Source organism: Girardinichthys multiradiatus, chromosome 11 (genome assembly GCF_021462225.1).
Source record: "Girardinichthys multiradiatus isolate DD_20200921_A chromosome 11, DD_fGirMul_XY1, whole genome shotgun sequence".
NCBI lineage: Eukaryota > Metazoa > Chordata > Actinopteri > Cyprinodontiformes > Goodeidae > Girardinichthys > Girardinichthys multiradiatus.
In genome coordinates this window covers 35,526,748-35,646,332 of record NC_061804.1, presented here as the reverse complement: position 1 = coordinate 35,646,332, position 119,585 = coordinate 35,526,748, and the positions used below count along the sequence as shown (strand labels likewise).

Genomic DNA, 119,585 nt, shown 5'->3' with positions numbered 1-119,585 from the left:
GGAGGAGGTAGTCCGAGCTGTAGTTTTCCTTTTTGGTGCCGGATGGAGAGCGAGGAGGCAGGGAGACATAGGAGGATAACAGTTGTTGCGGAGAATACTGGAAGCTTTCAGCCAGCAAGGAGATTGTGGAGTCAGACCCAAAGCGGAGAGATTTCTTCAGCCTGTCAACACAGGGAACAAGGAGGTAAATTGGGTGATGGAACACTCAAGACATGCAATGTTTCTGCATAAACTCAGAACTCAAGTAATAGAGCAATTTTCAGGGCTTGATTATTAACTAGGTTGACCATTAGCCGGTGAGTGATGGTCTTGCAGCTCCTTATAAACACAGCCTGAAAGCGAATTGCTCACAGGTGTGTTGCCTGCCGCTGGCCAGCCACATCCTCTAGCAGAGATCCTCAAGGGCAGGAGGAACTAACACACCACGCTTAAACTGGCTTAAACCTCAGGATCATGGCAGTTTGCATCCCTATCAAATGCTGTGTTGAATCTGCATAAATTGGTTGTTGCCTGATTAGGTATCAAGTTTGAATCACCAGTAATATAATTTCATTCCTCTACCCAGCATTGATACTCATGCTGTTAAACTAAATCATCTTGATAATACATTAAATGACATCTTGGCCGGCTGCTGTTCCTTTCCTTTTTCCTTTTATTAATTTTGTTGTTTCTTTCAGCTGGCAGGTAGTTCATAGACTATAATTTATGACGTCACTACATCCCAGTTCTTTTATCTATTCTTTGGTACCCACTTATCAAGTTCTGGCAGCCATTAATAAAGTAAGCAGTTTAAGAAGGATTGGTTTAAAGAAAATATTTTACCACAGCTGTTGTGGGGTAAGATCGCTTTCCTGTTAAATGCATTAATTTGAATCGATTAAAATGACTTCTGCCTAAGGCAAAACTTAACATGACAGGTATCATTTTTATTAAACAGACTTACCATGCCTGACTGCTCTTTTCCAAATCTCTTCCATACGCTGTAATAGTCTAAGGCCCCGTTCACACTGCAGGCAGTCGAGAGGAGAGGAACTGACATATAAAACTAAAAGTTGCCTTCAACATGATAAAGTTCTAAATAAACTCGGTCTCTGTAAAGTTGTTAACATCCCTCCCCCACCATTCCTGGCTGTGTCTCTGCGTCCAAACAGTTTGTTGTGCTGAATTGGCAGTCAGATAAAACAGAATAATATGAGTTTCACTCTCCTTTTATTCATGTGTTTCCCACACAGCACCTACTAACAATATGACTGACAATATGACCTGTTGCTCATATTGTTCTTATGCACATGCGGGTCAGTTTGGAGCCGCAACATTTTCAAAGTAATGTGAATGACCACACAAAAGAAATCAGATTTCCGAAAAAATCGGATTTGGGCATTAAGACCTGCAGTGTGAACATAGCCTAAGATCCTCCTTTGAAACGTTTGGTTGAGGTGCTGACACTGGATTAAATACCTATACCTAGGGCTAACAGCTGGATTTTGTGTCTTTGTTCGTTTTTTAATAGTTTATAAAACATGTATTGTTCTAACACAAAAAATGAACTGATAATATTACATTTGATTTGTGCCCTTTTAAAAAAAATAGCATTTTAAATATAGTTCATTTTCACTTATTCAGAATCATCCAGAACCCAGAGTAAAACATGGTGGTGGCAGCATCATGCTCTGGCGATACCTTTCTTCAGTAGGAACAGGGAAACTGGTCAGAGTTGATGGGAAGATGGATGAAGCTTAGCACAGGGTGATACTGGAAGAAAGCTGTAAGAGAACTGTGTAGCCATGATGTGTAAACAGGAAGAGTTAAATAAGGGAAATATTTAATAACCAATTTGCTTCCTTCTTCCTCTTTTCAAACTACAAATCATCTCCTTTTTATGTTTTCAATTTTATAGTTTCAGTTGTGAAGCAACTGGCATGAATATTTGTCTCATGTAATATGACCACAGTCCTCGCTTAACATTTATTGCTGATATGTTCAAAATGAAGATTTCAATAATTCATGATTAAAAACCTGCAGCTGCAAATGACCTACAGCGAGAGGTACAATGGAATTTTGCCAAGAATGAGGCATATGTTATTCATAATAACAATAAAATTAATACATTTTGAAATTTTAGTAGTATGAGTGACTTCAAATTCAGTCCAAGTTAAACTCTTTCTGTAAAAACATAAATAAAGCAGTACAAGCACAAACTCATGTTTTGGAATAAGTACCAAATAAGTAATAATGGGAGAGTGTCAGTGCTTGTGGTTCTGGGTCTGTGATTAAAAGTCTGACTAATATGTCGTAGTGATTGCCTCTCTTTTGTTGTGTTGTTTCTTTTAATAGGTGAAGTGACATCATGGAAAAAAGCAGATCAAGATTCACATTAAGCCTTGAGGTCTGGGAGGTTTTACTTGGCAATATGAAAAGGTAAAAACTGCACACACTTTAAGAACTGTAGTTCAAAAACAGGACAGACTTGTCAAACATCTCAGTGGTGTTGCTGATCTGGTATAAGGTCAAACCAGCATGTGAAGTCTTTATGGGCTAAAATGGATGAAATTTGGATACACTCCTAACAAAATGACATGTCATGGCTAAACAATTGGCGAAGAACCAAAAACAAAACAACCCGACCAGCGTGGGCGGAGGGGGCCTCGGAAGGAGGGCAAGAGTTCAGGCGGCCAGCCCGGAGTCCATCCCCGGCAGACCTAGAGTTCAGGCGAACAAAGCGTGAGGGCGGCTCGGCTTGGGACCCCTCAGGAACAGGATCGGGGTGTGGAGGCAGTTCATCCCAGAACCCCTCCGGAACAGGACCAGAAACAGGATCGGGGTGTGGAGGCGGTTCATCCATGAACCCCTCCAGAACAGGACCAGGAACAGGATCGGGGTGTGGAGGCGGTTCATCCAAGAACCCCTCCGGAACAGGACCAGAAACAGGATTAGGAGTCGGAAGCAACGGCGATGGCTGATCAGGAGCTAAACCATGAGCTGGAAAGCCGCCTCCAGCTTCAGTGGAGAGGCGAGCGGAGGAGAGTGCAGGAGGCCTCCTCATTGAAGCGGCGATTTCTCCCATGGCCCTTTGTCGCTCGGCCTCAATGATGTGGTGAATCCGAGGATCTGGAAAAAAATCATTTTCTCACTTCGAGCCAATCCTGGAGGCTGCCAGCTATCTCCAGCCTCCTCCATGGGGAACTGGGAGAGGTAGCAAGGTGGGAAAACAATTTGCCCAGAATCTCGTCCCTTTTGAATTCCCTCACCATTCCTCCCGCTTGGTCTCGTTGGCTGGTTCCTTCTGTCATAAAGTGGGTTTTTGATGGACCAAAATGCAGGGAAGAACTCCTGAAGCTCGAGGTTTTCAGGTAAGACGAGTCTTTATTATCCATGGCAGGACACAGACAGGCTAGCCAACACACGAGATCGCACATACACATAACATAAAGAACCAGCAGGAAACAATGGAAACAAATGGGCTTAAATACAAAACTGAACAGCAGAGGGAACCAATGACAAACGTGACAAGACAATCAGGGGAAAACACAAAACAGGTGTGGGCTTGGGGTGCAGGGAGACAGAAAAAAAAAAAAAAAAAGACTAGACCAGGTAATTTAACAAATTACAATAGAATATAATGTGAGATCAGATCAAGTATGCATGGTGTTGTTCTGGAAGTTTTCATCAGAGAAACAGCCTGGGGGAAGAAACTGTCTCTGTGGCGGCTGGTTTCAACAGACAGCTCTCTGTAGCGCCACCTGAAGGTACAAGTCTAAACAGTTTGTGTGCAGGTTGTGTCGGGACTGCAGAGATTTTAGCTGCCCATTTCATGACACCTAGACCTGTATAAGTCTTGGATAGAGGGAAGCTCAGCCCTGATGATCCTCTCCACAGCACTAATTGTTCATTGCAGTCTGGACCTGTCCTGTTTTGTGGATGAGCCAAACCACACTGAGATGGACAAAGAAAGGAAAGACTGATTTATGACAGTGTTGAAGATGACCAGTAGCTCCTGTGGAAGGTTGTTCTTCTTGAGTTGCCTCAGGAAGTACAGTCTCTACTGGGTCTTCTTCCAAACATTGTCTCTGTGTGCGGACCATCTCAGGTTTCAAGAAATGGTGGTGCCTAGAAACTGGAAGTGGTCCGAGGTAGGTACAGTGTTGTTGAGGTGGGTGAGGGGGGGTATGTGGGGGTGGTGTTCTCTAAACGTCCACCATCATCTCCACAGTCTTGAGTGGATTAAATTCCAGGTCGTTCTGACCACACTGGTGTACCAGCCGATCCACCTCCTGTCTGTATGCAGACTCATCACTATCCTGGATCAGTCCAATAACAGTAGTGTAGTGATTTCATCTGCAAATTTCAGGAGTTTCACAGACGGGTCCGCTGAGGTGCAGTCATTTGTGTAGAGGGAGAAGAAGAGTGGGGAGAGAACACAGCCCTGGGGTGCACCGGTGCTGATGGTTCTTGTGCGGGAGAAGATGCTCTCCAGCCTCACCTGCTGCTGGTGATCCACTGATGGGGGGAGACTGGGACTTTGACCTGGGTGAGCTTCTGGTGGAGGAATTCAGGGTTGATGGTGTTGAAGACTGAGCTGAAGTCCATAAACAGGATCCTGGCGTACATCCCTGGGTGGTGTTGCAGGATGAAGTGTTGTCCCAGGTTGACTGCATCATCTGCCGACCTGTTTACCCAGTAGGCAAACTGCAGGGGATCCAGCAGGGGGCCTGTGATGTCCTTCAGCACCAGTTGCTCAAAAAGGATTTCATGACCACAGACTTCAAGGCGACAGGCCTGTTGTCATTTAATCCTGTAAAGGTGAGTTTCTTGGGTACTGGGATGATGGTGGAGCATTTGAAGCAGGAGGGAACCTCACACAGCTCCAGTGACTTGTTGAAGATTTCAGTGAAGATGGGTGCCAGTTTGTCGGCACAAGCTCTCAGGCATGATGGGGAGACATTATCAGGTCCTGAGGCCTTCCTTGTCATCAGGCGTTGAAAGAGCCTATTTACATCTTCCTCTGAGATCTTATGTGCATGCATGGGGTTGGAAGGTAGGGGGATGGTTTGTATATGGCAAGAATTTGTGTCTGAATGGGATGAGGAGGAGTTGGGTTGAGGTGTGAACTGCTGCTTCTCATACCTTCAGTAGAAGTCATTCAACTGATTTGTCAGGCAAGGATTCTGTCAAAATAACAGGTAATAGGGGTAAAATTCCTTTAAAATCTGCAGATGTCTCCACAGGATTCTAGAGCTTTCTGGCACTCACCTTCCTCCTAGAAAATACTGGTCCTTCTCAAAATATTAGCATATTGTGATAAAGTTCATTATTTTCCATAATGTCATGATGAAAATTTAACATTCATATATTTTAGATTCATTGCACACTAACTGAAATATTTCAGGTCTTTTATTGTCTTAATATGGATGATATTGTCATACAGCTCATGAAAACCCAAAATTCCTATCTCACAAAATTAGCATATCATTAAAAGGGTCTCTAAACGAGCTATGAACCTAATCATCTGAATCAACGAGTTAACTCTAAACACCTGCAAAAGATTCCTGAGGCCTTTAAAACTCCCAGCCTGGTTCATCACTCAAAACCCCAATCATGGGTGAGACTGCCGACCTGACTGCTGTCCAGAAGGCCACTATTGACACCCTCAAGCAAGAGGGTAAGACACAGAAAGAAATTTCTGAACGAATAGGCTGTTCCCAGAGTGCTGTATCAAGGCACCTCAGTGGGAAGCCTGTGGGAAGGAAAAAGTGTGGCAGAAAACGCTGCACAACGAGAAGAGGTGACCGGACCCTGAGGAAGATTGTGGAGAAGGGCCGATTCCAGACCTTGGGGGACCGACGGAAGCAGGGGACTGAGTCTGGAGTAGAAACATCCAGAGCCACCGTGCACAGGCGTGTGCAGGAAATGGGCTACAGATGCCGCATTCCCCAGACCTGGGCTACAGAGAAGCAGCACTAGACTGTTGCTCAGTGGTCCAAAGTACTTTTTTCGGATAAAAGCAAATTCTGCATGTCATTCAGAAATCAAGGTGCCAGAGTCTGGAGGAAGACTGGGGAGAAGGAAATGCCAAAATGCCAGAAGTCCAGTGTCAAGTACCCACAGTCAGTGATGGTCTGGGGTGCCGTGTCAGCTGCTGGTGTTGGTCCACTGTGTTTTATCAAGGGCAGGGTCAATGCAGCTAGCTATCAGGCGATTTTGGAGCACTTCATTCTTCCATCTGCTGAAAAGCTTTATGGAGAGGAAGATTTCATTTTTCAGCACGACCTGGCACCTGCTCACAGTGCCAAAACCACTGGTAAATGGTTTACTGACCATGGTATCACTGTGCTCAATTGGCCTGCCAACTCTCCTAACCTGAACCCCATAGAGAATCTGTAGGATATTGTGAAGAGAACGTTGAGAGACTCAAGACCCAACACTCTGGATGAGCTAAAGGCCGCTATCGAAGCATCCTGGGCCTCCATAAGACCTCAGCAGTGCCACAGGCTGATTGCCTCCATGCCACGCCGCATTGAAGCAGTCATTTCTGCAAAAGGATTCCCGACCAAGTATTGAGTGCATAACTGTACATGATTATTTGAAGGTTGACGTTTATTGTATTAAAAACACTTTTCTTTTATTGGTCGGATGAAATATGCTAATTTTGTGAGATAGGAATTTTGGGTTTTCATGAGCTGTATGCCAAAATCATCCGCATTAAGACAATAAAAGACCTGAAATATTTCAGTTAGTGTGCAATGAATCTAAAATATATGAATGTTAAATTTTCATCATGACATTATGGAAAATAATGAACTTTATCACAATATGCTAATATTTTGAGAAGGACCTGTATATCTTCTCAGGAGATCCTCAATCAACCACGAGGGGAGGTGTCTTTGCCAGTGAACTGCTGTTCACCGCACACAGTGGCGTCAATCCCACTCAGTTCTAAGGTGGAAAATTCCAAATGACTATGTTCCCAGTATATAATTATAAGCTTTTATTCTGACTAGTAGGATCTTTTAAACTTTTGTATTAGAAGAATTAAAATCCACTCCAAACAAGTGTTTTTTAACCTTGATTTCAAAGGATTCAGAATTCTTTCTTTTTTCTGGATGTATGCTGCTTCTCCATGCTTGGTTCTGATTCTGGGGATGCAGCGCAGACTTGAACCAGAAGACTTCAGTGGTCTGGAAGGTTAATACAACTGTTGGAATAATTGTATATAGATTTATTTTATATTTCCTTGTCTTTATTAACTTTACTATTTGACCTTTAGTTACACATTCAACATGAAAGGTTATAAACATGTGATGAGTTGTTTGCAGGCAAGGAGGAAAGGTGGAATCGGGATGATGCAGTCACAGATGAGGACATCATAAAGATTAAGGCTGATTGTACTGAACAAAGAGTGCACATCTCTTAAGATTATGGAGACTTTGCAAGTGTGTTTGTACAAGATAATGGGGTACATGATCTATGTCACATTGCTACTGTTGTTCGCCCCCCCTTTAAGAGCAGCAACGTTTATGTAACTAGGGACCACCCTAAAGATAATAAAAAGAGGATGTCGGAGAGATGGTTTTCAGAGCTGTAGGAGATTAGTAACTGAAAGCACATCTCTGTCCGTTCGCCTCGCAGCGAGTAAAAACTAATTATCTTGTCTTTCTCTTCTTTTTGTGATGTTATATCTATTTTAGGTTGTTTGAACCTGACATTTCAAATTCAAATTCAATTCAAAGATACTTTATTGATCCCCGAGGGGAAATTCGAGCCAGAGTCCTAATACGCCCGAGAATTCCAGGGTTGGTAGAATCCAGTAAAGACCGTGCGCACGGCAGACTCCATCAGGGAGACTCTCAGACCCTTTAAAGGACGGCGGAGTCCTGATTAAGTATTTAAACAAAAATACTAAGAAAATTCCGCATTTTAAAAAAAATAAAAAATGTGTGAATGTGAGAAATGAATGGAGGGTTTAAACCACTAGGTTTGCCTCATACCAAAGCAGTAGGATTGTAAGTGACTAACTTTTGTGGATGCAAAAGGCAAGGATTCTCCACTCGAAAGAGTTGAAGTGAGAATTACCACAAAAAGAGATTTTTTCTGTCACCCTACTGAGCAGAATAATCCAGCATTTAGAATACCCTAAGTATTGAGATATTGGACCAATTTTGTTTCAAAAATGGGAAAAGGGGCAAGTAAAAATAAACAAAAAAAATGAATTACAATGCAAAGATTGGAAATTAATAGACGCACAGGATCCAAACAAATTAAAATATTTAGATAAATGGATAACCACATATAATTATGATGGTCAATTAAACTCTCAAAAATTTGTTAATCTACAGGATGCAATTATTAAAAGTACAAAACGTGATTTAAGAAAAACGGAAAAAGAAGGTTATGAGGATGTAGATTATTGGTTAAAAGTAACTAAAAAGAGAGAGATGTGATGCAGGAGATAAGAATGGACGTTTTTGTGGAAAGCAGAAAAGGTCAGAGTGCTAACAAGTAATTTTGAATGGACTTGCAAAGTAGAACAGCAGGACAAAAGAAAGTGAGTAAAAAGAGTAGGTGGAAAGTGTTTGTTTTGTACCAAAGATCTGATGAGGTTTTGACAGGATTGGATGGGCTAAAATGAGTCTTTTTGGCTTGAGATTTCCCCTTTTGGTGAATAAATCCATCCCCACCATGGCTGTACCTCGTGTATGTTTTATTTGTGTTTATTTTTTTTATTGTTTGAGACGCTGGAGGCTCTTGATACAGCTTGTCACGCAGGTACATGGCATGACACGTTTCTTCTGTGTAACCTTAGAAAATATTTTACTCTTTTAACAGCAGCACAAATACTGGATATTTCAGAGTATAAAATGATGCACATGAAGAAATAAAACCAGTAATAGAGGATTTAATAACTGCAGGGGTGATAATAAAATGCGAACCCTAACACTCCAGTTAAAAAACAAGCTCCATCAGCAGGATGCCGCATGGTGCAAGACCTACAGGCAGTTAACAATGCAATTGTTCAGAGAGCACCGTGTGTTCCTGATCCTTATACATTATTAAATTCCCAAAGACCAGATTCTAGAATATTTACTGTAGTTGATATTAGCAATGCATTTTTCTCTGTACCTATAGATAAAAATAGTCAGTTCTGGTTTGCGTTCACTTTTGAGGGACAAAGATATACTTATACCAGACTACCTCAAGGCTACTGTGAAAGTTCAACTATATACTCTCAGGTAATGAGTGCAAGCATAGCCAAGATTGACCCTCCAGGAGGTAGTCAGGTTTTACTATATGTTGATGATGTGCTATTAGCCTCTCCTCATGAGGAGACCTGTAAAAATGACACAATAGCATTATTAAAACATTAACAGAAGAGGGACACCAAGTCAGTAAAAAGAAACTTCATTTGTGTAAAAATGAGGTTAAATACCTAGGCCACAATCTTAGCGCAGGGGGACGCACAATTGTAGAAGAAAGAAAGACTGCAATATTACAAGTTCCAAAACCAGTAACAAAAAAAGCAAATGATGTCCTTCCTTGGACTAACTAATTATTGTAGAAATTGGGTCCCAAATTATGCAGAAATAGTAACTCCATTAAACAAATTAATGTATGAGGAAGAGCTGAAAATAACGTCTGAACTGAAATGGAGTGTAGAAGCTGAAGAAGCGTTTACCAACATAAAATAAGTTCTAGTTTCCAGTACTACTTTAGCATTACCAGATTATAGTAAACCGTTTGTTCAGATGGTAGATTGCAAGGGACATTTTATGACTTCAGTTCTGGTTCAACAACATGGAGATAAAATGAAACCAATAGCCTATTTCTCTTCAAAACTAGATAGTGTTGCGTGTGCGCAACCACATTGTGTGAAAGCTGTAATTGCAGCCTCAATGGCAGTTGGAGTCAGTGCCACAATAGTGTTATTTCACCCTTTAACTTTAAGAGTTCTCCATGCAGTTTCAGCATTATTACTGCAAACAAATATGACCTTTCTATCACCTGCCAGACATTTGTCCTGCATGTCAACTTTACTGTCACAACCACACTTAACTATAGAAAGGTGCACCACCTTAAACTCAGCAACATTGTTACCCACACCTGAAGATGGAATTCAACATGATTGTCAAGAATTAGCAGAAAAACAAGCAAAAAGTAGAAGTGATTTGCAGGATCAACCCCTGGTACAGGACAAGATAGTCTATGTAGATGGTTCCTCCAGAAAAGATGAGAGAGGGAAGACATAAACACACAGTAAAATCCTCAGTGTCAAATAAGCAGTGTCAGAGCATGTTAACTACATAAGAGTCAATTCAACAACAGTGAGTGTAAAATGTCTCCTTATGTTCTGCAGTGTTGGTGTAAATATTCAGAGTTAAAATAGGTTTTGTAAAAATAACTCTTTACATTGTAATTTATCAAGTGTCAAAGAAAATACACTCTGTCGGAGTTAATACAACACCATAATTCAGTGTTAATGGAAATTCTTCAAACTGAGTGTTAAAAAGTACTCTGAAAAGCTCCGCCTCCTTCCACTTCGTGCCAGACTGACCAGAATTTTCTCAGCGCCATTTTCAACTTCTCCACCTTGCTGAAAAGTGTTGGTAAGTTTTTCTCAATTTTCAATTATTTTCCAAATTTTCACTGTCCTTATAGTTAAAGCAACATAATAAAATAACATGGTGTTCAGAAGGAACTTGTTTCTGTGAGAAAAAAAAATTGCTTTTCATGAATGTATGTAAGGAGTTGTTAGCTAGCTTAAACCTGCAAAGTGTTATCCTATTTAGCATTAAATAAAAATGGCATTTTAGACATAATGTTGCATTAACTGGTCACTACGCTTCTTAACATTGATAGGAACCTATAAAATACTTGGGGACTGATTTGGGGGATTGACTACATGCACCTGGCTGGAGCTCCAAACCAAGTTGTAATGAGCAAACCTCGGGTTACGTTTTTAATTTGCGTTGAGGGAAACTCCTTCGGTGGGAGCTGAGCGCAACGAGGTTCCTCTGAAACAGCAGTATCGTTGGTGTTACTTAATTAAATCTTAGCTATTTCACCTTTTAAGTGTATTTGATAAAAGTTAAGCTTATTTCTACGGACATTTTTCAACGAACGTTAAATAATCCTCAAGCAATAAGCAACTACATGATTGGCGGTTCCTTTAAAGTAATTTAGGAAAAATAATATCTGGTTAGGGTACCGTAATTACACAACATTTTCTGCCCTGTCACTGCTAAACGCATCATTTTCTGAAGCGCATAGTAAAAATAACTCAAGATTGGTATTTATATCATGCAATACATTATGATTTCTTTCATGAAAAGCTATAAAGCACAGTGCTAAGAGACAAGGCGTATTATGTGAAGTGTCCAAATAACCAGTCATATCATAATTCATACATATGGAGACCAAAATTAAGGTAGCCTATAATTGTAGTTGTAAAACTGATTTAAGAAACTTTTTACTTTAAACATCCAGTGTTTGGTCATGATACATTTATCTTTCTCATTGTATAATTATTTTTATAATACACATTACACCGTTAGGTTCTGATAGATTCCTTCTGCTACATTTTTATTAATTGTCTACCTAAACAGAGATTCTAGTCGTGAGGGTTGTGCAAGACGATGTGGTCTTCATATATCCAATCATCAGTCATATTTCTGCGTACACCTGTCATAAACAGGAAAGAGTGTTGCAATCCGCTGGTAATTTGGTATGGGTAATTAGAGAATTTAAGTGCACCCTTCCATCAAACATTTTGACAGGTGGGCGGGACTTCCGGTGAGGGCGGGACTTCCGGTGGGGGGCATATGGGCGCCATGTGGTTGCCATGTGGGCAGGGGGGGTGTGTCCAAGGGGCGTAACAGTGGATGTTGATTGGTTGTCGTCATTAGGGGCGATACCTTAAATGAGTCAATTAAAACACAGGGGTGTGTTTAAGGGTGTTACGGGGAAGGCCTTAAATGAGCCAATTAAAACACACAGGGGTGTGTTTAAGGGTGTTATTAATAATCTGTATGTTTTGTTCAGGCGTTAATACATCTAAAAAACAAAACAACAAAAAAAAAGACATGCATCCTTTTATATTTTTAAAGGTATAATCAACTTAATGTTGACCTATCACATGAAATCCTAATAAAGGAACTGTGTAACCTGACAGAATTGTAAGTTAATTTTTGCTTTACAGCAGGACCTATTTGTTGAATATATGAGCCAGTCTAAATCCGTTCAAAATAGAAAAGACCTAAAAAAGTAAATAAAAAAAAATTGTGCTTCACTACATCGATGGAACGAGAAAAACCTTCAGCTTCAGCGTCAACATACTGGAAAAGCAGCTGAAAATAGGTAAGACGAATATCAGATTAACAGAAAAAAAAAGAACATCAGTATACTGTTTCCAAGTTACAAATTGACTAGCAATGATGTGTTTGTTTTTGAATCATGAGAGACTCCATTTTAGGAAAAAGGAATGATAATTTAAGTTACCTGTAGCTTTTCTAAAAAACATTTTTACTTTTTCATCTTAGAGTTACAGGGGGTTACAACTGTTAGGGGCAATGTCAGGAAAGGGGCAGTTACGTCTGTTTCTTAGATAACATATCACCTTTGAACTCAAGAAGGGTTTTGGTCTTAAAAACATAGTCTTTGCAGTTGAGAGATAGAGGGGAGTACAAATGTTTCTGTACCTCTTAAAAAATCCAGATTGTCGTCATCCTCAAGCATTGACAGTGGATCAAAAAGGTGGTTTCAGGTTTCCAAGACTTGAGCTATCACCAAAAAAGTAATAGTAAGATCATTTAAACCCTCTAATATGCACTCAAACACAATCTCCTAAAGCAGTATACATTTCAAACTATGGCTCTATTAAATTTAATAGAATATGCATGGTAATCTCTGTTTAACTATAAATGACTTTTTTAAAGAAAATGAAATTGGAGTGCATCAGATTGTTAAAAAATTCTTCAAACTGTAAATAAGATAAATGTATACTATTAATAATGAATATTGTTTTGTACATAGTCCAGATTTATTAATCTATTGCATCACACAAAAGCAGAGGTCATTACAAGTTACTTTATTCTTTTAAATGTTTTTGTTTTATTATTATTGAATGGTTGTTGCATAGTCGTAACCAGGGTCTATTGAAAAGAAAAAACATTATAGTTGTTTTGTAGACAAATTCTTTTTATACACTCAAGCACAATTTTAATCAGTTATCAGTTTTGTATCAGTACAAGGATGTTTTTTTCTATGCTTCAATAGTACTCAGTGCAGAATTCTGTTTTTGCAGTATAATTTTGACAACATTCTGAAGATTCGCATTCTTGTACATAGTATAATTGCAACGACAATCGTTTTGGAAATTCTTTGAAATGCTGTGTGTACTGATTGCTGTCGCTTCATTTAAGAAAAATTGTATCTGCTAAATTTCTATGTCACTGACAATAAACATTTATTTACTTTGTGTATTTTAAACTGGTTTCTTATTCCTGTCATTTTTACATCTTTACAGTAAGTAATCCTCTATATTTAATTTAATTTTGAAACTTTGTTTTGTATAGACACCAACTTTGGTCATGTTGCAGTCACTTTGTAGTGTCATCTATTGTCAAAACAACTTCTGTGCATTTAGAAAGTTGTATACAATTGATTATATTTCATAGAGTGCATAATATTTTGGATCCATGCTTTTGTGTGCATTCTGCTAAGTAAATGCAATAAACAGATTTCTAGAGTTTATTCTTGTTTTTAAACTTGATTTACAATAACTCAATTGACTGTGAGAGTCAGTTGAGGTATTAGTATTTTTTAATGCTATTACAATTTCTTTACACAACTATTTAGCATACACTAAATTGCTAAGCAGATATATTAGAATGCACATGCAGTACTTTTACATAACACACTGGGATTTTAAAAACAAAACAGCAACCCACACATGGCTTAATTCTTCCCTCTCAAACTTTTAAGTTCTAAGGTTTTTCATATTTTGTACATATCTAGTAATTATGGTGTATGTTATTTTTCAAACTTTTTCACTTTGAATTAATATTTGTTTAGTAAAATCAGTGGTCTAACTTTTTTACGATTAAGGTTAGATTTCAATTCAATTCAATTTTATTAATTTTAGGAATATAGCACCAGTTCAGAGCAAATGTCATCTCAAGGCAGATGATAAAACAGAGAGTTCTAAGCATGTAGCTACAGTGGTAAGTAAGGACTCCATATTAACAAGAAAAACCTCTAGTAGAACCATGCTCAGTATAAGTGGCCATCTGCTGTGATTGGCTAGCTTTAGAGGGCAGAAAGTAAACAGAAAAAAAAAACACAGAAGCACCAGTCCAGGAGTAGTTTATTTGGGAAAGAATACAGCACACACCGTTAGTGACATCACTAATACCATTAGTAGTTCCATCTAAGAAACACAATAAAACAAGAAAGCACTGAGCCAGTAGTAGTATCAATGGGATAAGAAAATTAAGAGTAAATACCTGCAGCAATAGCTCACTGGCATTATCCTTGAAAGAGACAGTTAAAGACAAAATCCCTAGGCAGAGTGTATCTTCTATGAAAACAACAAGAATGAGAACATACACTTTATTAGATTATGACACACAACACAAATACACCACACAAAGGTTTCTATTTACTGCTGCAATTTCTAGTTATGATTAAAGTTCCTTGTCAGGTTAAACACAATTTTGTGGCCTCACACATTTAAGATAATAAAAGGAATAGAAGTGTTGCACATATATTTATTCTGAACTTTTGTTATTTTATTTAGAGAGCACTCACATGTTGCATTTCTAATTTAACAAATAAATATTAAAATCGTTTAGAATTTCTTCCTTTAGGAATTTCTTTCTTTAGGAAGTGGCATAGAGAAACACTTTTAGAATTTTGACATTTTCTTATGAAGAGATGGTAAAAAATATGAGGACAAGTAGAAGGAAAACTGCAGAAACAGAATATCCACATGCTCTTTCTAGTATTTTTTTAAGGAAACATTGAACTAAAGCAGAACCATCTGCTGGAAGAGGTATGGACAGTAGAGGCAGACAAGCCATTTGGGTGCTTTCTACCAAACTGGTTTGTGTGGCTTTAAAAATGTTTTTTATTGTTGGCATTTGCCCTTTGCTTAGCTAGATGAAAGAACAATGAGCAGGTTAATGGAGACCATTAACATATAAAAATATAGTGACAAGCATGTTCATGTTATTTTTACTTGTAACTGTTTTTTTTTTTAAGATGAACCTAATAAGCTATTAAAAACAAAAGCAATTCAACATAAATATAATGTCAAATAAACATTGGTATAAGACAAAATTATTGTCTCTTGTCCAACTGCTGTTTATTTCAATGCCACTTACCTCATAGTATATATATGTCAATAAACTGATCTACACTTCAGAGTTGTGCTGATTTCAGTTTAACCTTCTTGCTCATCACCAACATTGGATATTTTGAAACCTTATGAAGTTAATAAATACTACTTGAAAAGGTGTGTGTTACTCTTCTGCAGTGTAGTTTGACATTTTTAATCAAATGTTATAAAAGCCGATAAGTGGTGTTCTCAAACGGCACTTGTGAGTTGCTCAGTAACAAAACCAATTACTATTTCTTAATTCTATTTAGAGTTACCTTCACTGGTATGACAAAAACGTGTTTTTATTATTGAAATGTCATTAGTTCTTGACTAATTCTACAAACACATTCTGAAGTTTCAAATAATTTCTATAAATGAAATATACAACATTTGCTTACAGTTAACTGACTACACACCAGAATCAGGACATCTCTTCATAGCTTATAATGTTAGGCATATGTTGTACGCAGACCATGTCAATTACTATTTTCACTTAATATTAAAAGTTCTAAAAATTACATTAGCTTAGGAATTACCCTAGCTAATCAGCAACATTCACATTTGCCAAGTTATTTCTTCGTAAATAAGAATCATGAAAATGTGTTTTTTCAAAGATATCACACCTTATAATCCCATCACACTATTGAGTATGAGCCTTTTGTTTTTATTGCGTTAGAAGACATGATTCCACAATAAAATAACACTAACCAATCCTCTTCCTTACAGTTGGGCCAAAAATTATTCATATCCTGGAAAGTATAGATGTATATTTTTTTTCATTTAACTGAGAAGTTTGTTTCTCACATAAAAGGAAAAAGGCATCTCTCCAATGACAACAAAATAATTAAAATCTTTATAAAAAAATTGGCATGTTAAAATTTTTTTATGTTCTCAGTGTACATCCACAATGCTGAAAAGGAGTGTTTAAAACGTGGCAGAAGTAGTGGCAGAAGACATTTTGATGTATCCTAAAATCTCTTTAATGGCCTCATGTTTAGATTTACCTATCACGTGAATAGGATCCCACTACGGAGGCGAGAGCTGGTGTAAAGCAGCTGGTCTCCAAGCACTCTTTCTTCTCTGCCCCTCAATGTGTTGCAGTAGCAGGGCTTGTAAAACAAACCAAAAGTGTCTGAACCAATATAATCAGCACCTCTCTGACAGCATTCGTTTTTACTTCACTGTATGGCCATAAAAGTTGCATCTGAATTTGAACACAGCAATAGTGAATGACATCCGTGAATCAGTAATTCTGTGTTTAATTAATCTGTGGTTTCAAGGACTTTGATGTGTGACACAAAAAACGGAATTTTGGAACTGGAATTGAATTTTGGAATAGAAAATGAAAGTTATCAAATGGAATTTTCAATACATAGCAAAGCAATTTTCAAAGCAAACAAATTCAGTTTAAAAGCCAAGGAATTCAGTTTCAAACCATTAAATTCATTTTAATGGTTTGAAACTAGGTAAAAAACTTTTATTTGGTGGAGACTGGACTTTAGCTGTGTGTCAGAGTCAGGGCATGAATCACTTGGTCTATTTTGTTTACTTCTATCTTCGCCAAATGTACCAAGAGTAGGAGAGTTAGCTCGCAGGAGATGAAGTGCTGCCATCAAAACTAAATTTGCCGCTTTTTAAAACCACAGATATCCTTGCGTGCTTTCTAGGTTTTAGCGGCATGGCTTTCTGTCCGCTGTCAGGAGCATGTGTTCACCTCCGTTCGAGTGCACCTAACTCAGTGTGTCAGTGTCACCGTTGGTGACACAGAGTATGATGAGTGTGTTTTCGTCCAGCTTTTGCCATGTTTGGCCATAGAAAGAAGAGTAGTGACAACACAGGGACAGAAATCCTTCACGACGTGATCCAATAAAACGAATGACATTAACTGTTAAACTATTACTACATGCTGTGATCCTCTTGGGGGCACGGCGGTCTGGTTGGTAGGGCGGGGTGCCCCCCTTGAATAGTGGTAGGTGAAACACTGCAGGTGCTTCCACAGATTAGAAGTATTCCGCCGCAGCCGTGCATATTGCATCATAAATATTTCTGCACAGCATTTTGAAATGGAGTTTCGACGAAAATTCAAACTGAAAGACTGGGGTGGTGTTCCAACTACAGGGGGATCACACTCCTCAGCCTCCCTGGTAAGGCCTACGCCAGGGTATTGGAGAGGAGAGTCTGACCGATAGTCGAACCTCGGCTTCAGGAGGAGCAGTGTGGTTCTTGTCCCGGCCGTGGAACACTGGACCAGCTCTATACCCTCTACAGGGTGCTCGAGGGTTCATGGGAGTTTGCCCAACCGGTTCACATGTGTTTTGTGGACCTGGAGAAGGCATTCGACTGTGTCCCTCGTGATGCCCTGTGGGGGGTATAGAGCTGGTCCAGTGTTCCACGGCCGGGACGAAAACCACACTGCTCCTCCTGAAGCCGAGGTTCGACTATCGGCCGGACTCTCCTCTCCAATACCCTGGCGTAGGCCTTACCAGGGAGGCTGAGGAGTGTGATCCCCCTGTAGTTGGAACACCACCCCAGTCTTTCAGTTTGAATTTTCGTCGAAACTCCATTTCAAAATGCTGTGCAGAAATATTTATGATGCAATATGCACGGCTGCGGCGGAATACTTCTAATCTGTGGAAGCACCTGCAGTGTTTCACCTACCACTATTCAAGGGGGGCACCCCGCCCTACCAACCAGACCGCCGTGCCCCCAAGAGGATCACAGCATGTAGTAATAGTTTAACAGTTAATGTCATTCGTTTTATTGGATCACGTCGTGAAGGATTTCTGTCCCTGTGTTGTCACTACTCTTCTTTCTATGGCCAAACATGGCAAAAGCTGGACGAAAACACACTCATCATACTCTGTGTCACCAACGGTGACACTGACACACTGAGTTAGGTGCACTCGAACGGAGGTGAACACATGCTCCTGACAGCGGACAGAAAGCCATGCCGCTAAAACCTAGAAAGCACGCAAGGATATCTGTGGTTTTAAAAAGCGGCAAATTTAGTTTTGATGGCAGCACTTCATCTCCTGCGAGCTAACTCTCCTACTCTTGGTACATTTGGCGAAGATAGAAGTAAACAAAATAGACCAAGTGATTCATGCCCTGACTCTGACACACAGCTAAAGTCCAGTCTCCACCAAATAAAAGTTTTTTACCTAGTTTCAAACCATTAAAATGAATTTAATGGTTTGAAACTGAATTCCTTGGCTTTTAAACTGAATTTGTTTGCTTTGAAAATTGCTTTGCTATGTATTGAAAATTCCCTTTGATAACTTTCATTTTCTATTCCAAAATTCAATTCCAGTTCCAAAATTCCGTTTTTTGTGTCACACATCAAAGTCCTTGAAACCACAGATTAATTAAACACAGAATTACTGATTCACGGATGTCATTCACTATTGCTGTGTTCAAATTCAGATGCAACTTTTATGGCCATACAGTGAAGTAAAAACGAATGCTGTCAGAGAGGTGCTGATTATATTGGTTCAGACACTTTTGGTTTGTTTTACAAGCCCTGCTACTGCAACACATTGAGGGGCAGAGAAGAAAGAGTGCTTGGAGACCAGCTGCTTTACACCAGCTCTCGCCTCCGTAGTGGGATCCTATTCACGTGATAGGTAAATCTAAACATGAGGCCATTAAAGAGATTTTAGGATACATCAAAATGTCTTCTGCCACTACTTCTGCCACGTTTTAAACACTCCTTTTCAGCATTGTGGATGTACACTGAGAACATAAAAAAATTTTAACATGCCAATTTTTTTATAAAGATTTTAATTATTTTGTTGTCATTGGAGAGATGCCTTTTTCCTTTTATGTGAGAAACAAACTTCTCAGTTAAATGAAAAAAAATATACATCTATACTTTCCAGGATATGAATAATTTTTGGCCCAACTGTAAGGAAGAGGATTGGTTAGTGTTATTTTATTGTGGAATCATGTCTTCTAACGCAATAAAAACAAAAGGCTCATACTCAATAGTGTGATGGGATTATAAGGTGTGATATCTTTGAAAAAACACATTTTCATGATTCTTATTTACGAAGAAATAACTTGGCAAATGTGAATGTTGCTGATTAGCTAGGGTAATTCCTAAGCTAATGTAATTTTTAGAACTTTTAATATTAAGTGAAAATAGTAATTGACATGGTCTGCGTACAACATATGCCTAACATTATAAGCTATGAAGAGATGTCCTGATTCTGGTGTGTAGTCAGTTAACTGTAAGCAAATGTTGTATATTTCATTTATAGAAATTATTTGAAACTTCAGAATGTGTTTGTAGAATTAGTCAAGAACTAATGACATTTCAATAATAAAAACACGTTTTTGTCATACCAGTGAAGGTAACTCTAAATAGAATTAAGAAATAGTAATTGGTTTTGTTACTGAGCAACTCACAAGTGCCGTTTGAGAACACCACTTATCGGCTTTTATAACATTTGATTAAAAATGTCAAACTACACTGCAGAAGAGTAACACACACCTTTTCAAGTAGTATTTATTAACTTCATAAGGTTTCAAAATATCCAATGTTGGTGATGAGCAAGAAGGTTAAACTGAAATCAGCACAACTCTGAAGTGTAGATCAGTTTATTGACATATATATACTATGAGGTAAGTGGCATTGAAATAAACAGCAGTTGGACAAGAGACAATAATTTTGTCTTATACCAATGTTTATTTGACATTATATTTATGTTGAATTGCTTTTGTTTTTAATAGCTTATTAGGTTCATCTTAAAAAAAAAAACAGTTACAAGTAAAAATAACATGAACATGCTTGTCACTATATTTTTATATGTTAATGGTCTCCATTAACCTGCTCATTGTTCTTTCATCTAGCTAAGCAAAGGGCAAATGCCAACAATAAAAAACATTTTTAAAGCCACACAAACCAGTTTGGTAGAAAGCACCCAAATGGCTTGTCTGCCTCTACTGTCCATACCTCTTCCAGCAGATGGTTCTGCTTTAGTTCAATGTTTCCTTAAAAAAATACTAGAAAGAGCATGTGGATATTCTGTTTCTGCAGTTTTCCTTCTACTTGTCCTCATATTTTTTACCATCTCTTCATAAGAAAATGTCAAAATTCTAAAAGTGTTTCTCTATGCCACTTCCTAAAGAAAGAAATTCCTAAAGGAAGAAATTCTAAACGATTTTAATATTTATTTGTTAAATTAGAAATGCAACATGTGAGTGCTCTCTAAATAAAATAACAAAAGTTCAGAATAAATATATGTGCAACACTTCTATTCCTTTTATTATCTTAAATGTGTGAGGCCACAAAATTGTGTTTAACCTGACAAGGAACTTTAATCATAACTAGAAATTGCAGCAGTAAATAGAAACCTTTGTGTGGTGTATTTGTGTTGTGTGTCATAATCTAATAAAGTGTATGTTCTCATTCTTGTTGTTTTCATAGAAGATACACTCTGCCTAGGGATTTTGTCTTTAACTGTCTCTTTCAAGGATAATGCCAGTGAGCTATTGCTGCAGGTATTTACTCTTAATTTTCTTATCCCATTGATACTACTACTGGCTCAGTGCTTTCTTGTTTTATTGTGTTTCTTAGATGGAACTACTAATGGTATTAGTGATGTCACTAACGGTGTGTGCTGTATTCTTTCCCAAATAAACTACTCCTGGACTGGTGCTTCTGTGTTTTTTTTTTCTGTTTACTTTCTGCCCTCTAAAGCTAGCCAATCACAGCAGATGGCCACTTATACTGAGCATGGTTCTACTAGAGGTTTTTCTTGTTAATATGGAGTCCTTACTTACCACTGTAGCTACATGCTTAGAACTCTCTGTTTTATCATCTGCCTTGAGATGACATTTGCTCTGAACTGGTGCTATATTCCTAAAATTAATAAAATTGAATTGAATTGAAATCTAACCTTAATCGTAAAAAAGTTAGACCACTGATTTTACTAAACAAATATTAATTCAAAGTGAAAAAGTTTGAAAAATAACATACACCATAATTACTAGATATGTACAAAATATGAAAAACCTTAGAACTTAAAAGTTTGAGAGGGAAGAATTAAGCCATGTGTGGGTTGCTGTTTTGTTTTTAAAATCCCAGTGTGTTATGTAAAAGTACTGCATGTGCATTCTAATATATCTGCTTAGCAATTTAGTGTATGCTAAATAGTTGTGTAAAGAAATTGTAATAGCATTAAAAAATACTAATACCTCAACTGACTCTCACAGTCAATTGAGTTATTGTAAATCAAGTTTAAAAACAAGAATAAACTCTAGAAATCTGTTTATTGCATTTACTTAGCAGAATGCACACAAAAGCATGGATCCAAAATATTATGCACTCTATGAAATATAATCAATTGTATACAACTTTCTAAATGCACAGAAGTTGTTTTGACAATAGATGACACTACAAAGTGACTGCAACATGACCAAAGTTGGTGTCTATACAAAACAAAGTTTCAAAATTAAATTAAATATAGAGGATTACTTACTGTAAAGATGTAAAAATGACAGGAATAAGAAACCAGTTTAAAATACACAAAGTAAATAAATGTTTATTGTCAGTGACATAGAAATTTAGCAGATACAATTTTTCTTAAATGAAGCGACAGCAATCAGTACACACAGCATTTCAAAGAATTTCCAAAACGATTGTCGTTGCAATTATACTATGTACAAGAATGCGAATCTTCAGAATGTTGTCAAAATTATACTGCAAAAACAGAATTCTGCACTGAGTACTATTGAAGCATAGAAAAAAACATCCTTGTACTGATACAAAACTGATAACTGATTAAAATTGTGCTTGAGTGTATAAAAAGAATTTGTCTACAAAACAACTATAATGTTTTTTCTTTTCAATAGACCCTGGTTACGACTATGCAACAACCATTCAATAATAATAAAACAAAAACATTTAAAAGAATAAAGTAACTTGTAATGACCTCTGCTTTTGTGTGATGCAATAGATTAATAAATCTGGACTATGTACAAAACAATATTCATTATTAATAGTATACATTTATCTTATTTACAGTTTGAAGAATTTTTTAACAATCTGATGCACTCCAATTTCATTTTCTTTAAAAAAGTCATTTATAGTTAAACAGAGATTACCATGCATATTCTATTAAATTTAATAGAGCCATAGTTTGAAATGTATACTGCTTTAGGAGATTGTGTTTGAGTGCATATTAGAGGGTTTAAATGATCTTACTATTACTTTTTTGGTGATAGCTCAAGTCTTGGAAACCTGAAACCACCTTTTTGATCCACTGTCAATGCTTGAGGATGACGACAATCTGGATTTTTTAAGAGGTACAGAAACATTTGTACTCCCCTCTATCTCTCAACTGCAAAGACTATGTTTTTAAGACCAAAACCCTTCTTGAGTTCAAAGGTGATATGTTATCTAAGAAACAGACGTAACTGCCCCTTCCTGACATCGCCCCTAACAGTTGTAACCCCCTGTAACTCTAAGATGAAAAAGTAAAAATGTTTTTTAGAAAAGCTACAGGTAACTTAAATTATCATTCCTTTTTCCTAAAATGGAGTCTCTCATGATTCAAAAACAAACACATCATTGCTAGTCAATTTGTAACTTGGAAACAGTATACTGATGTTCTTTTTTTTTTCTGTTAATCTGATATTCGTCTTACCTATTTCAGCTGCCTATGTTTTTAAGACCAAAACCCTTCTTGAGTTCAAAGGTGATATGTTATCTAAGAAACAGACCTAACTGCCCCTTTCCTGACATTGCCCCTAACAGTTGTAACCCCCTGTAACTCTAAGATGAAAAAGTAAAAATGTTTTTTAGAAAAGCTACAGGTAACTTAAATTATCATTCCTTTTTCCTAAAATGGAGTCTCTCATGATTCAAAAACAAACACATCATTGCTAGTCAATTTGTAACTTGGAAACAGTATACTGATGTTCTTTTTTTTTCTGTTAATCTGATATTCGTCTTACCTATTTTCAGCTGCTTTTCCAGTATGTTGACGCTGAAGCTGAAGGTTTTTCTCGTTCCATCGATGTAGTGAAGCACAATTTTTTTTTATTTACTTTTTTAGGTCTTTTCTATTTTGAACGGATTTAGACTGGCTCATATATTCAACAAATAGGTCCTGCTGTAAAGCAAAAATTAACTTACAATTCTGTCAGGTTACACAGTTCCTTTATTAGGATTTCATGTGATAGGTCAACATTAAGTTGATTATACCTTTAAAAATATAAAAGGATGCATGTCTTTTTTTTTGTTGTTTTGTTTTTTAGATGTATTAACGCCTGAAAAAAACATACAGATTATTAATAACACCCTTAAACACACCCCTGTGTGTTTTAATTGGCTCATTTAAGGCCTTCCCCGTAACACCCTTAAACACACCCCTGTGTTTTAATTGACTCATTTAAGGTATCGCCCCTAATGACGACAACCAATCAACATCCACTGTTACGCCCCTTGGACACACCCCCCCTGCCCACATGGCAACCACATGGCGCCCATATGCCCCCCACCGGAAGTCCCGCCCTCACCGGAAGTCCCGCCCACCTGTCAAAATGTTTGATGGAAGGGTGCACTTAAATTCTCTCTGTAATTCACTCCAAAATGTATGTAAAAACCATATATTTTTTTGTATAAGGTTTCATCTTTGCCTTGTTTGTTGTGGTATATCGATTATAGGTTTTATTTTAGACTGTTAGGTTAAAGATCAAAATAATAATTTACATTTGTTTATTTAGCTCGAAATTCCCATTTGATTTTTTTAATTATTATTATTTGTAGAAAACATCATGCTTATTAAAACAAAAATAGATATGGAACAGAAGTATGTGACGATCAGTGAACCAAGCCTGGAAGAATTCTTGAATGTTGGTAAGCAGTGATTGTGAATGAAAGACTGTTCAACATTTTGGTTGAAGATGTTTAGATGTATGCCAGTCCTGCTCTTTACAGTCTGCATCTTGAGTGAAGCCAAGTAGAAGTGAGCAATAAATTTATCTGTATCTGAGAGCCTTTTTCCATATTTCTGTACAAAAACTGTTTTATAATAAAAATTGAAATGGGTTAAGTTGAATGTTGATTCTAAACTAACCATTCTGGGTTATATTCACCACTGTCTTGTTTTGTTAACTGATAGTGCAAATCCTAAATTTGAAACATTTCAGTGATAATTTAAATGTGTTGTTTTCTCCCTAGCTTTCATGAAGTTCTCCATTCCACCTGTCGTTGAGGGCATCACAGTGTTTGATGACACAGGAACTGAGGTGGATGCAGAAATATTTGAGGAACCAGTACTGGCATATTGACCATCACATTTGGCAATGGTAAGCTTGATTTTTCTTGATTCCAAGTTCCTTCTGAATGTTGCATTTTGACTATTACCAAAGCACTATGAAACTTTGGGCTGACAACCAGTGCAAAGGATTTCACTTATTCATTTTTTATACTTTTTTTCTGGTGACTTCTAGCTTCTAAGGAGAGAACTTTGTCCAGCTGTTCTCGGGGGTCAACATCAACTCACCGGACTCTGGAAACATCATTTTCTCCCACCTCAGTGTATCAAACTGCAACACATTCAGCACCAGAATTTTCACGTTGTGACTCTGATGAAACAGTCATCCTTGATCTTGCAACCTTGCGGCTCTGTTAATCCCATTCACAATGAGAATGACAGTCCTCCCAGTAAACAGCAGAAAATAAAATGGATGGATACAACTTCAAAAGAGGTCTCTTTTTTTCTGCCATGATGATAAAATGATGAAAAATAATATAATTTCGTGTCATCCTTAATATGTCTGTCAATAGTTGGTTGAATCAGCACTGATCAAGAAACCAGGTCATATGGTGCACAAGATTCCTCTCTTTTCATTGTTCCATATTGTCATTTAATGCAGCCTTGATCAGTCATTTTAGTAATTTAGTCATTAGATTTAAAGATTTTAATTACTGTTGTCAAAATTGAAGATGGAGTTTTTCAAATGTAACATGGCAACAACCTAAGAGGCAATATAGGTCACAGCAAGATAACCAATTAATGTACCTACTTTACATTAATTTTATTTTTAAAACCTTGCGATCTTTGAAATTTTATTTGGTGTTAGTCACTTTTTGTGGTTATCTTCTCAAGATGATCTTGCACCTTAATGTATTTCACTTCTGAAAGTTAGAATTGTAAAATGTGTTAATTCCAAAAGATTGGTGGTTGCAGTTGATTATTGAATGTTTGACTTCAAAGGACTATCTGTTATCTGAAAGAATACAAAAATTGCATACTTTGTTAAAAATGCAACTAATGTTGTCAAGTTCTTCAAAGTAATAAAGTTGTATAGCTAAAAATGCTGAAGCCTAAGTGCAATTTATTTTTGGCGAGGAAGATAATGTTTTGTTTTTTTTGTCCTATATTTTTGCAAATGTTTGGTAGTATATTGGTAAAAAATATGAATAGGTTTATAATAAAACCATATATAATTGAGTAATTTTTTTGACACTGGATTAGTTACAGACTAACATTGTTTTGAGTAAAATTTAATTAAGGAGTGTTACATAGATTTTACACTTGAGAACAAAAAATGTAGATTATTTAGAATACTTAAAAAGTAGCAGTGTCATATTTAACTAACACTATGAGTGTTGTTTATCTTACAGAGTAAAAGTATATTAACAATTGTGAGAGTTAAATGATTTTTACTCTATAACTCAATTTAACTCTAATCGGTGTAAAATCAACTCTGAAAACATAACACTGAGAGGAGTGTAACTTTAACACTACAGGGCAGGACCATATGTTCACCGGCTCAGTGTTGAAATTGACTCTTAAGTGTTAAATTAACACTGCTCATTTTACTGTGCAGGATATGCAGTAGTGACGAAAGATAGTGTTAAAAGCGGAGCAATTACTTTCACATTATTCTGCACAGGCTGCAGAGCTTATTGCGTTAACCAAGGCCTGCAAACTATTAGCAAATGAGGAAGTAACTATTTATACTGATAGTCAATATGCATTTGCAACAGTGCATACATTTGCTCAATATTGGAAGAATAGAGGCATGGTAACGTCTACTGGGAAACCAGTAACGCATGCTGATTTGTTAAAAAACTTACTGAAATCAGTACACCTCCCTAGAAAATTAGCAGTCTGTAAGTGCAGCTCACACTTCTGGCACAAATGATATCATAAAAGCAAATGCATTTGCAGATGAGACAGCAAAAGCGGCTGCAGCAGGACAAATCAAAATATTAGTTATGGAAAAACGGCATGGTATAGACAATGTTGTTTTAAAAGAAATGCAACAACAAAGCCCACCACAGGAGATAGAAATGTGGAAAAAACATGGAACTGCATTAAAAGATGAAATCTATATTTGACCAGATAATAAACCTATCGTACCAAAGAACCTATATAAATGGGCAGCAATATTGAGCCATGGGTTTTAACATGTCTCAAAAGCGGGGATGGTAGGACAGATACATAGATAGATACATGAATATTATACAACATATGGATTTAACTCTTATTCAAAACATTTTTGTTGAACATGTTTAACGTGTGCAAAACACAATCCACAAGGGAATCTCAGACCACGAAGGGGACAATTTCCAAAACCACAATACTCTTTCCAAAAAATTAATATGGATTTTATTGAGCTAAAGGGAAAAAGTTCTGTTTAGTCATTATAGATGCGTTTTCTAAATGGATAGAACTATTTCCAACTAAACATCCAGACGCCTTAACTATAGCAAAAGCACTGTGTAAAGATATTCCCAGATATGGGATTCCTGAGAAAATATATAGTGATAATGGAGCCCATTTTGTAAATCAAATAATAAAGAAAATAGGAATCATGTTTCTTATAGATCTAAGAAACCATTGCGCTTACCACCCTCAAAGCGCTGGATTAGTGGAAAGAATGAATGGGACTATAAAAAATCACCTGAAAAAGTGTATTGCAGACAGGAAGACCATGGACGCAGTGTCTGGATCTAGTAAAACTATATATAAACATTACAAGCACCTCAGGGCTAACACCCTATGAAACGTTATTTGGAAGACCATAGAGATTACCACAGTTCAAAAATCAGTGGGAGTTAGATGAAGAAGCCAACCTAGCTGATTATATGAGGAGTATGTTAGAAAAGCAACAGAAACAAAATCAAACTAATGAGGAATGTTCTATTTCCCAGCAGGAAAACCAACTAAAAAGGTCATTTCGGTTGAAAGCTCTGCCAGGGGAGGTGATTTACAGCCTGATAATAGGGTGGACCCAGACATTTAGAGGCTGGAGAGACCCGAAAGTCAGTGAAGAAAATTAAGACACTGGAACCACTTAGAGGAGTCAAATTTCAGCCAAAATGACTCTGAAATGGATTAGCGATGCAGTCCGTTGCTGGATATTTTTCCTCATATTGATTTTCTTATTTTTCTGGTACCTCTGGGAACCAGTCAAGATAAATCAAAATGTAACAACATCTGTTATGAGTCATATGAAACAAGTAGCGCTAAACCGAGGAAGTCAAGATAACCTAACTATGTGTACTGAACTTACTTCTTACACTTATGGCATTCAAGTGTGTGTGAAATCTAAAACCATAGCTGTGGTGCGGATCCCACTCATTAGCTTGACCAAACGAGGAAGGAAAGGGCAAGATTATAGAAGTTATAAATGGTACTTAACTAATGACAGAAGAGACACCTCATGGTCCACGATGGTAGCTGATGAAGGAAATAATTGGACACCAAACTGGGGCACCACTGCTTATGCTAGTCATCAAAAGAAGTTGTTCAGACTCCATAAAGGTGAGAATGCAATCCAGGTAACCATTAACCTCACGCATAACTCTCTATTTCCTCCCGACTGTCCTTCATCAGGAGGAAAATGTTGGGGTTTTCTCCTGTGGGCCTGGGTTTCAGGGTCAGATCCAAACTTTGACCTTTTTGTGAAGTAAAAAATGAAACAACTCTCTCCCATACGAGCACAGCAAAGAAAGTAAACATTATGCTAGGAAACTCAACCGCAGATGACTGGTTCCAGGTTATTACTGGAGTATCAGGAACAAATAATAACTGGTTATTGATGGTAGAGCAAGCGGTTAACATGACTAAAAGAGATTGTGTTGTATGTATGGGTCCCAGGCCTTTATTACAAATAATTCCAGCTGTGATACCACAACCCTGTGTGATGGAAGTAATGAATCAAACCAATCCTAATGAAATGTGTCAGCACTGGGATTCTGTTTTTCCTGTAATTATAGCAGATAAAAATAAACCGTTACTCCACAAACGGGTCACCACTGGAAACTACACATGTATATGACAGAGAGAGGCAATAAATTGGGAAATCTCACTGCAGTATGGTGTACTGCAATTGTAAAAGTATTTTAAACCAGTCGGTAGGAGATTTGTAACTGAAAAGCACATCTCTGTCCATTCTCCTCGCAGCGAGTAAAAACTAATTCTCTTGTCTTTCTCTTCTTTTTGTGATGTTATAAGTATTTTAGGTTGTTTGAACCTGACAACAACAAATCTTTAATATATTTTGGTGCTAAGCCATTCAGTGATTTATAAAATGACAGTAGATTAACCCTCTGAGACACAGGGAGAATGTGTACGGAGCTTTGAACTGGGGTGATGTGCTATACTTTCTTAGTTTTAGTGAGGATGCAGTATATATAGTGCTGGCAAAAAGTATTTCCCCCTTACAAATTTCGTGTTTTGGCGTTTTTGTCACTCTTAAAGGCTTCAGATAATCAGAAACATTTTTAAATCCGACAAAAATAACCTAAAAGATGATTTCAGTTATTGAGGGAGACGAGAAATTCATAACAACCTGGCCCCCATGCGAAAACATCATTGCCCCCACTTGTTAGATCACAAATTAACTGTGATTAACTAAATACTTTTTTCTTTACCTGGTTAATGTCTGACCTCAAGAATCAAGAAATCACTTAAATAGAACCTGTCTGACAATATGACATAGCCTGAAGTAAAGTCAAAAAGCAACACAACACAGCTCAAAAAGAAGAAATGCAAAAACAGATGAGACACGAAGTTATTTATAATGTTGTTGGAGTGAAACCACAGTTAAAGCCATTATCCACAAATGGAGAGAGCTTAGAATAGCGAGGAAACCTTTTCTGGAGTGGGAGTGGCCGACCCAAAACATTACCCCAAGAACGTATCGACTCATCCTGGTGGTGACAAAAAAAACAACAGAACAACATCTAAAGCTCTGTAGGCCTAAATAGCCTCAGTTAAGGTCAGTTTTAATAATCAGTAAGAGAGAGAATAAATGTATCCATCAATTAATTTCAAAGTAGAAACCACTGCTAACCAAAAAGAATGGAAAGGCCCTTCTGACAATTCCTATCCTGATGATCTTAAGACTTTTGACAAAGTATTCTTTGGGCTAATAAACATTTTTAGTTCTGTCTGTTGCATTGTGCTGTGTTCTGTTAAACTCTGTTCTCACAATAATGATACATCAGAAAATGCTTACATCACTTACAGCTACAAAAGCTGCTACAGAGAGTTGCCTTCATTTATGCTCAGTTGTATCATAGACAGTTTAGTTTAGTGCTGTTTCTCCAGAAAGATTTGGCTCTTTTCCAAAATATTTCCTTAAATATTTTATTGTGAATGGTTGTCTAAAGGTATGCTGATTATTGCCTAAGTTGGTTCCAAGATTAACTTAACTTAATTTCCAGACTTGTACATAGCCCATTACTCTTCCCTATTCTTTCATTCTGCTTGGTAGTTTAGTTGGATTGTTTTAGCATAGTAAAGAGTTTGTTGATTGAAATATGTTTGACTTTTAGTTTACTTATTTTTGTTAATAAATTCTTGTATTTTAAGAAACTGTGTGAATTCATTCCATGTGTGTGCAGAGTTTTGCTGTTCAATAATGTCAGAGCTCGTCTCACACCTTTCTATTTTGTCCTAATACCATCACCTTATTGGGCTGGTATTCACAGGACAACCCTTAACAGACTGAAATATTATTTGATAAAATATTAAAGTATTAATATTAAATAATATTTTCATATTCATAGTCACAACAGTATGTATAGGAAAACCATTCTCATTGACTACAACTATCCAACATGAGGGCATTGTTTCTCATCTGAGTCACTGTCTGCCTGATTGGCCCTGCCACAAGGAAACTGAAGAACAGTTTTTACTCTCAAGTCATTGGGACTCTGCAAACTTGAACAAACTGTGCAAAAAAGTTAGAGAACTTTTCAGCTGATGATGCAAACACATATTAAGCTGCACATGGCCCAATCATTGAGGGGATGTTATGCTCAAGTTGGAGGAGACCCCTATCTTTCATGACCTTGTTGTACCAAGCTCATCTCGAAACTCTATCTTATCATGAATTTCACGGTTAATATTCCAAAAATTCTCCTTAGGCTGAATCAGTGTCCTCTGAGAGCTCCTATCTTAGCCTAAAAATTGCTGCCAAGGAGTCTTATGCCTGGTTCACACGGCAGGATTTTTATGCCAATTTGTGCCCTGATCTTCTACTTCTGACATTCCCTGATTATCGTGATGGCTCTTGCTGCAGTGAACCCTTTGTTCACTGTGGATGTTTCCTCCAACTTCGTCGGCTGGACAATTTTTCCTCAGCATGGTTCACGTAAGAGGTAGTGTTTTGGGCAGAGAGAATTAGTTATCAGTCATTATAGTCATTAGTTTAGAATGAAATAATCTAAACATTTTTTGTTTTATGACGCTTGGTTTTGTTTATGTTGAAAACTCAGCCACCTTAGTGCTAGCAGATTAGCTGTAAGCACATGTGCTCAGTTTATGTGTTCTGTGTTTGTCTTAACTTTAAAAAAAAAAAAACCACAAACTTTATTTTAAGGGTGATTTTAAACACAGAAGATGGGCCACAACAGACCATCCAAAAGGCTTGGTTCTTATTCAAAATATTTCCTTAAAAATTATTTTAATATTTCCTTGATAATCTTTAAATAAATATTATTTTAATAAATAAAGGCAGCTAATTAAACACTGTTGAGAACTGGTCATCCAGAAGGTTGGTTTTATTCAGCAAATCAATCTTTAAAATATTATTTTATTAAAATGGAGTTTAAACGACCCCTCCTTGAACCGCCACCTTAACGTGGAGGAGGGGTTTGAGTGCTCGAATGATCCTAGAAGCTATGTTGTCTGGGGCTTAAATGTCCCTGGTAGGGTCACCCATGGCAAACAGGCTCTAGGTGAGGGGTCAGACAAAGAGCGGTTCAAGAACCCCCAATGACGACTATTAAATCGAGGCACGTGACGTCGCCCGGTACGGAGGAGCCGGGGTCCCACCCTGGAGCCAGGCCTGGGGTCGGGACTCGTCGGAGAGTGCCTGGTGGCTGGGTTGCTCCTCGCAGGACCCTGCCGGGCCAAGCCCGAACAAGAGACGCAAGGCCATCACCCAGTGGGCCCACCACCTGCAGGGGGAACCGTGAGGGACCGGTGCAAAGAGGATTGGACGGCGGACGAAGGTGGAGACCTCGGCGACCCAATCCCCAGATGCTTAGGCTGGCTCTAGGGACATGGAATGTCACCTCGCTGGGAACACATCACTATAGCTAAAAAAAAAAAAGAAAATATTCACAATGTAAATACCTTCAGTAACTCTAATAATATGCTGCTTTAAATCTTTTGCTTTATTATTTACCATAAATTAATTACTTACCTTAAATATACAACCCACGTTTATCCTTGACAGTCTTTCCCTTGAGTGCTTTTACCACGTACAGGTCCTTCTCAAAATATTAGCATATTGTGATAAAGTTCATTATTTTCCATAAAGTCATGATGAAAATTTAACATTCATATATTTTAGATTCATTGCACACTAACTGAAATATTTCAGGTCCTTTATTGTCTTAATATGGATGATTTTGGGATACAGCTCATGAAAACCCCAAATTCCTATCTCACAAAATTAGCATATTTCATCCGACCAATAAAAGAAAAGTGTTTTTAATACAAAAAACGTCAACCTTCAAATAATCATGTACAGTTATGCACTCAATACTTGGTCGGGAATCCTTTTGCAGAAATGACTGCTTCAATGCGGCGTGGCATGGAGGCAATCAGCCTGTGGCACTGCTGAGGTCTTATGGAGGCCCAGGATGCTTCGATAGCGGTCTTTAGCTCATCCAGAGTGTTGGGTCTTGAGTCTCTCAACGTTCTCTTCACAATATCCCACAGATTCTCTATGGGGTTCAGGTCAGGAGAGTTGGCAGGCCAATTGAGCACAGTGATACCATGGTCAGTAAACCATTTACCAGTGGTTTTGGCACTGTGAGCAGGTGCCAGGTCGTGCTGAAAAATGAAATCTTCATCTCCATAAAGCTTTTCAGCAGATGGAAGCATGAAGTGCTCCAAAATCTCCTGATAGCTAGCTGCATTGACCCTGCCCTTGATAAAACACAGTGGACCAACACCAGCAGCTGACACGGCACCCCAGACCATCACTGACTGTGGGTACTTGACACTGGACTTCTGGCATTTTGGCATTTCCTTCTCCCCAGTCTTCCTCCAGACTCTGGCACCTTGATTTCCGAATGACATGCAGAATTTGCTTTCATCCGAAAAAAGTACTTTGGACCACTGAGCAACAGTCCAGTGCTGCTTCTCTGTAGCCCAGGTCAGGCGCTTCTGCCGCTGTTTCTGGTTCAAAAGTGGCTTGACCTGGGGAATGCAGCACCTGTAGCCCATTTCCTGCACACGCCTGTGCACGGTGGCTCTGGATGTTTCTACTCCAGACTCAGTCCACTGCTTCCGCAGGTCCCCCAAGGTCTGGAATCGGCCCTTCTCCACAATCTTCCTCAGGGTCCGGTCACCTCTTCTCGTTGTGCAGCGTTTTCTGCCACACTTTTTCCTTCCCACAGACTTCCCACTGAGGTGCCTTGATACAGCACTCTGGGAACAGCCTATTCGTTCAGAAATTTCTTTCTGTGTCTTACCCTCTTGCTTGAGGGTGTCAATAGTGGCCTTCTGGACAGCAGTCAGGTCGGCAGTCTTACCCATGATTGGGGTTTTGAGTGATGAACCAGGCTGGGAGTTTTAAAGGCCTCAGGAATCTTTTGCAGGTGTTTAGAGTTAACTCGTTGATTCAGATGATTAGGTTCATAGCTCGTTTAGAGACCCTTTTAATGATATGCTAATTTTGTGAGATAGGAATTTTGGGTTTTCATGAGCTGTATGCCAAAATCATTCGTATTAAGACAATAAAAGACTTGAAATATTTCAGTTAGTGTGCAATGAATCTAAAATATATGAATGTTAAATTTTCATCATGACATTATGGAAAATAATGAACTTTATCACAATATGCTAATATTTTGAGAAGGACCTGTATATTTATAACATTTTTAACCATTGTCTTCTATATTTTCTTCGTACAATAAATTAAATGCAACGCAAATTATTTTAATAGTCTGTGAATTTACTTAACTTATTATATTAAAACTAGCAAATCTTCGTATTAGCTCCCTCTACTGGGGAGGATGTACAGTTTGCTCCGTAGAATATCTAAATATTCATTTACGCATTTGAACATTTATACCAACTTTCTTCCTTTATTAACCAGGCGCTAAGGAACCATTTACTGTTTAATATACATCTTATCTATATTTTATCCCATATAATCGTGGAGCACACTTTCTTTCTGCATATCGGGTCGGCGCTGCGTTGTTCAGTTTGAGACAATCGATTTACAGCACCTTCCTGGTCTAAGTGTTTTCAGATTTAAGCATTAACTGCATTACTGCCGCAGCAAAATAACAAACTCTTGCTAAACAATCTATGTACAGTCAATATTAGTAAGGTCATTTCACGGACGTAGCTCTTACCTCCGGCAAATCCTGGCTGGCTGTAACTCATAACTTCATCGTTTCTGTCATGTTCCAGGTTTCTAATTCAGTCATTTATGCCCCGTCTCGTTTTAAATTTTCAGGTCTTCTGCCATCTCTGTCCATCAGCCTACTTTTACCCTACTCCGATAATTCCTCTCTCCTTCCTCTTTCGCAATCTACCAAACCCTGCTTTATCTCAGGTCTAGTTCTTTCTACTTTTAAACCTTATTCCTTCGCCTGGCAAAACTTTGAAAAACTTTGAAAATTTTACCTTGCTAATAACTCGTCATCGTACATCGTTTACATTCAGTCCTAGCTTTCATTACTCATTGTGTGAACACCATCGTTTTAAGCTCCCTTACAGCCGCAGCCTTTTAGCAGGCATCAATTTTCATCGAAAGATCATCTTTCTGAGCCCACTCCGAGCCTATACATTCATTACGTATTACCTTCTCCTCAAAGGCATCTCAAAACATCGCATTCCGCAATGCGCATAATTCCCCAAGGTCGCTCCTTTATTTCTTGCCTTTTGGATCTGGCTAATTCCATCCCCTCTCTGCTAGATTCGGTTTCTTTAGTTGAGGTTGTCACTCTGACCTGTCTTTCTGGTCCTCTCTCCTGCAGAACTGGAATGGTATGTCTTTCTTCTATGATGACTTCGTCACGTCAGCAGATTCCATTCAGTTTTCACGGACGCAGCTCCGTCCGTGGGTTTTGGGGGATTTCTTCAGGATGGTTCGCTGGCATCTGGCCACCTTTCTTTCCCCAATCCAAATCGTCAGCCTCTTATGAAATAATCCCCATCACTATTGCATGCTGCGTCTGGGGCAACCAATGAAAAGAAAATGCATACCCGCTTTATGCGAATTAATTAATGGGCCACTAATTAATAGCGTAGTCGAGCAGCCGTAGTCGAAGTAATTAATAAAGGCCACTCTTCTTCTAAGTCCATCATGCCCTTCAAGCGCCGCATCACCTGGCAAGCCGTGACTCACAATTTTACGATTATTGCACGCCATATTCCCGGTCATCATAACGCACTTACGATGCTCTTTCTCGTTCAAAATTCCAGGTCTTCCGTTGTCTCTGCCCTCCAGCCAATGTTCATCCAACACAGTTACCACCTCTTAAAGTCCTGAAACTCGACTAAACTCATCCCTCATTCCTTTACTCCAATCAGTTAAATATTATTGTAATTCAGGCTTTGCTCACTCCACTCTCAGGTCTTATTCCTTTTCTTGGCAAACTTTTTCAAAAATTTGCATCGGTCATATATTTCTCTTTACCCTGTTTGCATTCCTACCATCTTAGCTTTTATTACTTATTGCTTTGATGTCCAGCATTTCAAACTCCCTTATATTAAGAGTTTCTTAGCCGGCATACATTTATTTTCTAAAGGCCACTTTTTGAACCCACTTCAAGCCTTTTCTCAAATCATCCATCAAACTTTTACTCAAAGGTCTAAAACAAATCATAGCATCCCTGAGCCAGATTCCAGGAGACCTATCACTCTTTCCATCTTAAAAGATCTCCTTCTAGTGCTCCGTTCAGGCCCTTCTTCATCCTACCTAAAATTTCTTCTCTCCATCGCCTGGCTTTTAGCTTTTTACGGCTTCCTTAGAATAGGGGAATTTACTACCCAATCAGGCTCATTTGATCCTGCTAGAGACCTAACTATTTCTGATCTAAAGTTCTATCCCGATCATCTTAAAATTAATCTTAAATATTCCAAAAGAAAGAGGCCTTGCTTAATCTTCATTGCTCGTTTAAACGGTCCATTCTGCCCTTTTCATGCCATGTTCAATTCACCATCAAACGCCACAGAAATTCTTTCCAACCTCCTTGCCCCTCTTCCTTACTCCAGAAGGAGTTCCCATGACTACTTCTTGGTTCCTCAACCATCTGAGACTAATTTTAGTTCATGCAATCTTCCCCCAAGTCAGTTCTCAGATCACTCTTTTCGAATCGGGGCGGCCGCTACACTAGCAGCTTCGACAGCTCCGGTCCAACAACTCGGCCGCTGGTCCTCCTCAGCGTTCTCTTTGTATGTCCGTGTATGACTTCCTATCTCTCTTATTCGCACAATGATTTATCAGTTCTTAGGTAAGAACTCTCACAATTACTGGTGGTGTTCGGCCTTATCCAATCGTTTCCACTAGCTAGATCAGTTATCTTCCTTCTCTATTCCTGGTTCTCATATCTAACCTTTTAAATTTGTATATTTTATTCTCCTATTTCAATTCATTTACCATGTTTTTAGACAGTTTATTTTTAGTTTTCTCTCTTTCAGATGTACCTGGATCTTCGTCACTGGCAGGCATATCCAACCAAGCCTTGTCATGCTCCTAATTCAGCCTTTTCAGACCATCAGTCTACGCTATTGGCAAGCGTATCGACATATGCCTTAGCAGGCATAGCAATCCTGCCTCTTCAGGCTCATCACTATCATTAAGCCGTCGGGCTCTCACACGCCATTGGCAGGCGTCTACAAACATGCCTTGGCAGGCATCTCAATCCTATGCCTTACCAGGCATTCATCTAGCCACCTTGACGCCTGTCAAGTGCAGCCCATCTTTACCCGACCTGGCATCGGCCATCCACGCATCTTCAGTCATAACTCAGGTAAGCCCATTCGAGACTAATCCATTAAAAAATGTTTTACTCCCCGCTCATCTCAAATCATCCATGACTAATCTCCTTCAGTTCAGCCTCAGCCTGGCCTCAGCCCTTTTGGGGGAAGACGTACCTAATCATAAACCTAAGATGTTTATTCAAACCTACTTCATCCTCAGCGTTTACGTCTTCCTCATAGGTCTGAGCATCATTTCCTCTGCTTTCACACACCAAACGGGAATGCGAGCAGTGCTGGTACCTCCTGCAATCAGAAGATGGAGAGGAAATTGCAGCACACAAACAAGCTTATTTTTCCTAAAGTCTTGAGGATCCTTTGTGTGGATTTTGCTAAATAGTAGACAGGCCTTTGTGTTTCACCTTTAAAGTCTCCAATGGATGCTTAACTCAGACAAGAGGGACCTGTAGAGCTTTAAGAATTATTGTTTATTTTTTTAACTTTTTTTTTAACTCTTAGATGACTTGATTGTTTTAGTAGGCCAGACACTCCTCAGTAGATTGTCCACTGATCCATGATTTCTCTGTTTGTTAAAAATGGCTCTGACTGTGGCTCAATGGATTCCCAACACCTTAGAAATAGCGTTGTAACCAATTTGAGACTGATAGATCTAGAATTTCTTCATGTGTTGCTTTTTTGGGCCTACTTCATGTTGTCAGATTAGTTCTTCTTAAGGGATTTTGTGATTCACAATAAATTCAAACTTGTGAACACAATTTCTGTTTTGAAAAAAATTGTTTGTGTTATTATCAGTTTACCCTGCAACAGAACTGTTCAAACAAATTGTTTTGAACTTTACATCATTTCACATCATCCAAATCTTATTTTGTGTACGAATGTAGGTACACTTTGAGTGGGCTAAAGGACACAGTTACCTGGTCCTCATCAACATTTTTATAGTAACTGATTTCATTTAAATGTGATTTTAGACAGTTTAATGCACCAAGTAGCATCTTTTCTCAAACAACCAAGTTGAAATAAAAAAAAATATACTATTATTTCAATTAATTAACCTTTATTTATAGAGCACTTTACACACCCAAAGTAACCAGAGTGCTGCACAAGTCTATGACATTTTAAGTAAACAAAAGACATTAAAATGACAAATAAGACACAAACACCTACAATAAAACCAATAGACAAAATGAAAAAAACAGCTAAAACCAGTAAGTAAAATAAAATAAAATACCTAAAACAGCTTGATATTTCTGCTCAACTTGGATTAAAAGCCAGTTACAAAAGATGTTTTTTTAAAAGGTAAGGTAGGTAAGGTAAGTTTATTTATATAGCACTTTTCAGTAACGAGACTGTCGCATTCTGAGGTTTAGAGTGACCAAAGCACAGACAAGAGCTAGGCAGCAGCATGTTTAAAGGAGTCTTCTTACTGTATTTAAAGAATAATCCAAAGGTTCTCCAACATAGCAATAATGTAGCAAAATCACTGCAGATACAAGAAATCCAAAAACTTACAAAGTTGATACTGCAGGAACATAGTAGGCAAAGTACATAGACGAAGGTAGGTGAACAGAGATATGAACAGGGATTCGAACGGAAGGAACCAGCGAAGAACAAACAAGAACATAAAGCTTATGAACAGAGGGAAGTAGAGTATGGACCAATGATAATGAGAGATAGGAAATCAGGGGAGATGGAAATCAGGTGTCGACCAGGCTGTAGAGAACTGAGGAAATGTGAATAGTTGCTAAGGTGACAAGGCTAGAAACAAAACGAAACCCGAGAGCTAAACCATAACATAAATCCAGAAGGGAAACATGACAACAAAACAATACTCTAAATAAGAACTGAAAACAACAAGAATCAAGGAACCGGGACAAAGCTAAATAGCCAGAGAAACACAAGAACCAAGAATAATGATTAGCTAAAGTAAACAGAGAAACTAGAGGGAACAAAACACCATAACCTGAGATCTAACTAAAGAAATCCTAAGTACAAAAGTAAACAAAACTAAACTAACACTGACTGAAGTTGAACTAAGTAATAACAGTTATTGTAGTCTAATTAAGTAACCTGGGTCATTGGTGTAAAGTCCAAATTACTAATAATATTTGGTTTTCGCTGGTAATCCTTCTGATAAAACTAAAAATCAATGAAAAAGTGATGAAATATTAATAATAATTGGCTTTTGCTGGTAATCCTTCTGAGAAATCTGAAAATCTATGAAAAGTAATGAAATCACACATTTAGGTAAAGTAAGATAGGAGGAAAAAAAAAATTATATTTCAGACTCAGAGCAGAATAGAGTCTGAAATAGTACAAAAAACCTCAGCAGGGGTAAGCAACACACATAAGTAAAGATTTAGCAAGGGTACGGTGGAATCTTTCGACAAAAAAGAGACTTAAAGTCATTCAAGGTATTTGAGCCATCCTTACAGTAAAAGGAAGAGTTTGGGAACCACAACAGAAAAAAGCTCTGTCACAAGAAAGGTCCTCTAGAAGCAACAGATCTGACCTCAAACATCTGGGAACGTGCTTGTGTAAAAGTTCAGTTTAATAAGGAGGTGCCTATCATCTTTAAGATTGATTGAACTTAAAAATCCCTTCAGTGTTTGGGTAAAATAAACTGAAAAATGAATCCCTGGAAGAACTATCTTTTTGGTTTAATATTGGGAGTAAAAACATGTCCACATTCCATAAAGAAATCTGGACGAAGATATTTGGACAAGATGATCAAAATCATTTTACTTTAAGAGCATTCTTTTATAGATATTGTTCACATATGAAACAATTGATTTAGGGTTAATGGGGAATGAAAAATGCAAAGAAGAGCCAAAGAAATGCACAAATATTTGAAGTGTTTTACGAAGGCTGCTTTAAAAAATACATCAACCTAAAATGCTAAAAACATGTCAAACATGTTAAATTATACCCTGCCTTAATGCTGCAATTAATTACATTGTCCAAACAATGAGTGCTTTTTATGATAATTTGGATCAACTTTTCTGCTTCAGTAATATTTTTCAGTCATCATGATCCTAAAATGTCAGCTTGATGCACCACCATGACAGAATGAAAGCTCCTAGCTTAGTGAAAAAATGAATGGGATCCTAAACACAGAACTGTGCCTCCACTTTTCTGTACAACAAATCAAACTTAAGCAGATATATTTTGTCACCACACTGTAAATCATTTTATCGGCAGAAAATCAACACTTCTAAAATGAAGCATCAATGCACACAGGCCTCTAGTGACATCACACGAGGTAATGGGCAACTGTTCTTTTGAATAAATTCTTTGGTATTTTTTTATTTTGTTCTTTATTTGTGTGGTTTTAATCAATTTTCTCCATTCAAGGTGTTTACTTGCATTAGGTACAGTGGCAGCAAAAGCATTGAGCTGTGAAAACACTGAATGTGACAATACTGCAATAATCCCAGGAAAATGTGGCAACAATAAAGACACAAGGAAGCAGTTTGTGGCCAGGACAGACTGGTATGGTCATATTTCATTATACAAGCTCTTTTGTGATCAATTTAGGCAAAAATATTATAAAAGCCACATGGTCTGGTTAATGTGCTCCACTCATTCCCCACTATGTTTTTTGCAGAACTGCTGCTTCTTCCATCAGAAATGATAATCAGGCAGACAGAGCTATAGGGAGCCTAGTTAGCTCCATGAAAACATCTGCAGTGATATGCTAGGTTTAAGTACAGTGTCTTTTTATAGCACTGTTCAAAGGAAGAATCCTAAAGTGCTTTACAATATATCAAGAAATAACATGCATACGACAACAAATAAATGAAACAGAAAATTACATGCAAGAAAGTTTGGAAATTTGTTTTGAGATTACCAAGTCCAAATTTCTTAAGCGTATGGGTTAAGGGTTTAGGGGCAAAAGAGAACAAAACAACCTGTGTCTCATATAGCCGTATATTGGTACGTTGGACAGCTAGGGACATAAAGATGTAAAAGTTCTTGAAGGTAAGCTGGTGCTTGTCCATGTAACGCTCCAAAAGTCAAAAGAAGAAACCTGAAGTCAACTTAGAAGCTGATGTGGAGCCAGTTTAACTAAAGATGCAGCAAAGTAAGGTGTTTAAAAAGAAGTCTCACACAAGTGGGTATGAGTGGGGTGCAGATAAGGGTGTCAGTTTTTTACTTATTAAGTTTTAAAACAGGACTGCATGGTGGCACCGTGGATAGCACAGCTGCCTTGCAGCAAGATGGCCCTGGGTTAAAATCCCAGTTTCGGGTCTTTCTGCATGGAGTCTGCATGTTCTTCCCATGCATGCATAGCTTCTCTCTGGGTACTCCAGCTTCCTTCCACAATCCAAAAACGTCACTGTTAAGTTAAATTCGTCTCTCTAAATTGCCTTGAGGTATGGGTGTGCGATTGCAATAAATGGCCAGGGGCTGGGAATGAAAACCAGTACAGCTGCGAAATCAGGTGGTCCTGCTCTACCAATATCCAGGTTGAAGGTCAAGAACAGGAGAATGTTTTCTGGATACCCTGAGTCCCACTGTCAAAAACTTTCACTTTAAGGGCAAATCACATAACTAATTAAAGTGAAACAAGCAGAATATGGGATTTACTCCTGCGGGAGCCAAGTTAAGTAAGTTTATATATAGTGTTTATTTTGCTGTTAAACCTTATTTTGTCTAAATAGTAATTTAATAATAAATTTAGGGTTAAATTTAAGTAGAATAATTTTATTATGTTCATGTTTATATGTTGGGGTGTTGTTGTGAACAGCTTTGGAGAAAAGGCTGGTTTCTAGATTTGAGCTCGAGACTTCGTGATTTTAGGGGTGGGAGGGGCGGTGCAAGGGAATTTAGATGGTATTGCAGACGTAGGCGCTGCAGCTTGGTACAGAGCCACACGGTTTTTCTACCGTAGTTCGTTTATTCTGAAGGAAAATGGGGCCGGGATGCCTTTGTATGCTCTTGTAAGAAGATGTTGTGAAACTGTGGAATAAACTTTTATTTTATTTTCTTTTTACATCGGAGTACTATGAAAGTTTTTTCCTCCTCGAACGAACGGACACGAGTGAATCTGGAGACATTAACCTTGTGGCATTATAACTCATATGAGAGATGAATGTACATGATTAGATAAAAAAAAAATTGAAACAGGAATATCAATTTAGCATACACTATATTGCCAAAAGTATTGTGTCACACCATCAAATCAATGAATTCTGGTGTTCCAATCTCTTTCATGGCTCCAGGTATATAAAGTGTGGTGTGGATAAACTTGACAGGCCTGCACAGTCCTGACCTCAACCTTCTTGATCACCTTTGATGTCATTAAACCAACTACATACAAAGCAATTAGCACTTTGCTTCTTCACCAGGAAACATTAAAGAAGAAACATTATCTGTGGTTTCTAATATTCTTCAGTGAAAGTTCACACTTTATTACCTTGCTCAACACCACTAATTGTCTCTTTGAAAGGTACCTATGAGCTCAGAGAGGCTCTTAATGGTTTGCAAACAATAAATAAATCAGTACCAAATCAAGTTTCAAGCCACTAAATGTAAATTCCATGTAAATCTTTTCCACTAAACTGTGAGAACCATTGTCAGCAGTATCCGTTTGTGGAGCAAAGACAAGCCACAAACACGTAACTAGCTCCAGTTTGTGGGACATCCATCTTTTCCTTCTGGAAATATCTTGACACATTCCCAAGAAAAGCTATTGAAACAAGTAAGTTGGGATCAAACTCAGACAAAAGGGATGGATAGAACATGCTCAATCACATAAATGGACAACCCTTTTCTGCCCAGGCAAAGAAACATGCAGAGAGAAAGAAACGTATAGCATACCTAAACTCCAACTCTTGAGGGCTTGGCAGCAGAGCGTGGCAGCTAGAAAACGAATGGTTTGACAAGGATCTTTTGTCACTTCTTTTTAATGAACAGATACAAAGGAGGGGTGCATGAATAGTCCATAATTCCTAAACCTTTTTATCATTTATTATTACATTTAGCCAATGTACTTCAGGTAAAATGTTTAACAACACCTACAGTTCTTTTCAAAGGCTGCTGTACCCCTATCATAAATCACTACCAGCAGGTATTCATGGTATTTTTCTAAGCTGTTGTTTTACAACTCAGAAACAGCAAAGCAAGCAATGAAGACACTCTGAACCTGAGCTGCAAAGAGTTTGATTTATTTGTACATCAGCATTCATTATTTTAAGAAAGCCTTGGAATTTATTACAGATTATATGTACAAAGTTCATTGTCAGTCATTCAGTAGACTTGCATGCTTTAGACTAGTTTTTAAGTAGAGAAAAAAGCTTTTGTACATGAACTTGACCTGTCTTGGCAGTGTAGTATTCAGACATTACTCACCTTTGGATCTACATGAAAAGATGAGGGGTAAATCATCAAATGGAATAACAAATTAAGCTAAATACTTGACAAAGATGAAGTTCATGCATAAAGTCAAAAGCATAGACAAGGAATCAAAGATCAGCGCTAAAATAATTTGTTGTTTTCCCTTCATGTTGCTGAGATTGCAGCCTGTTCGTTTAGTTGCTAAAAAGGAAGTTTATGAAAAAAAACTCTAAACCTATACACAAGTCTCATACAACAGCTTCCACTACAAACGTCTAGATGAATCTGTAGAACTGAAGAAAATATGCAGTGATGTGATACAAGTTGCATTAACATTTTATAATGTGATCGAGTTATAACATTCGAACTTCAATAATTTGTCCTATTTTGTGATTTCCACCTTTAATGTAGACTTAATTTTTCTAGTGTGTATCAACACGTTCAAACCTCCAGCAACATATGGATGCCTCAGGAATCTCTGAGTCAAAGGCCTAAGACACTGATTGACAATAACAGGCCAAATGTCAGAAGGTTTTCATTTCGTGTTTGCTGTTTCTTCAACGTTTGTGTAATCACAGATTTTCATGTACTGTTTTCTCGAAGATCCTTCACGTATTGCATGCATTTAAAAACAAAACCTTAAGTGTGATGGACTCAGAAAGTGATTTCCAGTCATCACATTCCTCCAGTCACTGCTGGCCATGATTTAAACTCGTGTTTTGCAAAGAATTTGAAAAACAAGGTCTTTCTTCTGCATGAAACTTCTTTGAGGTCTGAAACTGCTATTTTCTTTAGATAAAACCTACGCTGTCACGTGTCCCACTATTTCTTAAACTGGGTGGAGAGTTGGAGCGCTTGGTTGTACATGCTGGAAAACAATCGACCTTTTAGTTTGTTCTTTTTAACAAGGTGCAGGTGATGTTAAGTTTGGTTGGAGTTCAGCAACCAATTTTTTTATTGTTGTTTCTATTTTATTTATTTAATACCTGCGTAAACCTGTCATGTTTATTGCTGCAAAAACATACTGGTGTATCCAGTTATCCTTTTATCATGACTTTTGATGAACCTACAGGCATACAGTAATGGCGGCATGGCACCATCCAGTCAAACCCGCAGATATGCAGCAGTCTTCAATGATGAAAAAGGCAATCACCACAGAATGCCTTTTTACTCTTACTGAAAGGAATGCATGAGCATTTTGTTTCTGTTTCAACTGGAAGACAGTTGGCTAAGCATCAGCAGAAGCCACCACCATATCCATTGCTCAGATATTTAGGAGAGTGATGACAGCTTTCTTCAGAAACAAAATATGATATTTCATTTCCAATAATCCAACAAGGTGGCGACATTGTATTTATTACTGTTTGCACACCACACACCACAATGTGAGGGCATTATTACACTGCGCAATAGCCTCTACATTTAGAAACATGATTCGTTTTACCTGTTTGGGCTACAACTTACATTGCCTTGCAAAAGTATTCAAACGTCTTCAATCATTTCCCATTTAGTCATGTCGCAACCACAACTTGAATTTTATTTAAAAGACCAAAACAAACTAGCATATAATTGTAAAATGGAAGCAAAAATGATACTCTTTCCAATGTTTTTCACAAATAGGTAATCTACAAAGTGCAGAAAGCATTTGTATTCGGCTCCTTTTACTCTGATACCCCTAAATAAAATCCAGTGCAACCCGTTGTCTTCACAAGGAAATAGAGTCTACCTTAGTATAGTATAATCTAAGAGTTTATATCCAGCTGTTTTGTGAAGGCCTCAAAGGTTTATTAGAGAACATTAGGGAACAAACAACATCATAAAAAGCAAGGAACACAGACGACAGATCAGGGAAAAAGTTCTGGAAAGGATAAGAGCAGAGTTTGGTTATAGAACTATATCCCAATTGAGCTGTTCAATCTGTCATATAAAAATGGAATGACTAGAGAACAACTCCAACCATATAAGCATCCAGGAGGCTCATGATGACTCTGGAGGAGCAGCAAAGATTTGCAGCTCAGGTGGGAAAATGTCGACAACTTTTATTCTATCACTGAGACTAGAAAAATGCCACTGTTGAAACAAAGTCCTGGGAAGTCCTAATAGGTTGGCCAAAAGCCATGTAGAGGAAACAGCAAACATGTGGAAGAAGGTGATCTGGTCAGATGAGACCAAAATTTAAGTTTTAGGCATTATTCAGCTAAGTAGAAAATTAACACTGCACCGCATGCTGAACTCAGCATCAACACTATGGAACATGGTGGTGGCAGCATCATGCTGTGGACATTAATTTATTTAGCTATATTTATAAGTAATTTTGAAAACCATGTTTATTCTTGCCTTCCACTTTATAATTATGCGCTACTTTGTGGTGATGTATCACATAAAATCTCCATAAAACATTTGCATATTTTGCAAGGCACTAAGGTAGAGAAACTGATCTGCTATCCTAAGTAAGATTCTGGAATCTGTGCTAAAAAATATTTTTTTTAGGTCAATCAAAATGCATGTACCAGCAAGAGTGCAAATTGATGGGCACCGACACCAATGACGATAACAAAAAACAAAAAGAGAAACATGAGCACTTCAAATGAAACAGTTTAGAGTTGTGACACACCTTTCATGCCCTTTACAGAGAAAATTAAAATCACACACACAAACACTTACGATTTCCCCTACAGGTATACAATGACTCACCTCTGATAACTGGCACTTTTACAAAAAAAAAAGCACACTCACAGGCCTCAAAACGTCAGGGAAATGAAGGCTCTTAGCTAATAGCAGCTTCATCCAGGTACACATCTGCTCTCTGTGGAGCATGTACCATCTTTTTTTTTGTCAAGTGGCAAAATCTCAGAAAAATCGTGCTTGTTGGTGTTCCACGAGTGACTGAACCAACTGTGAGAGTCATTTTTAATCCTAAGGACATGCACAGAAACACAATATAATAACAGTTAAGCCAGACAGCTACTGTTTAAGTAATGTCACCATAAGCAATTATTTACATTTTGTTTCTTGACTCATAAATGCATTTCCCCTCTAACCACTCTATCATGTGAGAAAAGTCAAGTAATGAGGGCCACACATAGGGCAATAGAGCTGAAACATAAATCACAGCTACACATTGCTTTCTTATGCTGTAAAAGCTCTTGACAGTCACTGGCAAACCTAAGACTTTAACACAGTGTGGTAAAATGCTATAGTTTATATTTATGTCGGATTTTATGTTGGATTTTATCTGTTGGCTCATAGGCTCAGTTGATACATTAGTTCAATGGTGACACACACTAAAGGAATAAGGAAACAGTAGTCATGGGACGATTTACTCAAATTGTGCAAAAAAATGTGCCTTATCGCACTAGAGTGACTTTACACAACCATAAGGCCGATAACATTAAGATTTCTAGGGATTTTCTGGTAAACAGAGAGAGATTCTGTGGTGTCCATATGTACACTCAAGATGTGACAAAACAAAATGCATTGCATTATCTTGTATCTACGCAGCTGCACATAAAGGAAAATTATGGGTAAAATCACACTGAGACTTGCCATGCCCATGAGGTTTCATTGTGAGGACGGGAAGAGCAGTAACAAAGCATAGATTTGCATGCTTTCTCTTTTTTGGACCAGACATTTATCATGGAAAAGCATACAAACAGCACGCCACTTCAAATCTCACTGTATCACCAAGAGTTTGATTGTTGTCACCACATCATTACTACTGTATTTTACAAATTCTTAGACACAATAAAATATGCAAATGTGTGGGGCTGACACCCAAAATGTGTCTGAGAGTGATCTAATCTGAGCTGCATCTCAATGGAAAACAAAATAAATCACACATTCTGTATAGAAATGCACAAAAGATTTTTTTTCTCAGTGTCTCACATCAGACTAAACTTTAAATGTCTTAGGTCAGCTAGGATTACCAAAAACGATTTCCCACGAATCCCCTTGTGAATAGTTCTGAGTGTAATGCAGGTATAAGAGAAAAGTAAATGTTACAGTTTTACTTAAACTACCAAAAATGTAAATAAAGACACAAATAAAGCATACCCCTCACTTAAGGCACAATATTTCATGTTTTAGGTGCTCTGATGCTGCATAATATTCAGTATTTATTAAACTGGAACACCATCCTGACAACTTTGATGTTTTTAGGAGCTGAAGTTATCCTCCATTAGAGATTTAAAGAACTGATTTGCTACATTTTCACTTGACATCAAAACAGCTCTTAGCCCAACGCTATGTTTTTTTATATGGTTTTAACTGCAAAGATTTGATGGAATTAGCAAATCGTGATGCTGGAGGTCAGATATTTGATTGCATGTGAGCAAAACATGTTTTCTGCAGGTCATGAAATTTTTAGCTTCAGAAATGTGTATTTGAGCATATGTAACTGCAGGACAGCTGTTCTGAATACTGAAACATACAGAATCGTTATCATTTTGGTTGAAAATAACCTCTAAAACAGATTATAAAAGTGTCCCAAATATGCATATAGTGCTCTCCTCAATTATTCTCAGCCCAGGTAAACATGTGCAGAGTGCCTTACAAAAGTATTCAGACCGTTTAAACCTTTTATACATTTTTTCACTATACAACCACAAACAAAAGTTTTTAATGGGCGATGCATACTTGTAAAGTAGAAGGAAAAGAGTACACGTTTTTTTTCTAAATAAAACTTTGAAAAGTCTTGCATGTGCAGGGGTTGGACAATGAAACTGAAACACCTGGTTTTAGACCACAATAATTTATTAGTATGGTGTAGGGCCTCCTTTTGCGGCCAATACAGCTTCAATTCGTCTTGGGAATGACATATACAAGTCCTGCACAGTGGTCAGAGGGATTTTAAGCCATTCTTCTTGCAGGATAGTGGCCAGGTCACTACGTGATACTGGTGGAGGAAAACGTTTCCTGACTCGCTCCTCCAAAACACCCCAAAGTAGCTCAATAATATTTAGATGTGGTGACTGTGCAGGCCATGGGAGATGTTCAACTTCACTTTCATGTTCATCAAACCAATCTTTCACCAGTCTTGCTGTGTGTATTGGTGCATTGTCATCCTGATACACGGCACCGCCTTCAGGATACAATGTTTGAACCATTGGATGCACATGGTCCTCAAGAATGGTTCGGTAGTCCTTGGCAGTGACGCGCCCATCTAGCACAAGTATTGGGCCAAGGGAATGCCATGATATGGCAGCCCAAACCATCACTGATCCACCCCCATGCTTCACTCTGGGCATGCAACAGTCTGGGTGGTACACTTCTTTGGGGCTTCTCCACACCGTAACTCTCCCGGATGTGGGGAAAACAGTAAAGGTGGACTCATCAGAGAACAATACATGTTTCACATTGTCCACAGAACAAGATTTGCGCTCCTTGCACCATTGAAACCAACGTTTGGCATTGGCATGAGTGACCAAAGGTTTGGCTATAGCAGCCCGGCCGTGTATATTGACCCTGTGGAGCTCCTGATGGACAGTTCTGGTGGAAACAGGAGAGTTGAGGTGCACATTTAATTCTGCCGTGATTTGGGCAGCCGTGGTTTTATGTTTTTTGGATACAATCTGGGTTAGCACCCGAACATCCCTTTCAGACAGCTTCCTCTTACGTCCACAGTTAATTCTGTTGGATGTGGTTCATCCTTCTTGGTGGTATGCTGACATTACCCTGGATACCGTGGCTCTTGATACATCACAAAGACTTGCTGTCTTGGTCACAGATGCGCCAGCAAGACGTGCACCAACAATTTGTCCTCTTTTGAACTCTGGTATGTCACCCATAATGTTGTGTGCATTTCAATATTTTGAGTAAAACTGTGTTCTTACCCTGCTAATTGAACCTTCACACTCTGCTCTTACTGGTGCAATGTGCAATCAATGAAGACTGGCTACCAGACTGGTCCAATTTAGCCATGAAACCTCCCACACTAAAATGACAGGTGTTTCAGTTTCATTGTCCAACCCCTGTATATTGAGCTCCTTTTAGTCTGATACCCATAAATTGAACCTAGAGCAAGAAATTGACTGTAGATATGGCTAAATATTGAGAACAGCAGGTTTCTTATGACTATTTCCTGACTTACTGAATACAGATCAACCAGATCAAGCCCAAATGATTGTGGCAGTGTTGAATTCTTTTAAAACAATAACTCATTTTTCCCATGATCAAAAAAATGCATTTAAATCCAATGTTGTGTTTTTCTACAATTTGCTGAGTGAAGTTCCACTGCTTCAATAAAGGAATAAATTGGGTTTCAGAGATTTTACACACCTTTCCTACGGGTTCCCAACTTTGCAGAGGGCGCTTTAATTTGCCACATTACTTTTCTCAGTTCGCCAGCATTCCCAGTTAAAATAGCTGACTAACTAATTTGACAGGAATTTAATTTAACAACCTGATTTTATTTTCCAAAGCAATTCTTATTCATGTTATGGTGCACTAATTTTCAAATTAATATTACACCACTCCTGCCTGAGGGAACGATGTCATGTATTTAGGACTCGTTGCTGCAAAGGTGTGCAACTCCCAATATTAAAGAAGACACCTATTGATCAGACATGTTGGAGAAAGTATAAACTGTTTTGTTCTTATGCTCATTTGACTTATTTGCTTGTAGAAAATGTTAGTTTTTCGGGGGGGGTTTATTTGTTGCGAAATTCCTGCCATGTTATTTGGATCATGTCTCAATAGCTGTTTGCCTTTTTTTCTTTTTTCATGTTTGCATGTGTTGTCATTTTCGAAAGCTATTCTCCCCTTGTGATTTGTTTGGCAGATGCTGGTTTCTCAAACTGCACTTGAGCCACAATGTTGATTCGACAGTCAATCTGAAGAGTTGCCAGCAGCCTATGGAAAACTTTCATTAAAGACAAATGTTCTACTGCCCCTGAGGTTAAGATGCCTGACCAAACAACAAGTAATAAGTAAATAAAACTTAAATACATTTACTGAAATAATAAATTAGATCAGAACCATGTACAGGAAGGCACCCTATAAACTGGATATGACCATAGTGAAAATGGGAGGTTTGCAGAAGGATCTCTGAGCAGCAACAGCCCCATTATGCAAACAGTAACTCACAGAATCATTAACATGTTTCAACTGAGGTTAGAAAAATAGATTTAAATAATAATACACTTAAACATCGAGGAACATACGGACTTGAATGTACATTGAAATGCCTTGGCTAGGACCATGCATTATCACAGTGGTCAAATTTCACCTCCCCTGGTGAATTTGGGGCCTGCCAGCAAAATATAGTGTCTTGCAAAAACATACATAACCCTCAAACCTTTTCACATTTGATCACATTACAATCAAAAGCCTAAATGTATTCTATTGAGATTTTATGTGATGGTAAAATGGGAAGCATTGCTTAGGTTTTAAATGGAGAAAAAGATCACACTTTTATTTTAAATAAAACCCGAAAAGTTCAGAACCTAGTTAGTATTCATTTCTGAACACTAAACAAAATCCATTGGAGAGAGTCCATCTGGGTGTAATGTTTTCTATTTTAAGATTTGTTAGCACTAGTGTCCATTAAATCCAGCAATTCTATTTCTGGCCTCAGAGGTTTGTTAGAGAACAAACAGCATCATAAGGATCAAGGCACACAGCTGACAGGTCAGGGAGAAAGTTGTGGAGAAGTTAAGCAAGGTTAAGTAATAAAACAATATTCAAAGCTTTAAACATCTCTCTGCACACCACCTTGAGCACACCATCTCTATGGTGAAACATGGGGGTGGCAGGTTAATGCTGTGGAGATGCTTTCCTTCCCCAGTGACAGTGAAGTTGGTCATAATTGATAGGAGGATGGATAGAGGGTGTTCTTGGAATGAAACTGCTGGAGGCTGCAAAAGACTTGAAACTGGGGATCACCTTACAGCAGAACAACAAACCTAAACATACAGCCAGAACTACAACTGAATGGTTACAAAGCATATTCATGTGTTGACCTTAAAAATCTGTGTTCATAGCATCTTTGCACATAACTTGATTCACCTTGAGCTCATTTGCAAGGAAGAATGAGGAGAAAATGTCAGCCTGTTGCACCTACAAACAGCAAAAAGTAGTTCTACAAAGCATTGACTCATTAGTGCACGTGCTTTTTTTGTTAAACATTGTAAAAACAATGTTTCATTTTCCTTCCAATTCAGAAATGTTTGGTGTTTGCTTTGGTCCATCACATAAAAACCCAATAAAATACAAGTAAGCTTGTTTGAGGACAAATTGTGAAAAAATTGTCAAGGTGTATGAATATTACATACCTTTTCATGCCCATTACAGTAACTTCAGTACAAAATCATTAGCACCAAATCAAAGTGTAGCTTAAGCTCGATCTCATAAAAACAAGTGAGATTCTTAAATTCAGTCATGGCAGTTATTTCCATGACACAAGGGTGGAGAAGAGAGAATATGGCAAAAATAGAATAAAATAACTAAGAAAACCAACAAAATACTTAATAAAAAATTTAAAACGTCCTCTTCAGTGAAACAGCGATTTATGTCTCTGTCATTTTGTTTGCCAAACTGCAATACCGGCATGGATGTCCAATCTGAACTGGCACTTGCAGAGTCCATAGGTATAGCTGAGAGGGAGGTCAAAGTCTTTTCATCAAGGTTAACAGTACAGCAGAGGAATCACACCGTCACATTACAAACCCACAAACAGTCCAGGAACAAGCTTCTAGATTCATGTGATAATGTGATGGAGAGGAACTGGTTGCTGACTGACATCATTTAAGGAAGGATTTCATAATCCTGTTTCAGTCAGGCAGAACTCGACCGTCGTAAATCCAAAAGTCACCGAGTCCTCGCCCCAAAAAGAGGGGTCCTCAGTCCCTGGCAGTGTGGGTCCAGATATGGGCAGGGAAAGATAAATGGGCTGAAGACTGCAGGATATAGGCAGCGTTTACTCTCCGTGTCAAACAGACGACAGGTGTGTGGACTTTGGCGTGGGCAGGTCCAGCAGAGCCTGGACGGTCATGCCGACCCTTACCAGACCTCGCTCCTCTAATATGTGATGCGGCAGACACAATTTGTCCTGAATTAACAGAGAGATCATTCATTAATGTCACAAGAAAGACGGATTTCGCTCTACAGCAGGATTCACCACCTATTGAATGCATAATTGTCAGACAGATTATCTTAAATGATGACATTTACTATGACGGGAAAAACAGAAGTTCAGCTATATACCAGACTCACAAGTGCACAAATTAACTTGCAGGCCTCTGATAGACAGTTAGCGGCATCATAATTTTGTAATTTATCTTCTATGGTCAACGATTAATATTACTGCACATAAATCATAAAAACCCAAACAAAAGCTGAGTAAAAACATTTGAAAGTGAGACGGTAAAAATGTTTTACCTGTGGAACTCCAAGTTTCTTGCAAGCTTCCAGGAAGTTTTCAACATTTCTGCGGCATTTTGCCATGCTTAGCTTTGGCTGGAAGCCACAACATCAATCATGTTAGTGTGCTAAACTAAGCATCCAGCATTAAAAAAAGTCACGGGGCAAAACTGTTTTCAAAATATAAGAATGCATTTAAACCTTGTTTGAGAGACAGTATACTTACTACTGCAGGTGATGGTACGTGTATGCTGGCAACGGATCGGGGGCAAATGTGATTGGCTAAATGGCAGAGGACCACTCCATCCATGAGAGCAGCACCGACATCATCGGGAAGCAGGACCTTTAGTCGGGACTCAATGTTCTGCACACACATTAGAAAATGACACAATAAATACACAAGTAAGTGAAAAGGTAAAAAAGAAAGTTCACATCCTAATGAAACAGCTGTGGTCATCCAGTTGTCTTGCTCTTTTACTAAATGATTGTGTTTGATTTACTGCAAGGTTGGCTGTGGTTACTGAAGTCATGAGTCCCTTGTTCAGTTGACTTTATGTATCTGTTTCAATTTTATTTGTAGTTTATGACTCAACTCTAAAACTACGGGTTAAACAGCTTCTCCATGACAGCAACATTAAATATTCAGACAATACATGGCAGCCCATAGTTAGTATGTGCATTTTAAAACAAAGATTTGTTCATGTTACCAGAAATTAGATCACTACTATTGGCAGGGGAATAGGAGACAAAAGGAGGCGCTAGGGTGCTGCTGCCCTATGAAATTGCAGAAAAAACGTATAGACACAGTAAACATAAATTACAAAATAAAAGGTAAAGAAATTGTTAATTCACTCAAAAAGCAACATTTAATAATTGAGATCTGGGGCATTTTTATCCCTGATTAATTGATAGGTCAGATAATAGGTCAGATGATAGGTCAGGTGGTGGCTTATCTGAAAATGGTCATCTAACAAAACACATTGTCTTTGTAGACATATTGAGACCAAGACCACTTTCAATGAATACAAGAATGCCTGTTTCATTAAAAGCAAAATGGACATAAATTAAATCAATCAGTTGATCAATCGATCAGTCAGTCAGTCAGTTAATCAATCAATCAATCAATCAATTGATCAGCCAGTCAGTCAGTTAGTCAGTTAATCAGTTAATCAATCAATCAATCGATCAGCCAGTCAGTCAGTTAATCAGTTAATCAATCAATCAATCAATCAATCAATCGATCAGCCAGTCAGTCAGTTAGTCAGTTAATCAATCAATCAATCAATCAATTGATCAGCCAGTCAGTCAGTTAGTCAGTTAATCAATCAATCAATCAATCAATTGATCAGCCAGTCAGTCAGTTAGTCAGTTAATCAGTTAATCAATCAATCAATCGATCAGCCAGTCAGTCAGTTAATCAGTTAATCAATCAATCAATCAATCAATCAATCGATCAGCCAGTCAGTCAGTTAATCAATCAATCAATCAATCAATTGATCAGCCAGTCAGTCAGTTAGTCAGTTAATCAGTTAATCAATCAATCGATCAGCCAGTCAGTCAGTTAATCAGTTAATCAATCAATCAATCAATCAATCAATCGATCAGCCAGTCAGTCAGTTAATCAGTTAATCAATCAATCAATCAATCAATCAATCGATCAGCCAGTCAGTCAGTTAGTCAGTTAATCAATCAATCAATCAAACTGTCAAACTTTATTTACACACCCAAAGTGACCAAAGTGCTGCAGAGGTCCATAAAAAGAAAAAAAAACATAAAAATGGCCATTAAGACACAAACACCTACAATAACAAATAGAAAAATAAAGAAACAAAAAGCTAAAAAAAACAATAAGTAAAAAAAAAAAAAGACTAAGACAAGATTAATAAGAACAGCCTGATATTTCTGCTCAACTGGAAATAAAAGCCAAGTTTAAAAGATGAATCCTTAAAGAGGACTCCCAAGGTTTTGGCCATCTTTACAGTAAGAGGAAGATTGTTCCAGAGTTTGGAAGCCACAACAGAAAAGGCTCTGTCTCCTCAAACCAAAAAACGAGTCCTAGGAACATCTAAAAGCAACTAGAAATCAGAAATTAACTCCAATTTCTTTTCCTGAAAACTACAGTGCAACTAAAACAGAAAAAAACTACTTTCCAAGGGGCATTGCTGTGTTTACCGTACCAACAATGAAGCAATTCATGTAGGGACCTTTTTTCAACTGCTCACTGAGTCTGTTGGGACAATGGTCTCTGCGGTTCTAACTATATACTTTCCGTATTTATTATCTCTGCTGTGGTAAATGACAAGTTGGCACCTGTTTCGTCTTAAATCAACACTGCAGAACAAAATAAGACTTTATCTGTCATCATCTTATATCACTAGGCACACTGGGTCCTTTCCTGTGCCATACTTCAACAAGGCATTAGAAACATTCCCCAGAAAAATTGGTTTATGATAACCTAATAGCATCAAGAGCTGCTGCAGTATTTTCAACTCCTCATCCATGATGCGAATCTACCTTTCCACCACATGCCAAAGGTGGTCCATTAGATTGACATCTGGTGACTGTGGAGGTTACTGATGTAAAGTAAATGTATTCTCATGTTCAAGAAACAAGTTTAAGATTATAAGAGCTTTGAGACACTGTGAATTATCACGCTGGAAGAAGCCATCAGAAGATGGGTACATGGTGGTCACATAATGACACACAGAAAGCAACAATACTCAATCAGATTGTGGTGTTTTCAACTATGCTCAAATGATATTAAAGAGGGAAAGGCATGTCAAGAAAATGTCCCCCGATAATTGTCATTATGCCACCATCACTAAACTGAAGTATTGATACAAGGTAGGATGGATCGTGCTTTCTTGTTTACACCAAATTCTGACTCCCATCTGAGTCTGTTTAAAGTGCCATACTGAAAGTATGTCCTTAACGGCCCTGTTTCCCGGTTATTACACAGAAAAGACAAGTGCTTCCAAGTACCAGATTATATCTGCTGATTTCTGATTTAGTCTGTGTTATCTTGAAAGGGAAATTTTCTAACTTCTAAGGTTGGATTTCAGGAATAGGATGTTAAAACAGTTTGTTTTTACAACTTTTAAAGCAGTTTAGAAGAAAGGCTTTTAATTCCCTTATTGTTATTTAATTGAAATAATTGTGTTTCTCAGTTGTTTCTAAAATTGAAAATGTTTATATTAACAATATCACATTTATTATTTAGGAATGTTTGCTATTTTTGTGTTAAGGAGTGATACTATGCAATTACCTGTAGCATGCAAAATATCAAGTTCTGGTCCAAATCCAAACTGATAAACCCCTGTTGTCTTTTTAGTGTTTAGAGTCGGTTCAGTTGTGCGGCTTGTATGCTTGTTCTAATTTTAAGATACTGTAGTAACTGTGTTCTATCAGGCTAGTAAATACATATATCACCAAGCCATGCCTAGATTGTTGGAAAAAGATCCTATTGGAACATATTGTGATATTGCTTGTTATTCCTGGCAGTGTTGGTCTGAGGAAGTCCGTGTCTCGGATGAGACACAACTCCACCTTATGGATTGCATCAAGATTCTTTACAGTTGGCACGACAACAGAACGTATGGTAGCGCTTAACTTTTCTTTCCTAGATAAATGGCTTCCAAGTGTTTTCTAAATGCCGTAAACAATCAGAAAGACAATTCTTGTCACAACAACCTTGTCAATAAGTCTTTGCCATACTTATTCACTCCTGCTGACTTGCTGCCAACCTTAAGTAAGCTCTGCACTGGTGCCAACATGATTCTGAAATGCACTTCACAGTACCACACAGTCCGGGCCATTGCTGTACACCCTTATATGTTCTAAAGCCTTTTTCATTAAGATGTTTTCTTGGCAAATGTAAGAAGGGTCTTGGCATTCTTTTTGGTCAGGGGTGTCTTTGGCCTTTGAACCCTCCAAGGATGACCTTTTTACCCACTGAGTCTGTTTCTTGTTGTTTAATCATGAACATCAACCTTAACCAATGCATGTGAGGTCTGCGGTGCTATAGATGTTCTGGATTCCTGACCTCTGTGGAAATATAAATGCCTTATTATTAGTCGCTAAGACTAAGATATATTTGGGATTTGCTGCTTATAGATTGATTTTTATTAGGAGATTTTAGTTATGCTTTTGATAGTTAGAAAAAAACCTTAACAGTAGCCTCTAGTATTATAACACAATGAGTGTTTATTATTCAAGGTTAAAGCTTGCAGGTGTTTTCTGTCTGTATCGTGAGAAGCTGGCAGTGGATTGGGGAGGCATGGTACTCCTCTCCCTGAAGATTCCTGAAGACGTGTGGGAAACAATTCTTTAATTAAATGATGAAATGTATCTCGGTTTTTTTTGTTATGCTGTTGCTGGGGAGACATCCACAGACAGAATGATTGTGTATGTAACTGAAAAAAGGTGCTGCACAACAACGTGGGGTATAAAACGTAATGTAACGCAGCCCCCAGTGAGACAACACACAGACGTTTCCAGGTACCAGTGTAAGTATGATGTCTCCCTCTCTGAATTCAGATTGGTTTTAATAAACTTGTGGAAACGTACAACTGATCTCTGACTGAGGATTGTCCTTTGGGGTGCCAAATAAAAAGAGTCGATGAGAGGTGAGGAGTAATGTACGGCCAGTAAAGTCCTGAATGAGTCATTGATGTGTTCTTCAAGTAATTTTGGTTTCCACTGCTGGGAAGGTTCACCAGCATTCCATGATTTCTTCATTCATGGATAATGACTCTCACTGTGGTTTGCTGAGGCCCCAAAGCCTTTTATATATATATATTTCTTTTTTTTTTTTTATTTCAGACAATGGCAAACAGTAAATAAATAAATCAATTTCAGAAATGCTTATAACAAACAAACAAACAAATATCCAAATACCATACAAAGAAGTGTTTGGTAAACATTAAATTAAATTAAATTTCCAGTTCCAAAATAAATTAAATTAACTTAAACATAAATAGAAACTAGTAAAATAAACATTTTCCAATAAGTAAACTTATTCTTTCCGTGTTGGGGACAGTTTGGCCAGGAATTTCTTGCCCAGCTTTAGAATGGTTTGCCTCTTATTTATCTTCCATATTATCTTGCCATACCTAATTTTAAGTCGAGGTTTGTTACTTCTTATCATGGGGTTCCTAAGGGTTCTGTTCTTGGCATTATTTTATTTGTGCCACATCTTCATTCTTTGTACCATCTTATAAAATCTTTTATTAACATCGCTTAATACTGCTCTGCTGATCATATTCACATTTAAATTTCTTTTAAACCCCATTCAACTAAATTATTTGTTCTACAGAGGTTTTTGAAATCTATTAAATGCTGTTTGAATTGTAATTTTCTCCTGTTCAGTGACGAAAGAACAAAGGTTCTTCTGTAGGTAACTTGGTGCCTCAGGTCAAGGAAAAGATCAAAGAACAACAAAAGAAAACCAAAACCCAAGCACTAGTGGATCTTGACACAAAAGGACATAAGAGACTTACAAAGCTGCAAGTGACAACTGATAACAGTTTTTGGTTAAACTAATCTGTTTCTACTCTTGTTTCCTGAATGCTACTTGGTATCTTTGTAGTAGAGGAAAATGATTATTTTGTGGTCTATCTTACATCACCACACTTTGGTCAAACCCTTCTTGACACAGTGGGGCATGGTCCTTATACTGTACATATACATGTGAAACAGCTTTTTGAAATCTATTCAGGTGTCTTGCTCAAGAGGCAGGGAAGCTTAGAGAAAAGTTTAGATTAACATACTATATGCTGTACTACATAAGCAAAACAACATGAGTACCTAACATGGAGCACTCAGGACTGTGGATGTTTAGACTGAACTTATTTAGTTCAAGGAGGAAACTTGGGAACACAAACCAGATATGTCAGGCATTACTCTTTGTATGATTCATGGGCTGATGAAAACCAGAAAGGCATAAACAAACTACAAAGCATCTGACCTGCCGTAGAAGGCCAATCTGCTCAATTTCCTCTCTCAAATGCTCCATCTTCCTCCTCATGGTGAAACTGGGATCTGTCGAGCTGAGGTCCTGACGGGTTCCTCGAGGAAAGGCTAAAATAAGACATAAAGAGTGCTGATCTGAGTTCCATGTTCCAAGAATTAAATGCTTTTGGAAAACATTGTTATGAAACTACAATGACTGAGTAATACTCCGGCCAATCACGGAACAGCTGGAGTCCATTTCCTCTCAGTATCATAACAGTAAACACTGCATGTTTTCCTTCTAGACCTTCTAGACCCAGGAGTTTATTTCAAACACCGTTTACATTATGTTACCTTTACGAATCTTTTCAAATATATGATGCAAATCTGACTAAATGAAAAGAAAATCCCTTTTATTAACAACCTTATTTAAAATGAGATTTTATCATATCTAAACAATAAAACCTCAACATTTGGGTATCTTGTGTTATGTTGAATCCACATAGTTATTGACACAAATGCATTTTTTATCAATTTTCAGAGGAATAATACATGTTTTGACCTGCAGTTCATTTTAGACATTTACATACACTCATACATATTAATAATTTTGAGCTTTTATTGATGTATTTGAACAGTTTTTTTATTCGAGATGAAATGATTATACAACATATAAGAAAATAAAGAACTTGGTGCTGATGGTGGAATTTACTGAGAATTTCTCTAATACACAAAGTCAAAATTATATGCTTAGGGTTAAATACATACATATTCCCCCAGTAATATTTGGAGAAATGTTCTTTAACAAGTTTAAAAGTAGCCATCACCGAGCTCCTAGAAACATTCTGGCTGGACATTTGACCACTCTCCTTATCATACAGGGTAGAGCTAATTTAATTTGGTCGGTTTTCTGGCACAGACTTTTAGACACAGTGAAAAAAAAACTTTTGAATCAAGTTGAGGTCAGATCCAATCCGGAAGCTGAATGTCAGCCTAAAACCAGTTTTGATGTGTGCTATGGATTATTCTCCTGTGGCAACATTCAGTTGTTAGGAATTTGGAGCTCTATTCCTTCATTGTTTTACCCACTTTGTGAGGTACATCTTGAAGCAAAACTGACCCTCAGCATGATGAGGTTTGAAGGAATTACCTTAGCCCCTTTTCCACTGAAAGCCCCAGGATTTAAAGCCCCAGGATTTAATAAGAATCCCAGGGAATATCGTACTTTGTTTTTCCATTGCCACGGAGCATTTATTTAAATCAGGCTAATGATTGGTGAATGGTGAAGTTGTAAAAAAACTGCAATACACCTTCATTCCAGCAGACGGCATTACTCCTTTACTCCGTTTAAAAGTTAATAAATTATTTTTCTGTCAACTTATAAATAATAGATATATAGTTATACAGTTGATTAAAATCCTTCCATTATTCCTTACGTTGCACTGGACCCATAGGCAGGAACAATTTAAATCATTATATTACATGTAATTTTTTTACCAACCTGCATCTGGTTGCTTTACGACCACATGATTCATTTACAATAACTACTAAACACTGATTAACACACTTATTTTTCTTTTATCCCCATCAGGTAAACTCATATCAGATAACTACAGAACATGTTTTCAGTAAAAGATTTATTTATAAGAATAAAATAACTGATAATCGGTCCAGAATTACAGGGAATTAATACCTCTAATGTCTAATCATAGGCAAATATTTATACAAAGTAGAAGATGCATAGAGACTAGAGCAGAGGATGGCAGGATCACTGAGCTTCTGCATCAAAACATGGAACTGTGGTCTCTCCTCCTGCAGAGCTGGGTGCATAAAACTATAAAAAAATTAAAAATATTAAAGATTTCATGCTCCACTAAGCTATGTTTACATGAAAAGACAGCTTTAGGGAATTTTGTATTTTTTGGTACATGGAAAATTTTAAGTGCTGTGATTATCAGCACTGCGATAAAACATTTGTCTTACAGAACTGTAGTGAAACAGTTTCTAATTAATGTCAACAATAACTTAAGACGTCACAAATCTCCGGTGAAATATATTTTGTTTTACTTTCTGATACTTGCGGTTATTCATCACATACCTACCAAACGCTTTATATTCACATTCAGATGCCACAAACAGATAACAGGTAGCGGGAAATCCCAGAAGAACGGGAAAAGATCAGGCAGCAGTTAGTGGGGAAGTCCCCGTCCAGGCGCCCGGTTGGCTTAGCAGCCAAACCAGCCTCTAAGCAGAGCTCCGAAAGAACATTTCAAAATAGGCTCATTCTTGATGAACTGACTGGACAGATCAAGTCTTGGGGTGTACTTTCTTGTTTGAAAACATCTTAAAATTATACATATCCCTGCTCCTTTAACAAATCCTGGGGAAAGCTGAAAAGATCTATTCCAGACCAGAACCCGTGAAAGTAAAGCTCTGTGGAAGAGAACTTACCTGGGTAAATTTGTATCAAAACATAACCTGGGATTTACAAAGCTTGGGGCTTTGTACAGGCAATGGAAAAGGGGCTCTTGATTCCTACAAAGACACTTGATGTTTAACCCAAACTCATTTTTTATCTTACAATAAATCTGTTCTCCAGATGCTATATGGCATGTCCACGAGGGCAGCTGAAATTTTTAGAGGAGTGTAAAGGGGAACATTTTGGAGCAGAGGTTTCTTTCTTGTTCTGCACTTTCACAGTCCATGGCAATGTTAAGGTTGCTCCACGCTAGACCGTTAAACTGATATTCTAGCAGTTTGCTGTTTGTTCCTTGATTGTTCTTGAACATCATAACCAATTTGTTTTCATCTGAAGCTACTATTTTTGGTCAGATAAAACTTGGAACACTATTGGTAGTTATGGTAAGAACAATGATTCCTAGCAAACATAAAAACAGGTTAGGGAAGGAATAAAGCAAGCTAATATTAAGTCTCTGGAATGGCCCCAACTTCAACCTTCTCAAATCTATGGAGCAACCATAAAAGCCAAGTCCATGCCTGAAAACAATCTAATTTAAATAAACTCCACCACTTCTGCTAAGAAGAGAGGTTAAATATTCATGCAGAATTATGCCAAAAGCTTGTTGATGGCTACAACAATAAGATCCACCAATGAAAAATTGGTGGATCTTATGCATTTGTTTATTCCCCATTAATGCATTTTATAAATTATGGTTTTAATATTTTATTATCTTGCTATTTGGCTAAACCATAAAGCATTTCGGTCTACTTCTGTTGTTTTCAGACTTGTTACATAAACAGTGAATCTTATTCCTCCTTTTACACAAATATTTTAGAATAAAAATATTACTTTTAATCCCAATATTTATTTGGAAAAAACAGCAAGAAGTAAACAGTTCCTTCTTTTTATTTGCACCATGCATCACTAGCACGCAATCACATTGGTGGTTTTAATGGAAAATACATGAAAAAAATGTTGATGAGGATCTTTCACTTGCATGCAAAGAAACGTTTGTTAAAGTTTTTTTTAGGCAAAATGGTGGCAGGTGGTGTCTAATAGGGCCTCAGGAGCTTCCAGGAAATTCAGGAAGGAGATCCTCTCTAACATCCGCAAGTTGCTGATCAAACATCAAAGGATACTGCATATAAAAGAAAACCTCTATTGTTTTCCTTCAAACTGCTTCACACTAAAAGAATATGGTTGAAGATGTCAGTTTTATACTAAGAGTTATTTAGACTACAACCAGTTACCAAAAAGATCTTTTAGGAATATGTCTGAAACAGCTAACACTGTTTTGTTTTCTTCTAGTGCCCCTATAAATCAGAAAAACCTGGGACCATTCTGTACAAACAGATGAAGCCTCAGCTGGAGCTCGCTCAGACAGCGTTGCATCAATCTTGTGCATATAGGGCTGACATAGGCACTCGGGAGAGAAAACAGTTTAGAAAAGCTTTGGCTAGAAATAAATCTAAAGTTAGATGATCTGTGCTCCAAAAATAAAACGGAGCATTTAGGCCATTATGAGGAACAAGTCCAGAAGCACGACTGCAGAGGATGCATAAACAGAGAGCAGAGTTTTAAAGAACTATGGCCTTTATTGTTGCAGAGGAGATGTGTGTTTGCAGGAAGAATGTGTTAAAACTATAGGCAGAAACTTGTGCCATCAGAAACTGAATATGAATTGCTCAGATTGAATCTGTATTCCTGTAATTTGAAATTAAATGCATTGGTTTGAAAATAAATGCATTTGCTTTAAAAATATATTTCGTTGTATTGATCATTCACTTTCAATTCGTTAATTCAATTTCAATTCCAAAATTCATTTTTTTTGTTCCCCACATCCCGGTCCTTGAGGAAATCAGAAACAAACAAAGATTCATCAATTTACCTTTTTCACATCAGCTTAAACTTCTTTTCTGGCATTTTGAGCTGCAGAAGGAGCGTACATGAGCTTGGCGGATGTCATTGACCAAGTCAAATAACCATCTATAAGAGAGTGCAGTTTCAGTCTGAGCAATTTAAATTCAGTTTCTGATGGCACAAATGTCTGCCCATACGAAACCTCACCGGAAACACTTCCTCAGTTGGTATCCATGCAACATTTTCCTAATTGTTAAAACCAGCATAATAATAATCTGTTTTTATTTACATTCTATTACAAAATGGCATACGTGCATAATGATGTATACTCTTCTCAATAATCAATGGAAAATCAAACCCATATTATTGCTGACCAGATTTTTTGCATGTTTTAAGCTTTAAGTTTCTTTTATCTTTGGTGAAGACCTCCAAGTCTTTGGAGTTGGAAAGCCTCCTTGCCATCACCCTAATCTTTAGCTCTTCCACAGATTGTCCTTCAGATTCAGGAGCCTGGCTGGGCTGGTCCAAAACGTTATTATTACTTACAGTCAGATGAAACATGCTGGTAAAATTAGAAGATGACTTAAAGCTGAATCTGCCAGGGGTATGAATAATTTTACGCTAACTGTATGTCCCCAATGTTCATCTAGTTTTCAAATCACCTGCTGTTGGTTGATGTGTTGTTGTAGAAAATTTTAGTGCCTTGCTTGATTTGCTCCTTGATACTCTACAGGAACTGACAAAAGTATTAGAACCCCTCAGTGTTGTTCCATTCTTCTCTTATATATTCTTGGAGTAATGGTTAAGATTATGTCTTGGACAACAGGTTTCACCTCGTCTCTCTGGGTCTCATGAGAGTTACCATGAAAACTGTTGTAGTTTATTAGGAGAACCTTTGCTTTGTCTAGTCAGAACGATTTGGCAGCACTACTGAGCGCATCTCCAATGCTGTAAAAATCCTTCTCTCTTGCAAGATTAAAATAAAGCTGATTCAAACTTAACAGACATCTTGGCAGCATGGAAACAAAACAGAAAGGATGTTTTTATTTTGCAACTGATAAGTGTGTTAAAGTGTCATCGGAGAATGCAAGAGTTGTAAATAAACCATCCATAAAATATTATTCTGCCTCCAAGGTGAGTTGTCATATTTATGATGGACCGTTGTTTTTGTTGTTCCCTCGGTGATTCTGTTTGAACATTTTAGAAACCTTTAAAAGATGCTGATTTTGCACCTTTAAATGGCTCGTTTTCTCTAAAATCTGTAAGAAATGCACCAATCAATCGGCCAGTGATTGGAATTGGTTGATTTTGTCAATAAATAAAAAATAACTTCAACCATTTTTGGTCCATAGACGCATGTTGTAGAAAAATTTGTTTTTACCAAGACAGAGACCGATGATTGTCACTCAGAAACAACATCAGTAACAAGAAAATTAAACTGAAATGATGCAATTGCTGTGCCTGAATTCACCTGCCACCCATATATTTATGTGTCTGGGCTGTGGTTTTCTGCAGAAGTTTGTGTTGGGCTTTTAGAGCTACTGACACCTTTTTTTTGTTGTTGTTGTACATATGACTGGAATAAATATGTGATTATAGACAGTTACTGCATGACTCATTAAAACACTATGGAATTATTTGTAATCTGATATTAAAAGCGTTACGAAAATAAAGGTGCTCATGAGCAATTCCACAGAAAACCTTTCCCCACTTCCAGAGAAAAGCTTTTGGTGCTCCACCTCCAGGAAAAACTTGGCTGCTCAAACAGTCTTTGCTTCAACACTCTCTGGAGATGATGCAAGTGTTTGCTTTTACATTCCTTGTTAATCCTTCCATGAAAAAGTGTTCCTTCCCCCAAAACTCTTTCAAATGTTGTCACAAACTACATTGTATTTTACAGGGACATTTTTATTGACATACCAAAGTAATGCATTACGGAGAAATGAAAGGAAAGGTTTTCAAACTTGTTTTCAGTCCCCATTACTCTGATACCACTAAATAAAATCCTAGCAAATCAAATTAAATAAAATTTAACCACCTGAATCTACTTTGTGGAACCATGTTTTGCTTAAATAATGGATGCAAGTCATTTTTTTGTATGTCTCTACCAGGGTTGCACATATAGACTGACATTTTTGCATATTACTCATTAGCAAAATAGCTAAAGCTTAGTCGGACTGGATATTATGTGAACATTAGTTTTCAACTCTCGCCAGAGATTCTCAATTGGATTTAGGTCTGGACTGTGACTGGGCCGTTCTAATATTTGAGTATACTTTGATATAGACCATTCCCTTGTAGCTCTCTCTATATGTTGAAGGTTTTGTCCTGTTAGACAGTTTACTCAGATTGTCCAGTATTTAGCACTTATTCATCTTTCCACAAACTGTGACCCGCTTCCCTGTACTTGCTAAGGAAAAGCATCCACGCATCATAATTCTGCCACCACCTGTCAGGATCTGCCATTGTGGACTTTGTTTTGGTTTTGTGTTCATTTTCTCTTCAGTAACGTGTTCTCTTTCAACATTCGTTTCGGTATCTCACTATGGGACACGCCTCCAGCGCCTGTCCCCCAGAAGCTCTATTACATTACGCCAGTCTTGACTGGCAGGCGGAAGTGACGTCCGCTCCCATGGGAGGGACTTCCTCCCAGTATAAAAGCCGACGTCACGTAGGTGATCTTCAGTCTAACACCTCTTCTCGCTCCCAGAAGCACCTCTCAGACGGTCATTACAGTAACTTGAGCTAGCTTAACTGTTCACAGAGCGAGCTAACAACTCGCCGAACGCTTCTCAATAACTGTGCTCGACTGTTCTGAGTCTTTTTCAACGCTGGTCTGTCGCCAAACAGCAGCGCTGCAACTGGTCACCAAACTAGCTGCAACCTTAACGGAGCTTACGAAGTTGTGTAACTTGCACTCGTTCTCACCATGAACAGAGTCAAACCACCATCTAGAACATGCACATGTGGCAATCTCATAGCTGGGGCAGATACCCACTCTGTCTGCGCTTCGTGTCTGGGGCTGCAACATGCCCAGGACGCGTTGGCGTCACCAGCGAACTGCGAGCACTGTGCACGGCTCTCCCTTAAGTCTCGTCGGTGCAGGCTAGCACGCCAAGCTAGCCTGTCGGAGGTTGATCCTATGATGGGGGTAGCCAATCCCCCGCCACCGGAGCTTCCTGGTACTGATGAGAGAGAGCCCACTTTGGCTGGAGCCAGTTCAGCTCGACGCTGTCGCGCCACTGACTGACCCAGAGGAAGACGAGGCCGCACTTCCAGGTTTCAGCACTCTTGCTAACGCTGAATCCGAATCTAAAGTGGAGTCCATCAGTCTCGGGTCTGACGACGACGAGCTGGACTGCGGGCCTTATGCCATCCAGTCGGTTGCAAAGCCCTCGGTGATGGATGACACCAGTCGCTGCGGTTCCCCAAACCCAACTGCAACGGACCTGCATGATGTCTGCAGAAGGGCAGCAAAGAAGCTGGGCATCGAGTGGCCGGAAACCCTCACCGAAACTACCACATCTCGATATGAGGGGAAGCGGCATCCGAGAGCCAAATCTTCCAGCAGACAGCTGTTGCCGGTCTTTCCCGAGTGCCTCGAGGAAGCAACCTGGTCCTGGAGCAATCCTCTCACCGCCAAGAACCCCGCCCTGGGAGGGTCGGCGCTGGACTGGACGGGCATGGAGGCCGGCGGTTTTTCACATCTGCCTCCCGTAGAACCTCTGCTGGCATCTCACCTGCACCCATTGCAGAAGTCAGCCATGACAGTGGCAGGACCCACCCTTCCCTACAAAGCTGATTCTTTTCAGTCCGCTCTGAATGAGAAAAGCTACAAGGCGGTGGCTGCATCTGTTAAAGCCTTAAACGCTTCATCTCTTCTCCTCGCTTACCAAGCGGAATTACAGGAGCAGATGACTGGCACACCGATGGCCGATTTGTGGGACGAGTTGTGCGTGGTGACAGACCTATGCCTGCGTCTCCACAGAAGCGCTGTCCAAGCATCCGGGAGAGCCATGGCCCTGATGGTCACTCAGGAGAGAGCTAGATGGCTGAACCTGTCTCAAAGAGAGAAGAACCAGCTCCTCGACACCCCGAAGAGCTTATTCGGCCCCACTGTGGCAGCCATGCAAAAACGCTGTGAGGAAAAAAAGAGGGAAGGTGAAGCGTTAAAGGTGTGTCTACCCAGGAAAGCGCAGCCTCCTCCCCCTCCAGCACCCCGTGTGTTGTTCGCTCAAGCGGCGGCTCGACCGGCCTACCGCATCCCCAAACGCCAGCCTCAGCCGCAGTCAGCGGACCGTGGGAAACAAACCGAGCTCAAAGGTGCTTGGGTAAGGAAGCCATTCTCTCCCCCGACGACACCGGGAAACCAAGCAACCCCTTCCACTACTGTGAGCGCAAAGAAAAAGAGGCGTGCTACCTAGAGAGCTGTCTTCAGGGTGGGAGAGCAGGATCTGCCAGACACCTGGACCCCCCCCCCCCCTACCAGGACACATCCTGTCCCAGTTTGAGTTCAGAATGCCACGTTCAAGGCAACTCAAACGGCCTGCAGAGCCGACGTTGGAGCTCATCGTTCAGAGCCGACCGAAGCGGAGGAGGATCAAAGCCACCGAGAGCTCAGTGGAGCTGCAGCTGTGGCCAGAAAGCACACACCAGTGCACGAACACATGCCAGTGTCTAAAAACACGACCTTCCCCCTTCACAACATGTTCAATAAAGTTGTTTTCTGGCACGCATCCAGGCCTGGAGCCGAGGGCGCAGCCACAACGAAAAAACACGAAAAATATGTTAAAAATAACACACGGACAGGACATGGCCGTGGAGCTGCACATGAGGCCACAAGGGGGATCTCTCGCTCCAGCGTTGGCACAGCGGCAGGCTGGAGCTCCCGCTCCACCCTTGCCACAGCTGCACATGAGGCTTCAAGGGGGGGCTCTCACCCTACCTCTAACACAGCAGGCTGCTTTTTCTGTGGAAGAAGCAGACCTGGGACGAGCGCAGCTAGCAGTTGTAGCGGAACAGCAGATCCCTCAGCCGGTGTTGCGCAGTGTTTACACGGAAGCATCTTTAGGTCCACTGGCAAACAACACTCAGCTGTGGCGAGCGTGTGGAGCGTCAGATTGGGTGATAAAGACGGTATCCAAGGGATACAGGCTCCAATTTGTGACAGCCCCACCCCGTTTCAAGGGCATAGTACAGTCATACGCCCGGGGAGAGTCCGCTCGCGTCCTGCAAGAGGAAATAATTTCCCTGCAGCACAAAAGAGCTGTCCGGCTGGTACCGCAGGAGCAAAGCAGAGACGGGTTTTACTCCAGATACTTTCTCGTGCCGAAAAAGGCAGGGGTCTGCGACCGATATTGGATCTGCGGGCTCTGAACACATATCTGAGACGGTATTCGTTCAGGATGCTAACACACGCAGCTCTGAAAAAGTTTGTGCGCCAAGGAGACTGGTTTGTCTCCATATCCCTATATACCCCCCTCACAGAAAATACCTCAGATTTGCGTTTCAGGGAAAGATATACGAGTACCTGGTACTTCCTTTTGGCCTCTCATTGAGCCCACGTGTGTTCGTGAAATGCACCGAGGCAGACATCGCGCTTCTGAGGGAAAGGGGGATGCGTCTGGCGACGTACAGGTCCTTCTCAAAATATTAGCATATTGTGATAAAATTCATTATTTTCCATAATGTCATGATGAAAATTTAACATTCATATATTTTAGATTCATTGCACACTAACTGAAATATTTCAGGTCTTTCATTGTCTTAATACGGATGATTTTGGCATACAGCTCATGAAAACCCAAAATTCCTATCTCACAAAATTAGCATATCATTAAAAGGGTCTCTAAACGAGCTATGAACCTAATCATCTGAATCAACGAGTTAACTCTAAACACCTGCAAAAGATTCCTGAGGCCTTTAAAATTCCCAGCCTGGTTCATCACTCAAAACCCTAATCATGGGTAAGACCGCCGACCTGACTGCTGTCCAGAAGGCCACTATTGACACCCTCAAGCAAGAGGGTAAGACACAGAAAGAAATTTCTGAACGAATAGGCTGTTCCCAGAGTGCTGTATCAAGGCACCTCAGTGGGAAGTCTGTGGGAAGGAAAAAGTGTGGCAGAAAACGCTGCACAACGAGAAGAGGTGACCGGACCCTGAGGAAGATTGTGGAGAAGGGCAGATTCCAGACCTTGGGGGACCTGCGGAAGCAGTTGACTGAGTCTGGAGTAGAAACATCCAGAGCCACCGTGCACAGGTGTGTGCAGGAAATGGGCTACAGGTGCCGCATTCCCCAGGTCAAGCCACTTTTGAACCGGAAACAGCGGCAGAAGCGCCTGACCTGGGCTACAGAGAAGCAGCACTGGACTGTTGCTCAGTGGTCCAAAGTACTTTTTTCGGATGAAAGCAAATTCTGCATGTCATTCGGAAATCAAGGTGCCAGAGTCTGGAGGAAGACTGGGGAGAAGGAAATGCCAAAATGCCAGAAGTCCAGTGTCAAGTACCCACAGTCAGTGATGGTCTGGGGTGCCATGTCAGCTGCTGGTGTTGGTCCACTGTGTTTTATCAAGGGCAGGGTCAATGCAGCTAGCTATCAGGAGATTTTGGAGCACTTCATGCTTCCATCTGCTGAAAAGCTTTATGGAGATGAAGATTTCATTTTTCAGCACGACCTGGCACCTGCTCACAGTGCCAAAACCACTGGTAAATGGTTTACTGACCATGGTATCACTGTGCTCAATTGGCCTGCCAGCTCTCCTGACCTGAACCCCATAGAGAATCTGTGGGATATTGTGAAGAGAACGTTGAGAGACTCAAGACCCAACACTCTGGATGAGCTAAAGGCCGCTATCGAAGCATCCTGGGCCTCCATAAGACCTCAGCAGTGCCACAGGCTGATTGCCTCCATGCCACGCCGCATTGAAGCAGTCATTTCTGCAAAAGGATTCCTGACCAAGTATTGAGTGCATAACTCTACATGATTATTTGAAGGTTGACGTTTTTTGTATTAAAAACACTTTTCTTTTATTGGTCGGATGAAATATGCTAATTTTGTGAGATAGGAATTTTGGGTTTTCATGAGCTGTATGCCAAAATCATCCGTATTAAGACAATAAAAGACCTGAAATATTTCAGTTAGTGTGCAATGAATCTAAAATATATGAATGTTAAATTTTCATCATGACATTAGGGAAAGTAATGAACTTTATCACAATATGCTAATATTTTGAGAAGGACCTGTATATAGACGATTGGCTGATTGCAGCTCAGTCTTTAGAAGAGCTCATGACGCATGCCGAGATGCTTACTTTACATCTGACAGCTCTGGGATTCACAATGAACTGGGAAAAGAGCATTTTAACCCCAGTACAAACAATCACCTTCATTGGCCTGTCCCTGAATTCAGTCGAGTTCAGAGCGCGCCTCTCAGCGGAACGAGTAAAAGCCTTTCAGGCTTATCTGGCACTCTTTCGCAGAGGCACACAGGTGAAATTAAGGTTATGCCTCAGACTGCTTGGTCTGATGGCGTCTGCGCTGGCGGTCATCACACTCGGCCGTCTACACATGCACCCGTTTCAAAGGTGGGTGGCGTCACTCAGCTTGAGCCCCACACACCATGCTCACCGCAGCGTCCTGGTTTCTCTCATATGTGCACACGCGCTGAGCCCGTGGAAGCGCCCTGGTTTTCTCAACACCGGCGTTACCATGGGAACCATCCTGACGAGGAAGGTAATTAGAGGTCGACCTCTTCGCATCAGGGGAAAACGCTCAGTGTCCGATGTTTTTCTCACTGACAGAGCAACAAGCTCCGCTTGGACTGGATGCTCTAACGCACAAATGGCCGCCGGTCCTACTGTACGCCTTTCCCCCGCTGGAACTGATCATTCCTACTCTCGCCAGGGTGCGAGAGGGAAAACACTCACTCATTCTGATAGCTCCAGGCCAGGGAAACATTCGCTAGCGGAGATTTTTCAGATGCTACACGGCGAGCCATGGCGGCTTCCCCTCCGCAGAGATCTCCTGACGCAAGCACGCGGAGAAATATTTCATCCGCATCCAGAGCGCATGGTCCTATGGGCCTGGCCTGTGAGGGGTTAAATCTGGCTGCCAGTGGGCTTCCCCAGAACATTATTGACACAATTCAAAATGCAAGGGCCGTTTCCACGCGTAACGTGTATGAGGGTAAATGGCAGGCATTCGTGGGTTGGTGCGCAAAACCTATGGTGAGCGTAATGCAAAGCCCTGTGTCGGACGTTTTAACTTTTCTGCAGGCACTGTTGGATAAAGACTTGGCTTTTTCCATTGTGAAGGTGTACCTGGCTGCTATTTCAGCCTGTCACGTTGGCTTTGGTGACAAAACAGTGGGGCAGCACCCCCTGGTGTGTCAATTCATGAAAGGTGCACGACGGCTCCGTCCAGTGTCGAGGAGCCTCACTCCTTCATGGGATTTACCTATGGTACTCCATGCGTTGTCACGTGCACCGTTCGAACCGTTGCAGCAGGTTGAGCTCAAAGTGCTTTCCTTTAAAACGGCCTTATTTATTGCTCTGGTCTCTGCTAAGCGTGTGAGTGACATTCAAGGGCTTTTATAACCCGTCCTGCATGCAGTTTCTGGGTGAGTCAAGGGTTTTACTGAAACCTAATCCTGCCTTTGCAGTTATATGTGAAAAAAACAGCAGATTTTCGTAAATCAGAGCAGCTGTTTGTGTCATGGGCTTCATCAAATAAAGGAAAGCCTCTCACAAAGCAACGTCTTTCGCATTGGGTAGTGGGGGCTATTATTATGGCTTATGAGAGCAGAGGCCTTGCACCCCCTGCAGGTCTGCGGGCTCATTCCACTCGTGGTGTGGCCTCATCCTGGGCATTGTTCCAGGGTATACCTGTGGAGGAAATATGTGAGGCTGCCAACTGGGCGACCCCTCACACCTTCACTAGGTTCTATAAACTGGATGTCACCAGGCCCACACTGGCTCACACGGTTCTGGGTGTGGGTTCCACATTGCTATGAATGCAAGATGCATCTGTTGGTCTTCAAGTGAGCTTATCTGGCAATACGGGAGCAGAAATATCCCATAGTGAGATACCGAAACGAATGTTGAAAGAGAACTTTAGGTTAAGGATTTAACCCCGGTTCTCTGAAACATGAGTGAGGTATCTCACCAGATCACCCTCCTTGCAGGGAGCGAGGAAGAGGTGTGCTTATTAAACTGAAGATCACCTACGTGACGTCGGCTTTTATACTGGGAGGAAGTCGCTCCCATGGGAGCGGACGTCACTTCCGCCTGCCAGTCAAGACTGGCGTAATGTAATAGACCTTCTGGGGGACAGGCGCTGGAGGCGTGTCCCATAGTGAGATACCTCACTCATGTTTCAGAGAACCGGGGTTAAATCCTTAACCTAAAGTTGGGTTTAGTAGTCATGTTTGTTTATTCCTTCCGTTTCCTTATAGTTTTGTTCTCTCTCCTGCCTCCTAGTTTTAGTAGTTCTTTCTCCCCTCACCCATAGTTCCCTTGGTGGTTACTTTCTCATTTATTTATTACTGAGAATGGTTTTCTCCTTTGATTATTATTATTATTATTACAGTCCTCTTGCTTCCTTGGATTTTCTAGTTTAGTTTCCCGTTTAGTGTTTTCTGTGTTTGTTTATGGTTAGGTTATTTGTTTCTTGCTGCAATCTTCTAGTTTATTAGTTTATTTTCCCTATTCCTACTCTTGTCCTCTTGTCATTAGTTCCCCTTCAGTTGTTATTTACTCAGTGTTCATTTCTCTTTATATTTGTAGTTCTTTCCAGCTTTATCCCTAGTTTAGTTCTTAGTGTTAGTCTCTATTGTTTCAGTTCCTTCTGATAGGTTAGCTTTCAGTTATTTTTTGCCACTATACTTAGTTACACTTATTGTTTACGTTTTGGTTTGCATTTATTCTAGTCTTCGCTTTCTCTGCTTCCCTCCCAGTTAGTTTCAGTCAGTGTTTGTTTGGGTTTGTTTACTTTTGCAGTTAGGGTTTCCTTTGTGGTTTCTTTTTGTTAATTCTTATTTGCCAGGTTCTTATATCTTAGGTTGTTATAATTTTCTTACATCTGTTTCCCTGTGTTTGTTATTTAGTCCCTTTGTCTCCCAGTCCGGTCACCATAGTAACCATTCATATTCCCTCAGTTCCCTACAGCCTGGTCCACACCTGTTTCATGTTTCCTCTGATTACCTGCCTCCCTGTCTCATTAGTCCATACTCCACTTCCCTCAGTTTATAAGCTCTCTGGTTTTCTTTGTTCCCCGCTGGTCCTTCACGTTATCATTCCATGTTATCTTCCCTCGCTACCCTAGCTGAAGTCTTGAGTTCCTTGTTGTGGTTATGTTCTTGTTTGCCTCCTGTAAATACGCTTTGGACCATCTGCCAGTACTTTGTACACTGCATACCTGCCTGTAAGTCTGTCTACCTCAACATTAAATACTTTATCAACTCGCCATGCTGCCTTCTCGCCGTGATCTGCATTCTGGTCGTGCCACCAAACTCACAACCTTGACACCACCATGTTTCATGAGGAGCATGTTGTGCTCAGGACAATGACCAGAGATGTCTTTTATGGCATACATAACATTTGCCATTGGATGTTGGCCAAAAAAGTTCAGCTTTGGAGTCATCTGACTAGAGCACCTTTTGTCGCATGTTTGCTGTGTCCCCTACATTGTTTTATTGTTCACTAATGTTCTCTAACAAACCTCTGAGGCCTTCACTGAACAGCTGGATTTAAACTCAGGAAAAATTACACACATATCAACTCTCTTTACTAATTAGGTGGCTTTTGAAGGTTGGACATGATTTTATTTAGGGATGTCACAGTAAAGGGGGCTGAGTAGACGTGTGCATCTCATATTCCAAATTTATATTAGTAAGAAAAGTTGAAAACCATGTATCATTTTCATTCTGCCTCACAATTATTCACTACCTTGTGTTGGTTTGACACATAAAATCCTAATACAATACTGTAAAGTTTGTGGTTTTAATGTTTATAAAGCTTTGAACCAGCTATGAGCTGATATTGTTATTTTTACAAGAATAGTCATTCCTCACTTCGAAGTCTAGCGCTTAAAGTTTTTAACCCAGCCTCAATCTAATTCTAAAACCTGCAGAGCTGCAAGTGCAGGAAAAATTGAGCCAAAAGCTAAACACAAGCGTTTGATGTCTGTATATTACCTGATCTTGGTTTGAGTCCAAACACTGTCAACGTGGTGCTGAAATCAGCGTTGCGCAAACCCTCCTAAGGACACAAACATTTGTTACGCTCTGAATAATAAAGCTGTGGGTTGGATATGTGGACGTCAGATTGTCAAACACACCTCAGCGTCTTCGTTCCCGCCGGAATTTTTACGAGCACTTTGACACTTGTACTGTTAAGAAAAGCAAAACACATTTCTATGATTTGTTTCTTTAATTCCCTTGTTTCTTTCCTTGAAACTATATTTGACTTTGCCCACCAGATTTATTGGAACCAAAGGGGAAGACGTGTAGTAAAAGTCTTAAAGAAAGTTAACAACATCACATCTCACATTGTAAAGTGTAGAAAATTGTAACCTTTAATTGTTTTAGATCACTTTATTGCAAAGAGACCCAAAGAAGACAGGAAATAATGAAGGACACAAAAAGGGCACAAGGAATTATTAAGGGCACATAGAAGGAAGGATTCAAGGGCACAACAAAAGAGGGAATGAAGGACAGACGGAAAAAATAAAGGAAGTAATGACAAAAGGGAAGGCACAAGGAAGAAATGGAAGACAGAAAGAAGCAAGGAAGGCAAAGAAGAATGGATGCAACAGATAATGAGACAGGGAATAAAGTATCGATATCCAAATATTTTTCCAGACTCTTTTTCCATATTTATCTAGACCTGAAAAATATTGAAATCATATTCCAGACTGCAATTTCTTAAAGGATACTGAATAATTCGTGTTCGTGACCCCCTCTCCAGATGGGGACAGGGGTTGTTGGGGGCTGGTGTCAGAGGCTGGTCCGGTACCTGGACCTGGGAGTATAGTGTATGTATGGGGAGTGTGAGTGAGTGTACGACGTTCATTGCTGTGTGTCTTTGAGGGTGGGAATATCTGATTGTGACTGTGGGCGCCTGTTTTTGTGTCAGTTCGGGTCTTGGGCTGCTCCCTCTCCTGGATCAGCTTAGGCCCTCCATCAAATGTGGGGTCTATTTCCTCCCCGCCACACTCTGTCTCTGCCCGCTGGTCTATTGGTGATTCTTGGTGTCTGGGGCTGGGTGCTTTGGTGTGTGCCGGCTCATTCCTGGTGGTTGCTTGCTGGGGCCTGGGCCCCCTTGCTCTGTCGGACCTCTGCTTAGGGAGTGGTTTGCTGTGGTCTCTGGTTCCAAGGCTGGATCTGCTCCAGCGTAGACAGCTGCCGGCGGGGCCTGTGGGCTCGTCGCTGCATCCCTGAGGCTTCTGCACTGTGGCTGCTGGGTGGTTCCCATGTGGCTCTCCTCTGCTCTTCTCTGGGGGGGTGGGCCCTTTGGATGTCTGTGGCTCAGATCTCATCCGTGTCTGTCTCGAGTCCAGGTGGCCAGGTCTGTGTCTCCTCACACTCGCTATTTCATATTTTTATAGAAAAACCTAATATACACAAGCACGCTCACACTTACACCCACAGGTATTTGGATTCAAGTGTTAACAGATACAGAAATGTTCTATATTGAGCCGCAGTTACCACCAAATACATCTTGCATTCATTAGTACTGTGCACTTTTCAGTAACAATGCTGCTGTTATATATGTTTCTGCAGGTGTAGAAGCAGTCTTCTAGAGTAATATCTTGTATTCTCTTCATCCTTCTTTCTCTCCTCTATTATTTTCTTCTTCTCTCCCTTTATCCTTTTTGCCTGACCTCTCTCTCTTTCTTGCTTCTTTTTTTTCCTTTTCGTTTCTGTCTTCATGTCCATTGCAACTGACATAATCCCAAAGCAGTTTCTAATAAAGTTTATAAATATATAGGCGGAGCATTATAGCGTTAGCCGTAATGCTCCACTTGTGATAGTAAATCTGTTGGGCTTCTTCTTCTGAGTGCTACTGAGTGCTGCCAAACAAGACATGTTAAACAAACAAAAAAAAGAAAACTGAATACTTAAACTAAAGGTTGGTTTTTTTCAGTGTGGCATGGTGCTACTGCAGTAAAAAATTAATCTAATTTATGGCTTCTTACATGTCTTAACACTCTGGTGGCACTAAATATAAAGAGGCGCTGTAATCAGGCCTGACAGGGGGGGCAAATGAGTCTGTTGTCCTGGGGAGGGGGCCCGGTCTGCAGTGTGAAAGCCAGAGCAGATCAGACAAAAGCAATGCGGGAGCAGCTAACTGCCTTGGATGGAAGAGTCACATTCAACCTCACAGTTCCATTTAACTACATCAAATCCCCCCTCCCAACCACCAAACCCCGACCGCACCACCACCCATCAGAGACCGTGACATGCAGATGGCTGTCCCAGGCCCCAGCAAACCTGTTCGCAGGCCTGGCTGTAATTATCACATGACAGCATACTGTTGAAAACATGCATGTACACATGAACAGTAAAGGCAATTATACAGAAACTGAAATCACACGGACCTTTTACAAGATACTAGGAAAATACTGTCAGCATCAGATGAAAAGGTACACAAGATTACCGGATGCTGTAAACACCCATACCTTTAGGTAATCCTTTCTCAGGTACTTGTTCCTCCTGCGATCTTCGTTCTGGTTGAGGACAGGAGGAACTTCGGGCCACTTTGGAGCGCAGTCTGATTGTTCTGATTTCAAGCTTCCATCAAAAGAGCAGGACGAGGAAGGCTACCCAACCAGAAAGTTAATATTAAAACAAGTTCTCAAAACTAAAGGGGAAAAGACAGACTAAAAGCAGACAGAAACGCAGAGAGATTGGCATAATTGTAAATAAAATTCCTCTGTACCTGCCCACTCAGCATTGATGCTCCACTACTTCCTTCATCCAGGGAAGCACTGAAAAAAAGACACAATAACATTCACAAGAAAACGTAAATAACAAGAAAACCTTATCACTCGGCGAACGACAACAATTTCAGCTTGTAAAGTGTTGGAAGATTTGTACATCAATTATCATTGCTTAGTTTAAAAATATTCTTTATCCTTATGATTTACCATTAAAAGACATTTTCATTTATTTAGTTGGGTGAACTTTGATAGAAGTGGATTGAATACTTTTTACATTTATCTTTGAAGTACTTTTATGAACTATTAACAGAATTGTCATCTTGTCTTAGAGTTGCATTTGGGTGGTTGCTATGCAGACTGAGCAGGAAGTTGTGTGTGTGTGGAGGAGTTCTGGGAAGAGAGCTGGTCGCACCCCAGCCAATTTTTGTGGCCTTGGATGCCAGATGTGGACGTGTGGGCTGTATCAGTATCTGGACAGAACCAGTTTTATTCAGAAGGACTTGTAATTATGAAACTGTGTAGCCACACCCACGATGCTGTAACATGAGTGTTTTTTTTTCTTTAATAAAAGGCTGTGACACAGGGCAGCTCCACTGAGAGAATGGACTGTCTCTCTCTGGCCAGTCAAAGATAACTTTGACTCGCTTGTGTCTTCATGGCATTCCTTCTCTGAAGTTATCATCTTCTCTGTAAATGCATAATTTTTTGTCTCTTACTTTAATGTTTTATGTAGCCCAGGTAAAAGAAACACCTAAATTTGATTAGACTGAGTGGGGGATTATTTTAATTTTATTTAATTTCATCATTCACAGAATTTCCTACGGCACGTGAAGGCACCATCAAAAAAAACAAAAAAAACGTATGTGGGAGGAAGCGTTCAGCAGATCACATCAGTCGTTGGCGCGAAACACGATCTCCGTCAGTTTGTGGTCTTTTTAGCTTCAGTTACGACAGAAAAAAGAAAAAAAAAACAACAGATAAGATTGTGCCGACATTGCTAAGAGGAAAGATTTAGTTATATTGCTGTTGCTAATTGTATTGTCTGTGTAATGTACTACTGGATTTTGTTTATTTTTTCATGAGTTCAGGTGGTTTAGAGGGTGTTTTTTTGTGCAGCTTCCCCATTGCACTAATAGGCCTATTGTGCAGGGAAAAGCAATTAATCATATTTATTTAATACCTTTGAAACCAACCTGATATATGTATTTGTTATTTTTGTGTACATTTTATGAATATTAAAGTTGGCATCATGATACAATTTGGTTATGTTAATTTGTAAAACACTGTTCACATGAACTTGAATGTGAACAGTACTCAAGTACTCATGTGAGAATGTTTAGTTCTCATATTTGGCACGTTGATGGTTCTTTTTAATATTGATTGTTGTACAACTACAGAAAGATTTATTAGATAGATTTGTGACTGAGGTTCAGTTGTTTGACACTGAAACCTTTGATGCATCCAGGAACCAGAAATGATGAATATACGTGACCGTATTCTTAGGTTACGTGTTTTGAGTGAATGGGAAAAGGTCAGAGGACCAGACAAGATCCTGAGTCAGATAGCGAGCTAAAACGACATTGCAGAAGAGGAGATAAACACATACACACACGTACACACAGATTACACACATTCCACTACACAATTTGAGGAATCAGGTGCACCGGCAACAATTGTTTTGTTTCAAAAGGGCCCCATTGGACAATGCTTTGGTTTAAAAGTGTGTACACACTTTTTTTTGCATTCACTGATTATTTTCAATTTGTTCAATTGTGTACATGGCATGTTTTGTTCTTCTTTATAAGAATATATGAGTTTCTACTCAACGTTCCTCTCGGTGCTTGTCTTTTGAGCGCTGCTTGACTACTTGGCTCTTACAAATGTAGTTCTTCTGATACTAGCCCTACATTTCTGCACTATAATTACACTGTAATCCAATTTTATTTTGCAAACTTGGTTACATTTAGCTAGCTGTATCTGTGTTTGGCTACAGCTTTAGGATCTGGAGCTGCTGTGATGTGACAAAAACATATACGCCTCTGTTTTCTCTTAAGATTAGTAAACTTCAATCAGCACCAGGCCATCACAGATTTGTGGCGTTTATAACTCATTAACAGCCGTACCTACGAGCAGCCTGAGGTGGGGGCCTTGGTTTGCTGCTGGAGCTCCCCGAGTGACTCAGAAATCTGCAGAGAAAACAAGGTAAACTGGTAAAACAGGCACAGCTCCAGTGAATTGATGCATATCCTGTAAATCATTGGCAAAGGCAAGGTATTTTTCCAAATGGCCTAAAATACACAATGGTAGATATTCACGGGAAATCTGAGTAACATGGGACATAACCTGAAGATTAAAAGTGATAATGCTCCTTGTGCAATGTTCCTTTTGACAATGGCTGATTCAAAAAATGCTTATTGAGACAAAATAGCATTGACATGATGTTCCTCAGCGAGCATGGCATGAAGACTGGCTGTAAATGATTAGGAGTGAAAACCTGTGTACCTGTGTGCTCTGCCGGTCACTCTCCGGCGGTGGATTAGACTCTCTGCTCTGCAAATTAAGGACCGTCGTCTAAGAGACCAACATCAGACAAGCCGAAGCAGAGAGAGGCAGAGAAACATTAGAAGTAGGCTGAGAGAAACTACAGTACATCTAAAAGTGATTCGAGGAGATGAAGGATGAAAAAAAGAACTGGTGCAGCAATATTTGGGGAAACGATGGGAAATATCGGCCTGAATATTTGGAAACAGGAAAAATATCGTATCACATGAACCTTTTCATATTTAGGCATGTTACAACCACAAACTGCAGTGTACTTTATTGGGATTTTATGTGATACCAATACAAAGTATTGCCTTACTTTGCAGCAGAAGGGATATAAATCGTGGTTTTCAATATTTTTTTAGGGTATCTCCCCAACATATGAATACTGAGATTTTTGCCTTTCCTTTTTTGCAAAATAGCTAAACTTCAGTCAGACTGGCAGAATCTTAGTTGAATTTAGATCTGGACTTTTTCTGGGCCATTCTAACACATAAATAAACATTTATATAAACCTTTTAATTGTTGTTCTGTCTGCATGTTTAGAGTTCTTCTCCTGCTGGAAGGTGAACCCCTTATCCAGTTTCAAGTCTTTTGCAGCTTCCAACAGGTTTTTCTTCCACCAAACAGGAGTACCTCCTTCTACATGTTTGCTGTGTTTCTTACAAGGCTTGTAGGAAACTGAAACTTCTAACATCTTTTTGTCAACGTTGACTTGCTTTTTAAGACATAAATGTCCGATTTATACAGTGCACCACTAATAGTTGTTCTGTTAACAGATTCTACCAGATGAGCTGTGGATCTCTGTAGCTCCTCCAGAGTTACCATGGACCTTTTGGCTGCTTCTGTGATAAGTTCCCTCCTTCCCTGACCTGCTAGTTTAAGTGGGCAGCCATGTCTTTTAGGTTTGCAGTTGTGTCATTTTCTTCCAGTCTTCTGATAATGGATTGAACAGTACTCTGTGAGTTGTTCAAAGCTTTGGATATTGTTTTATAACCTAAACCTGCTTCAAACATCTCCAGAACTTTCTCCCTGAGCTGACTTCCTTGATCTTCATGGTGTTGTCTGTGCACTGAGGCCTTCACAGAACAGCTGGATTCATACTGAGATTAAATTATACATTAGTGGACTCTACTAATTAGGGGATGTCTGAGGGGAGTTGCTTGTACTTGATTATATTTAGAAGTAAAACAGTAAATAGGGTTGGAAACAAATAAATGCCACACTTTTTACATTGTATTATGCCAAAAATGTTGTTAACCATCTATCGTTTTCTTTCCACTTCACAATTCTGCATGACTACTGTGTTGGTTTATAATACAAAATCCCTAAAAACATACATTTAAGTCTGTGGCTGTAACGTCACCAAATTTTAAAAAGTTTAAGAGCGAAGATCCTTTTTTGTCAAGTCACTTGATAATATCACCTTTGTGTTATTACCCTGACCATATCCTGTATGCATATGCTGGCAGCATAAAGCAGAGCAAGAAGCACAGAAGACAACAGAAATGTAGGTCAAAGAAACATGCAGTAGACAAAGATCTGGTCTCTGTGTTGTCACGGTACCCGACCAGATGCGGGTCCCACCCACCTGTTCTGCTGTTCCTGCTGCAGAAGCTGCACAGCGATCTTCCTCAGATCCAAAACTTCTTTCAGCTCATCATCCTCTTCCTCAGCAAGCTGGTCCTTATCTGAACTGCAAGAAGATAAAGATCAGGTTTAAATGTGGGTCTTAGTTTATAACAAACTTTTTAAACACACAATTCTAGCCCTGAAACAAACTCCTAAAGTACACATGAACTCGTACTGTTAGTTTGCACCTAATGTGATGTGTCATGTATCAAGACAGGATTTCACATGATCGTCTCGCTGTGGGTAGTATAGGTTAAGATCAGCAACAGATGTGCTAATAGATAAAGTGATCCAAAGCCGCAAAGCAATTACACTGACAGGGTAGTTTCAAAATAGTTATAAGAAAAGCACGCTTATCTATAAATTGTTACTCCTTTTTTTTCAAAAAGCTACCGTTTGAACCAGTATGATTTATTTGCATGCGGTTACTTTATGCACAAGAGGGACACCCTGCACATAAAGCAGTCCCAGCATTCATTGGTACCCCTTTCTCACACAGCTTGCAGATGTAAAATTTTCATCACAGATTGTCAAACTATGTCATCAAGATGCAAAGTATGTGGAAAATATTGCATTTTTGTGAACCAGAGAGGAGGCAAAAGGCTGTACACAAAACTACTGCGAAATGGCTCCAGAAATCTACCACAGTTTATCAACGTATGCCTAAATTCAAGCTGCAACTCCCTTTCTAAGAGAAACAAAGATTCAGAACTGCTGCCACCCACTCTGATCAAATAATGTCAGGTAGAAAACTGTTCTCCAAGCCACAAATGGAGGCAGAAACCTCACTTTCCACCAGCCAACTGCTCAAAGACTTTTATAAAGACACTTTCAGCATTTTGGGTCAGTTAGGATTTACAAAATAATTTCTATTTATTAAATGCCAGAATAATTAAAGATTTATTCACTTTACCTTTACTTTAACTGTATGACTTGGGTCAAGCATTTCAGTTGTTCTTCCACAAACCTCTCAGAACCAGTTGTTCCTCCAGACAGAGGTGGTGCCTCTGAGGCAGGTTAGTAGGTCGATCTCCTCATACACAACGTTTTTAGCTTTTCCCTATGGGCCTATCATCAGGGATCTGTGATGCCTGCTCCAAAAGATTGACTTTGGCCTCCTTAAGCCACTTTATAACTAACTTGGCTGTACTCTTAAGGTGGTTTTCAGTTTGAAAGACTCATTTTTGCCTAAGCTTTGACTTCCTGGCTGATGTCTTGAGATGTTTCTTCCTGCACCGATGTAAAAACCTCACTAGTCTGGCTGAGACTGTTGAAAAACCCCTTCAGCAAGTTAGGCTGCAATAAATCACCTTGTAATTCCACACATTCTTGAGACTGTCCAAATGCTATGATTATGAAGTTGTTATCATAAAATGTTTATGACTTTTTTACTACAGTTTATATGCACGTGAATACGTGTACATAAAAAAGTAATGGGCTTTAAAGTGAGGAAGTAATCTCAGTACAGGTGTCAGACCTTGAAGGAATACACTAGCTCCAGACGGTGACTTTCTTATCAGGTGTGTTGCATTTAAAAAACACAGTACCTAAAACTATCTAGTTTAGACGTGTCAAAAACTCTCTGACATCTGAGCACTGAGTCACTATGAAACGTATCGGAAAAAGAGATGGTGAGGAAAGCCACAACTAGGCTCTGATCAGATGAGACGCACCAACAGAGAAGAATGTCCAGTCGAGTCAACAAACAAGCTTGATTCACTTGTTTACAATTCAGTTGGCTGTTTTCTATTCACAGATACCTTAAATGTTTCAGCAGGATCATTTATCAAACTCTGGAGAGAAAACCTGGACAGGCAACCTTGAGGCCAAACAAATTTTGTGTAGAGATTCTCCACTCACTTCACTGAGGAGCGGGATGTTTAGAACTGCAGATCCAAGGTACCCAGTCCGGTTCGCTGAGAGATAGCACAGTAAGGTGTCTCTCCGGCTATTTTCAGGCATCAGAACGTGTTGGACCGTGAAGGCTTTCTTTCTCTAAGGTTAAGTCACGATAATAAAAAAGAAAATTTAAATTATGCCCATAAACTGAATTTACCTTTCCAGAGGGAGAGAAACAATTTGATAAGTTAAAACTTTACTGGCTAAAGAAAATCTGAACATTCATCCTCCAACTCTTTGACAACCCTTTAATTAGTTAGATTTCATGTTCGTTTGTCTTGTTTGTTAATTAACAATTATTGGTGTGATTAATAATAGTTTAGGAGACTGGATCCAATGTAATCATGTGTTATTATTGTCATTCTGAAACTAAATATATTTTCATAATATTTTCTTCTCATTCATTCATTAAGTGTACAGTTAGGCTCCCTGACAAAAAATAACCCTTTGGGTTAGATTTGAGACCGATAAAAAATATTTTCCTTTAATGGATTTTACTGATGCTACCCATGCATCGAATGTAAGCTTTAGTAGTGATAAACTGATAAACTAATCTCATCTGTGTACATATTTAAAGTTCTGGATTTTGAAGAAAGTGGAAAAAAAAATTGTCTCTCACATTTTTCTGGAATCATTTTAGTTAATTGACCTAAAACAGGAAATGTTTAGTCTTATTTTTAAACAGTGTGCCCATCCAAATGACTATTTATGTCAGTGAGACCGTTTTCATTTCACTGAGATAATGTGAAAGCACTTTCTCTGTGCTCTCTGCCAGGTTTTATCTGAGTGACACTAGAAAAAACTCCCTTTCTGTCCAACCACTACCAATCTGAACATGTTGAGTTGGCTAAACTCTACTTGCACTTTAGCTGGAACTGTGTGAATCTAAGCTTGAGCCTTTCTGGAACAAACACTCCAAGTAGGGTTTTCCTTTTAAGAAAGGATAAATACAGTCATATTCAATAAATTAGCATATATGTTCCAATGAGGCGTGTTTGTCGGATTTAGAGTATTTTTTGGAAAATAACCTTTAAGTAGGAATAAATAGCCCACAGTTCTGTGTCAGAAACATTTTTTATTGGTCTGATGTAATATTCTAATCTAAAATGTTATGTTTTCATAAGGTGAAAGTAGAAAATCCTCATAATTAACAGAAATAAAGTCTTGAAAACATCAGTTTGTGTGCAGTTAATCTATATAATGTGTTTCATTTAATGAGCTACGTTGAAATAAATAAACTTTTCAACAATATTCTTATTTATTGAATGGGTCTGTACATGGCAAAGCAACTCATGCCCACTAACAGGAGTATTTTTCCCCATGTGAATAGAATAATTTGATTTTAATGTTGGCTTTTTTATTTTTTCAATGTGAGATTTTGCAGCTGCCATATAAAATGATTAATTTATACCTGGTTAATAAGGGTACCAATAAGTGTTGAGGCTAACACATGGGAGACAATCTGCTGTAGCTTTGCAAAGATGATTTCTTTAAAATTACAAATAATTGGCTGTTCAACAGTTGATCCCTTCGGCTACATCATTAGACATATAATCTGCCAAATGTAATGGGTTTGCGCTGCAGGATGGCTAACTGAGCATGCAAACTCTTACGAGGGTCATGCTGTTATAAGGTGAAGAAAGTGGTTTCACATTGTCTCAAATCAAATTTAAAAGGCCTTCCCAGGATGATACCTCATGTGGAAATTTCTCCAATTAAACTGTAACAGTTTTTCTGTATTTTCTTTCTAAGCTCAGTGAATTCAGCCAACATGCTGTAGAGGACATTATGTTCAATTATGGTTTTCTACCTTCTTCTCTGGAATGCTTTCAACACACAATGCTTCATGGTGACCCAGTTTGTGTACATGTGGCTCTATGGAATGATGTAACCCTGATGTATGTAACTGAACTTTTGTCCTTTGTAATATTACAGAAGTTAGTGTGCTGTGTTGCCAATTAACACATTTTCAAATGTTTTCATTTATGTTTATTTATGCAAACACTGGCACAGTTTTTAGCGCCCAGTTGCCTGGGGTCTTTCTGCATGAGGTCCGCATGTTCTCCTGGTGCATGCATAGGTTCCCTCTGGGTACTCTGGTTTCTCCCCAGAGTCCAAAAATATTTATGTTAGGTAAAGTGATCACTCTATATGGCCCACAGTCCAAAAACATGACTAATTGGTTGATTGGTCTTTCTACATTGCCCTTAGGTGTGAATGAGTGTGTGCATGGTTATTTGTCCTGTATGTCTCTGTGTTGCCCTGCAATGGATTGGCGAACTGTCCAGGGTGGACCCCGCTTCCCGTCCATAGACTGCTGGTGTTACGCATCAGCTTCCACTATGTACAAGACATGTTCATTTACTAACTAAATGTCTGGGCAAGGAGAGGTTTAATGAGAGAGGCAGCCAAGAGGCTCTTGGAAACTCTGGAGGAGCTGCAGAGATCCCCAGCTCAGATGAGAGGATCTGTTGACAGAACAACTATTAATTATGCGTTCCATCACTTCAGCCTTTATAGGAGAGTTTCAAGAAGAAATCCATTGTTGGATTAAAGCCTCAGCGAAGATGTGGAAGAATTTGTTCTTGTCAGATAAGACCAAAACTCAAATATTTGGTCTACGTGCAAAACGTATGTGTGGCAAAAAAAAATTTAACAAGACACATCACCCTGAACACCTCATCCCCAGCATCATGCTGTGGGAATGCTTTCCTCGGCAGGGAAGCTGGTCAGAGCTGGAACTAAATCCAGGGCAATCCTAGAAGAAAACGTATTAAATGCGGCCACAACTTCAGACTGGGACAAAGGTTTGCCTTTGTGGAGGACTGCGACCCTAAACAAACAGCTGCAGCTATAATGATATGGTTTAGATCAAAGCATATGCACATGTTCGAGGGGCCGGATCTAAATCTAACTCAGCACCTGTGAAAAGACCTTAAAATAAACGTTTACAGATGCTGTCCTTCCAGTATGACTGAGCTAATTTGCTAAGAAGAATATGGAAATTTGGTAGACATAACCCCAAAGGGCTTACAGCTGTAACAGCAGCCAGTACTGATTCAGGGGGACTGACAATAATGCAGGCCAATTTTGTTTTTTCTTGTGAAAAACTTTATTAAACCATGTTCCCCGTTCATTCCCATCACAATTATGTGCTACTGTATCGGTCTATTGATTAAAATTCCCATGGAAATGCAATGAAGTTTATGTCTGTAACATTACAAAACACGAAACAGTTTGAATAATTTAGCATGACAAGGTTATTCAAGATAAGAACAGATGTTGTGCCATCCTATAAAGTCTGCTTTCCCAGACAGTGACTCATTGAGGTATACTGGTCCCTGTGGTTTCCACAGAGCCCTATATGTTAGGCTTGATGCCCAAGTGCTGCTTGTCTATTAACGTGCATTGATGAGTAAGAAAACAGCGGAGTTTTTTCAGCTTCTTATATGCAAGTATAAACTCACCCAGACTCCTCCTTCCAGCTGTCTTTATCTTTACATTGTTGGGACATGTTTAGAACTTTCTCCAGTTCCTGAAACACACCCAAAACAAGAATAAATAAGGATCAGGAGAGCAGAGAGGGGAGTTTCCTATCTCCACTTACACCTCAGACATTTCCCAATTCTTTTTAATATCTCACAAAAAGCACAGACAGACATAGATACCTTTAAAGAAGACACATGGCTGCTTTGTTGCCTGTCACTCTCTGACAGAGCAGGATCCTCATCGGGGTTGGGCTCTATAAAGTCATACAGATCCTGATCTGATAGAGGGAGGAAGCATCCGCGTTCGTCACACAACTGTCACATTTTAGGCACTTCATTCTACAACCCCCATGTGTCTCTGCTATTGCTTTCAATGGGAATGTGTGATACTTATATTGGGTAACCTTTGCAGGAGTCCATTTTGGAGAGTAATGACAGGGCGTCGGCACGGGCTGTCTCTGAGACCTGTGAGTGGAGGCTGACGGTGTCGTCGTCTGAGGGCTGTGGGAGAACATTTAAAAAACTTTTTTTTATTAGAAGCTACCTCTTTGGGCAGCATCAGAACCTAAAGAGTTATTTTTAAGTGTGTTAACTTATAAAGATCTGTCAAAGTTCTCAATGTGGCTTTTGTGGTAATTGTTTCTTGCTTCTAGGATATCACCGAACGAAATGTTGTCATGATCGTGCACAGACTCAAACTCATAGAAAGATTCAGCATGACAAGAGGTAAATGAAAAGAAAATGAAACAACAAAATGAAACAACAAATATAAGGTAGCTGAAACTCCCAAGATTCCTTTTACTATAAAGGGGAAAAATATTTGTTTATCGTCACCTATCAATCACTATAGTGCAGCTACCTCATCCTGCCTTTGCATTAGTAAGAACATGTTGCAGGTTGGCTCAGGCGAAACACGTGAATAAAGGTATACATGTTTGACTCCCACCACAACTTCTGATTGATTGCCTCTATGCATCTTCTTCTATTCCCACTGCCTACGCTGCTTTTGCTCCATGCAGCATTGTAGTCATATACATATAGTGTGATTGATGTATATAGCATCCATTATTACATTTTTAACCCGCTGGCGGTTCTGCAGAACCGAATTCCATCTTTCGTTTAAATATTTCTGTGCCTGCTCGTTTTGTTTTTACAGGTTCTGAGCCAGACTTACAGCTTAATGACGCCACTGATTTTCTTTTCTGCTCTGTCTGAAGAGTAATTGTTTTATTTCTGTTGTTGGAACCAGGGAATCTTTTTATTAGCTATAAATGTTGTCATAGGAAAAAAAAACATTTTAGTCCTAAAGTGCAAGTACTTGCAAGTACTTGTATCCTTTTTCTCATTTTGATATGTTTCAACCACAAAGTTGAAAGTGTTTTATTGGGATTTGATGTAATAGACCACCAAAGTAGTGCATATTTATGTAGTGGAAGGAAATGTTTTGAAAATCTTCAACAAATAACAAATCTGTAAAGTGTTCTTTGAATTTGTTTTTAACCCCCATTACTCAGATATTCCTAAATAAAATCCCTGGTTAGTAAACAGAGTCTGACTGTGTGTAAATGCTATGAACTGCATGAATGCAACATTTTGTGGTATATTATATTTTAAGGACCATCCATTCACATTCTGTATACCAATATTTTATTGGCCAGCTGGAGGGACTCTTAACTACAGCAGATGTATATTTTTAGTGGCTGAGATGCTGAAGCTCATATAAATGGTCGGCTCACTGTAAAATATGGGTTGATCTTAATCTTCATGGTTATCCCAATATTCAGGAGCAGTTTCAGCCTGTTTTATTGAGTGACATTTTCTTAGGTAGGTCATCGCTTAAGATCATCTCACTCCCCATCAGATTTTCCTTGCCCACGTTGATAAAGAATTTTTGGGACACATTTGGGCCCTTCATCCAGAGATTAATTAACACTTTCCTTGTTCCAGGATGTGTCCCAATATTATTTTAAACAGGCTATAGTTCAGCCTCTTTTAAAAAAGAGAAAGTGGACTATTTACAGTTGCAGGCCTGTAAAATTAGAATTGAATTAAGGCCATCTTTGAAAAGTTTCAGTCCGGTATTAAATCACTACACAGCAACTGAGACTGCTCTTTTCATGGTATTTAATATTCTTTAATGGTATTTAATGATATTCTGCTGCCCTCTTGTTGTTGGACCTGCCAGTCGACCAGGATATCCTCCTATCACGGCTGGATCATATGTTCTCCTTAAAGGGTCAGTTTTTCTGTGCTTTGGTCCTACCTATCTGGAAGGACTTTATATGAATATTCAGCTTCAAAATAGCACCTCTTAATTATGGTGTGCCTCAGGGCTCAACTTTGGCAGCTCTGTTGGTCAAAATATTGACAGTTCTCTGGGTCCCTTATCCTCTTATTGCAAGAAATATGCTAAAAACCTCTATGTTTTCCTTGATGGTTTTTTCAAACTGCATCCGGGAGAATGTGGTAGTACAATCCAGCCTTTTCCTTCTAAGACAGCTAGCTAAGGTAAAGCCATAGCTAGCTGTCTAATGTCTTTAAACATGTTATCTGTTCATTACTTGCAGATTGGACAAGCCTACTTTTCATTGGCTTCATGTTACTTTTTGTTTTTAAATCACTAAACGGTCGAGTCCATTCTTACCTATCTGTGCTCCTATGTATTCTTCCTCCAGGAAGGTCCAGTTCAAAACGTAAAGTTATGCATATAACTATTGTTCCCTGAAGGAGAGTAACGAAGTACAACACATGAGTATGGGATATCACGCCCTGCGTGTCCTGGCTGAAGCCACCTCTAATCACGCCTCCTAGGCAAATGACGTGATGACGACAGGTGACAGGCCCCGCCTGCACTATATACCTGTCCGTCATCATCGTCATTACTCAGTTCGATAGCCGCTATTCACCGAGCCCAGCTGAGCAGCGGGGCAGCAATGTGTTGTACTTCGTTACTCTCCTTCAGGAAACAATAGTTATATGCATAACTTTACGTTCCCTTTCAGTCGATTCACTCAGTACAACACATGAGTATGGGACATATATAAACGCCCCGCAGAGCAGCCATCAAACCTGGATCATACACTGCATACTAGTGCAGCACTTCAGACCCAGCAGAAAGAACAGAGTGAGCCACAGAAGGGGTTGTCACATCCAAACGATAAAACTTTACAAATGTGTGCGGCGAAGACCAGCTGGCTGCAGCACAAATGTCACTCATGGGCACCCCTCTAAATAGTGCCCAGGAGGTCGCTATGCCCCTGGTGGAGTGAGCCCTCACACCACGTGGCATTGGGAGACCCCTGTTGCTGTAAGCCAGAGAAATAGCCTCCACAATCCAGTGGGAGAGTCTTTGTCTGGACAGAGCTTTCCCCCTTGCTGGGTTAGCAATACACACAAACAGTTGATCACACAACCTCACAGACTGAGTACGGTCAATGTAACTACGCAGTGCACGTAAAGGGCACAGGAAGTGTAACCTCCTTTGTTCCTCAGATGCAAAAGGAGGTGGACAAAAACTCGAAAGCTCCATAGTCATGGAGCTGTAGTCCGAAGGTATAACCTTAGGAAGATAAGCTGCATTGGGTCGCAAGGTGACCTTGGAACCATCAGGTGAAAAGTGTATGCAGGTAGGATTTACAGACAAAGCATGGAGGTCTCCAACTCGCTTTGCTGTTGTCAGAGCAAGAAGCAGAGCAAGCTTATATGAAAGGAACTTCACATCTACTGACTCCAAAGGTTCAAATGGAGGGTCACAAAGAGCTTCTAGTACCAATGTGAGATCCCAGGAAGGAAAACTGGGTTTAATCACAGGTCTGAGTCTACGAACCCCCTTTAAGAAGCGTACAGCCAGAGGATGAGCACCTGGTGTGACTCCATTAAAACCAATATGGCAGGCAGAAATGGCAGCCAAGTAGACCTTAATTGTGGAAAAGGAAAGACCTTTATCCAGCAGAACCTGTAAAAACGTTAAAACTTCCACCATAGAGCACTGAAATGGAACAATGTGCTTGTCCTCACACCACTGCTCAAAAGCTCTCCATTTATAAGCGTATAAGCCTCTAGTGGAGGATGCTCTTGCATTCTGGATTGTTGCCACCACACAGCTGCTGCACAGCGGGATACACGGAGGATGTAGTCAGCGGTGATTCTCACCTCATTCAAGAGTGGCATCACAGGACTCTCCGGCGGTGTTGCGGCTCCAAGCTCCGCCAAGCGCATAGCTTGGTATGTTTGCAGCATGGTAATGGAGTTCAGGGCACGAGCGGTGGTCGCTTGAGCCTTGTAGATTTTCTCCAATTGAGCAGCGGAGAACCTACAGTGCTTAGACGGAAGCGATGTTGGACCACCCACACCGTGATTTTGGGATGGGGCCAGATATGCTGCCAAAGACGGTTCCATAGGCGGAAGATTCACCAATCCGGCTTTTTCGGCGCCTTCCAGGTCCAGATACTGTCCATAACCCGGTGCCGTGATGCGGGTGGACAGTGGTTTGTTCCATGAAGACGTCAACTCAGAGATAAAGTCTGGGAACATGGGTAGATGATGCTTGACTGCGGCCGGCTCCGGGGGGAGATAAAACCCCGCGAATCGCGATGGCTTCTCCGCAGGAGGTGGGGATGGCCATTCCACGTCCAGTGTATCAGCTGCACGGCGGCAAAGAGAGAAGAAAGACGTGTCGCCCGGGTCTGCTGGCGCAGCAGCGGCAGCCTGACTCGGCAGAGACTCATCCTCATCATCGGACAGACCATGAACATCCAAACCGATGTCCAGTACGTCCTCTTCTTCCTGAAGGGGTTCTAGCTGAAGCTGAGACTGAGCACCTGCATTATCGGCTAACCCATCAATATACTCCATATGGTCCGCCCAGCTGGAAGCGGGGACTTCGACCGAAAAGCCGTCCTCATCAGAATCGGACGAAACTGGGTTTCCCGCCTCGGAGAACAGTGGGTCTCGCCGTGAGACAGCAGCCTCTCCCAGCACCTTTTCGAGGAATTTAACCCGCCTCTCCAGGGTCGAGCGACGAAGCTGGCGACAGAACGCACATGCTTCGGGCTCCGCCAACGCTCTGCGAGCGTGAACGATCCCGAGACAGACGGGACAAGCCTCATGCTGGTCCTTCTCATGAAGCGAGAAGCCGCACCCCTGAGGACAGGGACGAATAGAAGACTTCTGCTTTGCTTGTGTTGGCTTTGTGCTCATCCCGAACCACAAAGCCAGACCGAACTGCTTGAAATCAGCGCTTCGCGGGCAGACACGCTTACCAGCAGGCAGCAGTGACTAACTCCAACAAAAGCAGTTGAACTAATTCCAAGTAGCCCTTTGAAAAGAGACACAGAGCTAACCAGCAGCAGCTAGCTAGCCTGACTCAAAGAGGTGTTCTTAGCGAGGTGAAGAGCGTAAGAACTGAGTAATGACGATGATGACGGACAGGTATATAGTGCAGGCGGGGCCTGTCACCTGTCGTCATCACGTCATTTGCCTAGGAGGCGTGATTAGAGGTGGCTTCAGCCAGGACACGCAGGGCGTGATATCCCATACTCATGTGTTGTACTGAGTGAATCGACTGAAAGGGAACTAATGTTATCCATTCCAAGGTCCAAACTAAAGTCTTGAGGTGACAGAGCTTTCTCTGCTGCGGCTCCCAAACTTTGGAATAGTCTACCTCTAAATTTTAGATCTCCAGAAACACTAGAATATTTTGAATCTCTACTGAAAACAAATCCTGCTTTGCTCAAGAAATGGAGGAGAAAAAACCCCCCACAAAAAACAGATGCATTTAGCACGTTTCCCTAAACATCTTTTTTTTTTTTTACCAGCTGTTTTAGCTGTTTTTATTGCTTATTGTGTTATTTATTAATTTTCTTTTATATTTTAACTGCATCATTGTCATGCATTTGATTTATTTTTGTTGTATTTTATTTTGACCACCTGGAGTTGTTGTAAATGTGCTACATAAATAAACTGGACCTTGATCATGACCCATAAGATTCAGTAATAGTCTCACAGTGAAGTGTTTTCCTGATACTGAGCAGCCCCCATGAAGTCCAAGGAACACCCAGAAAGGTTTTGGATAAAGTTGTGGAGAAATTTAAAGCGGGGTCAGGTTATAACACAATATGCCATACTTTAAACAGAGCTTTGTTTAATCCAGCAACTGCAAATACAAAGAGTATGACTTAACTGTAAAACTACCACGACACATCCATTCACCAAAACTGACAGGTTAGGCAAGGAGAGCATTAACCATAAAAGCAGCCATGAGGGCGATGGTAGCTCGGGGGGAGCTGCAGGAATCAGTAGGTCAGGTGGAAGATTCTGAAGAAAGGACTGCCAATAGTCCTGCACTGCACAAATTTTGCTTTAATGTAAGAATGTCAAGAAGAAAGGCATATAAAGTCCCATTTGCAGTTAACCATAACTCAAGTGGGGGACACAGCAAGCTTGTTAATGGAGGTGCTCTGGTCAGATGAGAACAGAACTAAAGATATGTGCAGCAGAAAATGCACACAACCCTAAACGTACCATTGTATAGCATTCTGCTGTTGGTTGCTTTTGTTTGACTTTGTTTTGAATTTAGCTGCTTTTTTATCCGTTTATACAAATTAATCAGTGATCAAAGCCAGGCCTTTATCGCTTTTGTTTTTGTTAAACCACTTAGCTCCTGTTCATGAATCCTTCAGACATAAAAGGCTTCAAAACAGATAACTTAGGAAAAACAATTTAAAGGAGCAGTTTGTTGCTAACCACATGTCACAAAAACACAATTTGTTTTAATTGCACACGGTTTGACAGATAGAAAAAGTGTTTTTGCCCAACTAGGTGATTCCAAAGGAGTTGCAATAGATGATCAGCTAAAGAATGGTGCAACTTAAACTTTGTCAGGTCTTTCAAGAATGTCTGTTCTACCTCCTTAAGACATTCAGCTCCTGTTTATCTGCTGGAGACAGTTTTAATGTCTGGCATTTCTATTTATGTTCTCCACAGTCAGGTACAGGGACTGCTCAGAAAATGACCCATAAAATAGCTGAAGACTAAAGAAAGATTTTGAAAGACCTTCAGAAAGCCTGAAAAACTACTCATCAAAGCCACTTTAAATGAATAAATTGGCTCCTTACAAGCAAAATAAAAGTAATTTAATGGATGTTTAAAACTTCTAACACTACAGCACATCTGTTTTTATCTACGGTAATAATAATCATGATCATCAGTCAGCAATGTGTTTGAACTCTGACCTCTGTTGTAGACAGCCTCTTGTCACCATTGTCACTACCAATTCCAGAGTCAGGCCCATGATTCTTACTGGGATAGAAATCTTCCATGCTGGAAATATGCAAAACAAATTCTAGATGTTAAAAAGGAATAAAATAATAATTAGATACATAACTTAATGAAGTTGTAACAAACTTGCTGTTACCTGTCAGTGAGGGGCTGTGGAAGACAGCGTTTGCTGAGGGTCAGGAGGTCAAGGGTGTCTGGTTTCTTGTCCATTCTACAAGCCTGAATGTTCAAGTACTTGAATATATGCACTTTGCCCTTTAGGCAAATCTGAAATGTATAAAAATCCAAAACTCATGTCACCATGCTGAGCTTTTTTAAACACCGCAGAAAGAACTATGTCCTTTCATCCACTAGATGGTGGACTTGTACCAGGTTCATTTAAATTTTGCTTTACATTTATGCATTCTTGAGAAATAAACTGCACAAAAGAAATACAATAAATAAATTCCAAAAACATGTTTTACATCACACATTGGAACAAACACAACCCCGAAGTGAACATACACACCTGTGCAGGAGGAGACTGCATAGGATTGTTGTCCAGGATGATGTACATCAGTTGCCTGAGTTTCCTGAAAGCTGGAGGAATCTCTGTGATCTTATTGCAGGAGAAGTCAAGTCGGATGAGAGGCAAATCTGCCAGTTCTGAAAAGGATAGATGGGGTAAAGAGATTTAATGTTTACAGTGATTGTTAATCTGACCTAAACATCAGATTTGGGGGGTTTAGATGTTCCTACTTTTAGAGAACAGTTCTGATGTTGGTGGGTTACTTATAAGTAATGTTTACTTTAAGGGTCTCCACCTAATGTGCATTTGACCTTGACTCTGCAGTTACAAAACCTTTTATGAAGCTAACAATTAGTCTTTTATAAATGTTTATAAATCTTGCAAACAGTTGCATTAATGTAATTGTTGCTGAATGTGGTGTACACAAATTCTTCTTTTTCACCAGAAAACTTTATTTTGGTCTCAATGGCTGTATTTTTTGTTCCAGGATAAAGCTGCAGTCAAAGAATATAGTTAGTTTTTCTTCATTTTTTTCCTTTATCCATAGTTTATGATCCAATGACCATCTGTGGATGAAAGTTAAATGTACTCGATATACAGATATATATGAATAATAATAATAATAATAAATTTTATTTAAAAAACGGGGACAATATACAGTATACATTAACCACAAGAGGAGAGATTCTCTATATCAAGTTATAGCTTTAAGTGCTAATTTCCACCTGTAGTGCCTGTGCCCCCATGTTGTCAGGTAAATATAGACTGAATTAATCAAAAAATAAGGTCATGTCAGCAACTTTCAACATTCAGTATGCCAAGTTGACTGAGTCTTCATTAATGCAGACAAAAGAAATGCATAATGTAGCATGGGCATTAGAAACATTATCAAGTCGTTGCTAAAATCTGATAGCCCATACGTTAATTTAATGGCATATATGTGGTAAATGTAGTGTCTCTACAACTTTTTCAACTTCTCAAAAAAATCTGTTGCTCCCTGGCTTTGCTGAAGATCCCTTTACAGTATCAGATGCTTAGAAAAGGTGATGTTAGAGTAGGGCTGGGCGATAAATCGATTTTATCGATTAATTCGAATTTGCAATTAATGAAGATTTAATTTTGGGGAAATCGGAATTTTTTTCTATCGCGCCAGTGAACTCCTCGGGCCTCTGTAGTTGAGTGACATCAGTAAACCTGTCTCTCGCAGAAACACCGAAAATGGCATCTAGCAAGGAAGACCTTGTTCCCAAAAAAGGCACGACTTCATCAATTATATGGAACTGGTTCATTTTCGCGACCACGGACTTGGAGCAACACATAGCACGTTGTAAAATCTGTTTAAAGCCTGTTGCTACTAAAGGTGGAAGCACTACGAATTTATTTCAACACTTGAAACTGAAGCACTCAGTGGAGTGGGAGAAATGCTGCTCTCTACGAAAAGCTCAGGACAGCAACAGACCAGAAATCCCTGCCAAAAGACAACCCACCTTAGGGGAATCGTTTTCATACAGTGTTCCCTACGAAAAGACTGGGGCCCGATGGAAAGCGATTACGGATGCTGTCGCGTTGCTTATTGCCAAAGATACTGTGCCTATTTATACAGTGGAAAAGTCTGGCTTCATTCACCTGCTGAAAACTTTAGACGCAAGGTATGTACTACCTAGCCGGAAATATTTTGCTGAAGTTGCCTTGCCCCACCTGTACAAATGCACACGTGAAAGGATTGCAACAGAGCTGGCGGCTGTAAGTTTTTACTCTCCCATAACAGACTTGTGGAGCCATATATGAGTTTGACTGCGCATTTTGTCGACGATGACTGGGCTCTACGAAGTGTCTGCCTACAAACAGCTTACTTTCCCGATGATCACAAAAGTCAGGTCAATGCCGAGGGTTTAAAAGGACTCCTGGAACCTTTCCGAAGACCGACTCATTTGTATGACAACAGACAGCGGCACCAACATTATTAAAGCTCTGAAAGACATCAGGTGGCCAAACCTCCAGTGCTTTGGACATAAACGACATAATGCCATTCGTAAGAATCAAATCTATATATATTTCGTAAATCTTATTTTGTATTTTATATACATGTCATACATAGCGTCTTTTTTGTCATTTGACATGCATTCATGGCCATTTTCCCACAGAAAATACACAGTACACTTAATACATAAGCAATTCATGTATTTTCACCAAATAATACATAATATTTATACAAAATGTATGTATATACGTATGTACATGTATCATGTGAGTATGTGTGTGTCTGTGTCCCTACATCTGTAAAATAATATCAGAGAAAAAAGTAAAAATTGACCAGTAAGTTAATTGTAGCTTATTATAACAGTAAACCTAATGCATTTGTGTTTTCATTATTATACAGAGAATGGTGTGAAGGACCCACGGATTGAACGTGCCATAGGGGATTGTAAAAAGGCTACTGCTGCCTTTTCTTACAGTTGGAAAAAACAAAGAGAACTGAGTGAAGTACAGGCTGAGCTTGGTCTACCCCTGCATCAACTAATAACAGAGTCCCCAACTAGATGGGGTTCGCGTCAAAAATTGTCAAAATATCCTAAATCGATTAATCAGATTTGGTATAAAAAAATCGGAGATTTTATTTTTAAGCCATATCGCCCAGCCCTATGTTAGAGCATTATTTAAAGACTTGACTCTTCATACTGATGCCATAGAAACACAGATCACATCCACAGCAGTGTAAGAATGATCTTTCATCATCAGCATTTGAACACATTTTTACTAAATATGGATAACAGTAGAGTGAAATCTCTTTAAAGGACTTTTTGTAACTTTATCCAACCTAATAAAGATTAACAACTCTCTTCAGAAGTATTTAGGAGCCTGCTTTGTTTTTACCATGGTGCACCATTATTGAAGCCAAGCAGGCCTTTTAAAAGCATTTTACAATCTAAGAATACTCCGGTTGTGAAAACCTTTACATCTCACCAAATGAGGATACAAAGTTGCAACGATGACCTTGTATCATGTTGCATCATGCAATGCAAACAAGACAAGACGATTGCTGCAGGTGCAATGAATGCAGAGGTTGCATCCAATCTTAATGGGCTTTTTATAACAGTCTGCTTATGTCTGACACAGCATTCACTGAAAACATCTGATTCTGACTTCTCTGCTTATATAAGGATCAAATATTTTGACTCATATTTAATCAGATTTCCTATGCCTAATTGTAAAATGTGTTAAATTACATATGTTTTGCCCATGTTTACATGTGAAATAAATGTTTTTAATCATTCAAAATAAAGTAAATGTCTTAATATTATTTAAAAAGGGAATAAAATCAACATAGAATAAAAAACACAGAGAAATGCTTACTAAAGCAATGGGTCTTTCAGAAGACTAGAGCCGCATAATATATCACAAATATATCATCATCGCAATATGAGTGTGTACAGTTTTCATATTGCAATTGACTCTTTGGAGTGCAATAATTGTTAGATAATATATTCGTAGTTTTATATACATAGACTTGCATTTTACCTGCTAATTTAATATTTAGTCAGTTGGACAAAGTCTCACGGCAGCAGATGCTCACACAGAACACAAATGACATTGTCCAAAATGATAAAGGTCACAAAGTGATGGGAACACAGATGAAAAAGACAGAAAAGAAGAAAATAAGCAAGTACTGCAACTGATATCGTCATCTCAATATTTATCAATATTATCACCATTGCATGATTTTCTAATATTGTGCATTTTGAAAGAGCCTTCAGTTGCTGTTGAAAAAAGTCCATAGGGTCTACGCAGTGAATAGAAAGAGGAAGTACATTCCAGAGCCTCAGTGCTGCTCACTGAAAAGATCAATTCCTTCATGTGGTACAGTAAATGCATGGAACCATCTGCAACATTTGAGATCAAGATGATCTAAGATACTGGGAGGTTAATGTTTCAGTAGGTCAACAGTAGGTCAGGGGTCAACAGCCCCCAACAACTGGGGACCTTGTCTGTGTAAAACATATCTGCAAAGAAGCTAAAACTGGAGTCCTGTAGACTTTTCTATTTGATTGTATCAAGTACAATTGTGGCAGCTGCATTTTGCACAGTCTGAAGAAAATTCAAATTTAAATTCACAAATCCGAAAAAGACTGAGATTCAGAAAATACAGGTGCATCCTGATGAATTAGAATATCACAAAAATGTTCATTCATTTCAGTAATTCAATTCAAAAAGTGAAATATAGTGTTATGACTGGGGGTGTTTGGTTTTTGGTTGTGGGTTTTTCCTCTTATTTTTCTCACAGTTGGGTTTTGGAACCAGCTTCTATTTATTTATTGTTTTAGAGGTGGTGCTATGTTTTGGTTTCTTCTGATTGTTGTGTTCTGTTTATATTGTTTTTATGAATTATGTTCTGTTATTGCTATGTTTCTTAGGTTTTGATTTGTCTGGGTAGTATTTAGTTCCTGCCATGCTTTGTTTTCACTCTTTGTCTCTGTTAAGCAATCAGCTTCATTTGGCCCACCTGCATCATGTCAATCAGCTTTTGTTTTTCACCTGTGTCTCGCCATACATACACACCCCCATTCTGTTCATTCCTCGCGGAAACATTTTAGTTCCTCTGGTCATGCCATGCCTGTCTATGCCTGTACCTGCTTTGTCCCTGCCTTTTTGTGAGTATTGCCTTGCTAAAAATAAACCGTTTTTACTTATGGTAAGATGTCTGCCTGTCTGCATTCTGGGGTCCTCCACCTTACCACACCTGACATAAATATGTACAATTATATGTCTCTGTTTGCAATTAATCTACAAGAGTTTCATGTCTTGAATTGAAAGGGATGATATTCTATATAACATGAAGGAATACATGTATAGATCACTATTATCAGGGGCAATTATCGAGTTCTCCAATATCTCTGCATTTATTTGGACATAATTATCATTTAACCTTTGGTTAACTTCTGCTACGTACCGTATTTTCGGCACTATAAGGCGCACCGGATTATAAGGCGCACCTTCAATGAATGGCCTATTTTAGAACTTTTTTTATATATAGGGCGCACCGGATTATAAGGCGCATAGAAGAGAAGCTACTGCAGTCAAACGTTTGACTGGGGTTGCGTTATGCATCCACTAGATGGAGCTGTGCTAAAGAGAATGTCAACAAAACAGTCAGATAAGTCAGTCAGTCAAACTTTATTAATACACTACAAACCAGCGTTCTGATAACTCCATTCACTCTCATGGTAAGGTCTCCTCTACATAGAATTCTATTGAATAGAGCCAACCGCACGTTAGGAATGCATTGGAGTCTATGAAGTTGAAGTTGAAATCAAATGTTAGTTAAAACGTGAAAGGGAACTTTTCCCTGATTCAGTAAACACGTAAAAGAAACAGTTTGATGCACTAAATCAAACGTTAGTACATTCACAATATAGTAGCGTTAACTGTTGAATTCTCTCGCTGCTGCTCTATTCCCATGTTCGACTGCGTAGCTGACAGCATTGAGTTTGAACTCAGCATCGTAAGCGTGTCTCTTGAAAGGTGCAATTTTGGGGTCGTTATACACACACAAGTGGTGTTGGACTAGGAGTAAGCACAGTACAGGTGTTTACCGCTATTACTTCGGCGACACCCCTGACTACGGTAGCCGTAATGCTGCAAGCGGTGCGGCTTTGTAGTTTTCCAGTCGTACTGAAACATTTTGACAGAGCGCCGTGTACAACCAGTATGGATCAACCAATTAACCAATTGATCCATATATAAGGTGCTCCGGATTACAAGGCGCACTGTCATTTTTTGAGAAAATTAATGGTTTTTAAGTGCGCCTTATAGTGCGGAAAATACGGTACTCAGTTAAACTAGTGAAACTCAGAAGCCCTAAAAGAACAGCTGAATATCATCACTATAGAGGGTGATAACAATAATTCCTAAGGAGGGTTTTTGCAACTTTCAGTAAATTAAATCTAAGGCTTTTTAGGATTATAGATTATACACTTGGCCCTGTCTTTCAGTTTTCAACCTTGTCTCTCACCTAGACAGCAATTGGCTGAGCTGTTGCTGCGCCTAATTGAATGTGCCGTCTTTTACCCAATAGACTAGAAAACTGGCTCAGAGCTTATCTGTTTAGCTGCATTGTCGTGCTAGATGAAGCAGCTAAAGGGCTTCCTACCGCCATTAACTCTTTCCTTTTTCCCAAACAAGTACTCCTGAATCAGTGCTTCTGGGTTTCTTTTTTTGGTCTTTTCAAACCCCCAGTGGCAGATGACCGTTCCCACTGAGCCAGGTTGTACTGGAGGATTCTTCCTGTTAAAGAGGAATGTTCCTTTTCACTGTCGCTACATGCATGCGCAATATGATGGATTGCTGCAAAGTCAATGACTCAGTGCAATGAATGTTTAAATTTAAGACTTAGTTCTGGTCTTTGTCTTCAGTGCTTGAATGTCAAGGTTACCTCACTTCAACTTATTCTTGCAACACAATAGGTTTAATAACAATAATAAATTGACTGAATTTATATAACACTTTTCTAGTCATACCGACCACTTAAAGTGCACACCGATACACAGATCAGTTAGGTTTGGTGCCTTGACCATGGGCACATTGAAATCTAATCCAAATTAAGACATTTCAAGTAAATGTAAAACTTTTAGGACCATCCAGAAATCCTGCTGGTAACTTATTATCCCAAGTTAACATATATGAAGAAAAATGGGAATGAAGCCAAAATAGAAATATTAGATCCAGTCAAAGTACTTCAACAGTATAATAAGTTTAGTTCAAACAGGTCTAGGTTTTTTGGAAAGTTTGAGGAGGATTTTTTTAAAGGGCAATTAGGGATTAAGATGTCAAAACAATTGCCCTGGGTGTTTTGATAGCTGACAGGTCCTCATAACTGAAACGGTCTATACAAACAACGACTTCGTTGTTTGACTTCCAACAAAAACCCTGCAACTGCCAGTTTCTTAATTTATTGGTCAATCAATCAGATTCTTATGCATCTGTAAAATCTAAAACTCTTTTAACAAGTTTTGTGTTGCTTGATGAAATGATTTAACAAATTTATGACTTATGCCACACAAATCAAATTTTCAAACTGTTAATAAATCTTGAAATCGAAAATTTATTGTGAAAGAAGGATGACAAACATGACAGCAAACACAAAACAAAGAGCTCCAGCCAAGTGTTTTTGGGCTCTGAGAGGTTTGCCACCCTTGCCAAAATCCACAACGAGGCGCTGATAAAGCTGGAAAGTGAGCAATAGAGTATTATGAAGTGCTGACTGACCCTCAGGCAGCATGTGGAGACAGTTCTTCCTGATGTTTAGTTCACGTAAGGCTTGGAGCCTCCCCACCTGAGCTGGCAGGACCTGGATCTCGTTGCAGCTCACATCCTGCAAACGAAGGAAAAGTGTGGAAAAAGCAGGACTGCTCTGGTTGTCAACATGCATCACATAGGGTTACATACACTGCCCCCTACACACTGCTCACCAGTTCCATCAATTCTTTGGCCTTGCCGATCTCTTCGGGGATGCATACCAGCTTGTTGTTGCTCACAAGGAGGACTTTAAGGGGGAGACTGAACAGGTATTTTGGCAGAACCGACAGGAGATTTCGGCTGTGGAGGAAGATCAAACGTTGACCTACATATCAAAACGGCACATAGATGTACTGGGAATTGAGTTTCAACAAAAAAGAGGAATCGTCTCCTGTTCTTGTAAGCTTGTTCGTGCACAAAAAGCAGAACAAGCCCCTCTGAAGAAACATAATGCTGCAAAAGCTTTAAACTTCACTTTGAATGAATACATTAATAGAAAATCGTGAACACAAGAGTTATTCATAGCAGTAGCTCACCTGATGTCAAGATAGGTCAGCATCTGCAGATTGATAATGGCTTCAGGGATGGATTTGATGCAGTTGTGGTAGAGGTTGAGGGACTCGAGTGGGGCAAACAGACACACCTCTGGGGGAATCTCTGTGAGATGATTCTTGGATAGATCTGCAGACACAATCAGAAAAAGTGTTTACTTCAAACATACGTGGTGGCATACCAGTAAAAGCCCTTTTACTGTCCAGACAACATCCCCAGTGTTTGATTTAAACCTAAGAGACCACAAGCCTGAAAGACAGAACAATACATCTCTGTGACAGAGTAGTGGCTAACATGTCTCCTTTATCGAACAATGGTGTAAAATTACACAGGAGTCTGAAGCTCTGACTGTCTGGGTGCTGCTGTAGCTGTAATATGTCAGTGTGTCTATCATTGACCCGAGAGAGGCACAGTAATGGCCTTAGATTTGAAGGAATGGAAGGGGAAAAAAATGTAACTCAAGTCTTTTTTTCTTTTTAAAAAAACAACAGATCTAGGGGGTGTTTGAACAGAACATTGGTAGAATTATTGCATACTTTATGTGATTAATACAGGATTTATGTTTCTGAGCTGTATGCTGTTACAATGAGAAATGTTGAATAATAGAATGACATATGTAAGATGATGAAGTCATTTGTCTGCTCAAACTCATATGAGAAGCGACTGAAGTCAAATCCAAAGTCACTTCACATTTTTACATTTCTTCTTTTGGTAGTTGACCTAAATGAAAACATAAATTCATTTCCCCAGGTAATAAAGGCATTTATAACACATTTAATCAAAAGATATAACAAATATCCATATAAACACTTTAGAAATGAGTACTTAAAACATATTTAAACATGGCATAGCAATTAAAACACTGTTTAAATTAAAACTTGATTGAAAAAGCAAAAAAAAACTAATTAAATGATGCAGAAAATAACAAATATTATAATGTTTTAAAATACCTTAAGATAAAGCATGTTTGAATGACAATCTCTTTTTCATTACTATTTACATTTTACATAGATTCTCACTGAAGGCATCAAAAGTGTGAATGAACACATATGGTAGTACGCAGCAAACAACAAAATGTAAAAGAACTTTAAATATGTATTTTTAGATTCCTTGAAGTTGTCAGGATCTGCCATTTTGGGTTTTGTTTTTGTTTACTTTTTCTGTGGGTTTTTAGTTTATTTTTCTTAACTATTTCTTCTTAGATCCTTGTGTTCATGTTTGCTCATATTCCCCAGCAGGTCAGTGCTACTTAGTTTTTTTTAGTTACTTCCTTTTCCCCAGGGTTGTCATTTTAGTAGAGTTCTCTTTTATTTAGGCTCTCATGTTTATTTCCTTTCTGTCATGTCATTAGTTGCTGTCAGTCACTTGGTGTTTGTTTATTTACTTTTCCTGTTAGTGTTTTCCTTTATGTCCTCAGACTACTTTGTTAGTTCTTACTTTCCTGAGTCCTAATTTTTTGTTGGTTATAGTTTCCCTAGATCTGTTCCCTGAGTTTTGTTATTTAGTCTTTGTTTCCCCTGTTAATTAGTCTGCTCAGATTCATTCCCCCTCAGTTCTCTGCAGCTTATACTCACCAGTTCAGCATTCATCTAATTACTTGGCTTCCTTTCTCATTGGTTCCACATTGCACTTCCCCCAGTTTAAAAAGCTCACTGTTTCTCATTGTCATTTGCAGGTTCCTCCCGTTAACTACCCTGCTATTTCTCTGTCGACTCTCTACTCTACCTTGTTGGGAGTGTAGTGACGTTTTTGGAAACCTTTTTTCATTAAAAGAAGAAGCTTTCCTCTCATCATGCTGCTGCCCAGTGTCTATCTGCGTTTGGGTCCAAACGCACCACAACCACTGAAAAAGTAGCCGGTCCTAGCCGTGATGACTGATATATTAACCGTCTCTCAATGAACCTCTGGGAGGTTATTTCAAGACTCTTTGGAAAACCATTTCAGATGACCAACTCATGAAGCTCATGGAGAGAATGCTAAAAGAGCTAAGCAGTAATCAAAGCAACGGGTGACTATTTTGAAGATCTAAAATATAAAAATGTTTAGAGTGATTTCACACTTTTAGTTTACAATAAAATTCCATGTGTGTTCATTCATAGTTTTGTTGCATTTTGTGAGAATCTACAAGTCATGAAAATAAAGAGACCCATGAAGTGAGAAAGTGTATCTAAAACTTTTGAGTGTAGTGTAGTGTATTGTTCTTGTCTTCGTGTCAAAAAATATCAATCATTGTCTTGTCTCAACCGTCCAAGTTACCCCGTCTGGTAAATGAAATCAAAAAGGGTAAGCACTGCCCCAATTTTTATACCTTTTTCAGAACTTACTCATATACTTAAATGCATCTTTCTTTATGAAGCTTCACTCTATTGTGTTACCCTTTCTGTGGGACTACAAATCACACAAAATATCTAAGGCTCACTTTCACAAACCTAAAAACAGCTTGCCTGTTTTTAAACACTATTACTGGGCTGCCAACTCCATGGTTCCTCCCTACTGGAACTTTAAACGTGTAAAAACTGAGAGAAACCCTTTATGACTACAGCTGGAAACTGCCACTGTTAAAATGTCCTCACTCCCTGCTCTTTTGATTTCCGACTCTGTTGCAACAGCTAAACCTTTTCAGCAAAACTTCACTGCGAGGGACTCCTTGCAAATCCTAAATCAGATAAAAGTGGCTTGCCAGGGTCCCAGAGTCTCCTTACATGCACCCATATGTCAAAATCATTCATTCTAGCCTGCATGGTCAGATGGGGTGTTTGCACTCTAGAGAGAGGGGGGGTATTAAAACATTTAGATCTATATATTAATGGCCAATTTGTATCAATTGTTCAGCTAAGCAGCAAATTTAATCTTCTGAACTTTCACTTTTTTTGTGATTTTACCCCTGCCATTCATGCTTTTCTCGAGACCCTTCTGCTCCCCCTGGACTCTGAGTAGTTAATATATAAATGGGCTCCTTTACTGTGGTTTGATTATTCATATTTTCTCATCTGTGTCCCCTGTATGTGATAAGTGTCATGTTGCTGGTATCTTTTCTGGTTTTCCCCCAAACTTCACAATTTTTGGCTGGCTGTATTTGAGTGGCTGTGAAAAACGTATTTCAGAAACATTTCTCCTAACCACCACCCGGGCCACCTTTGGATGCTGAACAAAGACTTCTAATTTATCGCATGGCAAGCAGGTCACGTCGCATCTAGGGATGTTGGTGCCTAAGAAACTTCTTCTTCTAACCTGGAGGTCTACCATCCCACCCATGTTTACCTACTGGCTTAGTGAGATGTTGTCAGCTATTCAAATGGAAAGACTGTGCCAGCACAAACCCAACGAAGAGAACAGATTTGAGAGGACTTGGGGACCTTTCCTAGTACAGAGTGACACCAACCTGTAAGGCCTTAGGAGCACGTTTTTCATGGTACTTCTTTTACTCCGACTTCTAAAACTATATTGTTTCTGTAAGTCTAATTTTGTAAATTTATATTGTTCTGGGAGTCTCCTTTTCTCTTTTTTTTCCTATTGGGATTTGTCTGTTTTCCAGTTAATGTTGTCCACACTTTGTGTGGCATGTTTTGTAAGGTAGAAAATTGTAAATAAAGTATAAAAAACCCTATTTTAAAATATATGAAGCAGGCTAACATTAAGCTTCTGGGACATCCCTGACTTCCACCCTTTAAAAATGTATACGCTATGCTTGAAATCCAGATCTGTGCCAGGAAACGAAATAATTAAAACAAGCTTTTCAATCTCTGGCAAGAGAGGTTTTCAAGTATTCAACTGGAAGTCTTCTAGGACCTTGTTGACAGCTAGAAAAGTGTGTCATTTCTCTGCATCTTGAAAGGGTAAATTTTTTCAAACATTAGCCAGCATATAGAAATATTTTAGGTTGTGTGTATAATTTTAAACCTGATTAAATCAGACACAATTTGCAATAAATTCAAACACATCTAGTTTTTCAGATCCGTTTTTCAGATCCGTTGAATTTGTCTGTTGTATAACCATTCTACCCTTCTAAAAAAACAACATCTCCAATGTATTGCCTAAACTAATATGTTCACGCCAGTGAAGAGTCTATGTAAACTTCTGACCCACAGCTATGTATATAACACTTATGACTTCAAGGAAAAGTAGAGCTGAACAGAAAGATCTAATGCATTATATAAATTAGCCACCGTGGCAAGACCTTCATTCTACACAGCAACACTTTAAAGACTGGCCTAATGTGCTTTTGTTACACACCAACATTACATTTGTAGCCTGAGGTTGAGCGGCTGATGTTACCAATGATGCAGCAAAGGATGTAGTGGTTCTACAACACTTACAGACCACCAAGGATTATGTCAAAACCCCTAGTAAGATCTGGCAAGCCAGTTTGAAGAACATGTTGCCTTGAGGCTCATATAATAGCAAGAAGGTGATTGCTGATATTACTTTCATCTGCTGAACATTTACCTTTGGCAGGCTTTGATGATGACACAATACATTTTGATCGCTCCGACAGATATTGAAAATGGCGTCTCCTGCCATCTGTTTTTGCTCCATTCAAGAGTCATACCTGTCTGCTGATCATCAGTTCTTGTCAGCAGATGTGGTGCTGACAAGGAAAGGAGCTCACCCAATGACAGAAAGAGCATGTATGTGTGTAGTTGGAGGCTATGCGTGGAGTTGCAATGCCAGCCTTGGCAGATTGTTTAGCTAGTCCTCTTCATATGCCGATTGAGCCTTATCATATCATAAAATATATCTTCTTTAACTCACTGCAGTTTTGTTTTGGTAACACACACAGAGAAAAACAAATTGAACCGTGCCTTTTAACAGTAACCTGACACTGTGATTCAGTAAAGTGACATTTACTAAATACAGCTTCGTGCTTATGTCCAAAAGTGCATTGAAAAGGGAGGATAAAAAGGAGGCAAATGACACTGTTGTGAAAAAAGGTTGTTAACTTGCACCTCAGACATTAGTTGGCTAGATGTGGAAGCCGATTATTTTTCCAGACTTTTTTCCCATTTTAAAAAATAATCATGAGCCTAGATGGTTAACCAGACTGAAACCAAAAGATTTTGAAACTATAACACAGGTAATTTTTCAAGATAAGCGATTGTGAAAACAATATTTTAAGGATAACTGGCAATATGGTTGCAGATGAGATTGTTACAGTTAATCAGATTAATCGTGACCAATCAATTATTAAAATAATCGTCAACTAATTTAGTAATCGAATAATCATTAATTGGAGTATACACGCTCTAAAACATGCAATTTGCTAAAAGACTAACCCACTCAGAGCAGTAATTAAGCCAAAATTGTGCAAAAAACAAATAAATTTAGCATTGAAGATGAAAAATCTTCTTTGTCTGTAAATATGCCCTATCCAGAACTCATCAAGTGGCACAATATTAGCTTCACCTGGTTCAAATTCTTTAAAAAAAAAAGTCCTATTATGCACCTTTTGCTATCCATTTATTAATCGATTCATCAAAAAACATAGTCGACAGATTAATTGATCAGCAAAATAACCATTAGTTGCAGCCCTATGTTATACATTTTTGCTTTATCTCATTGTGTAAACATTTTAGTAGTAGTGTGGTAATTTTTACTAAAGGTTAAAATGGCCCATGAATATTGGTTAATGTTAAAAAAGATTCAGCTTTTACATGTTCACCACATGATTATGCTCTTGTTGAGGTTTTACACTTCAAAATCACCTATAAACAAAATTACTTTTACTGATATGATCCTTCAAATAACCATTTCAACATAAGTTGTTATGATGAAAAGTGGTGTCTTACGATATGGCTTGTAGGATCCAGAGCTCTTTATATTTTCATATCATTTGTAAAGAAAGTATTTCAGATGTTTGCAGACACATTGGAGACCGCTGCATGAGGCTGAGAGGGTCAGGACAGATAAGATGTATGCTTTGTTACTGAGCAGATTTAGCTATTCTACAGTTATGGCTGTAGATCTACAGTGGCATTTTCAACCAACTTGGATTAGTAGTAAAGCAAAACCTATGAATGAAAACAGTCTATACTGCCCTAACTAAAGTCTGTCATGTTCTTTTAAACAAACAGCCATTTTAGTCTTTTACAGTTTCATTCCCTGCATGTTACTCTCGTGCTTATTGTCATAATCTGCCTGTGTTTTGGGGTTTTGAGTTTTGATACAGTTTACTATCTTTGCACTGTCATGTTCTTCGAGTGCTTTATTTCAGCTCATTCAGGTTTATTCGATTCATTCTGGTGTTTGTTTCTTCCTGGATTCTAATGTTGTTTTAGTTTGTATTTTCTTATAGATCTGTTTTCTCCTTGTTCATGTGATTGTTTCTGTTCAATTAGATGGTTTCTGTTACCTCCCTGCTCATTTGTGTTAATTAGTCACTCTGATAAATTTAATCTAAATTTTCACAGTGGTGCAGTTAGTTGCACTGTTGCCTTGCAGCAAGAAGGTCCTGGGCATATTTAGCTAGCTTTCCCTCCTACTTTTATTGGCGTCGTCATATTCAACCTCGTATTAAAATAAAATCCGGTTTTCATAATAGTTGTATGTGTTTTTATATAGTGAAAATTATTTAAAAACATATAACTGTAATTGTCAAAGTAAGCAAGTAAGATAACTAGGAATGAGCCAAACAAAAAGTGGCAATTATTCCTACTGCTACTAAAATAACCTTAAATGTTGAATTATTACTAGTAATGCTATCCATGACTTTTGATATACAGACCTAAAATATAAGCACAAACACTTGCTAAATTTAGTAGTACTGCTTATCGTGCAGAGTAGAATACGATTGTGTCATTCTACCTATTCTAGAGTAAAACAAGTGTAACAAGCTAATATCAGCTGGTTAAATAGTGGAGCTGTCTGCTTGGGTAACTAGCCCGCAGTCAGCTGCTTAACAAACCTGCTGCTTGTGGTATGTTTGAGTTCTTTCCAAACAGCCAAATTGGTCTTTATTGTTAGAGAGAGAAAAGTGTATCAGCCTTTACTCAGCCATCTGACCAGCACTGTGCGCCAACAGGTTGGGGAGGGGAACTGATATGGTTATTCTAATTCTCTAATTTAAACCATAGGAATGGCATGACAGAAAATGTTAGCAGTTATGAACCAGTAACATCTCGAAACCTTGGTACGCCTTGATACCGGTAGTACAAACATGCCTAATGCTCAATATATTTTATTGAACCCAGCCCTTTTGAATGTTTCTCTAGTGTGAAAGGAACTGATTGTTGGTTTGATGAGTGAACTCATATATATATATATATATATATATATATATATATATATATATATATATTTATATAATAAATAACTATTAAATTAGAAATGCACTTATGCGCCATATTAAATCCTAACATTTTTCTGCGGTCTGCCTCAAGGCTTCCAAATCACTCAAGATATTTCATAAAAACAAATATCTTCCATGTTTTCAGTTAAACAAACCCCGACATTAGTAGCGTCCATCCAAACAGGCTTCCTTCCAATTGCCTTCAATACACATTGAATTAATGGCTGGAAATATGTGTGTATGTGTGTGTCCACAAGTGCGTGAACAATCTTGTTTTCTGAATAATATCCGGCTGACAAGATAATTAGAGACCTCTGCGAGGAGCTGCATGGCCTCACATAAGCAGAGAGCTTTCAATTATTCTGTCCCACCTCACTGAAGAGCCCCCGTCCTTTCTACTGAAACACTAAAGACTGCTGCGCTTCCATCATTTTAAGACCAGCAATTACGTTTAGCTACCACTCTTTTTTAAACAATCAGGCTGTGTGGGCTAAAAGCAACCACTCACTGACCTGCTGTTGTGATGAGTGACTAGAGTGAATGGTTAAGAATCACTCCACTTTTTAATATAACTGGGCACATATAGGAACCCTCGGCACTTCTCTTGATGTTACAAGAATAATAAATTGCCATATATACAAAATAACAACAGAACTCTCAGGCCTGAGCTAGGACAGCAATCAGTAGGCAGAAGTGAGAAGCAGATGATGATACAGTCAGTAGCACAAAGGGAAAATATGTCAAGAGGTTAAGGGAAAAAGAAATTACCAAAAGGGGAAACACCAAATGTGAGGTCATGGGGTACACTTGCTCTCCATTAAGAGTAATCACAGTCTCTCCCTGAGGCTTGGATTTTGATGGTGTAACCCAGCTGTATGTAGAAAATCCCCCCCCCCCCCTTATCCCGCTACTCCTGCCCTGCAACCGGGAATTTCATGATGGCAATACATGGGAAGAGGACCGATTCACGGGTCTTTTTCAGTGCCTTTCTGTCTCCTCCTTTTCCAGACCATGCACCATCTGCAGGCCGCAGCGGGTCTTTAATCCACCTGCTGGTTTGCTCAAGGCTCCCACAGGAAAAGGCTTGCAAGGCAGAGGAGCACTCAATCACAGATCCACTCCACTGCACCCTTTACGCTGCATCAGCAGTCTATTCATTTCAGTTGGAAGTGCAGATGATGCCCCTTCTTCCAAGGTTTAAGGCAAACTAAAAGACCACAGTATTACTTTTTTTACATAACTGAAAAAGAGATTAGCTTTGGTTAAGAGGTAACCATTTCATATAAAATTGCACCCCACACAGTACCATAGACATTGAGCATTCAAGGTACAGAGTAGGATTTTATAAACTGATTTTTCAATTTAATTAAAACCGGAAAGAAACATGATGTAAACACAATAACCTGGGGTTGTTTGTCAGCAGAAGTGACCACTATGTCTCTCTGACATGTAGTAGCTGAGGTTCTTAATGGTGATATGGCTCTTTGTCCAGGGTGCCACTGTATCAGGGGGCTGTGTGGTGCTCGGAAAACTTTTTAGCCTTTTTTTGAATATGATAGATTGCCTATTCACATGTCCACTTAATGTAAAATGAGTGTTCCAATGTAATGTGCACTATGTTATCATTGTGAGAAACTATGGCTGCACACCTTAGCTGGCTATTGAGGCTGAAGTTGGCATCTGATTGGAGACTCTGAACAGTGGTAAGCAAAGGGGCTGTTCAACTGTTTCAAGGAATTTGGACTGCATCTGATCATCTCCAATTCACAATCAAAAATACATAGATCGATTATTCTATACCTAACATCTATTCTTTAAAACAGATATTTATTTTAAAAAATTATAAAAACACCAAAACAGACTTTTCCATGCTTTTTGACATCAAAAGAACAATAGAGCAGGTGTGGCGCTGATGGTGTAGGGGTTAAGTGTGCGACCTTATACGGAGGGTACAGTCCTTAAAGCGGCCGTCCTGGGTTCGAGTCCTGGACCCGGTGACATTTGCTGAATGTCTTCCCCCTCTTTCCTGCCTGCCTACTGTCAAAAAATTGAAAATAAAGGCCACTATTGCTGAAAAAATATCTTTAAAAAAGAACCACAGAGCAAAAATTTAGCTTGTGGAACTCATGGAGAAACCAAGTTTTCTTAAAAAAAACAAAAAGTTGATAAAAGGTTAATTGTTTTTCCTCATTTTCCAGAACAAACAGGAGGGCTTGTCCAGGACAGCATTCATACAAAATAGCCACTGCTAGGACGTTCTTGGTGCATTCTGGAGGAGCTACTAAGTGATCTGTCTGTTGGGTGCATTTTATCTCAGTCAGACTTTAACTTGGTTCATGTCCAGATCAAGCACATACACTATTGGGTACACCTTTTAAAATATTTAGCTGCCTTCAGGCTATTTCTGGATTTTCATCTTTTCTCTAATCTGGACCAGTCTGCAAGAATTTAACAGCTTGTGAAGGAATGAAATATATGGCTAAAAACATGAAACTGTGCAGACTAAAACGACCAATTTCACTCGCCTCTGAATAAAACCTCATTCAGAAGGAACATTTGGGAGATTGCAAAAATGCATGTGCAAAGTCCTTATTATTCATCAACTACAATGTTTCCTGAAAGAGAGCAAGGACTGTAAAGGGGTTATATGCCCATGCCTTAGTAGCTCAATCACGTCTTAACCCGACACTTAAAAAGAACAGAACCACTTATTTGTGGATCTTCAGAGCTGCAGCTGGTAAGCACAAGGGTTGCACAAAATATTGCAAATGTATATTGTCTAATTAACAATATTAATATCCATCCATATATTATCTAGTCCTGCTTCTCCTAACAAGGTCATAGGGGGCTAGTGCCTATCTTGAGCTGTCATTGGCTAAGAGCAGGGTACACCCTGGACAGGCTGCAGTCCATCACAGGGCAACACAGAGATCCCCAGGACAATCAGCAATGCACACACACTCACTCCTAGGGGGGAATTTAGAGTACCCTAATAACGATATTCTCGGCCTTTGGAGGAAGCCGGATTAGCCGTAGAAAAGCCAAGCACGCATGGGGAGACTATGTAAACTTCAGGGATAAGGATCCCAGGCTGGGATTCAAACCAAGGACCTTCTTGCTGCAAGGCAACAGTGATAACAGCTGTCCCACCTTGCACTCAGCAAGCATTAATATTGCAAAGAAGAACTTGCAATGCAATAAATGTCGGCTGATTTATTCCAAGGGACATCATACACATTATGCACGCCAATAAGGTATTAAGCCTTTTGAATGGAGTCTCACTGCAGTGGATGTCCACACATGAGACACATTACAGTGTCCAAGATGCTAAAGGTAAAAGAAAGTACTGAAAGTGCACAGATGATGGGGGTGGGGGCTAGGGTGTGGATTTATTGCAGCTGATTTCATCATTGTAATATTTATCACTAATATAATGATTGATTTTTCACAGGCACAACAAACTGGTTCTCAGGGATCTGGAATTTTCACCTCTATACTGGCCACATAGAAAAAAAAACGTCATGTATATACACAGAAAATCAAAAATACTGATGAAGTGCATTTACGGTAGTTCTAGACATTTATATTTTAAAGAAAAAACGGTGGCCGCAAAATTATCTTCCGGCATGTCTCTAGGTCCGTTATTTTCTTCATCTTTGTTTTGGCAGTGTATATATTTTATTATATATTGGTGCTTCTAAGTGTGTTCTTTTTTTGGCTGCAAATCTATTTAACAACAGTGAAAAAAAAATCAACTGGCCATTTACAATCTACATCACACATTAAACGGCACAAGCTATTGCAGACACTTGGTACACACCTCAAAAACATGTTAAGCAAAAGACTTCGGGTTTTTTTCTCCGATGGTTATCAGTGGCAAATCATTTTTGAAATGAATGTTGGCTTCTATAGCCAACTACCAATCCACAGGTTAGCTCAGTTATACATCACTATGACCTCAGCACACGTTCCTTCGACTGTTGACGAGACCAAAGAATCAATCAGCTGCTGTAACATGAGAGCCGTTACAGCAATGGTCTCCCAAGGCCTACAACGAAGATACATATTATATTTTCTTCTTCAGCAAGCTCTTAAAAGATGATTATCCTGCCTCCTCTGGAAACTTTGTTCTTTATAAGAGTTGTAAATAATAAGAAATATGAAGTTACTGTTGGCTAATAGAACACAGTCAGCAATGGGATATGGTCACATTTTTATGTCTTGTTTTATGTCTCTTTAGCTAAACATTTTTACATTTATTAGTTTCCAAACAACAACTTGCTATTCTTATTTCTATTATGATGTGATTAGTACTTCAACCCCTGTAGGAAAAAATTATATCTTATCAATCTAGAAAAATACACTACTGAAAAAAAAAACACATTTATTAAGCTATGGGTTTGGGGGATTTTTTTTATGAGAAAACAATTGATTTGTTGGCTCTTTATACTCCTCCATAGGAGCCGACTATTCTACAGCAGTCAGGTAAGAGCAGAGACATTTAGAAATCACACAGTGTATTTAAGTATTATTGAAGCATCATAGTAATTGTGAAAGCATACTTTTGCTGCTGTGTACAAAATGCGATCTTTAAATTAGACTGAATAGTCTACTATCAGTTACTATCTTGATAAATAGTTGCACTCTTTTTCAAAATAATGACCTACACTCTTAAAATAAATGAAGATCTCGAAACAGTAAGTGGCTCAAAAAAGGATAGTTTATTAATTATGATTCTCTGACTATGTTTGGAAAAATAAACCACTGGTTGTATCTTTTAGCAGCCAGGTCTCCTGGAGCCCTGTGGAATGGCTCTGTCTTCTTTTTACTGATCAGTGACCCTCACCGTATTTGCACGGGATTGATTATTAAATTAAGGAATTCCAGCTTGGCTCTTGACCTTGTGCAGGAACCGCCCTTCAAGATCCTTAAGAATGTGATGACGGCACAGTGTGGGATGTACTTTGTTCACTCCACACCAGTTAAAAGTATATAAGCTGTCTACAATTTTCCACCGGTTTAGCTGTGAAACGGCCCCATTAGCATAACTTTTATAATTTACATATAAGGAGGCTGAGAGGTTTTCTGTATGTAGACAGATTCAGTTTACAGATAACAATCTCTGTCATTGGCCGTTTTTAATTAAATACTCAGTGTTTGATGATGTACTTCTAAGAAGTTGTTCTAGCTTTTGCTATAAAGTTGAATCTAGCACTTATGCATTAACCCAACACTACGATGCCCTAACCATTCTGTTTTTGTGTCCCTGCATAGGGAAGGAAAAAGAACAGAACCATTCAAAAGTATTTATACCCCTTGAACTTTTAACAATTAATTTTGTCCCAATCACAAACTATTGGGGTTTTATGTGACAGGCGAACGCAAAATAAAGCGTAATTGTGAAGTCGGAGGTAAATTATACATTCTTTTCAACAGTTCTTACAAATGTGCATTTGGATTCAGCCCCTTTAACTCTGACATCACTCCACAAATTAGTCATTATTTGCTACAGTTGATAGGAACATGAATGGGGCCAAATAGAAGGCAATCCAGGAAAAAAAGACTGGGCCAGGGGTTCACCTTCCAGCGGTCAAACAATAATCATATACTTACAGCCAGAGCTACAATGCAATGGTTTAGATCAAAGCATATTCATGCGCTGAAATGGCCAAGTCAAAGTTCAGACCTAGATTGAAGTGAGAATCCGTGTTCTTCATCCAATCTGACAAGGCTAGGGCTATTTTCCAAATAGCCCTAGCCTTCATCGCAGAGAGCTGTTGCTTTTTCTCTTGGGAAAACAAACTGAGTGGAGACAAACTGCCAGTGGCACACTGCAAACAGACACCCTTGTGTTAGGGAGCCTCTCTGCTCTCTGCTGATATGCTGTCATATGGAGGTCACTTGTTAGATGCTACAACAGCCACTGTTTAAAGTAAAACACTTTATGATAAAGTGGGTTTAACAGACCCTTTTCCGTAAGAGGACCTAAAGTTAAAACAATTTATTTCAAGTGCATTTTTCTCAAAGAGCAACATGTCTGTATAGAAAAAAACATCTGCTCCTGTTTCATATACATTGAGTATCAACTGCAGACAGACACACTACAGCAGAAATGTAAGTGCTAATTTCTCCGATTAAATCTAAACGAGCCTCTTCTATGAGATAGTCTGAAACACAGGCATGTAACACCCTTTGTTACTGACATACAGCTCAGTGTTGATGTCTTTGTACAACTGAAAGTGAGACTTCCCGCTAGCACAACCCTTTATTCAGACTACCAGCATGCAGACATGAAAGGAAAGTGAAAACACAGCAGTTCTCTCAGTCACTGCATTATCCTCCATGAAAAGTAGAGGATTTACAGGCGTGAATCTAATGTCTGTTTATATCTCTGATTTTCATACCTGGATTAGAGCACGTCCTGGAGATAAAAGATGACAATCATAAGTCTTGATTTAGACAGAGATGGGCTTATTGCTACCAAGGCATGATTCCCGATAAAACATTAAGCTTTTCAGGTAAAATGCATTAAGTTCTGTAAGCCTTTGAAAGTGTCTTTAGTCTTAACAATGACTTTGAAAAGAGGTGAAATTTAAAGATCTGGAATGAGAAAAAGAAATAAGTTCATAAAAAGTCAATCAGAGCTGAAAATGAAGGGATTATCAACAAAAAGAAGCATTTAGATAAATCTTTAGGCTATTGTTCCCGCTGTCATCAGATCCTATATTTCTAGTTTCTGTTGCTTCTCATGACTTCAAATGTGTCAGTTTCATTCAAAAAAGACTGCCTCAACAAACTCCCTGGGGCTGAGGGGTCTAACGCAGGCCAGGGGCTTGTCAGAAGCATAAGCTGCAGATGATAAAGTGCCACCATATGGCAGGTGGAAACATCAGAGGAAGAGACTTTCACTGAGAGATTCAGCATGTTCTTGATAACAAGGATAGAGACTGACAATGGTTTGTGACAAACAGTACCATCATGGTTAATTCAAATAAAAAGATACTTCTGACTGGGAATGGGTCAGTTGTATACCAAGGTTGTAAAAAGATGCAGTTTTAAAACCACAAAAATAAAATCCTTTAAAGTTCTTTTAACGAGATGTCACAGTAATTACCCTAGTGAACTGAGTTTTCTCCGATTGAATGGAGCATAAAGTAACGCGTGTTACAATTTACAATGCAAGTGTTATTACCAACAGAAAGAAAAATCAATCAATCAATTCATCAATCAAGCAATCAGAGAAAATTGGCAGATTCCAACAACGGATTGGTCCATCTCTTCTTCTAAATTACATTATTAGGAATAAGTTCTGATTTTCTGTTTGAGAGCTGAAGCAATTAGATCACATTTTGCTAATTGTTTTTAATATTTGGCTAAATACCATGAAACCAAGGTATTTTTACTCAAGGTTATCATACCTTAAGAATCTCATTCCAGCCAGGCCCTCCTGTGTCAAGCTATACAAGCCCAGTGCAAACCCAGAATGTCAAGTAAAACTTAGTATGTATGGTGAGGCTCTAGTAACACAGCCCTAAGAGAATGTGACTGACCTACTGACTGACCTGCAGCACAATGCAGCATAAGGTCACCTTTTAGACAGAAACCATTAAAATACAAGTCTAAATAAAACATGAAGACAAACCAGCTCTCCTCTTTCTGTTTGTCACATTTTAAAATATATTGACATATATCAGCACAGCCATGCAGGCAGCCAGGGGGTGAGGCTCTGGGTACCCTTCATCTTTTGTCTGCCTCCCAAAAAAAGCACACTCCAGTGCCACATGCTCATCACAAAGGACATGAAGCAAGCAAAGAATGTGTACTTGGTTCATTCATAATTTGCTTCCTGGCGCAAAATGAACAGTCTTAAGACCAATGCGCTGCACAGCGACCTGCTTGTAGGGTGCGCCTGCCGTCTCATTCATGTGTCTCAAGGGGAGCTATAATGAAAGCTACTGGCGTAGGGAAAAAACGACACGCAGCAGACTCCGCCGAGCAGCACAGAGGTGTGAAATATGACCTACTACACGGTACATACAACCAAGATGTTTTGGTTTTACACAAGACAGTCCAGCCTCATCCCTTTAGAGGCTGCGCCCCTATCCAGGTATAAAAAAAGGAGCAGAAATCCACGCACAATGCGAGCAGGCTGCGTTCACGAATCTCCCACCGCTCTGATTTTCATCTGCAACTTCTTTTTCCCGGAACAGCGACTCACCTGCTTGTGTCGTATCGGTTAGATCGTAGTTGATCCCCGGGTACTCTCTCAGCTTCCTGCCGCTCAGGTTCAGGATTCCTGAACTCACGGCATCCTCCAGAGCCCGGTCCAGGCTGCGGGCAGTGTGCTGCTGCTGCTGCTGGTGATGGTACTGGCTGATACCCGGGTTCCAGTGGGTTCCGCTGGGGTAGTCATGGCTTTGTAGAGCAGTGACAGCTCCCACACTTCCCTGACCAGACGCCATTTTCGTAAAAAAAAGGAGAAATTACCCGTAGAATAATAAGAGCGCACAGCGGCAGTTTCTCCGCCCATGCGCATGCAGGGTGCGTTCCCCGGACCGACGCTAGGGGATGGGCTTCAGAGGTGATGATGGTGCTGCTGTAGCTGCTGGTGATGATGATGAGGAGGAGGGTATGGTAGCCATTTTAGGCTTTAACCCCCTTTTTGCCACCTGGTTTTAGAAGAAGCAGTGCACTACAGGAGGCAGGAATCAGTCATGTAATCCCCATTAATCTCACATTAATTTCCCATGTTTTTTGCCCCCAAACTTTAGTCGTAAAATGAATGAAACAGAAACAAGTTGAACAAAGTGTAAGCATAAGATGAAATTAGTCAGGAATACTGCATAAATTAAAGAAAAAAAAAAAATTTTATCATAAAAATTTGCAAGAAAGAAAATTAACAAAAATTGCACATATAGCAACAACTGTGTCAAATTACCACATGTAAAAAAAAAAAAAAAAACTATTTAAGTCGAAATAACGCCAGTGCAAGCCAATTTAGTTGTTTTTGCCTTTTGATTAGTTGAAAATGGAATTGTGTCTATATAATGTTGAATCGCAATAAAAATAAAAACAATTAAGCTTTTTTAAAACTTTGGCTTGGATGATTAAAGAATTTATAAAGAAACCCTCTAGATTCATTTTGCCACTTCACTGAAACCCAAACTGAACATTTTTCCAGCGTATTTTAAAGATATTTTTGAATCAACATAGTTGCCAAAATATTTTGGAGTGAGGACACATCCAAAACAAATGAGTGACACATTCTGGGGAAAAATCACAGAAAGTACAGTTTACAACAATGTCTGAGTTGAACTTCTTGAGGTAGTTTTTAGCACGGTAAATCCTGTGTATGAGTTTAAAGGACACTACTTTTACCTTGTTAGTGAGGAGACAATGATTTGATTTGGCAGCAGCAGAGTATATTTTCAAGACAGCAATCACAAAATGATTCCAATGTGATAGGAGAGCTGGTAGAGAGGTCACCTCCCTCTGAAAGAGGGGTCTATTTGTTTTGTTAGATTTATTGTTTGCAAGGAGGAGAGTTAAGAAAGATTTTACCAACAGGAGAGTGTTTGGAAGTAAGAATAGGAGATTGATGACAGCTGGCTCTTGGTTTCTGTCTGAATAACATACAGATTTCTGAGGAAATAGCATCAACAACTATTGCACATTCTCATAAAAAATAGGAATGTTACATTTAAAGAGATAGTTGATCTACCAGAAAAACATTATGTCTAAACAAGTATCAAAAAAAATATTGTTTTCTTCTTAAATAAAATGTCCTTAATATTCCCTATGACATAACGGTGAGGAAAGAAGTTGTGCTTGTAGATGAGTGACCATGAGAAGGCCTGACTGAAAATCATGTAGTTTCCCGGAGATTTTGTACATGGAAATTACAATCCAGAAAAAAATTCAGTCCATCGATACCTGGAGGTATGGTCATTTCGTGATGCGTGATGGCATCCAGAATGGTAATTGGCTCATCACAGTGTTTCTGTTCAGAGTTAATGATTGGTTCAACTGTAATATTGTTGAACAGGGCATCAATTGAATCTCGGCTGAGATTGGAGTGATGTAGGTTTTCATAAAAGGAACTGCCATATCTAGCTTTGGTATACCAGTTCGGTTTGTATTTTCATCATTTCCTTGTTATTATATTATGTTAGGTCTTGCCATAGCCACTTGTTAATTTTGCCATTAGAGATTTGCCAGATTAATTAAATCTTTTGTGTTAGGTTTCTTAGTTTATTGTTGTGCTCTGTTCTCATGTATTCTAGTTTATTCTCTTAGTTCAGCGTTAGTTTCTTTGAGGGCTAGTTCAGACCCCTCCGTGTTAGCTGGTCTCCCTTATTCATCTTCCCTGCTTTTATTCTGCCACAGCTGTTTGGCA

The 119,585-nt window shown here is 39.1% G+C and overlaps 1 protein-coding gene and 3 long non-coding RNA genes across 5 annotated transcripts; 2 read left to right on the top strand and 2 right to left on the bottom strand.

Moving 5' to 3' along the window:
* Positions 1–10,459: 10,459 nt before the first annotated feature.
* Positions 10,460–25,699, top strand: LOC124876761. The gene is made up of 3 exons (XR_007040367.1): positions 10,460–10,598; positions 24,558–24,685; positions 24,830–25,699. It is a non-coding gene; the product is annotated as an uncharacterized LOC124876761 (long non-coding RNA).
* Positions 12,712–16,562, bottom strand: LOC124876762. The gene is made up of 2 exons (XR_007040368.1): positions 16,375–16,562; positions 12,712–14,569 (listed from the first exon to the last, which is right to left on the bottom strand). It is a non-coding gene; the product is annotated as an uncharacterized LOC124876762 (long non-coding RNA).
* LOC124876763 lies at positions 18,806–22,656 on the top strand. Its single transcript, XR_007040369.1, has 2 exons — positions 18,806–18,993; positions 20,799–22,656. It is a non-coding gene; the product is annotated as an uncharacterized LOC124876763 (long non-coding RNA).
* A 24,378-nt stretch (positions 25,700–50,077) lies between the features above and the next one.
* On the bottom strand, positions 50,078–117,999 carry lrch2 (leucine-rich repeats and calponin homology (CH) domain containing 2). 2 transcript variants are annotated; one of them, XM_047378216.1, is made up of 21 exons: positions 117,408–117,998; positions 101,889–102,033; positions 101,526–101,652; positions 101,323–101,428; positions 94,060–94,196; positions 93,688–93,818; positions 93,506–93,593; positions 86,678–86,774; positions 86,454–86,551; positions 86,253–86,320; positions 80,846–80,950; positions 79,216–79,284; positions 78,837–78,899; positions 76,713–76,761; positions 76,453–76,593; positions 74,110–74,160; positions 73,967–74,030; positions 58,469–58,581; positions 52,730–52,867; positions 52,522–52,599; positions 50,078–52,192 (listed from the first exon to the last, which is right to left on the bottom strand). In XM_047378216.1, the coding sequence occupies exons 1-21, from the start codon at positions 117,649–117,651 to the stop codon at positions 52,073–52,075; spliced, it is 2,232 nt and encodes a 743-aa protein (XP_047234172.1). In that variant the 5' UTR covers positions 117,652–117,998; the 3' UTR covers positions 50,078–52,072. The 2 variants fall into 2 exon arrangements, with proteins under 2 accessions (XP_047234172.1, XP_047234173.1); XM_047378217.1 differs by lacking the exon at positions 79,216–79,284 and having other exon boundaries at positions 117,408–117,999.
* Between the last annotated feature and the right edge of the window lie 1,586 nt (positions 118,000–119,585).

What these genes read in the sequence shown, in the direction of transcription:
- lrch2 (XM_047378216.1), bottom strand. Translation starts at nt 117,651, where the DNA reads ATGGCGTCTGGTCAGGGAAGTGTGGGAGCTGTCACTGCTCTACAAAGC. An exon ending in TGCAGTCTCCTCCTGCACAG is followed by an intron (nt 93,819 to 94,059) that starts GTGTGTATGTTC and finishes TATACATTTCAG; the next exon opens with ATTTGCCTAAAGGGCAAAGT. An exon ending in TGGACTCAAACCAAGATCAG is followed by an intron (nt 58,582 to 73,966) that starts GTAATATACAGA and finishes GTCTTATTTTAG; the next exon opens with CCTTTCCTCGAGGAACCCGT.